A 144,179-nucleotide genomic window follows, 5' to 3' on the forward strand; every position below is an offset into this window, starting at 1 on the left:
CCAGTTAGATATGGAGGCCAGTTATATGGACGCCAATTAAATATGGAGGCCAGTTACATAGAGGCCGGTTACATGGAGGCCAGTTAAATAGAGGCCAGTTACATAGAGGCCAGTTAAATAGAGTCTAGTTAAATAGAGGACAGTTATATAGAGTCCAGTTTTATGGAGGCCAGTTAAATAGAGTCCAGTTAAATAGAGGCCAGTTAAATAGAGGCCAGTTAAATAGATCCCCAGCTATATGGAGGTCAGCTACATAGAGCCCAGTATTAACACTTAAGGCCCAATTCCACGAAAGCAGAGGGTGGTCAATTGTTTGGATAAAGCATAATTATATTGTATGAAATTACCTGACAATCCCAGACTGCCACTTTAAATTCCCTGACAATCCCTAAAGTAAACTTGGTTAAATGAACTGACAATCCCTAAAGTAAACTTGGTTAAATGAACTGACAATCCCTAAAGTAAACTTGGTTAAATTACCTGACAATCCCCAAAGTAAACTTGGTTAAATGAACTGACAATCCCTAAAGTAAACTTGGTTAAATTAACTGACAATCCCCAAAGTAAACTTGGTTAAATTACCTGACAATCCCCAAAGTAAACTTGGTTAAATTCCCTGACAATCCCCAAAGTAAACTTGGTTAAATTAACTGACAATCCCTAAAGTAAACTTGGTTAAATTACCTGACAATCCCCAAAGTAAACTTGGTTAAATTACCTGACAATCCCCAAAGTAAACTTGGTTAAATTAACTGACAATCCCCAAAGTAAACTTGGTTAAATTACCTGACAATCCCCAAAGTAAACTTGGTTAAATTAACTGACAATCCCCAAAGTAAACTTGGTTAAATTACCTGACAATCCCCAAAGTAAACTTGGTTAAATTACCTGACAATCCCCAAAGTAAACTTGGTTAAATTACCTGACAATCCCCAAAGTAAACTTGGTTAAATTACCTGACAATCCCTAAAGTAAACTTGGTTGAATTTACTGACAATCCCTAAAGTAAGCTTGGTTAAATTACCTGACAATCCCTAAAGTAAACTTGGTTAAAAAGGAAAAAAGAAGCCATGCAACGACTATGATGGAACCTCTGAGCCATGCTTCAACTTCTGACCATTTTCAGTCCAATTCCTTGAATCCCATTCCACAGTCATGGTTTTGATTCATCTAAAGCCTCCCGCTCTCTGTTCTTCAAAGCCGGCAATACCCTCCCCAGTGTGTGTGACTGTCCTCAATATGTGTGTGTGTTTGCGCATGCTTGTGTGCATGTGTGTAGGTCCCTGCTCATTGTGATCACTCAGAAAGAGGCTGTTCAGAATTCACCTGTTTAGAATTCACCTGTTTAGAATTCATCTGTTCAGAATTCACCTGTTTAGAATTCACCTGTTCAGAATTCACCTGTTCAGAATTCACCTGTTCAGAATTCACTCAGAATTCACCTGTTCAGAATTCACTCAGAATTCACCTGTTCAGAATTCACTCAGAATTCACCTGTTCAGAATTCACCTGTTCAAGAATTCACTTGTTCAGAAATCGTATGTAATTCTACTTCAAAGCTTCTGATCCAACTGCTTCTCATTGATCTAAGCCCACTCCCTGGTACCTAGATGAGAGATTAACAGGGAGGAATGGAGGGAGAGGAGGAAGAAGGACAGAGAGGGGGAAAGGTAGAGAGATGGGTTGAGAGATGAGAGAGCGAGAGAGGGAGAGGGTAGTTAGAGAGAGAGATGGCTTGAGAGATGATAGAGAGAGGGAGAGGGTTGTTAGCGAGAGAGATGGGTTGAGAGATGAGAGAGAGTGGGAGAGGGTAGTTAGAGAGAGAGATGGCTTGAGAGATGAGAGAGAGAGGGAGAGGGTAGTTAGAGAGAAAGATGGCTTGAGAGATGAGAGAGAGAGAGAGGGTAGTTAGAGAGAGAGAGATGGGCTGAGAGATGAGAGAGAGAGGGAGAGGGTAGTTAGAGAGAGAGATGGTTGAGAGATGAGAGAGAGGGAGTGGGTAGTTCGAGAGAGAGATGGCTTGAGAGATGAGAGAGAGGGAGAGGGTAGTTAGAGAGCGAGATGGCTTGAGAGATGAGAGAGAGATGGCTTGAGAGATGAGAGAGAGAGATGGGTTGAGAGATGAGAGAGAGCGAGAGAGAGATGGGTTGAGAGATGAGAGATGAGAGAGAGCGAGAGCGAGAGAGAGAGAGGGTAGTTAGAGAGAGAAATGGGTAGAGAGTGAGTGATAGAGAAAGAGCGAGAGAGATAGACAGAGAGAGAGAGGAGAGGAAGAATGGTGGGATGAACATGGGAAATCAGAATTTAAGAGCTTTGCTGTTCTTTAATGGGAGCAAATGATTAGAGAAAGAGAGAGAGTTAGCCTGCAAACAATGGAGCAGAGAGAGTTAGCCTGCAAACAATGGATCAGAGAGAGAGTTAGCCTACAAACAATGGAGCAGGAGAGAGAGTTAGCCTACGAACAATGGAGCAGAGAGAGAGTTAGCCTGCAAACATTGGAGCAGAGAGAGAGTTAGCCAGCAAACAATATAGCAGAGAGGGAGTTAGCCTGCAAACAATGGAGCAGAGAGAGAGTTAGCCGACAAACAATGGAGCAGAGAGAGAGTTAGCCTGCAAACAATGGAGCAGAGAGAGAGTTAGACAGAGTTAGCATACGAACAATGGAGCAGAGAGAGAGTTAGCCTGCAAACAATGGAGCAGAGAGAGAGTTAGCCAGCAAACAATGGAGCAGAGAGGGAGTTAGCCTACAATCAATGGATCAGAGAGAGAGTTAGACAGAGTTAGCCTGCAAACAATGTAGCAGAGAGAGAATTAGCCTGCAAACAATGGAGCAGAGAGAGATTTAGCCTGCAAACAATGGAGCAGACAGCAAGAGTAAGAGAGTTAGCGTGCAAACAATGGAGCAGAGAGAGGGTAAGAGAGAGTTAGCCTGCAATCAATGGAGCAGAGAGAGAGTAAGAGAGAGTTAGCCTACAAACAATGGAGCAGAGAGCGAGTAAGAGATAGTTAGCCTGCAAACAATGGAGCAGAGAGAGAGTAAGAGAGAGTTAGCTTGCAAACAATGGAGCAGAGAGCAAGTAAGAGAGAGTTAGCCTGCAAACAATGGAGCAGAGAGAGAGTAAGAGAGAGTTAGCCTGCAATCCATGGAGGCGCAAGAGAGAGAGAGAGAGAGAGAGAGTTAGAGTTAGCCTGCAAACAATGGAGAAGAGAGATCGAGTCAGAGAGAGTTGGGAGTTAGCTGAGATGTTGGAAATATTAATGAAGTTCTCAGACAGACGATAGATACTCCAATAAGGGATTTTACAGTCTAAACTCTACACCAGTGCCTTCCAACCCTGTTCCAGGAGAGCTACCCACCTGTACTGTAGGTCTTAAATCCAACCCTGTTCCTGGAAAGCGACCCACCTGTAGGTTTAAAATCCAACCCTGTTCCTGGAGAGCTACCCACCTGTAGGTTTAAAATCCAACCCTGTTCCAGGAAAGCGACCCACCTGTAGGTTTAAAATCCAACCCTGTTCCAGGAAAGCTTTATTTGTACTACAAAGGGGGATATTGCTCGTCCGCCTGCCACTAACTTCAGCAGGCTTGTAACTGTGTGTACATGTTGCACAAGGTTAGTCGATTCTTCATTGTGAAATTCTTCATTGTGAAAATGCTGAAATTGTCACAGGATACTAGGAGTGGTGGTAGGAGTCAGGCGCAGAGAGCAGAGGTAAGGTATACTGTCCTTTATTCTTACCGGCACAAAAACGGTCAAAACAAACGGGCGCGTAAACAAACGACCAACCCAGAACAACGGGCACACAGTCCGGAGAGAGAATACAAGGCTTAAACCAGCACATCCAAAAAATACAACGACAGCAAAAGTAATCCCGCACAAACCTGGGCGGGCTAAGCAGGCTTAAATAAACACAAATCAAGGGAACAGGTGCAACCAATAAGACTATACAAACAGAAAAGAAAAAAGGGATCAGCGGTGGCTAGTAGGCCGGCGACGACGACCGCCGAGCGCCGCTCAAGCAGGCAGGGGTGCCACCTTCGGTGGAATTCGTGACAGTACCCCCCACCGGCCTCGAGGGCTGCCCGGAGGACGAGGCGCAGGGCAATCCCCATGAAGGCGGTGGAAGTCCATCAGAAGTGAGGGGTCCAAAATGTCCTTCACCGGTACCCAGCACCTCTCTTCCGGGCCGTACCCCTCCCAGTCTACGAGGTACTGTAGGCCCCCCACCCGCCATCTGGAGTCCAGAATGGCACGTATAGTATACGCCGGGGACCCCCCAATGTCCAGGGGGGGTGGAGGGACCTCCGGCATCTCACCTTCCTGCAGGGGACCAGCCACCACCGGCCTGAGGAGAGACACATGAAACGAGGGGTTAATACGGTAGCAAGATGGAAGTTGTAACCGGTAACACACCTCGTTTATCCTCCTCAGGACTTTAAACGGCCCTACACACTGCAGTCCCAGCTTCCGGCAGGGCAGGCGGAGGGGCAGGTTTCGGGCTGAGAGCCAGACTTGATCCCCTGGTGCAAACACAAGGGTTTCACTGCGGTGCTGGTCAGCGCTCTTCTTCTGCCGTCCACTCGCCTTTGTTAATGCGTCCTGGACGGCTCTCCAAGTGTCCTTCGAGCGCTGTACCCACTCCTCCACCGCAGGAGCCGCGGTCTGGCTCTGGTGCCATGGAGCCAGGACCGGCTGGTAGCCCAACACGCACTGGAACGGTGACATGTTAGTCGATGAGTGATGGAGGGAGTTTTGGGCTACCTCTGGCCATGGGACGTACCTCGCCCATTCCCTGGGCCGGTCCCGGCAATACGTCTGTAGAAACCTACCCACCTCTTGGTTCACTCTCTCCACCTGCCCATTACTCTCGGGGTGGAAACCCAAGGTCAGGCTGATCGAGACCCCCAACCGTTCCATGAACACCCTCCAAACTCTGGACGTGAACTGGGGACCCCGATCAGAAACGATGTCCTCGGGCACCCCATAGTGCCGGAAGACATGGGTAAACAGGGCCTCCGCAGTCTGCAGAGCCGTAGGGAGACCGGGCAATGGGATGAGAAGGTAGGACTTCGAGAACCGATCCACAACGACCAGGATTGTGGTGTTCCCCTGAGATGTGGGAAGGTCGGCGAGAAAGTCCACAGACAAGTGCGACCACGGCCGCTGTGGAACGGGGAGGGGCTGTAATTTCCCTCTAGGCAGGTGTCGAGGAGCCTTGCTCTGAGCGCACACCGAGCAGGAGGAGACATAAAACCGCACGGCCTTAGCCAATGCGGGCCACCAGTACTTTCCCCTAGACTCCGCACTGTCCTCTCAATCCCAGGGTGACCCGAAGAGGGGAGATTATGGGCCCATCGAATCAATCGATCACGGACACCAAGCGGCACGTACTGAGCACCTGCTGGACACTGAGATGGTGCAGGTTCCAACCGTAACGCCCGCTTGATCTCCGCATCCACCTCCCATACCACCGGTGCTACCAAGCATGACGCTGGGAGGATGGGAGTTGGATCGATGGCCCTCTCCTCGGTGTCATATAGGCGGGACAGCGCATCGGCCTTCGTGTTTAAGGAGCCTGGCCGATAGGAGATTGTGAAACGAAATCGGGTAAAGAACATGGCCAACCTGGCCTGACGCGGATTCAGTCTCCTAGCTGCCCGGATGTACTCGAGATTACGGGGGCCAGTCCAGATGAGGAAAGGGTGCTAAGCCCCCTCAAGCCAGTGTCTCCACACTTTCAGAGCTTTGACTACAGCTAACAACTCCCGATCCCCCACGTCATAGTTCTGCTCCGCCGGACCGGGCTTCCTTGAAAAGAAAGCGCAAGGGCGGAGTTTTGGTGGCATGCCCGAGCGCTGTGATAGCACGGCCCCCACCCCAGTCTCGGACACGTCCACCTCCACTATGAATGCCAAAGAGGGGTCCGGATGAGCCAGCACGGGAGCGTCGGTAAACAGCTCCTTCAGACGACTGAAAGCTCTGTTCGCCTCTGCTGACCAGCGCAAGTGCGCCGGGCCCACCTTCAGCAGTGAGGTAATGGAAGCAGCCACCTGACCAAAGCCCCGGATAAACCTCCGGTAGTAATTGGCAAACCCTAAGAACCGCTGCACCTCCTTTACCGTGGTTGGAGTCGGCCAATTACGCACGGCCTTAACGCGGTCACACTCCATCACCACCCCCGAGGTGGAAATGCGATACCCCAGGAAGGAAACGGCTCATTTGGAAAACACACATTTCTCAGCCTTAACGTACAGGTCATGCTCCAGCAGTCGCCCAAGCACCTTGCGCACCAGGGATACATGTGCGGCGCGTGTGGCGGAATAGATCAGGATGTCATCAATATACACCACCACACCCTGCCCATGCAAATCCCTGAGAGTCTCGTCGACAAAGGATTGAAAAACGGCTGGAGCATTCTTTAACCCATACGGCATGACGAGGTACTCATAGTGGCCCGATGTGGTACTAAACGCAGTTTTCCACTCGTCTCCTCCTGTATACGCACCAGATTGTACGCGCTCCTGATGTCCAGTTTCGTGAAAAAACGCGCTCCGTGAAATGATTTCACCGCCATAGCGATGAGAGGTAGCGGGTAACTAAACCCCACTGTGATGGAATTTAGACCTCGATAATCAATGCACGGGTGCAGACCTCCCTCCTTTTTCTTCACGAAAAAGAAACTCGAGGAGACGGGTGACATGGAGGGCCGAATGTACCCCTGTCTCAGAGATTCTGTGACATATGTCTCCATAGCCAGCGTTTCCTCTTGTGACAATGGGTACACGTGACTCCTGGGAAGTGTAGCTTTTGGCTGGAGGTTTATCGCGCAATCCCCTCGTCGATGAGGTGGTAATCGGGTCGCCCTCTTCTTACAGAAGGCGATAGCCAAATCGGCATATTCAGAGGGAATGCGCACAGTGGAAACCTGGTCTGGACTCTCCACCATCGTCGCACCGATGGAAACTCCTTTACACCTGCCTGAACACTCCTCTGAGAGCCCCCTGTCTCCACGAAATATCAGGATTGTGATTGGCCAGCCAGGGAATCCCCAGCACCACTGGAAACGCAGGTGAATCAATGAGGAAGAGACTAATCCATTCACCATGATCCCCCTGCGTTACCATGTCTAGTTGAACCGTGGCCTCCCTGACCAGCCCTGACCCTAATGGTCGGCTATCTAAGGAGTGCACGGGGAAAGGTTGGTCCAACAACACCAGGGGAATCCCTAGCCTTAATGCGAGCCCACGATCCATAAAGTTTCCAGCTGCACCTGAATCGACTAGCGCCCTATGCTGAAAAGAGGGAGAAAACTCTTAGGAAAAGTTATAAGCACAAATATATGGCCAACAGGGAGCTCTGGGTGAGGCTGGTGCTTACTCACCTGGGGTGAACGAGGAGTGCTCTGCCTGCCATCCCGATTCCCAGAGGAGCTCCTCCAGCACCGGTTGGCAGTGTATCCTCTCCGACCACACCGGGTACAGGAAGAGCCTCTTCCCCCGGTCCCATAGGGATGGGAGCTGGAGGGCCTGGAGGTGGAACCAACAGGGCCCGTTCTGGGCGCCTGCGGGCAGCCAGCAGGTTGTCGAGATGAATGGACATGTCAATGAGTTAATCTAGGGAGAGGGTAGTGTCCCGACAGGCTAGCTCCCGGCGGACGTCCTCCCGGAGGCTACAATGATAGTGGTCCATCAGGGCCCTGTCGTTCCACCCCGCCCCAGCAGCCAAGGTCCGGAACTCCAGAGCAAAGTCCTGTGCGCTTCTCGTCTCCTGCCGCAGGTGGAACAGCCATTCACCCGCCGCCCGGCCTTCTGGTGGGTGGTCGAACACGGCCTGGAAACGGCGGATGAACTTGGAGTAGTGATCCCTCGCCGAGTCTGGGCCATACCACACTGCGTTGGCCCACTCCAGGGCACGACCCTTTAAGCAGGAGACGAGGACGCTCACGCTCTCCTCTCCCGAGGGAGTCAGACGAACGGTAGCCAGGTACAACTCCAGCTGTAGCAGGAACCCCTGGCACCCAGTCGCCGCTCCATCGTACTCTCTGGGGAGAGCCAGGCGTAGGGCCCCGATCCGGACGCCGGAGGAGGGGTAGTAGGTGGAGGGGGAAGAGGAGCTGGGGATGAGGTAGGGAGGCCACTCCTCTCCCATCGGTCCATCCTCTCCATCATTTGATCCATGGCTGAACCGATCCGGTGGAAAATGCTGGTATGATGGAGGACCCGTTCCTCCATCGATGGGAGAGGGGGCACGGCTGCTCCTGCTGACTCCATAACAGGGTGCGGGATTCTGTCACGGGATACTAGGAGTGGTGGTAGGAGTCAGGTGCAGAGAGCAGAGGTAAGGTCCTTTATTCTTACCGGCACAAAAACGGTCAACGCCAAAACAAACGGGCGCGTAAACAAACGACCAACCCAGAACAACGGGCACACAGTCCGGAGAGAGAATACAAGGCTTAAACCAGCACATCCAAAAAATACAACGACAGCAAAAGTAATCCCGCACAAACCTGGGCGGGCTAAGCAGGCTTAAATAAACACAAATCAAGAAACACAATAGGGAACAGGTGCAACCAATAAGACTATACAAACAGAAAAGAAAAAAGGGATCAGCGGTGGCTAGTAGGCCGGCGATGACGACTGCCGAGCGCCGCTCGAGAATATCAATCCTTGGGTGAGTCAGTACTCAGTACCACATTTTGATGTGTCGAAATCAAAATGAAAGAAAAGTTATCTTGCAAATTCAACAGGCTGTGGTGTGAAATGGGCTTTAGAAGCAGCATCTTTATTTTCTTACTCATCTTTAATGCTGTCTGTGGTATAACTGGTGTTCTTGGTGTAATTGGTGTAATTGGTGTTCTTGGTGTAATTGATGTTCTTGGTATAATTGGTGTTCCTCATGTTCTTGGTGTTCTTGGTGTAATTGGTGTTCTTGTTGTAATTGGTGTTCTTGGTGTAATTGGTGTTCTTGGTGTAATTGGTGTTCTTGGTGTAATTGGTGTTCTTGGTGTAATTGGTGTTCTTGGTGTAATTGGTGTTCTTGGTGTAATTGGTGTTCTTGGTGTTCTTGGTGTAATTGGTGTAATTGGTGTTCTTGGTGAAATTGATGTTGTTGGTGTTCTTGGTGTTCCTGGTGTTCTTGGTGTAATTGGTGTTCTTTGTGTAATTGGTGTTCCTGGTGTTCTTGGTGTAATTGGTGTAATTTGTGTTCTTGGTGTTCTTGGTGTAATTGGTGTTCTTGATGTAACTGGTGTTCGTGATGTTCTTGGTGTTATTGGTGTTCTTGGTGTAATTGGTGTTCCTGGTGTTCTTGGTGTAATTGTTGTAATTGGTGTTCTTGGTGTTCTTGGTGTAATTGGTGTTCGTGGTGTTCTTGGTGTGCTTGGTGTAATTGGTGTAATTGGTGTAATTGGTGTTCTTGGTGTAATTGGTGTAATTGGTGTTCTTGTTATAATTGGTATAATTGGTGTGCTTGGTGTTCTTATCAATGCACAAGTACCACAAGTGTTACATTGTGTGAAGTTGAAAATGCATTGTCATTACTAAATGTGTAATGTGATATATTTCAACATGAAAAAACATTGATTAATAAAATATACTGAATCAGTCGTCTGCCTCAAATGAAGGGGATGATGATGCAATCTTTGCAAGAGGGAGGGAATCTGATTTCAATGGTCCTCAACTCACGGCTCAGTCATTTCATTCAGGGTAAGTGAAGTTAGCTGTGAGTATGCCCCGGAGCAGGTTCGTTCTGAAGGAATTGTTACCATAGAAATGTACCTGGTTAAAAGGTGAGACACTTTTGCATGATCGGTTATCCAGAGTTGAACTCAGAGTTGACGTAAGTTGCCTCAATAACACCTCAAACCTGCTTCGTAGGATAGCCCTCTGCTCGTCAGTCTAAGAGTTGAGCCTGAACCCCACTCCTATAATTGTATTTGGATAATAAGGTCATATTCCATTGCCTCAGTTATATTTTGCTATTATAATGACTGATTAGGAATAATGATTTTCAGTGCTCCGGCTATTTGTCATGCAATTATAACTGTGCAAGATCTGGCCAAATTCTGCTAAAGTCCATAAAAGTTTTAGTTATTTAGATAAATAGTTAATAAGACACCATTTGTATTCATTTGCAATATAGGCAGCTTCACCATCTGGCAGTCCGATGGACGAATCTGGGTCGTCGGGACACCTGCTTGTTGAACATCATATTCCAAAATCATGGGCAGTAATAAGGAATTGGTCCCCCCTTTGCTGCTACAGTATAACAGCTTCCACTCTTCTGGGAAGGCTTTCCACTAGATGTTGGAACATTGCTGTGGAGACTTGCTTCCATTCAGCCACAAGAGCATTAGTGAGGTCAGGCACTGATGTTGGGCGATTAGGCCTGACTCACAGTCAGCGTTCTAATTCATCCCAAAGGTGTTCGATGGCTTTGAGGTCAGGGCTCTGTGCAGGCCATTCAAGTTCTTCCACACCGATCTCGTCAAACCATTTCTGTATGGACCTTGCCTTGTGCACGGGGGAATTTTACACAGTAACATTAAGATTTTCCTTCACTGGAACTAAGGGGCCTAGCCCGAACCATGAAAAACAACCTCAGACCATTATTCCTCCTCCACCAAACTTTACAGTTGGCACTATGCATTCGGGCAGGTAACATTCTCCTGGCATCCGCCAAACCCAAATTTGTCCATAGGACTGCCAGATGGTGAAGTGTGATTAATCACTCCAGAGAATGTGTTTCCACTGATCCAGGCCGCTTTAACACTCTTGGGAAGCGGAATGACTATGGCTTTCCTCCAGGCCTGAGGACAAACACCATTCTCTAGACTTAGATTAAAAATGCATTATGACAGATAGGAGTGGCCATAGAGTCAAATACCATCCTCAGTAACTTTCCATATATGTTGTCAATGCCAGGAGGTTTGTCTTTATTGATCATAGCAATTATTTTTCCACCTCTCCCACACTAACTTTACCAAATTTAAACTTAAAATGCTTTTCTGTCATATTTCTTTTTTTATGCATGAATATGATGGCTCACTGTTCATTGTTGGAATTTCCTGCCTAAGTTGGCCTACTAAGTAATCATTAAAATAATTGGTAACATAACATGGTTTTGGGATAAATAAGCCGTCTGATTCGATAAAAGATGTTCAAATTGTCTTTCTGCCCATACTTTCATTTAAAGTACTCCAAAGTTTTTTTTTTATATCATTGATCTTGGCTTTTTGTTGGTTGAGTTTAGTCACATAGTTTCTCAATTTGCAGTAAGTCAGCCAGTCAGATGTGCAGCCAGACTTATTAGCCACTCCTTTTGCCCCATCTCTTTCAACCATACAGTTTTTCAATTCCTCATCAATCCATGGAGCCTTAACAGTTCTAGCAGCTGAATGTTTATCAATAATTGGAAGAAGCAATTTCATAAATTCATCAAGTGCAGCATCTGGATGCTCCTCACATCAGAACAACAAATATTTTATACATCATCCACATAAGAGTCACAGCAAAATGTTTTGTATGATCTCTTATACACTATTTTAGGCCCAGCTTTTGGAACTTTGGCTTTCCTGGATGTAGCCACTCATTGTGAACACTGCACCCAATGGGTATGGATAAGGGGTGTTAATGATCAACCGTCAGTCAGTTAGCTACTGAAAATAGACATGACCTGTCATGCTTTTCAGTCTTCATAGGTTACTTTGCATAATTTCGTGGAATTACATTAGTGTCAGAATTTAACAAATCTCTTCAATCATAAAACCGGAACGGTGTCTTGGTCGGCCGGAATTATTATTTTGCCGAAAATAAAAACGTACAGCGAGTTTAGAGTTAAAAAGTAGCTTTCTTACCTTAACTAATGGCTGTCTCTAGTCAGAAACCAGAGCAGAGACTTGTTGCTAGGCAACTCACAGACGCATGCTGCAGGAGCAGTCAGAGGGGAGCAGCATGAAGCAGCCAACAAAAACAGCTAAGCTAGCAACCAAAAATGTTTCACAGCATTTCTCTCCAGTTATACTGGTTTGTGTACAGTATCAACTTCATTTTGTTGTCCAGAAGCCAAAGGCACATTCATAACCCATCATAGGTGTTGCATATTTACGTTTTCCCTCTTTCTAAGTTTCTAATGGAGATGTTCATCTCTGTCAGTGTCACATCACACAGTTCGCATCAGGTGTGTCTTTTAGAACAAATTCCAATTTGGCAGATTCTCCGCTTCATTACTGTAGTTTTTCAGTAATATGAGAGAATAGGCTTGCTATTTTTTTAACCTTTATTTAACTAGGCAAGTCAGTTAAATGTTTTTATTTATTTTCAATGACAGCTTAAGAACAGTGGGTTACCTGCCTTGTTCAGGGGCAGAACAACAGATTTCTACCTTGTCAGCTCAGGGATTCGATCTTACAACCTTTCAGTTACAAGTCCAACGCTCTAACCACTAGGCTACCTGCCACCCCAATGTCACATGTTTTTTAAGCTCTTAACTTCTTCGGGCTAGGGGGCAGTGTTCAGAAGTTTGGATGAATGAGGTGCCCAAAGTAAACTGCCTGTTACTCAGGCCCAGAAGCTAGGATATGCATATAATATATGCATATATATAGAAGGAAGACCTCCCAGATTGCAGTTCCTAGGGCTTCCACTAGATGTCAACAGTCTTTAGAAAGAGTTTCAGGCTTGTTTTCTGAAAAATGAGCTAGTTTGTAGTTTTATTAGGGGGCTCCCATTTTTGCTGTAGTGTTTGTTGCGCGTTCTGGGGAGTGCGCGTACTTCGTTATTTATCTCTGGTAATGGTCTCCGGTATTCTCCGGTATTCAAAGCAAGACCAAAGCAATCACTAGCCTGCTATTCAGTGGAGTGGCTGTGCGGTCCCAAGTCTGGGTTTAAAAGGTATCTTTTTCCAAGCTTAAAATTATAAACATTCAACATTGGCCATGCTGTCAATCCAGCATGATTTCTGCCGCGCTCAAAATGACTCAGGACTGTGAAAACTGACTTCAGTAAGTGCAAGACAATTTGCTCCGACTGGGAAAATACATTTTGAACGGTCATCCAACTTGGAATTGTAAGTCGGGAAACTTGGGCATATTTCTAGAGCTCCGACCTGAAGATCACTGACGTCATCATGATTCTAACTTATTATTTTCAAAGTTCCCAGTTGTCTTGAAAGCTCCATAAATCCAGAGAATGCCAGACTTTAATGACAAAGTTTGATGACAAAATTTGCCCACGAAGGACTGCTGCGCCACCTTCCTGTTCAAGTGAGCACAGCACAACAAGGTGAGTCCAAGAATGTCTTGTATGCTGCTGCATAAATGATGTAATATGCCAGGGAGATATGTATACTGTAGCTAAGAAAGTAATATTAAGTGTATGTTGTGTAGTAAGCTGTTGGTAGTCCATGTGCCTCACCCTAAAAATGTTGTCTATTTTCCCCTCTTCATTTTGCCTACTGTTCTGACTTGGTGGTGCACATGTAGCCTATAACCTGTTTAAGAGAAATGTCATCATCGAATATTGTAAGAGCTTTCATTGTCTGCTTACCGTAAATTCCGGACTATAAGCCGCAACTTTTTTCCCAGCTTTGAACCTCGCGGCTTAAACAATATATGGATTTTTCCCGCTTTCAATTTTTTTTTCTCCAAAAAACACATTCTGTGACGTGCTCAGTTTTTTGGCAGCATGAAGCTTTCATTAGACCAAGGTCAAACAACTTTTTTGTTTACTGTTTAGATTAAATCGAGCGCTCTCAAACTTCCCATCATTCTGATTACGGTAGTCATTTTGTCACCCTCATCATGGCAAAGACACGGAGAAATGCATATGATGCAGCTTTCAAGTTGAAGGCGATTGATCTGGCTGTTGGAAAAGGAAATAGAGCTGCTGCACGGGAGCTTGGTCTTAATGAGTCGATGATAAGACGTTGGAAACAGCAGCGTGAGGAATTGACTCAGTGCAAAAAGACAACTAAAGCTTACTGCAAATTTTTTGTTACAAGCCGTGTTTCGTTAAAGCCTATTTATTTTTGTTACAAGCCGTGTTTCGTTAAAGCCTGTGTAAAGTTCATTTGTTTCAATGTACCGGTAGGCACCTGCGGCTTATAGACAAGTGCGGCTTATTTATGTTCAAAATATATATATTTTTTAAATTCAGTGGGTGTGGCTTATATTCAGGTGCGCTTAATAGTCCTGAAATTACGGTATATGCCCCCTTTATTTATCCTACGGTTCTGACTTGGTGTACAGGGAGAACACTGTAAGAACGGCCCATGTTCTGAATTCTGTCACTGTACATTTCGAAAGTGCTGAACAAATAGTTATGTTGACTACGTCCGTCCTAGCTTGCTCATTAATGTCTTAATTGAAATTATGTATTGCCTTATGCCATAGTTTGTACATCTCAATTGTTAGTAGAAACGACATTTGTTTAGTTATCAACTATGTTAAAAGGCAGTAAATTACGCTGAATTAACTGTTTCGCTGCCAGGCCAGGTTCCGCTGATGCCAGGTGTAGCAGTGGTAAGGTGTTGGGACTGCTGTTGGGACTCTGCTGTTGGGACAGCTTTATGTTGGCCCTAAATCTTACCTAACTGCTACCACTTGAGCGGACAGCTTGATGAAAACCAGTCAATATTCAGGTCCCCAAGAAAGTAGACCTCTCTGTTTATATCCCATACACTATCAAGCATTTCACGCACATTATTTGGATACTGACTTTTAACACTTGATGGCTTATAGCAACACCCCAAAATAATAGGCTTTAGATGAGGCAGGTGAACCTGCAACCACACTTCAATAAAACTTGACATGAGATGCTCTCTAAGCATTACAGGGATATGGTTCTGAATATATACAGCAACACCTTCCCCATAAGCATTTCTGTCTCTTCTATAGATGTTATATCCTTGTATTGCTACTTCTGTATCATCAAAGGAATTATCAGAGTGAGTCTCAGAAATGGCTAATATATGAACGTTATCTGATGTTGGCAAGTTATTGAGTTCATGAAACTTATTTCTAAGGCTACATATATTAATATGGGCTATTTTCAGCCCTTTCCTGGGTAGCTTATCAGAGATAGACATAATATGGAAAAAAAAGAAAAAAACATTATTCAGCAGTCCATCAATCGGTTGATGTATGTAAGTGTGTGTGTGCTGAGGGGTTGAAGCTACCAACCCAGGGTGGACAATGAGCTAGTCATAGTGGATGTAAGCAATGTTCCTACGTGTTCTGACAGCTTAGATTACTTGTTAGATTTTACTGCATGGTCGGAACTAGAAGCACAAGCATTTCACTACACTCATATTAACATCTGCTAACCATGCGTATGTGGCCAATAAAATTTGATTTGATTTTATTCATAAGTTATTTTCCCTTCTTGTGCACAGCTTCAGGATAGTCCTCGTTGAGGAAGTTATACGTTCCTCTCAAGTTCTTGACTGTTTCCAGAACAGCTACCTTGTCCTTGAACTTCAGGAACTTGACCACTATCGTCCTGGGCCTGTCACCTGGGCTGGTGGTGGGTTTTCCAGTCCTGTGGGTACGCTCCACCTAAATCTTTCTGTGGTCCATCTTCAGTTTCTACGTGAATCATTTCCCTCAATTTGTCCTCAGACTCCGTCCAGGTCTTGTGAGATTCTGCAATTCCATCCACAACATTGTTGTTCCACCTTGATTGTCCCTCTCCGTCATTGATATCATGGATTCACATACAGAACTGCTGCCCTCTCTCAATGACTTACAGATTGCTGTCATCTTGCTGTTTCCCTGTTTAAACTCATCGAGCTGACCCTGGGAGAACTGCAAACTGTTCTCCAGGTCCTGGATCCTGCACCTCGTCACTCGGTAGCGTCATGCCATTGTTATGAACGTTCTAAGTCGCAATCTATCAGCGGCGCCATAGTGGTGCCCTGAAGGGGTGATAAGCCCAGTCATTCTGGACGGAGGCTAACTACGGTTTTGTCTAAGGGTGTGTTTGTAAATTCACTCTGGCTATCTACTCTGACTTCAGAGCACTCTCTTCTGAGTGTGCCATAGCACAGAATAATTGATGCATTTACGAACACGGAACAGTCAGTAAAAAACAGAATGAAATTGTTGCCAGTAGCACAGTTACCGTCACCAACGCTCTAGATAACATGAAAACAGCCTAACCAGCTCTGCTAGGGCGAGTAAAATGGTCAAAGTAAGGTGTTATCTCAATTGTGTCTGGAAGTAGCTAGCCAACTTTAGCCAGTTAGCTTGGGTGCTTGACTGCCATTGTGGGGTTAGAATTCTCAGATCAACCCTAGTCCTCTTAATTTATGAACGGACAATCTGCTCTGAATTTACTAATGCCCAGAGCGCACTCTGAGATCACTCTGGATCTCCAGAGTGAATTTACAAACACACCCTAAATTACACTATAGTGCCTGGAAATATGATGATGTAACCGATGTGAAATGGCTAGTTAGTTAGCGGTGGTGCGCGCTAATAGCATTTCAATCAGTGACGTCACTCGCTCTGAGACTTGAAGTAGGGTTTCCCCTTGCGTTGCAAGGGCCGTGGCTCTTGTGGCGCAATGGGTAACGATGCTTCGGTGGGTGTCAGTTGTTGATGTGTGCAAGGGTCCCTGGTTTGAGCCCGGGTTGGGGCGAAGAGAGGGACGGAACCTGCACTGTTACATTGATGCTGTTGACCTGGATCATTGGTTGCTGCGGAAAAGGAGGAGGTCAAAGGGGGGGTGAGTGTAACCGATGTGAAATGGCTAGTTAGTTAGCGGTGGTGTGCGCTAATAGCATTTCAATCAGTGACGTCACTCGCTCTGAGACTTGAAGTAGGGTTTCCCCTTGCGTTGCAAGGGCCGCGGCTTTTGTGGCACGATGCTTCGTGGGTGTCAGTTGTCGATGTGTGCAAGGGTCCCTGGTTCGAGCCCGGGTTGGGGCGAAGAGAGGGACGGAACCTACACTGTTACAATGACATTGCTAAAGTAGTCAAATATTTAGTAGGCAACAACTTTGCTAGTATTATCATGTCATCAAATTAACTTTAGACAGATTGCAATGTTGTCATTAGCTAGCAAAATTTGTAAAAAATAGCTAGCAATCCCTAAAGTCAATCTGGCAACATCAAAATGATGACAAAAGGTTGTCCTACAAATTATTTGCCTCATTTTGAATGTCATTGTACTTTCAAGCCACTGTAATGCACTTTTAATCAAATCTTAATCAGTGCTTGTTGACGATGCATTGAGTAGAAATGGAGCATTAGTCCACAATTAACATTCAAAACAATATTGTGAGGAAACATGCAACCATGAATAGAATCCTATAGGACTGGTTCCAAAATCTGATAGGATTTTCTTATTGGATTAGGCAAAGAGATGGAGATTGTGCTCTGGGGAGACACGGCAGAAAGACAGTTCCTCAGTTTACTGGTCTTTAATCTTGATTGCAGTTTAACATAAATGCTCAGGTTTATGTGCCATATTTAGCTGTGAGATTGTGCAATAAAGCTACATATTCGATTATTTGCGTTAATTTCCTGTATGTGGACAGTATGTGTTACTGCATTACACAACCTGATATTTTGACCACATCTACTTGAGTGTAATTACACAGTTTAGTGATATTAGTAAAAACATTTATAGTAATCACAATGACACAAAATCGATTGCTTAAAAACAGATCAATATATTTGGTTTGTCATATGTGCAAGCGGTTTTAGGACATAGAATTCTACTATAATTTTCAAACTCAAATGACAGGAAAAATTTGGGGCGTTCTCTGTATAAAAGTCGCTGGCCTCACACCTATACATGGATTTGAGAGTCAAACTATCACTGAAATAACAGCCAACTCTCGTCACTGTTGATATAGCATGGCAGATTGTGATTCGTTGACGTGAAATAACAAAGCAACTGATTTGTTCCCTTCCGCGTTTCGCCAGCCTCCCAAAACTTTCAGCCGACATTCTAGAATTTCGATGACTGACTTTAGCAAATTCTCTTCTAACCAGTGATTTTAAAATGATTCCCAGATTCAGTGTGGCCTTTGCACAGTGTTAGTTTCAACAGCGCATACACCCCAAACGTTTGTCCATGCTCTATTGATTTCAAATTGAGATTGATATGAGTGATTAATAAAAATGGTGTTGCGTTTACCTTTCTTAGTTGGAGACCCACTTTTAACAAAATGCAACAATCCAAAATGTAGCTGGCTGTCTTCTACAAATTGTCCTCTAACCAGTGATATACATATTATTCTCAGATTCCGTGTGTTTTTCAGTAAGGTTAGTTCTAACAGGACGAGCAACCCGACTCCCCCCTCTCGTTCTATTGATTTCAACATGATATCAATATGAGTGATTAACAAATAAAGTTTTGGGTTTCTCTTTCCGTTTTGGCACCCCCAAATCAAAATGCATCACAAACTGTTGATTGATAATTGATTTGAACACATCACAATAGGGTTTGACATTGGGCTAATTCTTTTTTTTAAAGTAGTTCAATGGAATTCCAATAGAATTCTGATAGAGTTGACACGATATCCTATAAGGTCCAATAGGATTGTTTTTGATTCTCAATAGGAAAAAATGTGTTCAATAGAATTCCAATACAGGTGACACGATATCCTATATGACTGCTAGAATCCAATAGGATCATTTTTTATTTCCAATAAGAGAAAAGTAGTTCAATGGAATTCCAATATGATTCTGATACAGGTGTCACAAAATTCTATAGGATTATGAGAATTCTATAGGATTCTATTGGAAAAATCATTAATCCTGTAGGATATTTTGACTAGGGATATAGCACCAAAAAGGGTTCTGCTATAGCTAGAAGCCAAATGATTCTTATTTGGCTCTATATAGAACCATATGTTTTTTAATGTGGAAGACAAAAAAATACAGCATCGTCTTCAGTTAGTCTTACGTACTGTGTACCGGTAATTCACAAAAGCCAACAGGAACCAAGGACATACAGTTGACACCTGTGTCTCTCTGCTTTACACATATCAATGAACCTCAGGAGTTGTGTCAGAGAGTTGAGAGATGTAAACAAGCAGGACTTTTAAACAACCTCACGTTGAAATATTCTGTCTGGTTCAGTATTCCATGGAGATGTTACCATGAACACAGAACGTAGGCATTGAATAGAATTTGATCTAATAAATACCAGAACATTGGTAGATGATTGTTGTGCTAAGCTAGCATTGTGTTCGTTTTCTGTCCTCTCAAATGTTTGACTGACAGTGACCAATAAACAACAATGTTCTAGTCTGGAGAGATTAACAACACTTGCCTGTCGAATGGAAAGTAATTCAAAGCAATAGAAGTATAAATGGAGGAAAATGTGATTATTTCTGTTGTCAACAGGTCCTGCCGGACAGAGACTGAACAGGACCGATACATTACCCTCTCTCTCTCTCTCTCTCTCTCTCTCTCTCTCTCTCTCTCTCTCTCTCTCTCTCTCTCTCTCTCTCTCTCTCTCTCTCTCCTCTCTCTCTCTCTCTCCTCTCTCTCCTCTCTCTCTCTCTCTCTCTCTCTCTCTCTCTCTCCTCTCTCTCTCTCTCTCTCTCCTCTCTCTCTCCTCTCTCTCTCTCTCTCTCTCTCTCTCTCTCTCTCTCTCTCTCTCTCTCTCTCTCTCTCTCTCTCTCTCCTCTCTCTCCTCTCTCTCTCTCTCTCCTCTCTCCTCTCTCTCTCTCTCCTCCTCTCTCTCGTCTCTCTCTCTCTCTCTCTCTCTCTCTCTCTCTCTCTCTCTCTCTCTCTCTCTCTCTCTCTCTCTCTCTCTCTCTCTCTCTCTCCGTCTGTGATAGAAGGATTACATAAGAGAGGAGTAGAGATAGATTCAGGTGGAGGGGAGTGGAGGGGTGTGATTGATTAGACCAGACACTCAAAATGAAAGGCTCTGGCTACAGGGCAGAGGGAGAAGGGGGAGAAAGAAAGAAAGATAGAAAGATAGAGGCGGGGTGAGATGAAAAGAGAGAGAGAGAGCAATAAAATGTTAATTTATACGCAACATTTGGATATTATCAGTGGCAATTTTAGCATGTAAATCTTGGTGGAGTAAACCCCCCCATTTTTTTTCATGCATGCCAGCAAAGCCACTACACAACACTAAACAAGTGTTAGCTGTTAGGTAACATTCAGGGCCAACATAAAGCTGTCCCAACAGCAGAGTCCCAACACCTTACCACTGCTACACCTGGCTATCAGCGGAGTCTTGTCTGGCAGCGAAACAGTTCATTCAGCCTCATTTACTGCCTTTTAAAAAAACATAGCTGATATGGCAGACAAATGTGGTTTTTACTGACAATTGAGTACAAACTTTGACATAAAGGAACGACGAGGCAATCCGTAATTTTGAATTAAGACATTAATGAACAAGCTAGGACGAACGTAGTCAATTTAACTATTTGTTCAGCACTTTTGAAATGTACAGCAACATAATTCAGAACATGTGCCATTCTTATAGTATTCTCCCTGTACACCAAGCCAGAACTCTAGGATAAATAAAAGTGGCATATAAGCAGACAATGAAAGCTCTTACAATATTCAATGACATTTCTCTAAAACAGGTTATAGGCTACATGTGCACCACCAGGTCAGAACAGTAGGCCAAATTATGAGGGGAAAAGGGACCAAATTATTAGGGTGAGGCACATGGGCTACCAACAGCTTACTACATAACATACACTTAATATTACTTTCTTAACTACAGTATACATATCTCCCTGGCATATTACATCATTTATGCAGCAGCATACAAGACATTTTGGACTCACCTTGTTGTGCTGTGCTCACTTCAACAGGACGTTGGCACGGCAGTCCTTTGTTGGCAAATTCTGTCATCAATCTGGCATTCCCTGGATTTATGTTGCTTTCAAGACAAACTGGGAACTTGGAAAAAAAACAAGGTTGAATCATGATGACGTCAGGCATCTTTAGTTCGTAGCTCTAGAAAGAGGCCCGAGTTCCCGACTTAGAATTCCGAGTTAGATGACCGTTCAAAAAGCTTGTTTTTATCCGAGTTTCCAGTAGTTTTGAGCGCCCCAGTAGTCATGCTGGATTGACAGCATGGCCAATGTTGAATGTTTATCCTTTTAAGCGTGGAAAAGAGACCTTAAACCCAGACTTGGACCACACAGCCACTCCACTGAATAGCAGGCTACTGATTGCCAGTAGATTGTTGACTTGATTCATGATGGTGACTGCTTGTCTAGTTTGTTAGCTAAGATTTTGATAGTATGATGTCCAATCAAAGATACTGTAGATATAATGTGATTTGATATCATTTTATCTGTGGCCAATGAACTCGAGCCTTCTTGGATGGGCACTTCTAATATAACTCTATGGCAGCACCCAAGGTGCTTGAATTTTTTAGCTCTAGCCGTAGATTTTGCAGTGATGTACTGAACTGTACATTCGTGGCCAAAAGTTTTGAGAATGACACAAATATTAATTTTCACAAAGTCTGCTGCCTCAGTTTGTATGATGGCAATTTGCATATACTCCAGAATGTTATGAAGAGTGATCAGATGAATTGCAATTAATTGCAAAGTCCCTCTTTGCCATGCAAATGAACTAGCCTTCCCTGTAGCTCAGTTGGTAGAGCATGGTGTTTACAACACCAGGGTTGTGGGTTTGATTCCCACGGGGGGCCAGCACAGAATTTTTTTTAATGATATGTATGAAATGTATGCATTCACTACTGTAAATCGCTCTGGATAAGAGTGTCTGCTAAATGACTAAAATGTAAATGTAAAATGTGAATCCCCCAAAACATTTCCACTGCATTTCAGCCCTGCCACAAAAGCACCAGCTGACATCATGTCAGTGATTCTCTCATTAACACAGGTGTTAATGAGGACAAGGCTGGATATCACTCTTTCATGCTGATTGAGTTTGAATAACAGACTGGAAGCTTCAAAAGGAGGGTGGTGAATCATTGTTCTTCCTCTGTCATCCATGGTTACCTGCAAGGAAACATGTGCCGTCATCAGTGCTTTGCACAAAAAGGGCTTCACGGGCAAGGATATTGCTGCCAGTAAAATTGCACCTAAATCAACCATTTATCGGATCATCAAGAACTTCAAGGAGAGCGGTTGTTGTGAAGAAGGCTTCAGGGCGCCCAAGAAAGTCCAGCATGCGCCAGGACCATCTCCTAAAGTTGATTCAGCTGCGGGATCTGGGCACCACCAGTACAGAGCTTGCTCAGGAATGGCAGCAGGCAGGTGTGAGTGCATCTGCACGCACAGTGAGGTGAAGACTTTTGGAGGATGGCCTGGTGTCAAGAAGGGCAGCAAAGAAGCCACTTCTCTCCAGGAAAAACATCAGGGACAGACTGATATTCTGCAAAAAGTACAGGGATTGGACTGCTGAGGACTGGGGTAAAGTCATTTTCTCTGATGAATCCCCTTTCCGATTGTTTGGGGCATCCGGAAAAAAGCTTGTCCGGAGAAGACAAGATGGGCGCTACCATCAGTCCTGTGTCATGCCAACAGTAAAGCATCCTGAGACCATTCATGTGTGGGGTTGCTTCTCAGCCAAGGGAGTGGGCTCACTCACAGAGAATGCAGTACCAATTTAATGGGTATGTGGTTATAGTTCCCTAGTCCATTTTAAATGTATAGGGGACAGATTGGAGTGGCAGCTAATCATACTCTTTAACTTCTTTAATGTTTCGCCCTGTCCTTTTGTTCAGTTAGGTAGTGATGGGGAAACGAAGCTTCCGAAAGCATTGAGGTATTGCAGCTAACGTTGTCAAATATGTTCATTATTCGAAGCTTTGATTAACACAGAGTACAGTAGTGACACCTGCAGCCAAATTATTATAGATGACGTCCTACACCTCGTAACGTGTGAGGAGCGTAGCCTTTTTGTCTTCTACTAAACCAATCAGGTGGTTGTTCGACGAAACGAAGCTTCGGACGTCATTGATCACGTGCTGCTGATAAAGTGATACAGGCATCAGCACACTGATTCAAAGTACACTGCTTAGCGATTTCGATGCATGCCTCGGCACGTGACATCACTACTGCTTAGTCGCTGCCAGTTTGGAATCCTTAGTTAAGGCCACTAGAAGTGCAAGTGATATAAAAAAACAAATATTAATTAATATGCTGGAATGTGTAAACACTTTGCCTAGCAGCCAACCTGCTTGCACCAGTCTCTTTTAATTACAGTAAAATACTGTGAAATACAAACCCCTCCCCTCAAAGAAATTCAGTAATTCCAAATCACGGTAGCATTTACTTTTTACAGTCAAATACAGCCAAATGTATGGTATTTTACTGTGTATCATTACACAGTACTTGCATTGATACCGTATTTATATTACAGTAGGTGTACTGTAATATAAAATAAGGAATTCTACTTGCCACTGAGCTGCCTGTAAGTTACTGTCAAATTCACGGCAACCCCAAGAAGTTATGTTACAACTTGTACCAGTATTACATTTTTATTCTCATTGATATTATTTGTTGTTATTGCTGTTAATGCTGTTACTCATATCATTGTTATTGCTTTATTACTAATAGTCTAGTATATTCCTATTGGACTATCGTTGTTATATGTTTACTTTGACAATGGAAGTGTTTACATTCCATGTCAAGATAGTGTATTGAGCTGAATGGAATTGAGAGAGCTAGAGAGAGAGAGAGGCATGGCTGGTTGTACGAGCGGTTCAGTCCATTCCCACTGGACGGTTCTATTCTGAGCCCTGTGTGTTCTGGTAGCTGTTCAGTCCATTCCACTCCACTGGGCTGTTCTATTCCAGATAATGTCAGATTATTCACTAAATATACACAACAAACAATAAGTATTGTATGAGTATTAACGGTGAGTTCTCTACAAACCAATCTCTTTAGAAGTCTCCCTGACGAACACTAGAGGTGTGAAACCAACTCTCTCTATAGTAGGGTTGCAAAGGGAGGCTGTCACAACTTCCGCCGAAGTCGGCTCCTCTCCTTGTTCGGGCGGTGTTCAGCGGTCGACGTCACCGGCTTTCTAGCCATCGCCGCTCCATTTTTCCATTGTTCCATTTGTTTTGTCTTGTTCCCTGCACACCTGGTTTTCATTCTCTAATCACACTGCATGTATTTATTCCTCTGTTCCCCTCCATGTCTTTGTGTGAAATTGTATTTGTTACGTGTTTCGTATGTACGTGCCAGGCTGGGTTCTTTCCCGTTATTTCCGTGGTATTTCACAAAGGTTGTTTATTGTAACATTTGCTCATTTTTCTGTGACTGTTTCGCGCCTTGCACTTTTTCCTTTGGCTGGAGGTTTTGACGCAGTGGCGTCTGTCTGTTTTATTGCCTCTACCCTAATAAAGTGCGCCTGTTCACAACTCTCTGCTCTCCTGCACCTGACTTCTCCACCAGTAGCGCTCACCGTGACAGAGGCTATTTAACTGGAAACTTTTGAAGTTTACCAGTAAACTACCAGAATTTTGGTAACTTTCAAGGGATATATGGAATTTTATCAGATGACATCTAATGGCCTTTTTGGGTACTTCAAATAATCACAGGTGTCTAATTACCTCTGGCCCTCTGTTTGGCCTTATCACATATAAAATACATATATTGGATTTTTATATGATTTTAAAATAAAAAATAGAATGACAAAGCTGAAAAACTTTATCCTAAATACAACTTAGTGAATTCCATTGGTGTTTAATATGAGGGTTTCAGCATTAAAATGTCCTTCATATATTTTTATTTTTACTGTGTCAATATGTCTTTGTTGTTAATGTTTTGGAGCCAAACTGGTGGCAGCTGTGAAAAAAGACAATAGATGGAAGAGTTGCAGATTTAACTGAAAATAATGCCGTTGTTGATTAGTTGCTTTTTTAATGAATTAGGCTATTTTCTCTTGAACCATATGGTCTATCCACAAGAAACTAATGGACAATATGGACACACATATGAAAACATTAATATTATATCTGAATATTTTTTTTTTTTAAGTTATTCAAGTATAAATTACCAAAGTTACCATAGATTGCAATAGATTCCATTAACTGATGTTTCGTAATATGGCCATACCAGATGAGTTAACTACAGGTTATTTTCAACAGAACTTGTCAGTAATATGGCCCTGAACCACCCTACCAGATCTGTTCTGCAGACACGACGAACATCTCCCAGGGGAAAACGCAGAGGGACGCAAATAGAAATATACAGGTCAGTGTGGACATGACTCTCAGTTCTTAATGACAGGCAAACATGTACATTCTGTTTAATTTTTATCTCTGATGTGCCTCTTTAAAATATAATCCAATAAAACTTTAGTCCTCCCTTAAAGGTAGTGTTCTGCTCTTTTATCCTGTTCCTACTGGCCCACACAGAGTATGCAGGCTTTTGTTCCAGCCCAGCAGCAACAAACCTGATACAGCCTCCACGCCTTAGCACTAGGCTGGAACAAAAGCCTACAGTGCACACCCTGTCCCTGTGGGAATACTGTCTTTGTCACGTCCTGACCATAGTAAGTTGTTATTTTCTATGGTAGAGTAGGTCAGGGCGTGACAGGGGGTGTTTGTCCGTTTTTGTATTTCTATGTTTAGTTTCTAGTTTTGTATTTCTAGGTTGTTTTTTGTTTGGCATGACCTCCAATTAGAGGCAGCCGGTTGTCGTTGGCTAAAATTGGAGGTCATATTTAAGTTGATGTTTGTCCCACTTGTGTTTTGTGGGTGATTATATTTTGTGAGTGTTTTTGTTCCTCCTGCGTCACGGTTTGTTGTTTTTGTGTTATTTCTGGTATTTGGTGTTTGCATTACGTTTCACGGATTAATAAAATATGTGGAACTACACAAATGCTGCATCTTGGTCCGCTCCTTCAGACAGCCGTGACAGTCGTAGACAAATTTGTTTCAGGGCAGGACCAGCTGTAACAGCCACATGCAGCGCATTCTGAAAGTATTCAGACCCCTTGACCACATTTTGTTAGGTTACAGCCTTATTCTATAATGGATTAAATAGTTTCCCCCCCTGATCAATCTACACACAATACCCCATAATGACAAAGCAAAAATGTGTTACAGCCTTGAGTCTTCTTGGGTATGATGCTACAAGCTTGGCAGACCTGGATTTGGGGAGTTTCTCCCATTATTTTCTCCAGATCCTCTCAAGCTCTGTCAGGTTGAATGGGAAGCATTGCTGCACAGCTATTTTCAGGTCTATCCAGAAATGTTTGATTGGGTTCAGGTCTGGGCTCTGGCTGGGCCACTCAAGGACATTCAGAGACTTGTCCCGAAGCCAATCCTGCGTTGTCTTGACTGTGTGCTTAGGGTCGTTGTCCTATTGGTAGGTGAACCTTCTCTCCAGTCTGAGGTCCTGAGTGCTCTGGAGCAGGTTTTCATCAAGGATCTCTCTGTACTTCGCTACGTTCATCTTTCCCTCAATCCTGACTAGTCTCCCCGTCCCTGCCACTGAAAAACATCCCTACAGCATGATGTTGCCACCACCATGCTTCACCGTAGGGATTGTGCCAGGTTTCCTCCAGACGTGACGGTTGGCATTCAGGCCAAAGAGTTCAATCTTGGTTTCATCACACCAGAGAATCTTGTTTCTCATGGTCTGAGTCCTTTAGGTGCCTTTTGGCAAACTCCAAACAGGGTGTCATGTGCCTTTTACTGAGGAGTGGCTTCCATCTGGCCACTCTACCGTAAAGGCCCGATTGGTGAAGTGCTGCAGAGATGGTTGTCCTTCTGGTAGGTTCTCCCATCTCCACAAAGGCACTCTGGAGCTCTGTCAGAGTGACCATTGGGTTCTTGGTCACCTCCCTGACCAAGGCCCTTCTCCCCCGATTTCTCAGTTTGGCAAGGCAGTCAGCTCTAGGAAGAGTCTTGGTGGTTCCAAACTTCTTCCATTTAAGAACGATGGAGGCCACTGTGTTCTTGGGGACCTTCAATGCTGCAGACATTTTTTGGTACCCTTCCTCAGATCTGTGCCTCGACACAACCTTGTCTCGGAGCTCTACAGACAATTCCTTCGACCTCATGGCTTGATTTTTGCACTGAAATACACTGTCAACTGTGGGACCTTATATAGACAGGTGTGTGCCTTTCCAAGTCATGTCCAATCAATTGAATTTATCAAAGGTGGACTCCATTGAAGTTGTAGAAACATCTCAAGTTTGATCAATGGAAACAGGATGCACCTGAGCTAAATTTCAAGTCTCATAGCAAAGACTCTGAAAACACATATAAGTAAGGTATTTTTTTATATAAATTAGCAAAAATGTCTAAAAACCTGTTCACGCTTTGTCATTATGGGGTATTGTGTGTAGATTGAGGACTTTTTTTCTATACAATTGTATTTATTTGTATATTTCTTTTACACCCCTTTTTCTCCCCAATTTCGTGATTATGATCTTGTCTCATCGCTGCAACTCCCCAACAGGCTCAGGAGAAGCAAAGGTTGAGTCATGCGTCCTCTGAAACATGACCCTGCAAGCCGCGCTTCTTAGCACCCGCCCTCTTAACCCAGAAGCCATCTGAACCAATGTGTAGGAGGAAACACTGTTCAACTGATAAGCGAGTTCAGCCTGCAGGTGCCCGTCCTGCCACAAGGAGGCGCTAGAGTGTAATGAGCCAAGTAAAGCCCCCCCCCCAGCTAACCCCCCCAACCCTAGTTAAATAAAGGTTAAATATTATTTATTTTTTTTAAACACGGACGACGCTGGGCCAATTGTGTAGTGCCCTATGGGACTACAAGTCATGGCCAGTTGTGACACAGTCTGGGATCGAACCCCAGGCTGTAGTGACGCCGTGACACAGTCTGTGATGTAACGTAACAAAATGTGGAAAAAGGGAAGGGGTCTGAATACTTTCCCGAATGCACTGTAGCTATGCACAGATACTTCCAACATCATTATGTGCCTATGCTTGCTTCGCAGTGGGTTTTTGAACCCAATCGACCCAATAAGAGTTGCTAATGATTATTACAGTGAGAACACGTCCAATGTAGAGTTCCAAAAACATCAAGATACCAATCAGATGTAGGACAGAATACTAAAAACATTATAAAACATGGTTCACACAAGTACTCATGCCGTGGATAAAGTGGAAATAAATAGTAGTTTTGCAGATCCAAACTATGCATAGCTTCTACACCTGCATTGCTTGCTGTTTGGGGTTTTAGGCTGGGTTTCTGTACAGCACTTTGAGATATCAGCTGATGTAAGAAGGGCTATATAAATACATTTGATTTGATTTGTTTTTTGAAAGCGTTGTTTTAACTAACATGATTTGGAAAGAGAGAAGGAAAGCGTGAAGAATAGAGAGAAGGAAAGAGAGAAGGATAAAAACATAATTGATGATGGTTTACAATTGTTCTACCTGGCTCACTGGCTACATTGAACTAATTTACACTTTGATAGGTTGCTGCCTACATGTTAAAATGAAAAAACCTGAAATTCCCATAAATGATATAGATTTCATTAGTTGGAGACATCCAACTAAGTTTGACTTGTTAGGAGATGTGGACAAATGGTTTCTATACACTGGTATGTAACCTTAGAGAGGGTCCATATGATTTACTGAGGTAAAGACGAAGCATATATTTCAAACAGAAGCTGGCAGATCAGTATTATATTATTATATGCAACTTGTACCTTTTATTCCATTGAGGAACATGAAATGACCTGCCAAGACATTCCTCATCCTTTTTGGTTCTGCTGATGGAATTGAGAGATATTTGCCCCAGGGGAGACATCATCAAGCAAGTGGTATTTATATTGCCATCTGTAGTGTTTTCAGGGCTGGGTCGTTCCACTAAAAAATGCCTTTTGTGTCCCGTTGATATTTTAAGTAGAAATTGTGCATCAATATTGCATTTTAAAAGCCTATAATTGAATGAAGTGCCCTTTAATATTAATATAGACTACAAGGATAATTCAATAAATATGATTTTCAATATGAATTAAGACCTGCTAAGGTGCCAAAATTCAACATTTTGACATGTCCCTCTGTGACCTCTAGGAAAAATGTGTGCCAAGTTTTCATCATCATTGTAAAGCAATATTTATTTTGTTGCTTTGACATTTCTGAATGTGACATTCATTTAATGTGACAAGTGATTCATTTACAACTGTCCCTCATTTTAAGATCAAACCTGTTAGGTGAACTGAACTCTAGTTTTAATAGGGTGAAACTATTCCCTTTGAAATATGTTTTCCAACAGAAACACTGAACAGCTAATAAACAAAGTGTAAAAGAGATGGTTCTATGCTGGTGTTTTGTGGTGAAAAGCTGAGTGTGTAAACCATAACATGTCAACCCTGTTTTTTATTTTTTATTTATTTTTTGGAAACTTGCATTCAATTGCCCGTCCCTGTTGCACACGGCAAGCTTCCGTTCCCCCGTCACAATGGGATTCATGACTGATTTAAGATTAAATTGTCAACCCTCCCAGCTAGCCCACAACGTTCTGAGACCACATGTTTTTGAGAGCTTGGTGAAAGCGTGGTTGTCCTATGGTTATTTTTGCATACAACCTTTCCACAACGATCTGGGAATGTTGCAGGATACACAGCTAGCACATAACTTTCTGATAACCATATGTTTCTTAGGTGGAAATTTCAGTACTTCCACATAACGTCTTCTGGAGGTTTCCTCATGGTTCTATTTAAAGTAACGTTCTCAGAACATTAAGAACTTTCCATAAAAACCACAAAGAACGTTCTAAGAATGTTATTTAAAAACATGTACATTCTGTTCTCATCGTCAACAAAACTCTCTCTATCCTCTATCTGGTTAAGTGTGTTCAGGTGTGTTGACCGCGCCCACTAACTGGCTACACCTTATCATAATGAGTGCTTGTTTCCTTAGAAATGGGGTCTGTTTCAATAGACAAAAATGAACAGCTCTGAATGCGTAAAAAATATATATATATGCATGGCATGATTAAGGCCTAAGAAAATTAATTTCTGTGTCTTATCTGTGCTTGGAGTTGAAAACAGTTTACCTAAGCTAGCAGTTTTATTAAAAGTATTATCGAAACATGTTATTGAATTACCTTTAAACAATCTATAATCATGCAAATACAATATCAAAGTAGAGACAGAGTCCAACATTTTATTATGTATGTGCATTACATCTCAGGGATATGGATAGCCCTGCTTGAACTTAAGCAAGACATCCTAAAATATGACACAAAAAACAATGGAACGTATGTTCCAACAAGAACACCACAGAAGAGAAGGTGCTTTGTTAATAAGTCTAAAAGCAAATAATCGACAGCAGAGCAAAAATATTTTATACAATAAATAGCAACATATGAAAACATAACACAGGATTACTAGCTTTATTGTTAATAGATCATTCTGATTCTTGGAAAAGGTAGTGTTGAGATGCAGTAACAGTCAAATCACTGGGGAAACCAAGACCCCCCCCAACCACCCCACGTGTTGCGATAACAGGTTGTTTGCTCTATAACCTGTTAGTTCATATGCCTTGCCACTGTGATATATAGGCCTAAAGGCCGAGACAAGAAGACACAGTGGCAGAATAAATGACACCACACCGTTGTTGTATCACAAAACCCGAGAGCAACCTCTGTCCAGTGAAGCACGCAAAGCATATTGCATGTACGGTAACAGACAATTACACCACCTACAGCATGGTCAAGCAAGTTCATGTTTCTGACGTTTTCAGACTACTAAACAACTATTCATTTTGAACCACAGGAAGTGACTGCAATTCGCAAAGAAAACAGGCGCTGCCTCCACTATTCCAGCACCGTTTCAACTTCAGTATTTCAACATCATCTAATCACCTCTGATTAGTCTAATACAGTGACAACTAAAAGTCTACAATTTAGTCCAATCAACGTGAGCTAAATATGATGTGGCTGTTCATGGTTCTGATTTCTGTGTGCGTGTGTGTTTGTGCTCGTTCATGCAAGTAGAAACGTATTGATTCACTCTACTTATAGAGAAACCCCAATGTCATCCTCCTCTCTTTCATGTTGAGGAGACGGTTTATCACTCTGTCATACAGTACATGCCTTCATTTTTTGTTGCCCTAGGCTACCTGGCTAAAATGCTTGCTCACTAGCCTAATTTCAATTCATGGGCAACATTAGCTAGTTAAAACTTCTTAGGGATAGGGGGCAGTATTTTCACGTCCGGATGAAAAGCATGCCCAAAGTAAACTGCCTGTTACTCAGGCCCAGAAGCTAGGATATGCATATGCATGGTAGTATTGGATAAAAAACACTCTAAAGTTTCTAAAACTGTTAAAATAATGTCTGTGAGTATAACAAAACTGATTTAGCAGGCGAAACCCCGAGCACAATCCATCCAGGGAAGTTTTTGTTGTTGAGGTCATTGTGTTTTCCAATGCTTTTCTATGGGAAACCTGATTTATTAGGGCCCAGATTGCAGTTCCTATTGCTTCCACTAGATGTCAATAGTCTTAAGAAATTGTTTGATGTTTTTCTTTTGAGAAATGAAGAAGTAGTGCTACTCTTTCCTCGTGTCACTCAGAAGGTCTCTAGTATTTTGGTGCACATGAACAAGAGCGTGCTCCTTGTTGTTTTGTTTCGGTATTGGAAACTGTTTATCCCGTCTTAAATTTGATTAATTGTTTACATTTTAGGCTACCTGAGGTTGAATTAAAAACGTTGTTTGAAATGTTGGACCAAGTTTACAGGTAACTTATTAGATACTTTGTAGTCATGTTGGGCGAGTTGGAACCGGTGTATTTCTGAATCAAATGTACCAAATAAATGGACATTTTGGGGATATAAAGAAGGAATATATCGAGCAAACGACCATTCATTGTGTCACTGAGACATTTGGGATTACAAAAAGAAGATCTTCAATGGTAAGGCATTTATTATATCGTTATTTCTGACTTTTGTGTTGCACCTGCCTGGTTGAAAAATGATTTTCATGTGTTTGTATGCGGGGTGCTGTCCTCAGATAATCGCATGGTTTGCTTTTGCCATAAAGCCTTTTTGAAATCTGACACAGCGGCTAGATTAACAAGAAGTATGTATTGATGTATTACACTTATATTTTCGTGAATGTTGAATATTGATATTTCTGTAGTTTGAATTTGGCGCTCTGCAATTTCACCGGATGTTGTCAAATCTATCCCGCTAACGGGATTGGCGCTTTAAGGGATCCCTAAGAGGTTTTAACAATAGCCTTCTACATCTAGCTACAGACTGAACTTCCAGGGGCACAACAATGTATGAATAATGGTTGGATCAGAATCCCCATTATAACCTTTGGCCAGTACGGAGAATTAAGTAAAACCAGAAGTCCAAATCCCTATCTCCATCCATGGCTAATTTAGGAAAGGGACAATTTTAGCTAGCTACAGTAGCCACCAGAGGACAACAACACAACAAGATGCAACAATTCAAGTCGTTTCTGTCAATCAGTATGCTCTCAATTAGATCTGATAGGAGTGACGCCAAAATCCAACACTTTTTTGTAATTTTTTTGGTGCGCCAGGACCATTCACAGTTGAGCTCGCTCAGTTTAGCTCAACGATGATTGGCACATTTTTATATATTTTTTTTTGTCAAGAGGCCAGATGCTCGCTGGCTTCCCTTGTCTTCAATGCTATGGGCGGCAACAATGTCATACTCATTTGGACCAGACAGGGCGGCAGGTAGTCTAGTGGTTAGAGCGTTGGACTAGTAACCGAAAGGTTGCAAGATTGAATCCCCGAGCTGACAAGGTAAAAATCTGTCGTTCTGCCCCTGAACAAGGCAGTTAACCCACTGTTCCTAGGCCGTCATTGAAAATAAGAATTTGTTCTTAACTGACTTGCCTAGTTAAATAAATAAAAATCTGATAAATGGCCTACATGTAGAGAGACAGAGGGGTGCTATTTGGCTTGCTCTGATGCTTTCTCCTGTGAGATACATTCAGCCTCTTGAAAATTGAAGGAAAGACATATTTTTATTGGTAATTTTTTTTGTGGAAGCCTGGCATCATTTGGCATCCATGAATATACACCACTGAAATAAGGGTTCTTTGGCTTGTAACAATAGCGGAACCTTTTTTGGTCCTACATGGAACCTTTTCTGAAGGTTCTAAAGAACCCTGGTCATAAAGTTCTAAATGGAACCATTATGGTGCTTTAAAAAACTTTTTCCTAAGGTTCTATATAGCACCAAAAAAGGGTTCCGCTAAGGTTACAACCGTTTTTGGGCTATATAGAATTTTTGACAAGACAATTGACACAAGGCAATACTACAGGAGTCTTTCACAAGACACCATCACTGACAATAGTCATAAACATTATATATTAGGCACTATTAGTGTAACACAACACATTAGATAAACTGGAATGACACTCTCACTCACGGTAGCACAAAAAGAGCTAATGCACAAACCACTCCCCAAAATATTCTAATGAACTTCCTCCCTTACATTTTAATTATCACTAAAAGAGGAAAGAACCCTTTTTTGAATAACAAAGGACCATTAAAAGGCTAAAAGGACTATTTGCGTCAGTATGGTTCCACATAGAAGAGTCACCCTTTCCAAAGAACCTTTGAAAAAAAAAGAAAAAGGTGTGTGTTGGTCATTTATCTTTTTGAGGAGCCTGAGTGCTTCTACAGTCATGTCTCCAGTCATCATGTCTACAGTCATCTCCATATTCTCCAGTCATCATGTCTCCGGTCATTTCCATTTTCTCCAGTCCTCATGTCTACCGTCATCACAAGGCCTCAGGGCCAGACCGATTACCAGGACATGTACTCAGAGCATGTGTTGACCAACTGGCAAGTGTCTTCACTGACATTTTCAACCTGTCCCTGACCGAGTCTGTAATACCTACATGTTTCAAGCAGACCACCATAGTCCATGTGTCCGTGAACACCAAGGTAACCTGCCTAAATGGTTACCGCCCCGTAGCACTCACGTCAGTAGCTATGAAGTGCTTTGAAAGGCTGGTCATGGAGTGCTTTGAAAGGCTGGTCATGGAGTGCTTTGAAAGGCTGGTCATGGAGTGCTTTGAAAGACTGGTCATGAAGTGCTTTGAAAGGCTGGTCACCCACTCCAATTCTCATACCGCCCCAAAAGATCCACAGATGACGCAACCTCAATCGCACCCCACACCCACACAAAGACCTGGCAGTGTGGTGCCAGGACAACAACCTCTCCCCCAATGTGAGCAAGACAAAGGAGCTGATCATGGACTACAGGAAATGGAGGGCAGAACACGCCCCCATTAACATTGACGGGGCTGAAGTGGAGCGGGTCGAGAGTTTCAAGTTCCTTGGTGACCACATCACCAAACTATCATGGTCCACAATGCTATAGTCACTTTAACCATATCTACATGTACATACTACCTCAATCAGCCTGACTAACCAGTGTCTGTATGTAGCCTCGCTACTTTTATAGCCTCTCTACTGTATATAGCCTGTCTTATTACTGTTGTTTTATTTCTTTACTTACCTGTTGTTCACCTAATACCTTTTTTGCACTATTGGTTAGAGCCTGTAAGTAAGCATTTCACTGTAAGGTCTACACCTGTTGTATTCAGCATTTCACTGTAAGGTCTACACCTGTTGTATTCAACACATATGCCCATCAACAACAATGGTACTGACATAAAATAAATGTTCAACGAATGCACATTCAATTCTCTTAAATGTATCAACTATTCTGTATGAATTCCTGAACAGTAACGCTAGTAAGGATACAGAGGCCACATGAGAGAATGAAAGGCATAGCTGTGTGTTTGTATGAAGAATTACAGTTGGTCTAACCATTGTAATGGTCTCAGGGGGATTGTAGGTTTTACAATGTTTTCAACTAACATACGATTCACAGACATCCCCTGTCACACATCATTCAAGCTTTACACCTGTAACCACCCATCTATTGTTTTTACCACTTCAGCAGCAATCAATTATAATCTATACGTTTTCTGAATCTGGGCTGGTCACATATAACTTCAACAAGTTTGGCCACAGGTACTGTCTAGAGAACCTAACATATAGCACTGCATGTTTCAGTTCAGGACAGAATGGCCTAAAGCAGTGATATCTCTCTCTCTCTCTCTCTCTCTGTCTCTCTCTGTCTCTCTCTGTCTCTCTCTGTGTCTCTCTCTGTGTCTCTCTCTGTGTCTCTGTCTGTGTCTCTCTCTGTGTCTCTGTCTGTGTCTCTGTCTGTGTCTCTGTCTGTGTCTCTGTCTGTGTCTCTGTCTGTGTCTCTGTCTCTCTCTGTCTCTCTCTCTGTCTCTCTCTCTCTCTCTCTCTGTCTCTCTCTCTCTCTGTGTCTGTCTCTCTCTCTCTCTCTCTGTCTCTCTCTCTGTGTCTGTCTCTCTCTCTCTCTCTCTCTCTGTGTCTCTCTCTCTGTGTCTCTCTCTCTCTCTGTCTGTCTCTCTCTCTGTCTGTCTCTCTCTCTGTGTCTCTCTCTCTCTCTGTGTCTGTCTCTCTCGCTGTGTCTCTCTCTCTCTCTCTCTGTGTGTGTCACTCAATTCAATTCAATTCAATTCAATTCGCTTTATTGGCATGACGTAACAATGTACATATTGCCAAAGCTTACTTTGGATATTTACAATATAAAAATAAATAAAAATGAGAATCAAAAATTGTCAACGGGACAACAGTAACAACAATAACCAACGGTCAATATAACCATACATTCAACAATAACAATAATCATACAGTTGAGGACATGTGCAGGTTTATTGGTCTGTCAGACACTGTCCCTCAACTTATGGCAGGCAGCAATGTAGTGCGCTGCCAACCCACAGCTCTCTGCGTCCTCCCCCAACAGGATGGGTAGCCTATCCTCATCAGAGAGGTCTTTAAAACCTTGAATAAGGGTTTCAAATTTGGGGAAATGACACTCTCTAATTGTTTTATATTTTTGACATTTTGTCAGGAAATGCAGCTCCGTCTCAGGTTCTGCTGTTGTGCAGTGGTTGCACAGCCTTTCCTCTACAGGGAGCCAGGTTTTCCTGTGTCTACCCTTCTCAATGGCAAGGCTGTGCTCACTGAGCCTGTACTTTGTCAAGGTTTTTCTAAGGTTTTGATCAGTAACCATGGTCAAATATTTAGCCATAGTGTACTGTCGATTTAGGGCCAGATAGCACTGCATTTTGCTTTGTGTTTGTGCTTGTGTTTCCCAATAAGCAATGTAGTTTTGTTTTGACTGTGTTGTAATTTGGTTTATTCTGATTGATTGGATGTTCTGGTCCTGAGGCTTCAGTGTGTTAGTAGAACAGGTTTGTGAACTCAGCCCCAGGACCAGCTGGATGAGGGGACTCTTTTCTTTGCTCAGCTCTTGGCATTGCAGGGCTTGGTAATGATATGAGAGGGGGTCACTGTATTTTAGATGTTTCCAAAACTTAATTGCTCTTTTTTGAGTTTTTATTATTAGTGGATATTGGCCTAATTCTGCCCTGCATGCATTGTTTGTAGTTTTCCTCTGGACACGTAGGAGAATCTTACAGAACTCTGCATGTAGGGTTTCAATGGGGTGTTTGTCCCATTTGATGAAATCTTGTTTTGCAAGTGGACCCCACACCTCGCTGCCATAAAGTGCAATTGGTTCAATGACATATTCAATTAGTTTTAGCCAAATTTTAATAGGTATTTCAATTTGAATTTGCTTTTTAATGGCGTAGAATGCCCTGCGTGCTTTCTCTCTCAGTTCATTCACTGCCTCATTAAGGTGTCCAGTTGAGCTTATTTTTAAACCTAAGTAATTGTAGTGTGTACAGTACTCTATATATTTTGTACCAATTGAGAACTTTGGTCTAATTCCCTGAGATCTGGATCTTCTCTGGAAAATCATTATTTTAGTATTTTTGGGGTTTACTGTCAGGGCCCAGGTCTGGCAGTACTGCTCTAGAAGGTCCAGGCTCTGCTGTAGGCCAGGTGCTGTGGGTGACAGCAGGCATAGGTCATCTGCGAAGAGTAGGCATTTAACTTCTGAATTGTGGAGACTAACACCAGGGGCTGAGGATTTTTCTAGAATAGTGGCCAATTCGTTAATGTAAATATTGAAGAGTGCAGGGCTCAGATTGCAACCCTGACGAAGGCCCCGTCCCTGGTTAAAGAATTCTGTCCTTTTCTTACCAATTTTAATGCTGCACGTATTGCCAGTATACATTGATTTAATTATGTCATATGTTTTACCCCCTACACCACTTTCAATAACTTTGTAGAACAGTCCTGTATGCCAAATAGAATCTCTCTGTCTCTCTCTCTCTCTGTCTCTCTCTCTCTCTGTCTCTCTGTGTGCAGAAACACACACCTTCACCAGCCAAAGCAACTCAAAGTGTGATTGATGGATAAAGAGGACGCAATAACATAGTTCTGTACATTCTGTCAGGTATCCCACATAGGAGAGATTTCTTACCTTACACGCCCTCCTTTACTCCTTCTGTGATTGATAGAAATGAATACACTCCTGTCATACAGATGAGGAGGGTTGGATCTTCTACCAACACAGGTAGTTAAATAATTCTTTTAAAATCATGAAGTCAACACAGGCAGTTTTAAATGGAATAAAGGTTATTGAAGGTGCTCATTTACTAAAAGAAAATATTACTTAATTTCTTTTTTCAACGAATAAAACAGAATTTTTAAACAGAATTAAATGTAGAAAGTTGCGTGACCAGTAAATTAAAAGCAACGTTTGTATATGTAAACAATTTGTAAAGGGTTTGTTGTCAACCTGGATGCACAACTCTAGTCTACTGTAGACCGCAATCCTGCCAATTTTAGTTTATCCCTGAACTGAATTGATCAATGAACAAGAAACTGTCTAGACTAGAGCGTGCATATACCTGGTTTACCAGGTCTGAATCAGTCTTTCAAAACAAGGGAAAGAACAAAATCCAGACACTGCGTCCCTTGACAGACGGAGTTGTACAATAGCAAACCTGGGTTCTAGTAGAACTTACTGTATTTAAATTACTTTCGAAGACATTTGGAACTAAGTATTTGGATATTCTTTATTTGAAAACACAAGTAGTTGAATATTCAAATCAAATCAAACTTTATTTGCCACATGCGCCGAATGCAGCAAGTGTAGACTTTACCGTGAAATGCTTACTTACAAGCCTTTAACTAACAGTGCAGTTTAAGAAAAAGAAAATATTTACCAAGTTGGCAAAAAAAAAGAATAACAAGTAAAACAATAAGAATAACAATAATGAGGCTATATACAGGGGGCACCGAGTCAGTGGGCGGGGGTATAGGCTAGTTGAGGTAATCTGTACATGTAGGTGGGGGCGAAGTGACTATGCATAGGTAACAAACAAGCAGCGAGTAGCAGCAGTGTACGAAGGAGAGGGGGGGGGGGGGGGGGGGGGGTCAATGTAAATTGTCCGGTGGCAATTTTTATGAATTGTTCAGCAGTCTAATGGCTTGGGGGTAGAAGCTGCTGAGGAGCCTTTTGGTCCTAGACTTGGCGCTCCGGTACCGCTTGCCTTGCAAAAGCAGAGAAAACAGTCTATAACTTGGGTGTCTGGAGTCTGACAATTTTATGGGCCTTCCTCTGACACCGCCTGGTATAGAGGTCCTGGATGGCAGGAAGCTTGGCCCCAGTGGCTGTAGAACCTATTGAAGATCTGAGGACCTATGCCAAATCTTTTCAGTCTCCTGAGGGGGAATAGGTTTTGTCTTGCCCTCTTCACGACTGTCTTGAGGTGCTTGGAGCATGTTAGTTTGTTGGTGATGTGGACGTCAAGGAACTTGAAGCTCTCAACCTGCTCCATTACAGCCCCGTCGATGAGAATGGTGGCGTGCTCGGTCCTCCTTTTCCTGTAGTCCACAATCATCTAGAATTAACTCTGGGGTGTGAAGACATACGCAATTGTCTTCTGGAAGTCGGCCATAAAAACGGCCATCTTTAAATCAGATGTCCCTGCTGACGGGAGTAACTACAGGCCCATTAGTATACTACCTGTGGTGTTGAAGGTTGCTGAAAAGTGTGTAACAGAGCAACTGATTGTCCACCTCAACAACAGCCCCTTCACATTACACTCCGTACAGTTTGGCTTCAGAGCAAAACACTCCACAGAAACGGCCAACTGTTTTCTTCTGGAAAATATGAAGTCCAAGATTGACAAAGGGGGCGTTGTTGTTGGGCTGTATTTGTAGACCTAAGGAAAGCTTTTGATACTGTTAACCATGAGGTTCTTATCACAAAATCAGAGTTCAACTTTTCCCCCGATGCCTTGAGATGGATGAAATCTTACCTTGAAGGCAGAACTCAGTGTGTCAGAGTGAGCAATGAGCTGTCGCCCACTCTCAGCTATGATGTGGCCGTGCCCCAAGGGTCAATACTGGGACCCCTCCTGTTCAGCCTGTACATTAATGATCTGCCTTCTGTCTGTACTGGGTCTGAAGTGTAAATTTATGCAGATGATACAGTGATATATGTGCATGCAAAGAGCAAAAGACAAGCTGCACAAGAATTCACTACTAATGGTCCATGTTATAAAGTGGCTCAGTGACTCATGTTTGCATCTCAATGTGAAAAAAAAATGTCTGCATGTTCTTCACAAAGAGGGCAACTGATGCTACTGAGCCAGATGTCTCTGTGTCAGGGGAGAAGCTCCAGGTGGTATCTGATTTTAAGTACCTTGGCATCATACTTGATTCCAACCTCTCTTTTAAAAAGCAGGTGAAAAAGTTAACTTAAATAACCAAATTCAACCTAGCTAATTTCTGATTTATACTTAATTGTTTGACTACAGAGGTAGCAAAACTGTATTTCAAATCTATGATACTCCGCCCACTTAACATACTGCTTGACTAGTTGGGCCCAAGCTTGCTGTACAACATACAACATTAAAACCCATTCAGTCTGTCTACAAACAGGCTCTCAAAGTGCTTGATAGGAAGCCCAATAGCCATCATCACTGTTACATCCTCAGAAAGCATGAGCTCCTGAGTTGGAAAATCTTGTGCAATACACCGACGCATGTCTTGAATGGCCTGGCTCCCCCTCCACTCAGTACTTTTGTTAAACAGAAAACCCAAACCGATGGCAGCAGATCCACAAGGTCTGCCATGAGAGGTGACTGTATAGTTCCCTTAAGGAAAAGCACCTTTCGTCAATCTGCTTTCTCTGTGAGAGCTTCCAATGTCTGGAATACACTGCCATCAGATGTTTCTCTGTCTGCATGATGTTCTCTGTCTGCATGATAAGTGTTGCGTCTCCTATGTTTCTCTGTCTGCATGCTACGTGTTGCTTGTAAAATGTTTATGTCTGCATGCTACGTGTTGCTTGTCCTATGCGTCTCTGTCTGCATGCTACGTGTTGCCTGTCCTATGAGTCTCTGTCTACATGTTACGTGTTCCTTGTCCTGTTTCTCTGTCTGCATGCTACGTATTGCTTGTTTTGTTTTTCTCTGTCTACATGCTACGTGTTACTTGTAATATGCATCTCTTTCTGCATGCTATGTGTTGCTTGTGATATGTTTCTGTCTGCATGATACGTGCTGCTTGTCCTGTGTCTCTGTCTGCATGCTATGTGTTGCTTGTGATATGTTTCTCTGTCTGCATGTTACGTGTTGCTTGTACTATCCTGATATTATACATCTGGTTAAGGCCGGGTAGGGCCTGTTTTTTCATAACTAGGTTACGGGTAGGGCTCAGGTATCGCTAAATTGATCATAAACATTTTGTAGCTGAGCCATTCGCTCGTGCTCTGTTGCGCAATACAGTCATGTCTGACTAAGATCATAACATGGTGTCAGAAGTCCTTCAACCTCGTCAAATATGAAACAGGAGAGATTATTTCACAGAAAATAACTGTTCCTTGAGTTGGAGTTTACAATGACGAAAAGTAACTGTACAACTAACTGCTCTCTAATGTCTTTTCACTGAGCAGAGCAGCCCAAGCGGAGCCGTTGCTATGGATACTCACGAGCTGCCATGAGCAGAGTGCATGCAGAGCGAGCAGCGTGCAGGAGCTAGTGACAGAGAGAGAGGAGCAGCTAATGGATTTACTAACGGAGGAAGTTATTTCTGATTTCAGGCAGGTCCGGCCTTTAAATTTGTCAGAAGCAATTGGGCCTGAGTAGGGCCTGAAAGTCACAAGCATGGGTAAGGCTCAGGCTTAAAATGTTTGCCAGTGCAGGGCTCTACTCTGAGCTCATCCATCGTCAGCTGAACCAATCACCTGTCAGCGTTTGGTGTTGGGTGACTTGGAGGGAAGGAGGGGGGGTGTTCGGCAGCTTATGGCCTGACGTTAGAACAACACACAGTTAATGCAGGAAAACACTGCTGAGAAAAGTCGACCACAAGTCGTCCCCAGAACACCACAGAGCTCTGTGGTTCTGTTGTGTGGAGCGAGAGGCATCATGCTTTGAGCAATCTGGGGATAAACTCCCCCTCCATTAGAGATCAGGGCTGTTCTGCCCTTAGGCCTAAAATCTAGGATCAGTTTACTCTCCTCAAATCCATTTTTGGGGAAACATAAAACTGACCTTGGATCTGTGAGCAACTTCATCCTGAGAGACCACATCAACCATCCATCACAGCAGTCATGACTAAGCTTCATTATAAGAGGCTAAATATCAGCAGAGCTCTCGATGTTTGTGGGACAGATTCACTATCATTGTGTAATTCGACTTGATGAAATGCTTGACATTTCAAATGAATGTTTAGGTTTATTGGTTTATTGACACTGAAGGAAAGGTCCAATGTTAGTCAGTGTCAGGGTGGCTTTAGTGTGTTTACTGCATTCAGGACAGTACTGCTGCGGAGTCGTTACAAGGTAAGTGTGGTCCTGTGTGGATCAGTTGGTAAGCCCGTGGCACTAGCAACGCCAAGAGGGAACATAGTTAGACAACACCGGCTCCCATCTGTATTGACGCCGGAGCCTATGAGGTACAGTCTATGCTGTGAGGTACGACGGAGTGTGATTAAAGGGCCTCCTCTAGTGCTACACTAAAGTAACTTCAGCATTCATGTATTTACCTCACTGGTGGTTTCGGGAGAGCTTTTAGGTGAGCAAGCTTGACACTTTGAAACTAATCAATTACGACAGTGGTTTTGGCACCAATACCTTAAGTTTGAGTGACAACAGCCTCTTACTTTGCTTGTAAAAAGGACTCCGTTGTCCTAGTCAGTGAGGCATTTCATGTAGAAGGTTTATAGCTCAGTTATTTGGTATTTTATTTGGATCCCCATTAGCTGTTGCTAAAGCAGCAGCTTCTCTTCCTGGGGTCCACACAAAACATGACATAATAACAGCTCAGTTGGTAGAGCATGGTGTTTGCAACGCCAGGGTTGTGGGTTCGATTCCCATGGGGGGGCCAGTGCAAAATAATAATAATAATAAATTCAAAAAAATGCATGGAATGAAAATGAAATGTATGTATTCACTACTGTAAGTTGCTCTGGATAAAAGTGTCTGCTAAATGACTAAAATGTGAAAAATGTAACTACATCAATTTAAAATAGGAATAATATAACCAGAAAGGTTCCTGTACTGTTGTTCAAAGAGAAGTAGCAACTTTGAGTGTCAACAGCCTCTTACTTTGCTTATAACAAGCAGTCCATTGTCCTAGTCAGCAAGGCATTCTATCTGGTCAAACACATTTTTTCCCCAGAAGTTTGCTAAGAGCTGGCAGCAAGCTGATTGGTCGGCTGTTAGAACCAGAAGGGCGCTTTACCATTCTCGGTTAGAGGAATGACTAGCTTCCTTCAGGTCTGAGGATAAATACTTTTCTCCAGGCTCAGATTAAAGATATGACAAATTTGAGTGGAGATATAGTCCACTACCATCCTCACTACCATCGAAGTTGTCAATGCCAGGAGGTTTCTCATTACTTACAGTTTTTCCACCACTCCCACACTGACTTTATAAAATTCTAAATGACAATGCTTTTCTTCCATTATTAGGTATTTTATGCATGAATATGACGGCTCACTATTTGTTGTTGGCGTTTCATGCCTGAGTTTGCCCACTTTGCTAATGAAACAGTAATAATTGGCAACGTCAAAAGGTTTTGTGCTGAATGAGCCATCTGAGTCAATGAAAGATGGAGTTTAATTAGTCTTTATGCATATAATTTCATTTAATACTCCAATGCTTTTTTCCATCCTACTTTATATAATTTATCTTAGTTTCATAATAGTTTCTTATTTTCTCAATTTACAGTAAGTTTGCCAATCAGCTGTGCAGCAAGACTTTCTAGCCACTCCTTTTGCTTCATCCATACAGCTTTTCAATTCCTCATCAATCCACAGAGCCGCAAAAGACAGTTTCTTAATAGGAGACAATTTCATAGGTACCGAGATGAGATCCTCAGACCCCTTGTGAGACCATATGCTGGTGCGGTTGGCCCTGGGTTCCTCCTAATGCAAGACAATGCTAGACCTCATGTGGCTGGAGTGTGTCAGCAGTTCCTGCAAGAGGAAGGCATTGATGCTATGGACTGGCCCGCCCGTTCCCCAGACCTGAATCCAATTGAGCACATCTGGGACATCATGTCTCGCTCCATCCACCAACGCCACGTTGCACCACAGACTGTCCAGGAGTTGGCGGATGCTTTAGTCCAGGTCTGGGAGGAGATCCCTCAGGAGACCATCCACCACCTCATCAGGAGCATGCCCAGGCGTTGTAGGGAGGTCATACAGGCACGTGGAGGCCACACACACTACTGAGCCTCATTTTGACTTGTTTTAAGGACATTACATCAAAGTTGGATCAGCCTGTAGTGTGGTTTTCCACTTTTATTTTGAGTGTGACTCCAAATCCAGACCTCCATGGGTTGATAAATTGGATTTCCATTGATTATTTTTGTGTGATTTTGTTGTCAGCACATTCAACTATGTAAAGAAAAAAGTATTTAATAAGATTATTTCTTTCATTCAGATCTAGGATGTGTTGTTTAAGTGTTCCCTTTATTTTTTTGAGCAGTGTATATAAGTGTGCACAAATATTAGGCAACTAAATTACAAAAATAATTTCTCTCAACTCACTTGTTTATTCTCAATTTTTAGAGTAAGTGTAACATAAGTAACACAAAATGACAATTATATAACATTTTTGGCCTTTCAAAAATATTCAGTGACCAATATAGCCACCCTTATTTTCAATAACTGCCATGAGCCTTCCATCCATGGAGTCTGTCAGTTTCTTGATCTGTTTACGATCAATTTTCACTGAAGCAGCAACCACAGCCTCCCAAATGCTGTTCAAAAAGGTGTATTGTCTTCCATCACTGTAAATCTCACGTTTGAGAAGGGCCCACAAGTTCTCAATTGGAGTTAAGTCAAGTGAGGAAGGGGGCCAGGTCATTATTCAGGCATCTTTGAGGCCCTTGCTGGCTAGCCAAGCAGTGGAGTACTTGGATGCATGTGATGGAGCGTTGTCCTGCATAAAGATCATGGCCTTCTAGAATGCTGAGGACTTTTTCCTGTACCACTGTTTGACGAAAGAATCTTTCAGAAACTGGCAGTAGGTTTGGGAGTTGAGTTTCAGTCCATCTTCAACCCGAAAAGGTCCAACTACCTCATCCTCAATGATCGCAGCCCATACCAGTACCCCTCCTTTACCTTGCTAGCACCTGACTCAAAGTGGTGCCCTGTGTCCATTACTGATCCAGCCACGGGCGCATCCATTTGGTCCATCAAGAGTCACTTTCATTTCATCTGTCCATAAAACCTTTGAAAAATTGGTATTCAGGTATTTCTTTGCCCAATCTTGACGCTTCAACTTGTGAATCTTATTCAGTGGTGGTCTTGTTTCAGTCTTCTTGACCTTGGCCATGTCTCTGAGCACTTGACACCTTGTACTTCTGAACACTCCAGGTAGGTTGCAGTTCTGGAATACGGTGGCACTGGAGGATAATGGGTTCTTGGTAGTTTGACGTTTAATTCTTCTCAAGTCTTTTGCAGTTAATTTGCGCCTTTGCTTCCCCATGCGTTTTTTGCGCCCCAGTTGACTTTTCGCAACAAAACGTTTGAATGTCCGGTGGTCACACCTCAATAGTTTAGCTATTTAAAGAGTGTCGCATCCGTCTGAAAGGCATTTTACATTTTTGGTTTTTCAGTGTCAGTTAAATTAATTTTTTGGCCCATTTTACCTGAGGTAATGAGACTGCCTAATAATTATGCACACCTTGATATAAGGTGTTATTCACTTTCGCCACACCCTCCCTCATTACACAAATACATATCACCTGAAAATGATTAAATCCAATAAGCATTCAAGTTTATATGGTTTGGAGTTTGAAAATGTGAATAGAAACAATGATAAGATCAGAATACTCACTTGCCTAATAATTGTGCATGCAGTGTACATTGGTTTTCTCCTACATTGCTAACCATGTTGCTGTTGTAGCGTAGGTTATACCAGAGTAGTTAACATGTTTTATGATCATATATAAAAATGAAAACTATCACAGAAACATCTACAAGGCAGTCTTAATTTCTTTAATAAAGGCATTATCATATTTCATATTTTGGTGGTACAGAATTCAAGTTTTTACATACATGGTTCACAAAGGAATCACACATTGAACTGAGCCAACTTCCCCATCAGACATCTGTTAATAATAAAATGTCTAGCTTAAATAACAAAAACAATACGGTACAAAAATAGCTGGATTTATCCTGAAACTCACTCGTCATAAAAGTTTACATTAAAAAGTTTACATTAAAAAGTGTTTTATCCTGGTTTCGCAGTAGACTGCAGCGTATAAAAGGATACATTCACTGGCACTCTGTTTTCTGCCAGAAGGCACAATAGGTTTTATAAATGTGTAGAGGAGAGGCTATTGTGCCAGTCCAGCATCTTTAGCCATGCCATAAAAGATTCCTCTCTTGGATAAAAGTTTTGAAGGAGTGTCAAATTCAGCTACTTGTCCCTTGTCCAACACAAGCACTCTGCAAATAAGAGAAGATGTATTAGTAGAATCTTTCAGAACTTTGTTAGGTCATATATTCTCTCCAGAAACCTAACAAGATACAAAAACAGCATCTTTGATCAAAAGATGTATGTATGTACACTGAACAAATATATAAACACATTTTAAAGTGTTGGTCCTATGTTTCATGAGCTGAAATGAAAAAATCCCAGAAATGTTCCATACGCACAAAAAGCTTATTTCTCTGTTAGTGAGCGTTTCTTCTTTGCCAAGAAAATGTATCAACCTGAAAAATGTGGCATATCAAGAAGCTGATTAAACAGCATGATCATTACACAGGTGCACCTTGTGCTGGGGATAACAAAAGACCACTTTAAAATGTGCAGTTTTGTTGCACAACACAATGCCACAGATGTCTCAAGTTCTGAGGGAGTGTGCAATTGTCATGCTGACTGCAGGAATGTCCACCAGAGCTGTTGCCAGATAATTGAATGTTCATTTCTCTACCATAAGCTGCCTCCAATATCGTTTTAGAGAATTTGGCAGTACGTCCAATTGACCTCACAACCGAGAGTATTTCTGTCTGTAATAAAGCCTTTTTGTGGGAAAAAACTCATTCCGATTGGCTGGGCTTGGCTCACAAGTGGGTGGGCCTGGCTGCCAAGTGGGTGGGCCTATGACCTGCCAGGCCCACCCATGGCTGCACCCCTGTACAGTCATATTAAATCCATAGATTAGGGCCTAATTTATTTATTTCAATTGACTGATTTCCTTATATGAACTGTAACACAGTAAAATCTTTGAAATTGTTGCATGTTGCGTTTAGATTTTTTTGTTTAGTATATGTACGTATGTACAGTGCATTCGGAAAATATTCAGACCCCTTTACTTTTTCCACATTTTGTTACGTTACAGCCATATTCTAAAATTGTTCAGACCCTTTAATCAGTACATTGTTGAAGCAACTTTGGCAGAAATTACAGCCTCGAGTCTTCTTAGGCATGATGCTACAAGCTTGGCACACCTGTATTTGGGGAGTTTCTCCCATTCTTCTCCGCAGATTCTGTTAAACTCTGTCAGATTGGATGGGGAGCATCACTGCACAGCTATTTTCAGGTCTCCTACCAGAGATGTTCGATCAGGTTCAAGTCCAGGCTCTGGCTGGGCCAATCAAAAACATTCAGAGACTTGTCCCAAAGCCACTCCTGCATTGTGTTGGCTGTGTACTTAGGGTTGTTGTCCTGTTGGAAGGTGAACCTTCTCCCCAGTCTGAGGTCATCTGGCCTCTGAAGCAGGTTTTCATGAAGGATCTCTGTACTTTGCTCCGTTCATCTTTCCCTCGATCCTGACTAGTCTCCCAGTCCCTGCCACTGAAAAGCATCCCCACAGCATGATGCTGCCACCACCATGCTTCACCGTAGGGATGGTGCCAGGTTTCCTCCAGACGAGACGCTTGGCATTCAGGCCAAAGAGTTCAATCTTGGTTTCATCAGATCAGAGAATCTTGTTTCTCATGGTCAGAGTCTTTAGGTGACATTTGGCAAACTCCAAGCGGACTGTCATGTGCCTTTTACTGAAGAGTGGCTTCTGTCTGGCCACTCTACCAAAAATGCCTGATTGGTGGAGTGCTGAAGATATGGTTGTCCTTCTGGAAGGTTCTTCCATCTCCACAGAGGAACTCTGGAGCTCTGATCGTCAGAATTTTGCTCACCTCCCTGACCAAGGCCCTTCTCCCCCGATTGCTCAGTTTGGCCGGGCGGCCAGCTCTAGGAAGAGTCTAGGTGGTTCCAAACTTCTTCCTTTAAGAATGATGGAGGCCACTGTGTTCTTCGGGACCTTAAATGCTGCAGATATTTTTTGGTACCCTTCCCCAGATCTGTGCCTTGACACAATCCTGTTACGGAGCTCTACAGACAAATCCTTCAACCTCATGTGTGCCTTTTTACAGATCATGTCCAATCAATTGAATTTACCACAGGTGGACACCAATCAAGTTGAGGATGATCAATGGAAACAGGATGCAAACATTTCTAAACCTGTTTGGGGTATTGTGTGTAGATTGATGAGGATTTTTTTAGAATAAGGCTGTAACATAACAAAATGTGGATAAAGTCAAGGGGTCTGAATACTTTCTGAATGCACTGTATATATGTATGTCCGTCTGTTTGTGTATGCATGTGCAATGTACTGTACATTACCTAGTATAGTCCATGATGGTGTTGAGTCTGTGAGCGATGGTGAAGACGGTGCAGTCCTCAAACTGTGTCCTGATGGTTGACTGGATGAGGTCATCTGTCTCTAGGTCGATGGCTGCTGTAGCTTCATCCAGGATCAGGATCCTCGTCTTCCTCAGTAGAGCCCTGGCTAAACACACCAGCTGCCTCTGGCCCACACTGAACACACACACAAATATATTACATTATTTTCCAGACGAGTAAAATGTGAAAGGTGAATGTGAAAATCCTAATAAAGACATGTTTGTATTCCAAAAGTTGTTAGTTTAGTTTTACTTCCCACCTGAATATACAGGTAAAGGCCTTCTACAGGTGTAAATGTGTCTCAAAACATGCAGCTGTTAAGTGGTTGGGGTTATGTTACCTGAGGTTCTCTCCTCCCTCTGAACACTCCAGCTCCAGTTTAGCCGGCTGGTTGCTGACAAACTTGTTGAGGTGGGACAGTTCCAGAGCTTTCCATACCTCCCCGTCATTGTACTTATCAAAGGGGTCCAGGTTCATCCTCAGACTGCCAGAGAACAGCACTGGTTCCTGGGGACGTAGTGAGGGTAGTGGAGGTGGAGGTGAGGAAGGTGTATGGTGTGTGTGTATGTGTGTGTGTGTGTGTGTGTGTGTACCTGTGGTATGATGGTGAGTTTCGACCTCAGGTCATGCAGCCCTATCTCTGATATCTTGACCCCGTCGATGGTGATCTCTCCCCCTGCCGCCTCCAACAGCCGGAACAGGCACAGTGTCATAGAGGACTTACCAGCCCCAGTACGACCCACGATACCTATCTGTAACACACGCAGGCCAACATAATGAAACCCTCCGGAAAACTGCACGCTCAGCGAGCATTGTAGTTTACCAGTCTCAATTCAAACACTTGTTCCAGATATCTGAGTGCTTGATACACACATCAGCACCTGCTCTGATAAACTAAACAGCATTTTATCTGTGTATAAAATGTGATGGCAGGAGTACAGCGTCCTTTCATGGGGGTACATTCTGTAACAGTGTGTTAAACAACCATTTAACATGTCCCGGGTGGCGTATGAAAGCAATGTTTTTCACCCCCAAAATGAACATTTTCCAGGTGTTTTCACGGTGTCAATTTTCTCCAATGATTTGTGACTGCATTTGAGGCCTTGTTGCGGCATCTATATGCATCGTGTTTAAAATGCATGTTCTCCTCACACCATTTAGGCCTGTGGTTCTCACCTTCTCTCCACCAACGACGCTGAGGGTGAGGTTCTTGAGGACCAGGTCTAGTCCCTCTCTGTACCTCACACTGTAGTCAAGGAACTCTACCTTCCCCTGGGATGGCCAATCAGGGGAAGGCTTCTTGTCTTCCACCTCCCATGGGGCCTTGCAACATACACAAACACAATTATGTGCAACAATACACTTTATATACACTTGCAAATTCTGCCCACATTTCGCAGAGGTTGATAAGAGCCATATTTCAGAAAACACAGTATACTAGAAACTCAATCACATGATCAGTAAAGAAGGGGTTATATTTAGGTAATAATCAATGTAGTCTGAAATGTACAGTACGCTATATAGCCCAGCCGCTCACATCAAAGGGAATCGCTGTACGGTACATAATATCCAAGTTATAGATCTAGTTTCACTTGTGTTAGTCTTTTATGGTTGTGAGTCAGCCAAAAATATAAACACACTTATGAAAAAAAAATATATATATAAATACTATTTACAGAACTCAGGTGGTCATAAGAAACAAACAGTGGGCAACAACACAACATTTCCACTGTCACTTTGCCTTGTACTTCTGAGCGATTAGACCTGGTTCATTGGTTGATTTCCATATGTAATGTCCTACCCTAGTAAGCATTGCGTGTGTGCTCTGTACCTCAATTTTGGTCTCAGAGTACTCCTTGACTCTCTCCACGGCGACGATGTTGCTCTCCAGATCTGACGTCATCCTCACCATCCAGTTCAGTGACATGGTCACCTGTTACCAGGACAACACAGTACTATAGCATGAGTGATGCTTATGGGAGAAAACACAAGCAGTGTCATTAAGCTATCCTACATCATCATACCAGATCTCTTTTAAAACACTGGATTCCATCTCCAACATAGTGTAGCAGATGGGGATCTGTGAAACTCCTCAGACTGAAGAGGCCCCACTTGCAATGCCGGATAGCTAGCTTTTCAGGGGCATGACTGGGTAAGACGCTTCAGGAAGACGGTCACGTGTGTTTGCGAGGCAGTGGTCCTTGGTTCGAGCCTCAATATGAGCCAAATCAGGAGGAAGCTAAACTCGCTAAGCAAGCAGTGTGACGTCATTTACACTAGCACAACAGAATCACAGTGGCAGGCAATGGGCACCATTTCATGGAAATGTGTATCAGACAGTTAGACGGGCAGTAGATCTATGAATGTGTTGTACTGTACCAGTAGAGCGTAGGACACAGAGAGTCCCACCAGTCCAGGGTTGAGATTGTCCTTCCCGATCACAGCAAACAGAGCAGCAAACAGCACGATGCAGTTCCCAATGAACTCTATACGCACCCCTAACCACCTACACACACACACGTGAACACGACACACAGTTAGAGCAGCACTGACACACAGTATGTCTATGCACTGTATCTGTTTATGTAACTACCTCACCATGCAAATATAGGCTATATTCAGGATTAGGGCCACTTATTGTGAAGTGGGACACCAATGTCTTACTGTATGTCATTTGTGATGGAACATGTTAGTCTGTTGAGCTTTCAACATTAGCACCAGTCAGTGGCTATGTTACAATTCTCAAAATCCAAATGGACAAATACTGTCCACTAAATTAATCCGTCATTTTGTAAAGAGAATCCTAGGGCCCTTGGATCCTTACAAAGCCACTTCAGATCAGCAGGAGCCAAAAAAGGGAATGAGGAAAGGAAGTACATTAAGACAATTGGAACACAGCCACTGTCCTCCAGAGTCCATAGTGAACGTACAGTAGGAGAGAGATACCACCTACCTGTTGGCCACTATACCAGGGTAGTAACTCTTTTGGTTCTCATCCACCTTCATGTCACTCATTAGTACAAAGGCATCGTGTCTGCCGTAGGCTCTGATAACACTAGAGCCGGTGATGGTCTCAGAGAAATGGGAGTATATGGGAGATCTGGTGACTGACTCCAGACGCTTTAACTGCCGAGACGTGGCCACATAAAATCTCTAAAGCCGTGGGGAAGAGAGACAAACAGCATTATACAGTATCTAAACAGTGGGGTACACGCTATAACACATATCTAAACAGTGGGGTACAAGCTATAACACATATCTAAACCCTGGAGTACACGCTATAACACATATCTAAACCCTGGAGTACACGCTATAACACATATCTAAACCCTGGAGTACACGCTATAACACATATCTAAACACTGGAGTACACGCTATAACACATATCTAAACCCTGGAGTACACGCTATAACACATATCTAAACCCTGGAGTACACGCTATAACACATATCTAAACCCTGGAGTACACGCTATAACACATATCTAAACCCTGGAGTACACGCTATAACACATATCTAAACCCTGGAGTACATGCTATAACACATATCTAAACCCTGGAGTACACGCTATAACACATATCTAAACACTGGAGTACACGCTATAACACATATCTAAACACTGGAGTACACGCTATAACACATATCTAAACCCTGGAGTACAAGCTATAACACATATCTAAACCCTGGAGTACAAGCTATAACACATATCTAAACACTGGAGTACACGCTATAACACATATCTAAACACTGGAGTACACGCTATAACACATATCTAAACCCTGGAGTACACGCTATAACACATATCTAAACCCTGGAGTACACGCTATAACACATATCTAAACCCTGGAGTACACGCTATAACACATATCTAAACCCTGGAGTACACGCTATAACACATATCTAAACACTGGAGTACACGCTATAACACATATCTAAACCCTGGAGTACACGCTATAACACATATCTAAACCCTGGAGTACAAGCTATAACACATATCTAAACCCTGGAGTACAAGCTATAACACATATCTAAACCCTGGAGTACACGCTATAACACATATCTAAACCCTGGAGTACAAGCTATAACACATATCTAAACCCTGGAGTACAAGCTATAACACATATCTAAACCCTGGAGTACACGCTATAACACATATCTAAACCCTGGAGTACACGCTATAACACATATCTAAACCCTGGAGTACACGCTATAACACATATCTAAACCCTGGAGTACAAGCTATAACACATATCTAAACCCTGGAGTACAAGCTATAACACATATCTAAACCCTGGAGTACACGCTATAACACATATCTAAACCCTGGAGTACACGCTATAACACATATCTAAACCCTGGAGTACACGCTATAACACATATCTAAACCCTGGAGTACACGCTATAACACATATCTAAACCCTGGAGTACACGCTATAACACATATCTAAACCCTGGAGTACACGCTATAACACATATCTAAACCCTGGAGTACACGCTATAACACATATCTAAACCCTGGAGTACACGCTATAACACATATCTAAACCCTGGAGTACACGCTATAACACATATCTAAACCCTGGAGTACACGCTATAACACATATCTAAACCCTGGAGTACAAGCTATAACACATATCTAAACACTGCAGATGCTTTTTCCACCAGGCCCCAAAATTATTCTAAGAAATAAGTATTATTTAATTTCATTATCAAATCAAATTCTAAAGCATTCAGGACTAAACACATTTGATTACAAACTAAAAAGCAACACTTCAACTTCCATTAGTGCTTAAACGCCATCATAATGTTGTAGTGTACGGTTTGGTTTTAAAAAAACACTGTAAATGATTAAGATAAAATAATGTTTTAAGATAAAACTCATTCAAGTAGAACAATTAAAGAATGGCCACAAATAAACCACCAATCCCAGTAAGTAAGTTTTAAAAGACAGGGAGAAGGTCAACAAAAGGCCACGCAGATATAAAGTATGCCATGACAAAAGACCACGCAGATATAAAGTATGCCTTGACAAAAGACTACGCAGATATAAAGTATGCCATGACAAAAGACCACGCAGATATAAAGTATGCCTTGACAAAAGACTACGCAGATATAAAGTATGCCATGACAAAAGACCACGCAGATATAAAGTATGCCTTGACAAAAGACTACGCAGATATAAAGTATGCCATGACAAAAGACCACGCAGATATAAAGTATGCCATGACAAAAGACTACGCAGATATAAAGTATGCCTTGACAAAAGACCACGCAGATATAAAGCATGCCTTGACAAAAGACCACGCAAATATAAAGTATGCCATGACAAAAGACCACGCAGATATAAAGTATGCCATGACAAAAGACCACGCAGATAAAGTATGCCTTGACAAAAGACCACGCAGATATAAAGTATGCCATGACAAAAGACCACGCAGATATAAAGTATGCCTTGACAAAAGACCACGCAAATATAAAGTATGCCATGACAAAAGACCACGCAGATATAAAGTATGCCTTGACAAAAGCAAAAAAAAGACAGGAATCATATGCCGTTGTTCCAGTTAGATAGTAAGCATCTCCAGAGGCACGTGAACACACAGAACCCTGGCTTATATTCAACCGTAAGAACTGCAGTTTCAAATGGTTCACCGGCAGAAATATATCCATTTTCCTACTTCAGGAAACTGCTAGCTACTGGACCACTGGTAAAACAAATGATGACCAAGCATAAGACCCAGTAGCCCTCAGCGAAACATCCAAACCCAGACACAAAGTAAACCGTTTTCACGTCAGGATAATGTAAATCTCTTTACATCTTGTCTATGGAACTGATCAAACGGGTTGAAAGGAGGTGGTTTCTTGAAATGAAAGCATCTCTCTCTCAGCATTCATTCATCTTAACTCAAGTTGGGATTCAGCTAATACTAGGTCTTCACAGCCCACTGGTATGTAGTATTTTGGCACAAGAGGACCCTCATATTAATTTCCTGGGTCAAAGGGTAAAGACACTGTATGGAAACCTGAAGCTAATCAATACCCTGTATAGTTAGACAGGAAACAAACCTCTAACTCCCTATTGTAACTCCCTACCGTTGTGGACAGATACCTGTAGTGTCAAACTGACTACAAGTTGTCTTTCCATTCGTTCACCACCAGAGGGCAGCAGCACACTAGATACAGGCCAAATCTTTTATCCACTTGTTGGTCTTTTGACAAATCCTATCAGATCTTTTCACATCAGATCTTTTTCAGAACTGATCTGATTGATCAAAAGACCAGAATTTTACTGCCTCGGGGCTACTTCATCCAACGCCACTCTATAGTATAAATCACCATTCTCCAGCGTGTCCCTGAGAAGGACGTGAGGTTGTAAAGAACACACAGCAGTATTCTCCGGGTCTCAGCTTGACCACCTCAGTCAACAAACACAACTCAGGAGAACAGAAGCCTCCTTCACTATTCATTACTGTACCGGCTGTTGGTGAATCAACATGGCCCGCTCTGTATGTATGTGTGTGTAGGTAAAGAGAGAGAGGAAGTGAATGCATGGTTAGGGAAGAGGAGACAGGGAGGAGGAGAGAAAACTCAACAGATAACAGGAACACAAAAAGTTGAAAAGAAACAAAAAGCCAAAGTTCAAAGGTCACATAAACTGCTCCACCAATCAGGGCGCTGCATGCTGCATTCAGGAACGTAAGCAACACACTTTGGCAAAAATGTAAAGGAAAAGTATTACTTGACACCATAAACTCCTGTCCTAGAGAGTAGAGCAAGCAACTGTTAGCTCCTCAGAACAGAACCAATACCTGGACAAAGACATATATGAAAGTCAGGGGAGCAATGACCACAGCGAAGATGGGGGTGCTGGCCACTATGACTATCATGGTGGAGAGAGAGGAGAAGAAGGTCCCGAGGAACATGAGAACGGTGGAGGGCAGTGCCTCATCGATGACGTAGATGTCCTTAGAGAATCGGTTGATGACCCTGCCTATGGGGGTGGTGTCAAAGAAAGACTGGGGGGTGTGAAACTTGTTGTCCAGGAGGGCGTAGTGGAGCTTCCTGGCTGCTCCGATGTTCCCCATGGCCAGGGTGAAGGACGAGACCATGACCAGGATGCCTGAGAGGGAGGGAGGGAGGTAGATGAGGGTTGAGGACACAGTGGGTTCTGTATGTGTCCTCCATCCTGAATGCTGAGACCCTTTTCAATGAAATTCAAATCAAGCTTCCAGTGTTACTGAGGGGTAGAGGCCAAAGTCCTCACACAAAACCAACCATTCATAGTTAGTGTCATACAGTCAAAAAGTTAAACATACACAATACCTACAATAACAAAACCTCTCTTTGGGACAAACGACCCAAACACCATGAACAAATGTAACCACGTTCTAATCGCTATAAATATTGAATTGTAGAGATACTTTCTTCACCATTGACGTCATCTTAGGGTGGACAGGTATTCTTATCCTAAGGTAATGAACAGCAGGTCTCCTCACCTTGTGTTATGCCCAGAGCAGCATACACCCCCACCCTCATGCTGACATTCTCCTGAGTCATGTTCTGAGCCGCGTCATTGGTCCACTGGCTCAGCCAGATGTTGGCTCCGATGGCAGCAGCGTTCTGACAGCCGTACAGGAAACAGATGCAGAGGGTCAGCAGAGGTCCTACTGCCTTGACGTACTCCCAGAACACCTTGCTCTTCACCTGACGAGAGAGGTTAATAAAAGGTCAGGGTTAAGAGGGTAGAGGTCAGAGGTTGTACTGTCTAGGAATACACCTGGAGGTAGGAGAGGGTAGAAGTCCACACCCTCAACCAGGTTTACTAAACAATGTATCTCCATATCTCTACTCACCCTGCCTGTCTCAGTGGTCTCTGCCTGGATGAGTTTCTCCACCTTGGGTAGTTTCTTCTCTGGGTCAGGCTCAGCGTGCTTCCTCTCGCTGCACAGACGTCTCCGGACAGACTTGCTCCTTGGGTTCTCCAGGTCCCCTGAGATGACGCTGATCTGCCTGCAGGAAGGGAGGAAGTGATTGATTGGTCAATCAATCGTTATGTGTATCGTACTTTTCAAAAGTAAATTTCTCGCAAAATGCTTGACAGCAACTAAAGTCTAAAACCACATAGAATACAGCAGTTGTCTATCACAGAGGGGGTTAAACATACCGAAGCCCCTTCAGGATTTTGAGATTCTGTGGTCTACAATTTTTTGTCAAAATCAACAATTCCCTGCATATTATGCCAGGGTTTGCAAATTTGACAAATCTCTGCACTATTACCAGATAAAAGTAAAATCATTGCAATATTATCGCATATAACCGTCCGATCAACCCCCTACAAAAACATGGCTCGCAATTTTGACCAAAAACAGATTTTTTTGTGCATAAAATTATTCAATCAAGCAACATGTCAACAAACATTTCCCCCCTTCAGTGCATTTATGTGACAAATATGACAAAATCGGAATTGCTGCAGCAAAATCAAGCATTTTGGACTGCAACTATCACACAAAAACATGACGGAATCCCGGAGGGACTGTCTTATGAACTGTTAGAGGCTTATGAGTGCCTTATGAACTGTTACAGAGGCTTATGAGATCCTTATGAACTGTTACAGAGGCTTATGAGTGCCTTATGAACTGTTACAGAGGCTTATGAGTGCCTTATGAACTGTTACAGGGGCTTATGAGTCCCTTATGAACAGTTACAGAGGCTTATGAGTACCTTATGAACAGTTACAGAGGCTTATAGTGCTTTATGAACTGTTACAGAGGCTTATGAGTACCTTATGAACAGTTACAGAAGCTTATAGTCCCTTATGAACTGTTACAGAGACTTATGAGTACCTTATGAAGTGTTATAGAGGCTTATACTGTACCTTATGAACTTCCTCTTTACCTCGACCACTGGTTCACTGTCCACCATGTCTGTATGGTTGCTAAGGACGTCATCAGGGAAGTCCTCTTCTTCATCAATCAAAGCCACTGTGGGGTGTTGAGTCACAGGGTTACCGTGGTAATTATGGAGCAGGTGTACACACCCCTACAGGTGTAGGGCATGGGCGGGCAACTCTCCTCCTAGAGAGCTACTGGGTTTTGTTCCAACCCTACTATAACAAACCTGAATAATCTAATCAGCTCCTGACTAGGACCTTGATTAGCAGAATTAGATGTATTAGAGCAGGGCTGGAGCAAAACCCAGTAGCTTGCACACCCAGTTGCCTTCCAGGACAAATATTGATAGGCACTGGTATAGGGTGAACAGTAGAACCCCAAGGGCAGAAACAGCAATAGTATCTGTTTTTCTGCTTTAGATATCTCTCCAAGGGCAGAAACAGCAATAGTATCTGTTTTAGATATCTCTCCCAGGGCAGAAACAGCAATAGTATCTGATTTTCTGCTTTAGATATCTCTCCAAGGGCAGAAACAGCAATAGTATCTGTTTTAGATATCTCTCCAAGGGCAGAAACAGCAATAGTATCTGTTTTTCTGCTTTAGATATCTCTCCAAGGGCAGAAACAACAATAGTATCTATTTTAGATATCTATCCCAGGGCAGAAACAGCAATAGTATCTGATTTTCTGCTTTTGATATCTCTCCAAGGGCAGAAACAGCAATAGTATCTGTTTTTCTGCTTTAGATATCTCTCCAAGGGCAGAAACAGCAATAGTATGTTTTTCTGCTTTAGTCCTCAAATATAAATCTGGACCTTGAAGACCCCACTGCTTTCCTTAAATTCTTCCCTTATAATCAGGGACTGACTGGAAACCAGGTGGGTGCAAATAATAACCAGGTGGAACAGAAAATCAGCAGTGCTACGGACCTCAGAGAGTAAGTTCTGAATCTCTCTGCTATAGTAACAGGTCGTTGTACCTGTTGCCTCGTCCTCTATGATGTCCTCCAGGGAATAGTTTCTGAGGAACTCAGCGAAAGCTCCATTCTGTTGGAGCAGCTCCTGGTATGAGCCCATCTCCGACACCCTGCCCTCCACCATCACCATTATGTTGTCCACCTGCGGCAGGAAGCTGATGCCGTGTGTCACCAAGATACGCGTCTGGGGTAAATGAAAAGAGGCTCTCATTAAGGCTGGGAATTGCCATGGACCTCACGATACGATATTATCCGTATTCTTAGGTGGCGATACAATATGTATTGCCATTCGATACTGCGATTTTATTGCAAATAGACGTTCCAAACATATTGCTCAAAATGTATCTGCTGCAGAGAGACAAGAGAACATGAGAAAATTTGTTTTGATCAGTCAGGGAAATTAAAGTGCTGAAAACATGTTGGCATGTTTGACTTAGAGACAAATATCAATAACATATTGCAATATGTAATACACATACTGAATTTACACACCCAAGTGTTGCACATTCCAACCAGCTTCTGTGCTGAAGTTTCTTATCAGCACAACAAAGTCATAGATATGCTACTAAACCAACCAGCAGACAGGATGGAACACAACACACCACAAATAAAAGTGACTACTTCCTCTATTGTAGTTGAGGACTCTTCAAATGAGTTTTACTATCTGAACTAGACAGAATATAACTTATGTACTTGTCAGTTGTAGGAGATTGCCACTTTTGTCCATTCTAACATGGCTATGTAGTGACTGACCACCGAAGATTGTTGATAAAGTACAAGACATCTGACTGGTCTCGATCTCATACCACCGAAAATTGTTGATAAAGGACAAAATATTGAACCAGTCCATTTCTCTCTGCTACCCCTCAGAATGTGTCTCTCTTCTTCTGTAGTGTATGGAGAACAGAGCAGATTGACTACTCTCCTCACCTTGCCCTGCAGCGCCCCCTCTGGGCCAATGACGTGGTCGAAGATGTGTTTGGCCACGTGGGAGTCCACGGCAGACAGAGGGTCATCCAGCAGGTAGACATCTGCCTCGTTGTACAGAGCTCTGGCCAGACTCACCCTCTGTCTCTGGCCACCAGACAGGTTGATACCCTGAGGGAAGGAGGGACAGATAGACAGAGAGAAATCACTAGAAAGCTAGCAATAACAAGCAAATCACTGATCTCAAAAGTAATTGCTTTGAGACTCGAAGACCCAAGTTAACTCGCAGAGCTAATGCCTAAGCTTTAGTTCAGTGGGCTAACATGGCCTTTAGCTCCAAAAACAACCCATGTTAGATTCTATCCCATCTCCCTACCTTCTCTCCAATCTCAGTCAGGTCTCCTCCAGGTAGTACTTCCAGGTCAGGGGTCAGGGCGCAAGCCTCCAGACAAGAGCGGTACTTCTGCTCGTTGTAGGCCTTGCCAAATAGAATGTTGTCTCTCAGAGTGGCGTTCTGGATCCAGGCCTGCTGGGGGACGTAGGCCACTGAACCCTGGAGGAGAGGAGTGAAGGAACTCAGTACAGATGAAAACTACAACTAGACCCTAAAAATGTATAGACTCTAACAATCAATTTAAACCCCAACTCCTAACAATCAATCAGTCAATCAATCGTTCAATCATTCAAATAATTGACCCACCAATCTTCAGTTAGTATAACTGAATTGAGTGCAGACGTACCCGTATGGAGATGTGTCCCTCCAGTTTCTCCATCTCTCCCAGTAGCGCTGACACCAGAGAAGACTTCCCACAGCCTACATGTCCTACCACCGCTAGCAGAGAGCGCTGCGGCACCATCAGGTTTATACTGCGGACAAACACACACCAAGGCACATCAGTAAAGTGCATTCGTTCCCTTAAATGGTTATTTGTCCTTTTCATGATACAACTCGCTAACTTACTTGTGCAGAGCAGGAGGATCTTGTTTTGCCCAGGTGAACTTTCCATTGACAACAGTCACTGAGCTATCTGAAGGGGAGAACACAGTGTAAGAATGAAAGGCAGTTAGGAAAACACCAATCATGACACAGCATTACCAAACTGGACACTTAGAAGCATACATTCGAAAGGTCTCAGAGCCAAGAAGGAAAAGCCATGACTATACACTGTGGAATCCCTGTGTGTCCAATTCCCTTAAGTCACCTCAAGGTAGAGTCCAAAATGTTTATATTACAAAAGCCAAGAGTAATGACTACAGTATGCAGAACCAAAATGTATTACAACCCCCCCCCCCATTGTTACTTATTGAAAACTCAATCGTCTACAATAATGGCAGACGGGAACCATGGCAACGGCCAATGTCAGCATGACTTATCAGAAACATAGACCATTAGAATGACTCAACAGACCATTAGAATGACTCAACAGAACATTAGAATGACTCAATAGACCATTAGAATGACTCAACAGACCATTAGAATGACTCAACAGACCATTAGAATGACAACAGAAACAGACCATTAGATTGCCTCAGAGGCCCTGTCCCACTAACTTTCCTCTATCCTATCCCTTCATGTCAGTGAAAAGCCTATGGCCTATCAGAACAGCCTAGGGAGCGAAATGGAACCAGCCCAGCCAAGTTTCATCTGGTTTCTTGGTCAGCTTGGGCTGGTTCCTTGGTCAGCCGCATCCATGTTTACCTGTGGCAGTGTTATTCCTGTCCACAGACTCTGGGTCCAGCTCTTCATGACTCAGGAAGTCCTGGATACGCTTCAGAGACACGCTGGCCTGATGAGAAGCTACAGAGTCAACACAATACACACGCACAGGAGGAGTGACAGAATGGGTAAGAGGAGGAGCAGAGTGAGAGGAGGAGGAGGAGCAGAGTGAGAGGAGGAGGAGGAGCAGAGTGAGAGGAGGAGGAGGAGCAGAGTGAGGAGGAGGAGCAGAGTGAGAGGAGGAGGAGGAGCAGAGTGAGAGGAGGAGGAGGAGCAGAGTGAGAGGAGGAGCAGAGTGAGAGGAGGAGCAGAGTGAGAGGAGGAGGAGGAGCAGAGTGAGAGGAGGAGGAGGAGCAGAGTGAGAGGAGGAGGAGGAGCAGAGTGAGAGGAGGAGGAGGAGCAGAGGAGGAGGAGGAGGAGCAGAGTGAGAGGAGGAGGAGAGTGAGAGGAGGAGGAGGAGAAGAGTGAGAGGAGGAGGAGGAGCAGAGTGAGAGGAGGAGCAGAGTGAGGAGGAGGAGCAGAGTGAGGAGGAGGAGCAGAGTGAGAGGAGGAGGAGGAGCAGAGTGAGAGGAGGAGGAGGAGCAGAGTGAGGAGGAGGAGCAGAGTGAGAGGAGGAGGAGGAGCAGAGTGAGAGGAGGAGGAGGAGCAGAGTGAGAGGAGAAGGAGGAGCAGAGTGAGAGGAGGAGGAGGAGCAGAGTGAGAGGAGGAGGAGGAGCAGAGTGAGAGGAGGAGCGGAGTGAGGAGGAGGAGGAGAAGAGTGAGAGGAGGAGCAGAGTGAGGAGGAGAGTGAGAGGAGGAGCAGAGTGAGGAGGAGGAGAAGAGTGAGAGGAGGAGCAGAGTGAGGAGGAGGAGGAGAAGAGTGAGGAGGAGGAGGAGGAGAGTGATAGGAGGAGGAGGAGCAGAGTGAGGAGGAGGAGGGGAGTGAGAGGAGGAGCAGAGTGAGGAGGAGGAGCAGAGTGAGGAGGAGGAGGAGAGTGATAGGAGGAGGAGAGCCTACCTGTACAACGCTACTGATGACTTGGGGCAGCATATTGAGAGGGAACCGTAAGATATTAAACAGAGACAAAGACACAAAGGCTTTCTCCGCATCTAAAATGTTATTTTTATCCACTGTCACGTACACTGCAAACGTCATCAAGGCAACCTGAGGAGACATTAAGAAAAAAAAGCATGGAAGTAGATCCTCTGGGCAGCTCATGGGTCTACACTACAGCTGTCAGCGTGTACTCACTCCATCTAAAACAGCTATTAGTATATAATATTACGAGGAGTTGACCTTCCTTATACAAAAATGGTATATAGTGTACAACAAGGATAATATAGATGCTGTGTGTACTAGGAATGGTGCGCTGGTCCAGGCCATGGTAGACAGAGCACCAAGGTAGGCCGTCTTGCGGAGAACATTGAGCTCTTTCTGTCTGATCTCCAGAACCTTGTCTTTAAAGGAGTTCTCCCAGGCGTACAGCTTCAACACTTTGATCCCGTTCAGAATCTCGTTCATCAGTTTGATACGAGTGTCCTTGTATTGCATCTGCTCCACCTGAGAGAAAATGAGGGGCATGGAGGGGGGTAGAGGGGGAGAGAGGGGGGGTAGAGGGGGAGAGAGAGAGGGGGAGAGAGAGAGGGTAGAGGGGGAGAGAGAGAGGGTAGAGGGGCAGAGAGAGAGAGAGAGAGAGAGAGAGAGAGAGAGGGGGGGGGGGGGGGGGTAGAGGGGGAGAGAGAGGGGGGGTGGGGGGGAGAGAGATGGGGGAAGAAGGAGAGAGTGTATTTGTATTTATTTTGATCCCCATTAGTTCCTGCCAAGGCAGCAACTACTCTTCCTGGGGTTTATAATGAATCCCCATTAGTTCCTGCCAAGGCAGCAGCTACTCTTCCTGGGGTTTGTTAGGGATCCCCATTAGTTCCTGCCAAGGCAGCAGCTACTCTTCCTGGGGTTTATAATGGATCCCCATTAGTTCCTGCCAAGGCAGCAGCTACTCTTCCTGGGCTACAGCAACATTAATTAAGGTAGTTATATACAATTTAAAATATTACATTTCATAACACTTTTCACAACACATTTAGTGTCCCTCAGGCCACTACTCTACTACCACATATATACAATGCAACATCCATGTGTACGTGTGTAGAGTGCATGTCTTATCATGTGTGTGTGTGTGTCTGTGTCTGTGCCTGTGTCTGTGCCTGTGTCTGTGCCTGTGTCTGTGCCTGTGCGTGTGCGCCTGTGTGTGTGTGTGTGTCTGTGTGTGTGTGTGTCTGTGTGTGTGTGTGTGTGCCTCTTCACAGTCCCAGCTGTTCCATAAGGTGCATTTTGATCTGTTTTTTAGTAAAATCTGATTCGACTGCTTGCATCAGTTACCTGATGTGGAATAGAGTTCCATGTAGTCATGGCTCTATGTAATACTGTGCACCTCCCATAGTCTGTTCTTGACTTGGGGATTGTGAAGTGACCTCTGGTGGCATGTCTTGTGGTGTATGCATGGGTGTCCAAGTAGTTTAAACAGACACCACGGTGCATTCAGCATGACAACACTTCTTACAAAAACAAGTAGTGATGAAGTCGATCTCTCCTCCATTTTGAGTCATGAGAGGTTTACATGCATATTATTAATGTCAGCTCTCCCTGTACATTTCAGGGCCAGTCTTGCTGCCCTGTTCTGTAATATTCCACTTTGTGGCACCTGACCACACAACTGAGCAGTAGTTCAGGTGTGACAAAACTAGGGCCTGTAGAACCTGCCTTGTTGATAGTGTTGTTAAGAAGGCAGAGTAGCGCTTTATTATGAACAGACTTTTCCCCATCCTAGCTACTGTTGTATCAATATGTGTTGACAATGACAGTTTACAATCCAGGATTACTCCAAGCAGTTTAGTCTCCTCAAGTTCCACATTATTAATACAAGATTTAGTTGAGGTTTAGGGTTTAGTGAATGATTTTTCCCAAATACAATGCTTTTAGTTTTTTAAATATTTAGGACTAATGTATTCCTTGCCAACCATTCTGAAACTAACTGGAGCTCTCTGTTAAGGGTGGCAGTGATTTCACTCGCTATAGTAGCTGACATATATAGTGTTGAGTCATCCACATACATAGACACATTGGCTCAAAGCCTGTGGCATATAATTAGTAAAGATTGAAAAGGTAAGGGGCCTAGGCAGCTGCCCTGGGGAATGCCTGATTCTACCTAGATTATGATAGAGAGGCTTCCATTAAAGAACATCCTCTGTGTTGTTAGACAGGTAACTCTTTATCCACAATATAGCAGGGGGTGTAAAGCCATAACACATACGTTTTCCAGCAGCAGTCTACGATTGTATCTGGTCAAACACCATTTTTTCCCCAAAAAAGATTACTTAGCATTGGTAACAGGCTGATTGGTCAGATCTTTGAGCCAGTAAAGTGGGATTTACTATTCTTGGGAAGCGGAATTATTTTTTGCTTCTCTCCAGGCCTTAGGGCACATACTTTCTAGTTTGAAGCACAATAGTACAAACTCCCAGCAGATCTATACAGGGCTTTGTTGTTGGACCCTTAGCATTTCTGTGGTAAAAAGTTGGGCACATGTTTCTACTTTGACCCTTAGATTAAACAACCAACTTATTTTCGATGAGACTTTATCATCTTTAATAACAATCATCATCACCACTACTTCAACTCCTTGTCCCCAACGATAAGCCCTCAGAGCAGCAGAGGGAGCTATGTATACCTGGTAGGCTCGTGTCCTCACAGCGATGGCAGCATTTAAAGGGATCAGGAGGATCATCACAGCAACACCAGCCAGCACTGATGGACCCAGGTTCTACAACACAGAGACAAGGCATGACCAATCAACACAGAGACAAGGCATGACCAATCAACACAGAGATAAGGCATGACCAATCAACACAGAGACAAGGCATGACCAATCAACACAGAAACAAATCATGACCAACCAACACAGAAACAAGGCACGACCAATCAACACAGAGACAAGGCATGATCAATCAACACAACAGAGATGGACCCTGGTTCAACAATACAGACAGACCAGGCATGACTAATCAACACAGATGTCATTAGATCTACTTCCCCTGCAGCGTACTAGTTATTCTATGGCGGACTAATAAACCCACCTCCATGGTAAGAAGCCACCCACCTGCCACAGGAAGTATAGTGCCAGTATGATCTGAAGTGGGGCGGACCACAGCATGTTGAGAAAGGTGGTGAGATCCATGAAGCGCTGAGCGTCCACTGACATCAGGTTGACTATCTCTCCCACTGTAGATGTACGCTTGGCCGCGTTCGTGATGATCAGAGACTAGGGGGAGAGAGCAGAGAGCAGAGAAATAGAGAGATAGAGACAGAAGAGAAAGAGATTCAGTACTCTCGCCACTGTAGTGAATGTGTGTGTGTTTGCGTGAATACATGCATATGGGTATGTGCGTGCATGCTTCTGCGTGTGTGTGTGTGTGTGCATGCCTCTGTGTGTGTGCATGCTTCTGCCTGTGTGTACCTTCCTGTAGATAGCTCCTATGATGGAGGTGCGGAGCCTCATCCCGGTAACAAAGCAGTACTGGAAGTGTTGGTGCAGGATGAGGGTCTGGAGGAAGGCTGTGAAGAACATGAGGAATGCCAGGGCATAACCCCACCAGGTGGGAGCTTCCTTCTGCTTCGTGAACAAGATCAATAAACTAGAGAGAGAGATCAAATGGAAATAAATTGAAATGTATTATTACTGTTAAGAAAATGTCTTGCAGCATAACATACTGAATATATAGAAATAATATGTGATCTGTAAGTACAATGAGCAAAGGGCAAGCCCTAGAATGAAGGACATAAAACTAGCAAAGGGAGGAGAAGTTTTTCCATAACGAGCTAACCACCATGACACCTATGTGGTTTATGGAAAGATATGATCTACCTAACAATCTATCACGGTCTCTTCTCTCCAGGAAATACATCCTTAATAAACCCCCTCTTTACGACAAAGAGGGAGTTTATGATTTCACAGAAAAGCGGCCATCATTCAAATACACACCCAGTCACGATAGCCTACACCGGGAAGACATTTACACGTTGGCTTTGCATCACATACAAATAAGACCATAAGAACGAATACCATGCAAAGCTTACATTTTAGAGAAAATGAGAGACCACGATAGATTGTTAGGTAGATCATTTGCTTCCAAAAACCACATAGGTAAATACTGTCCAGGTACTTGTAAACACTGAGGTCGTGAGAGGAACAATGTTGTCTTTTCACCCTGTAAAGCTACAAGGAAACAAATGCTCCTATGATGGGTCTGATAGAGAAACTACAGCAGTTATATTAAAATATCTCACAGATCTTTATCTTTACTCAGAACTTCAAATTGTATTCAGGCCACGTTCAGTGTGTTCATCTTGACATATAAGCTTCAAACAGCTTCATAAGGGGTTATAATGCTTCGTAGTGCTCTACTTACCTGAGGAGCTGTGGGTTGACGAAGGTGATGAGGTCCTGTAGGAGTTTAAAGGCAGATCCGATGAGGAAGTAGGGTCCAAAAGCCTTGATGAGGGAGCGGAGGAACGAGGGCTTTTTGTGGGTTTTCGTTTTGGACAGCAACACCTCCACCTCCTCAGGACTGTTCTCCCCCCCTACGTGGTTGGACTCTCTCGCTGGCGGAGGCTTGGAGTACAGAGCCTGGGTGGACCGGTCCTCAGCACTGTGGAGAAAATGTGAGGAAATTAGTTTCCAGTAGAAGAAGCATTCATCAAATTCAACTTTTTCCTTGAAGTTAGCAGATATATTGTATATGTTTGTGTGCTTTTCTCCCAGAGATCTGAATGTGGAGGGGTTAGATTTCAACAGGGGATTAATCAATGAAACACAACCCTCGGTCACACCCCCAATTACAGGCTTAGGCCTCTTCTTCATATAACTTTACTGGTCCTTCTGTTTACAGAAGGTAAACCAGACAGAACTTGGCAGGGAAACTGAAAAGAAAAAAGAAAGAAAGGGAAAGAAGGGAAGGGAAAGAAGGGAAGGGAAAGAAGGGAAAGAAGGAAGGAAGGAAGGAAGGGAAAGAAGGAAAGAAGGAAGGAAGGGGGGGAAGGGAAAGAAGGAAGGAAGGAAGGAAGGGAAAGAAGGAAAGAAGGAAGGAAGGGGGGGGAAGGGAAAGAAGGAAGGGGAGGAAGGGAAGGGAAGGGATAGAAGGGAGGAAGGAAGGAAACGAGGAAGGAAAGGAGGGTGGGTGGGAAGGAAGGAAGGAAGGAAAGAAGGAAGGAAGGAAAGAAGGAAGGAAGGGAAAGAAGGAAGGGGAGGAAGGGAAGGGATAGAAGGGAGGAAGGAAAGGTTTACTGCAGCATACTGTAAATTATGATGCATTGTGGTAAAATGTGGGTGGGGAAATAATTGCACTATTTTCAATGGTACTGTAATTTCACCCCTCAATCTTTGGAGCGCTAAAAACCTTTTGAACACAAATGGGGGCATGGTTTGTTGTTTGAGAGAATGTGTGGAACAACAGAGGTTGGAGTTCAGCAGACAAGCTGGTGTTAAGTGATTTTGGACCAGAGATTTACATTTGAGTAATTTAGCAGACACTCTTATCCAGAGCGTCTGCTAAATGCATTCATCTTAAGATAGTTATGTACGACAACCATCTCACAGTCGTCATAACTAAACATTTGTCAATGCAGCCAGCTGCAAAGTCAGTGATATTAAGATACAATGTAAGTACAATGGAACTGTGGGGCCCATGGCTGTGTGGCCTTCACAAGCTGAAGCAATGGAACTGTGGGGCCCATGGCTGTGTGGCCTTCACAAGCTGAAGCAATGGAACTGTGGGGCCCATGGCTGTGGGGCCTTCACAAGCTGAAGCAATGGAACTGTGGGGCCCATGGCTGTGTGGCCTTCACAAGCTGAAGCAATGGAACTGTGGGGCTCATGGCTGTGTGGCCTGCACAAGCTGAAGCAATGGAACTGTGGGGCCCATGGCTGTGTGGCCTTCACAAGCTGAAGCAATGGAACTGTGGGGCCCATGGCTGTGTGGCCTTCACAAGCTGAAGCAATGGAACTGTGGGGCCCATGGCTGTGGGGCCTTCACAAGCTGAAGCAATGGAACTGTGGGGCCCATGGCTGTGTGGCCTTCACAAGCTGAAGCAATGGAACTGTGGGGCCCATGGCTGTGTGGCCTTCACAAGCTGAAGCAATGGAACTGTGGGGCCCATGGCTGTGGGGCCTTCACAAGCTGAAGCAATGGAACTGTGGGGCCCATGGCTGTGTGGCCTTCACAAGCTGAAGCAATGGAACTGTGGGGCCCATGGCTGTGTGGCCTTCACAAGCTGAAGCAATGGAACTGTGGGGCCCATGGCTGTGTGGCCTTCACAAGCTGAAGCAATGGAACTGTGGGGCCTATGGCTGTGGCATTGACAACCTGAAGCAGAAAGTTGTTTTGGGCTAAATGTTTGTGCTCTAGCAAGTTCATTTGACAAGCTTTCTGGATAAAGGTTTATGTGGTAGCCAACTGCTTGCTTTTGATAAGTTAAAAGGGAGACAATTTATATTTTCACTTTGAGAAAAACATAAATCCAATAAATTATTAAGATGGTAGGATTGAAATGTTTTATAAAAAATGGCAGAGAGAAAGCAGGTAGTTTCTGTTTAGAGCAGAAAGACAGTTTAATCTGGCTACCAGCCGGGGTCTGACAGCCAGACTTTCACTCCACTGCTTTCCAGGCAAGTTCCAGTCTTTTTCATTCACTGCAGCAGCCTGTTGGAAAGCAAGATGTGAACACTGCACCAATGTTCTATATTTCTTACTGATCTGTACTGTGAATGAATTCTCAGTCTTTGATACTAGCATGCCCACTAAGCATTTGACGTCCTTCAGGCGTTTTTCTTTGGAGGGGGGATCCTCAGTCTTTGTTTTGGTGAGGTCCGGACCGGAGTAGATTGGAGTGGATTTAACAAGTGACATCAATAAGGGATCATAGCTTTCCCCTGGATTCACCTGGTCAGTCTACGTCATGGAAAGAGCAGGTGTTCCTAATGTTTAGTATACTCAGTGTAAATCAATCACAGGAGGTTGGTGGCACCTTAATTGGGGAGGACGGGCTCGTGGAAATGGCTGGAGTGGAATAGTATCAAATACATCAAACAAATGGGTTGATGCCATTCCATTAGTTCCATTCCAGCCATTATTATGAGCCGTCCTCCCCTCAGCAGCCTCCACTGAAATCAATCCTAGTGTGACTTGGATTTAAAGGATAAGTGACTGGTGCAATAATAAAATGGTGTGAGGAAACTCTCTTGCCCATGTTTACACCAATCCAATGTGTTTTTCACTTCAGTAGAATAATCAAGTATCTTTACCGTTATACGTGACAAAGACAAATTAAGTCATTTGACATGTTTATGTAATATTAGAGACTGACTGTTTTCAAATAGAGTTCAGAAAAACAGCTGCAACAACATAAGCACAACACTTCTTCACAAATCTATAATTCCACAGCCAGAAAGCTTTTTGTGTGTGTGTGTGTGTGTGTGTGTGTGTGTGTGTGTGTGTGTGTGTGTGTATTTTCTGGTTAATCTTCAAGAAGACTCTGCGTTCTAGAGAAGTGTTCATTCGGTTTCTCAAGCCTGATGACAGGCGGAATATTCTCTCCAATAACGCCTGGGATGCAAGGGCAGAAACCAGATCCAGTACCACAGGACACAGCTTTGGATAAACAGCCTGCCAGCACTGGAGAAGGGACTCTCGAAACATGTCTCCCTTTACCTCTTCCAGGTATTTCTGCAGCTCACAGAGGGCACTAAATGCCGTGCCAGGTTGACCCTCTGGCTGGACAATGACCACAGACACAATCTTCGATGTGAGGAAGCTATATTTCTAATGCACTTTGGTCAAGATGCTTGCTGGATTCATCTTCCTGGGGTCCTGCTGCTCCACGTCTATACTCTCTGATTTGCTGAAGTACAAAAGATTCTGCTTCCCTCATCAGTGGCTCCATCTTTGTTGATCAAAGTGTCAGAGACACACTTGGACCCATCAGGCAAGCTGCTGCAGGGGTTGGATCGAAGTTGGCTGCCAGAGGATTCAGTATGCATGCGAAGTGCTCACACAGTGACTTCAGGAGGACATGTGCCAACTGTTTTGCAACAGTAGTTGACTGCAAGTATGCCTCAAGGTTGAGAAAGCACAGCACCGCATCAGACAGTGACTGGCTGTCAGTTTGAAGTTGGTCAGTATGGATTGCGAACTGCTCAAGCAACTTCACAAGTTGTTCTAGCTCGGCCCAGTCATGTGCCGTGCTCGCCCTCGAATTTCTTCCCTGTTAGCTACAGAGCGAATTCTCTAGTGTAAAAAATAAATAAAATGGATGGGTCTGTGGACCCATATAGACACTAAAACAGTGTTAAATTAACACACTGCTTAGTGTAAAGCCTTATTAAAATACACTGCTCGAAAAACACTTAAAATACACTGCTCGAAAAACACTTAAGGGAACACTTAAACAACACATCCTAGATCTGAATGAAAGAAATAATCTTATTAAATACTTTTTTCTTTACATAGTTGAATGTGCTGACAACAAAATCACACAAAAATAATCAATGGAAATCCAATTTATCAACCCATGGAGGTCTGGATTTGGAGTCACAGTCAAAATTAAAGTGGAAAACCACACTACAGGCTGATCCAACGTTGATGTAAAGTCCTCAAAACAAGTAAAAATGAGGCTCAGTAGTGTGTGTGGCCTCCACGTGCCTGTATGACCTTCCTACAACGCCTGGGCATGCTCCTGATGAGGTGGCGGATGGTCTCCTGAGGGATCTCCTCCCAGACCTGGACTAAAGCATCCGCCAACTCCTGGACAGTCTGTGGTGCAACGTGGCATTGGTGGATGGAGCGAGACATGATGTCCCAGATGTGCTCAATTGGATTCAGGTCTGGGGAACGGGCGGGCCAATCCATAGCATCAATGCCTTCCTCTTGCAGGAACTGCTGACACACTCCAGCCACATGAGGTCTAGCATTGTCTTGCATTAGGAGGAACCCAGGGCCAACCGCACCAGCATATGGTCTCACAAGGGGTCTGAGGATCTCATCTCGGTACCTAATGGCAGTCAGGCTACCTCTGGCGAGCACATAGAGGGCTGTGCGGCCCCCCAAAGAAATGCCACCCCACACCATGACTGACCCACCGCCAAACCGGTCATGCTGGAGGATGTTGCAGGCAGCAGAACTTTCTCCACGGCGTCTCCAGACTCTGTCATGTCTGTCACGTGCTCAGTGTGAACCTGCTTTCATCTGTGAAGAGCTCAGGGCGCCAGTGGCGAATTTGCCAATCTTGGTGTTCTCTAGCAAATGCCAAACGTCCTGCACGGTGTTGGGCTGTAAGCACAACCCCCACCTGTGGATGTCGGACCCTCATACCACCCTCATGGAGTCTGTTTCTGACCGTTTGAGCAGACACATGCACATTTGTGGCCTGCTGGAGGTCATTTTGCAGGGCTCTGGCAGTGCTCCTCCTGCTCCTCCTTGCACAAAGGCGGAGGTAGCGGTCCTGCTGCTGGGTTGTTGCCCTCCTCCACGTCTCCTGATGCACTGGCCTGTCTCCTGGTAGCGCCTCCATGCTCTGGACACTACGCTGACAGACACAGCAAACCTTCTTGCCACAGCTCGCATTGATGTGCCATCCTGGATGAGCTGCGCTACCTGAGCCACTTGTGTGGGTTGTAGACTCCATCTCATGCTACCACTAGAGTGAAAGCACCGCCAGCATTTAAAAGTGACCAAAACATCAGCCAGGAAGCATAGGAACTGAGAAGTGGCTTGTGGTCACCCCTTGCAGAACCACTCCTTTATTGGGGGTGTCTTGCTTATTGCCTATAATTTCCACCTGTTGTCTATTCCATTTGCACAACAGCATGTGAAATGTATTGTCAATCAGTGTTGCTTCCTAAGTGGACAGTTTGATTTCACAGAAGTGTGATTGACTTGGAGTTACGTTGTGTTGTTTAAGTGTTCCCTTTATTTTTTTGAGCAGTATATTTCCCGAGTGCCTTGCCTTTCTAGTTAATAGTAAAGTTACCATCCATGACTATACTTGTTAGAGACAGACATATGGTTGTTGAATTCATCCATTTTCGGTCCTATGGACTTCACCAAGTGAAATCCTAAGCAAATATGTTATCATAAAAAAAACATTATTTAACAAAATTAGTTATTTACATAAGGTCTTATTTTAAGGGCCTAGATTTACCCCATTTTGTATTTTTGTTAACTTTTATTTATTCAGGGGACCTCAATGAGCCCAGGGTCTCATTTACAATGGTGTCCTAAGGACAACGATAAAACAAATTCAAAATGAACTACAAATGACAGAATCAACACATGTTCAAACACCACAAATAAAATGATTTCAATACAAACAGTTGCAATTCTCATTAAATTAATTCAACATTGAAAGTCCTAAACTGCCCTAGAGGGGGGGGGGGGGCACTAAACCTGAAGGCGTAGTTACCTAGTAGTGAAGTTAGGTAAGTCGGTCGGTTGTGTAGCAGAGCTTTGGAAATAAAAAGGGAGTAATGAAGTCATTTATGGCTCTTTAATGAGGACCAGCCAACCTTTTGATACAGGATGCATTGATGCATATTAAAACGGCCACTTGCAATAAAGTGAAGGGCGCTATGGTAGACAGCATCCAAAGTTTTAAGAGTGGTGGCTGCTGCATTCCGATAAATGCTGTCACCACAGTAAAGAACTGGCAGGAAAGTTGACTATACAATCTGCTTCCTGCTGTTTAGGGAGAGGAAAGATTTTTCTATAAACGAAGCCTACTTAAATCTCAGCTTCTAAACTAGCTCATCCATATGTTTTAAAAATGTCAAATTATTGTCAATCCAAAAGCCCAGATACAGTATATTTGGAAAGTATTCAGACCCCTTGACTTTTTCTACCTTTTGTTACGTTACAGCCTTATTGTAAAATGTATTAAATTATTTTTCCTCATCAATTTACACACAATATCTCATATCGACAAAGCAAAAACAGGTTAAGACATTTTTGAATATTTATAAAAAATAAAAAACGTATTTAAATAAGTATTCAGACACTTTGCTATGAGTCCCGAGATTTAGCTCAGGTGCATCCTGTTTACATTGATCTTCCTTGAGATGTTTCCTCAACTTGATTGGAGTCCACCTGTGGTAAATTCAATTGATTGGACATGATTTGGAAAGGCACACACCTGTCTATACAAGAACCAACAGTTGACAGTGCATGTCAGAGCAGAAATCAAGCCATGAGGTCGAAGGAATTGTCCGTAGAGGCCCAAGACACGATTGTGTCAAGGCACATGTCTGGGGAAGGTTACCAAAACATTTCTGCAGAATTGAAGGTCCCCAAGAACATAGTGGCCTCCATCATTCTTAAATGGAAGAAGTTTGGAACCACCAAGACTCTTCCTAGAGCTGGCCGCCCGGCCAAACTGAGCAATCAGAGGAGAAGGGCCTTGGTCAGGGAGGTGACCATGAACCCAATGGTCACAATTTTGCTAACTGGGTGATTTCTCTCTCCTATTGTGTTTTCCAACCAAGACCAGAAATGAAAAGACACTGACTCCTCATATTAAATGCTCAAAAGGTGCTGGACACTGCAGTGGTTTCTATCCTAACAAAGGTGCTGGACACTGCAGTGGTTTCTATCCTAACAAAGGTGCTGGACACTGCAGTGGTTTCTATCCTAACAAAGGTGCTGGACACTGCAGCGGTTTCTATCCTAACAAAAGGTACTGCACACTGCAGTGGTTTCTATCACGCTCGCACACTCCAGTACTCAGAGCTCATAAAGACAACTGATCTCTCAACTGTTCTGGGAAAGAGTTGAAAGGGGAAATTACTGTTGACTAAGGCTGTGTAACTTTAAACATGAGCATGAGAAACCATTCTCTACACATTCATACTACTGGGTCAATATTGTTGTAAAAAGGAAAATAAAGAAAGAAGTGATTTTTAAAATCAGTAAAAAATTAATAATTTTAAACATGTTATTGAAATTTGCAGGTTTCTCTTTTCTTTGTACCTAGAAGTAGTGCAATCATTGGAAGCCTTTGAGATAAGAATCACCAAATAGAATGTGTCCATTCCAGGAAAGACTAAGGTAATTGAGCAACGGTACCCAATGTTCATGTGGATGTTAATCTCTCCCTGTGAGCCTTGGCCTGCTCCACATTCCTGTCTCCCTCCCTGTGAGCCTTGGCCTGCTCCACATTCCTGTCTCCCTCCCTCTCTCCCTGTGAGCCCTGGCCTGCTCCACATTCCTGTCTCCCTCCCTCTCTCCCTGTGAGCCCTGGCCTGCTCCACATTCCTGTCTCCCTCCCTCTCTCCCTGTGAGCCTTGGCCTGCTCCACATTCCTGTCTCCCCCCCTCTCTCCCTGTGAGCCTTGGCCTGCTCCACATTCCTGTCTCCCTCCCTCTGTGCCTCCCTACATCCCTTGCCTCACACTCCCCCACTCTCCCTCCTAGCCTTGGCCTGTCCCCCCCATCTAAATGAGGAAAGATGGCGCCGATAGAGATGGCAGCTTCGCTTCTAGTCCTTAAGAAACTGTGCAGTATTTTGTTTATGTATTATTTCTTACATTATTAGCCTAGAAAACCTTAAATGTTATTACATACAGCCAGGAAGAACTATTGAATACAGTGAGCGAGTTGGGGAACGGGCGGGCCAAAAGGAAGTGTATAGGAGATGTTGTACCCACTGTGACTATTAAAACCTTCCCTAACCAGAAACCGTGGATTGATGGCAGCATTCACGCAAAACTGAAAGCACATCCCACCGCATTTAATCATGGCAAGGCGACTGGAAACATGACCGCATACAAACAGTGTAGTTATTCCCTCCGTAAGGCAATCAAACAAGCAAAGCATCAGTATAGAGACAAAGTGGAGTCGCAATTCAATGGCTCAAACAAGAGACGTATGTGGCAGGGTCTACAGACAATCACGGATTACAAAAAGAAAACCAGCCCCGTCTTGCTCCCAGAAAAATTAAAACAACTTCTTTGCGCGCTTTAGGACAATACAGTGCCACCGATACAGCCCACTACCAAAGACTTGGGCTCTCCTTCTCCGTGGCCAACGTGAGTAAAACATTTAAATGTGTTAACTCGCAGGGCTGCCGACCCAGACGGCATCCCTAGCCGCGTCCTCAGAGCATGCGCAGACCAGCTGGCTGGTGTTGCTTACGGACATATTCAATCAATCCCTATCCGAGTCTGCTGTCCCCACATGCTTCAAGATGGCCACCATTGTTCCTGTTCCCAAGAAAGCTAAGGTAACTGAGCTAAATGACTATCACCCCGTAGCACTCACTTCCGTCATCATGAAGTGCTTTGAGAGACTAGTCAAGGATCATATCACCTCCACCCTACCTGACACCCTAGACCAACTCCAATTTGCTTACCGCCCCAATAGGTCCACAGACGATGCAATCACCATCACACTGCCCTATCCCATCTGGACAAGAGGAATACCTATGTTAGAATGCTGTTCATTGACTACAGCTCAGCATTCAGCTTGAGACCCTGGGCCTTGACCCCGTCCTGTCCAACTGGGTCCTGGACTTCCTGACGGTCCGCCCCCAGGTGGTGAAGGTAGGAAACAACACCTCCACGCCGCTGATCCTCAACACTGGGGCCCCACAAGGGTGCGTTCTCAGCCCTCTCCTGTACTCCCTGTTCACCCATGACTGCATGGCCACCACACGCCTCCAACTTAATCAAGTTTGCAGACGACACTACAGTGGTAGGCTTGATTACCAACAACAACGAGACGGCCTACAGGGAGGAGGTGAAGGCCCTCGTAGTGTGGTGTCAGGAAAATAACCTCTCAATGTCAGCAAAACAAAAGAGATGATCGTGGACTTCAGGAAACAGCAGAGGGAGCATCCCCCTATCCATAAACAGGACAGCAGTGGAGAAGGTGGAAAGTTTTAAGTTCCTTGGTGTTCACATCACAGACAAACTGAAATGGTCCACCCACACAGACAGCGTGAAGAAGGAGCAGCAGCGCCTCTTCAACCTCAGGAGGCTAAAAAAATGTGCCTTGTCACCAAAAACCCTCACTAATTTTTCCAGGTACACAATCGAGAGCATCCTGTCGGGCTGTGTCACCGCCTGGTACGGCAACTGCACCACCCACAACCGCAGGGCTCTCCAGGAAGGCCAAAAAGATCATCAAGGACAACAACCACCCGAGCCACTGTCTGTTCACACCACCCAGAAGGCAAGGTCAGTACAGGTGCATCAATGCTGGGACTGAGAGATTGAAAAACAGCTTCTATCTCAAGAACATCAGACTGTTAAACAGCCACCACTAACACAGAGAGGCTGCTGCCTACTGTATCCTGTATCCTTCACTATCTATTTACTATCTTTACTATCTGTTGCATCTTAGCCGCTCTGTCACTGCTCATCCATATATTTTACACTTAAATATTCTCATCCCATTCCTATAGTAGACTGTGTGTATTAGGTTTTGTTGTGGAATGTGTTAGATATTAGGTTTTGTTGTGGAGTTGTTAGATATTAGGTTTTGTTGTGGAGTTGTTAGATATTAGGTTTTGTTGTGGAGTTGTTAGATATTAGGTTTTGTTGTGGAGTTGTTAGATATTAGGTTTTGTTGTGGAATGTGTTAGATATTAGGTTTTGTTGTGGAATGTGTTAGATATTAGGTTTTGTTGTGGAGTTGTTAGATATTAGGTTTTGTTGTGGAGTTGTTAGATATTAGGTTTTGTTGTGGAGTTGTTAGATATTAGGTTTTGTTGTGGAGTTGTTAGATATTAGGTTTTGTTGTGGAGTTGTTAGATATTAGGTTTTGTTGTGGAGTTGTTAGATATTAGGTTTTGTTGTGGAGTTGTTATATATTAGGTTTTGTTGTGGAGTTGTTAGATATTAGGTTTTGTTGTGGAGTTGTTAGATATTAGGTTTTGTTGTGGAATGTGTTAGATATTAGGTTTTGTTGTGGAATGTGTTAGATATTAGGTTTTGTTGTGGAGTTGTTAGATATTAGGTTTTGTTGTGGAATGTGTTAGATATTAGGTTTTGTTGTGGAATGTGTTAGATATTAGGTTTTGTTGTGGAGTTGTTAGATATTAGGTTTTGTTGTGGAGTTGTTAGATATTAGGTTTTGTTGTGGAGTTGTCAGATATCAGGTTTTGTTGTGGAGTTGTTAGATATCAGGTTTTGTTGTGGAGTTGTTAGATATTAGGTTTTGTTGTGGAGTTGTTAGATATTAGGTTTTGTTGTGGAGTTGTTAGATATTAGGTTTTGTTGTGGAGTTGTTAGATATTAGGTTTTGTTGTGGAGTTGTTAGATATTAGGTTTTGTTGTGGAGTTGTCAGATATCAGGTTTTGTTGTGGAGTTGTTAGATATCAGGTTTTGTTGTGGAGTTGTTAGATATCAGGTTTTGTTGTGGAGTTGTTAGATATTAGGTTTTGTTGTGGAATGTGTTAGATATTAGGTTTTGTTGTGGAGTTGTTAGATATTAGGTTTTGTTGTGGAGTTGTTAGATATTAGGTTTTGTTGTGGAGTTGTTAGATATTAGGTTTTGTTGTGGAGTTGTTAGATATTAGGTTTTGTTGTGGAATGTGTTAGATATTAGGTTTTGTTGTGGAATGTGTTAGATATTAGGTTTTGTTGTGGAGTTGTTAGATATTAGGTTTTGTTGTGGAGTTGTTAGATATTAGGTTTTGTTGTGGAGTTGTTAGATATTAGGTTTTGTTGTGGAGTTGTTAGATATTAGGTTTTGTTGTGGAGTTGTTAGATATTAGGTTTTGTTGTGGAGTTGTTAGATATTAGGTTTTGTTGTGGAGTTGTTAGATATTAGGTTTTGTTGTGGAGTTGTTAGATATTAGGTTTTGTTGTGGAATGTGTTAGATATTAGGTTTTGTTGTGGAATGTGTTAGATATTAGGTTTTGTTGTGGAATGTGTTAGATATTAGGTTTTGTTGTGGAATGTGTTAGATATTAGGTTTTGTTGTGGAGTTGTTAGATATTAGGTTTTGTTGTGGAGTTGTTAGATATTAGGTTTTGTTGTGGAGTTGTTAGATATTAGGTTTTGTTGTGGAGTTGTTAGATATTACCTGGTAGATCCTGCTGCACTGTCGGATCTAGAAGCATAAGCATTTCACTACACTCACAATAACATCTGCTTACCATGTGTATGTGACCAGATTTGTCTCTCTCCCTACCTCTCCCTACCTGTAAGCCTTGGCCTGCTCCACCTCCCTCCCTGTCTCCCTCCCTGTCTCCCTCCCTGTCTCCCTCCCTGTCTCCCTCCCGGTTCTAGACCATTTCAACTGGGGGGGCCAAGCTGGGGCCAGTTGTACTGTTAGAGGGGCCAGTTACATTTGACGTTATTGTTGTCATATCGTTTTCTTCACTGCATTGCAGGCATTAGCAGGCAAAAGACCATGTTCATAATTATCATCGTTGGCACTGTCTAATAACGGATGTAAAAAAAAAACGATAGCAAAAAAATTGTTATGTAAAAATGATTTCATACTCCACATTTAGGGGGGCCACAAGGGGGTCCAAAACTGCCCCCCCAGAACCGCTAGTGGTCTCCCTCCCTACCTGTGAGCCTTGATCTGCTCCAGGTCCCACTCTCTCAGCAGCTTGGGGACGACCTCCTCTGAGCTGTCCCTCTTGTTCAGTGACCACAGGTCTTTGGCTTCCAGGGGGTTCTTATAGCCTTTGATGGCCATGCTGGGACAGGGAGGGACACAACGCATTAGTGGAACTTGTAAAGAGAGGGTTCTGGGAAAATACTTGATCAGTATCCAAGAAACCACTGCACAGAGAGAAGACTGCTGTTAGCAGTTCCATTCATTATTGATCAAATGTACCGATTAATTGTTGGAATAACATACGTGAATATGAAGTAGCTACAAGCCATACAAATATATAGGACAGACACTGATGATGAACGGGACATACTTGTTATGCATGTGTGTATGGGGGAAATGGTTTTACCTAGTGAACCACCAGAAGGTCATTGTGGAGAGGAAGCCAGCGGTCGATTGAGGACAAGGATTCTGAGGAGAAAATAACAGAGTAAGAAGATAGTAAAAAAACACACACATTGTGGCCTATCCTTCCGGGGACAAGAAGTCCTCACACATTGTGGCCTATCCTTCCGGGGACAAGAAGTCCTCACAAGAATAGTAAAACAAGAAAATATTCAGACAAGTGAGGACATTTCGCCAGTCCCCACAAAGAAAAAGGCTATTTTAGGCTCAAGGGTTACAATTAGAGTTACGGGTTAGGTTACAGGTTAGGAGTTAAGGTTAGGGATTTGGGGTTAAGGTTAGGAAAAATTGGATTTTGAATGGGAATCAATTGTTTGGTGCCCACAAGGATAGTAAAACAAACGTGTGTGTGTGTGTGCGCGCGTGTGTGTGTGTTGACTCACGGGGTCTGTGTCTACGTTGGAGAAAAGGGGAGGTTTCTCGTTGAAGCAACAGAGGATCAGCTGTGATACGACCAGAGTGAAGTAGAGATAGAAGGTGATGAAACGCAGCTTGTCTGGAATCTCATTCTGAAACACAAGACAGGAGAAATACTTCATTGACCCGTTGGAGGACATTTCGTCATGAAAGCCATTTCTTAAAAGGAGTTTGACAGACACTAAAGCTGGGAGGAACACTACATGATTGTGGCCCCGATTTGTCTGTCCCAGACAAGTTTGAAAGATCTGAGACACAATCCCCCATGTCGTTGCCTACTCGGGGCGGGCGGCCGTCACCGACGCTCGTTTAATGTGAGCGGGTCGGAGATACAATCGGAGGCTACCGATCCAGTCTCTGAGCAGTCCCAGACGTCGCCATATTTTCAAACCTGTTTCATTTTATCGGCACAAAATCTGCAATTCCCTTGTAGTGTGAGATGTGCAACGACAAGTTTTGAGAACGGTGATCAGCAATAGCCAATGAGAGCTCTGAAGTTCACAAGCTATGTTATTCAATTCAGAACATTGGACAACAGACCTACTATTTCTCAACTCTCTCCCTCTCTTTGTCTCTCTCCCTCGCACTTCCTCTCCCCTTGCTCTCCACACAGCCTCATCCCTGCCTAACCCCCAAAACAACGTCCCTGCGTAAACCCCCAAAACAACGTCCTTGCCTAACCCCCAAAACAACGTCCCTGCGTAAACCCCCAAAACAACGTCCTTGCCTAACCCCCAAAACAACGTCCCTGCGTAAACCCCCAAAACAACGTCCCCCCTAAACCCCCAAAACAACGTCCCTGCCTAACCCCCAAAACAACGTCCCTGCCTAACCCCCAAAACAACGTCCCTGCCTAACCCCCAAAACAACGTCCCTGCGTAAACCCCCAAAACAACGTCCTTGCCTAAACCCCCAAAACAACGTCCTTGCCTAACCCCCAAAACAACGTCCCTGCCTAACCCCCAAAACAACGTCCCTGCCTAACCCCCAAAACAACATCCCTGCCTAACCCCCAAAACAACGTCCCTGCGTAAACCCCCAAAACAACGTCCTTGTGTCACGTCCTGGCCAGTATAAGGGTTAATTAGTATTGTAGTTTGGTCAGGACGTGACAGAGGGTATTTGTTTTATGTGGTTCAGGGTGGTGTGTTTGGTTAAAGGGTGTTTGATTTAGTATTTCCGGGGTTTTGGTTTATAGTCTATGTTTATGTATTTCTATGTCTAGTCTGGTGAGTGTGTTTCTATGTTGTGTTGATTGGGGTTGGGACTCTCAGTTGAAGGCAGGTGTTGTCTATCTGCCTTTGATTGAGAGTCCCATATATTAGGGTGTGTTTGTGGTTGTTATTTGTGGGTGATTGTTCTGTGTTGAGCTTAGGCTTTGCCAGACTGTTTGTTGTCGTTCGTTCGTTTGTTTCTCGTGTTTGTTATTTTTGTATTCCTTTTTTGAAGTTAATAAATCATCAAAATGAGCATACACGTACCTGCTGCGTTTTGGTCCTCCTTCACCGACGACAACCGTGACACCTTGCCTAACCCCCAAAACAACGTCCCTGCGTAAACCCCCAAAACAACGTCCCCCCTAAACCCCCAAAACAACGTCCCTGCCTAACCCCCAAAACAACGTCCCCCCTAAACCCCCAAAACAACATCCCTGCCTAACCCCCAAAACAACGTCCCTGCGTAACCCCCAAAACAACGTCCTTGCCTAACCCCCAAAACAACGTCCCTGCCTAACCCCCAAAACAACGTCCCTGCGTAAACCCCCAAAACAACGTCCCTGCGTAAACCCCCAAAACAACGTCCCTGCGTAAACCCCCAAAACAACGTCCCTGCGTAAACCCCCAAAACAACGTCCCTGCGTAAACCCCCAAAACAACGTCCCTGCGTAAACCCCCAAAACAACGTCCTTGCCTAACCCCCAAAACAACGTCCCTGCCTAACCCCCAAAACAACGCCCTTGCCTAAACAACCGTAAGTTCTTTAGCTAGGAAAGGAGGGAGGAGAGGGAGAGAATGATGGAGGAGGGGGGCGGTAAACCCCTTTTGAGAGAGGCAAGGGATGAAGGAGAGAGCTGGAGGCAGATGGAGACATCAGAAAGTACAAGTTAGGGGAAACCTTGATCTCACCTTGGCCTGTAGGATCTTGGAGCGGAAAGGCACGATTGCACACAGCACCGACAGGAACCAGAATATAAAGAGAATCCCTGAAGACTGGACCCCTCTCAACCTCTCAAACTGGATCAGAAACGTAGCTAGCAACTGAGGGAGAGAGGAGAGGGAGGGGTTGAGTTAACACGATTTAGATAAGCACAGAAACACAACGGACATGTAAGGACCATCTCAGCTCACTCTCCTTCACTCACTTATACATAGGGTATGAGAGAGAGAGAGAAACCATTGTGAACCAACACAGCAACTGCTCCACAATGATTCCTGTGAATAACAGCACGCGCAATGGGCTTACTTTCTACAGCGTAGCATACTGTTAAGGCTACTGGTATACAATGACAATCTAATCTTCTACCAACATAACGATACATAGATGATGGATTGACTCTGACAAGTTATGTATACATACACCCCCCTCAAGCACAACCTCCCGCCCTCATAGAATTAACTCCAAATAATGTTTACGGCCACAAATAACAAGAACCGTAGTGAGCCTGTGTTTATAAACATGGATATCAACTCTGCCACTTCAGCATGCTTTTGTGGCAGTCGATACCACGCAGGGCTACTGGCCAGAAGGTTGAGGGTTCGCCGACCACCACAGACGAGCTCCCTCTCTCTGCCTGTTTCATTACACTACGATCAGAGAAGTCTGCAGACAAATCATCAGCTAGGAGGAAGTTAGAATCAAAATGCTGAACATCTATATTTATAATTATATGAAATATACTGTATGCACCGAATGTAACACCAACAGGTTTCTTTGGGGACTACCCTCCCATTGCCACAACACAACCAATAAGCAAAGCATACCGACTTTGGGCACTTCGATATCACGGTTTGAAGCGTTAGGTTTTAGGTGCGCGAGGAATAGCCGCTCGTATTGGAGCTTCTTGAGCTGCGCGTCTCACTGTTCTTTCATCTCAGCTGCCTATCAGCTATTCCTATTTGTGTGGATTCATATTGAAACATTTGTATGCTAGTTAGCCTATAGGAGGTCTGGACAAACTAGCCACCTACCACTATAAATGGTGGATAGAGGGCAGGATAGAACAGACTGGTAGACTATATTGACCTGTGGTATAGTAAACGTTAGTTAGACTGGTAGACTATATTGACCTGTGGTATAGTAAACGTTAGTTAGACTGGTAGACTATATTGACCTGTGGTATAGTAAACGTTAGTTAGACTGGTAGTCTATATTGACCTGTGGTATAGTAAACGTTAGTTAGACTGGTAGTCTATATTGACCTGTGGTATAGTAAACGTTAGTTAGACTGGTAGTCTATATTGACCTGTGGTATAGTAAAAGTTAGACTGGTAGAGGAGTGCATAAGGGAAGTACCAAAACACCTTGATATAGGGGAGGTGCATGCAAGCAGATTATGAAATGTGGCTAGGATGGAATAAATTACATAGTAAAACATGAAAAAGGCGAATGTAAATCAGGAAAAAAAACACACAACCCTCCCCTGTGCCCAACAGAAACACACAACCCTCCCCTGTGCCCAATAGAAACCACACTACCCTCCCCCTGTGCCCAATAGAAACCACACTACCCCTCCCCTGTGCCCAATAGAAACACACTACCCTCCCCTGTGCCCAATAGAAACACACTACCCTCCCCTGTGCCCAATAGAAACACACTACCCTCCCCTGTGCCCAATAGAAACACACTACCCTCCCCTGTGCCCAATAGAAACCACACTACCCTCCCCCTGTGCCCAATAGAAACACACTACCCTCCCCTGTGCACAATAGAAACACACTACCCTCCCCTGTGCCCAATAGAAACCACACTACCCTCCCCCTGTGCCCAATAGAAACACACTACCCTCCTCTGTGACCAATAGAAACACACTACCCTCCCCTGTGCCCAATAGAAACCACACTACCCTCCCCCTGTACCCAATAGAAACACACTACCCTCCCCCTGTGCCCAATAGAAACACACTACCCTCCCCCTGTGCCCAATAGAAACACACTACCCTCCCCTGTGACCAATAGAAACACACTACCCTCCCCCTGTGCCCAATAGAAACACACTACCCTCCCCCTGTGCACAATAGAAACACACTACCCTCCCCCTGTGCCCAATAGAAACCACACTACCCTCCCCCTGTGCCCAATAGAAACCACACTACCCTCCCCTGTGCCCAATAGAAACCAGACTACCCTCCCCTGTGCCCAATAGAAACCAGACTACCCTCCCCTGTGCCCAATAGAAACCAGACTACCCTCCCCTGTGCCCAATAGAAACCAGACTACCCTCCCCCTGTGCCCAATAGAAACCAGACTACCCTCCCCTGTGCCCAATAGAAACACACTACCCTCCCCTGTGACCAATAGAAACACACTACCCTCCCCTGTGCCCAATAGAAACACACTACCCTCCCCTGTGACCAATAGAAACACACTACCCTCCCCTGTGACCAATAGAAACACACAACCCTCCCCCTGTGCCCAATAGAAACCACACTACCCTCCCCCTATGCCCAATAGAAACACACAACCCTCCCCCTGTGCCCAATAGAAACACACTACCCTCCCCTGTGACCAATAGAAACACACTACCCTCCCCTGTGCCCAATAGAAACACACTACCCTCCCCTGTGCCCAATAGAAACACACTACCCTCCCCTGTGCTCAATAGAAACACACTACCCTCCCCTGTGCCCAATAGAAACCACACTACCCTCCCCCTGTGCCCAATAGAAACACACTACCCTCCCCTGTGCCCAATAGAAACACACTACCCTCCCCTGTGCCCAATAGAAACACACTACCCTCCCCTGTGCCCAATAGAAACACACTACCCTCCCCTGTGCCCAATAGAAACACACTACCCTCCCCTGTGACCAATAGAAACACACTACCCTCCCCTGTGCTCAATAGAAACACACTACCCTCCCCTGTGCCCAATAGAAACCACACTACCCTCCCCCTGTGCCCAATAGAAACACACTACCCTCCCCTGTGCCCAATAGAAACACACTACCCTCCCCTGTGCCCAATAGAAACACACTACCCTCCCCTGTGACCAATAGAAGAAACCACACTACCCTCCCCCTGTGCCCAATAGAAACCACACTACCCTCCCCTGTGACCAATAGAAACACACTACCCTCCCCTGTGCCCAATAGAAACACACTACCCTCCCCTGTGCCCAATAGAAACACACTACCCTCCCCTGTGCCCAATAGAAACACACTACCCACCCCTGTGACCAATAGAAACACACGACCCTCCCCTTTGCCCAATAGAAACCAGACTACCCTCCCCCTGTGCCCAATAGAAACACACTACCCTCCCGTGCCCAATAGAAACACACTACCCTCCCCTGTGCCCAATAGAAACACACTACCCTCCCCTGTGCCCAATAGAAACACACTACCCTCCCCTGTGACCAATAGAAACACACTACCCTCCCTTGTGCCCAATAGAAACACACTACCCTCCCCCTGTTCACAATAGAAACCAGACTACCCTCCCCTGTGCCCAATAGAAACCACACTACCCTCCCCTGTGCCCAATAGAAACACACTACCCTCCCCTGTGACCAATAGAAACACACAACCCTCCCCTTTGCCCAATAGAAACCACACTACCCTCCCCCTGTGCCCAATAGACACACACTACCCTGTGACCAATAGAAACACACTACCCTGTGCCCAATAAAAACACACTACCCTCCCCTGTGACCAATAAAAACGCACTACCCTTCCCTGTGACCAATAAAAATGCACTACCCTTCCCTGTGACCAATAAAAACACACTATCCTCCCGTGACCAATAAAATGTAAAAAAAACACTAAAATAAATACACTTGACAACCCTCCCCTATTTTGGACCACCGCAGTAAATGTTGAACTGTCCCTAAGCAACAAGACCCCAAAAAGAAGGTATTTTTTCCAGGAAGTGAGTTGAACGCTGTACTGTATGTTTACAATGCCAGGTCCTGTTGGTCGTGTATGCGTACCATGGTAATGCCAACCACCAGCGGGGTAACGAAGTAGATGGGCGGCTGTGTGTGTCCCTGATGCAACTCATTGAAGGTGCCGAAGAGATCTGTCCAACAAACGATCCACAACACCAACGCAAATACCTAGAGGAGGAGAGGAAGATAGAGAGAAAGACAGAGACCCCAAACTGAGTAGGAGTCATTTGTTCAAAACACATCTAAAGTGTCTGAACAAGCTTGTATGCATGTCTGCTCCGTTTCCTAGTACTGGTCATTAGCCTGTCTGATAAACATTTCCACAATTCCCTTATCGTGGATCAACTAACTAATCTAATATGGGCACGACACAGGAAATTAATCTCAGGCACCAAACAGGATTACATCGAGAAAGACAGAGAGAGATGGAAACAGAGAGAACCAGAGAGACAACCATGTATGTCTGCTCCGTTTCCTAGTACTGGTCATTAGCCTGTCTGATAAACATTTCCACAATTCCCTTATCGTGGATTAACTAAAGCCTCTTAAGGATCTGACCTTTTTTTTATTTTTTCGCCTAAAATGACATACCCAAATCTAACTGCCTGTAGCTCAGGCCCTGAAGCAAGGACATGCATATTCTTGATACTATTTGAAAGGAATTGATTCAATGAACCATTGCATTTCTGTTCAAAATGTTGTATCAAGACTGCCCAAATGTGCCTAATTGGTTTATTAATACATTCTAAGTTCATAACTGTGCACTCACCTCAAACAAAAGCATTGTATTATTTCACTGTAAAGCTACTGTAAATTGGACAGTGCAGTTAGATTAACAAGAATTTAAACTTTCTGCCAATATCAGATATGTCTATGTCCTGGGGGGGAAAAAGAGAGAGAGAGAGAGAGAGAGAGAGAGAGACAGAGGGAGAGAGAGAAAGAGATGGAGAGAGCAGCACAGTGTGTGGTGAGACAGAGACACAGAGAGAGAGAGAGACAGAGGGAGAGCGAGACACAGGGAGAGAGCAACACGGAGAGCGACACGGAGCGAGAGAGAGAGATGGAGACAGCAGCCCAGTGTGTGGTGAGAGAGAGAGACAGCAGCCCAGTGTGTGGTGAGAGAGAGAGAGACAGCAGCCCAGTGTGTGGTGAGAGAGAGAGAGAGAGAGAGAGAGAGAGAGAGAGAGAGAGCGCAGCCCAGTGTGTGGTCCCTCACCGTTTTGACTCTGTTGAGGACAGACATCATGATGTAACCCATGTTGTTCCTCTGGAGGTAGAAGAGGTAGGGGGGGCAAGCCAGCCACAGGTACACACAAGGCAGCCATGACAGCACTGACAGCTGGAAACACTCCGGCAGGTCTGGGCTGTCTGTGTGGAACGTCTGATTGGCTTCCTGGAATCAAATAATATGGCGACCAATGGGATGAGACCAATACCCTGTAAAATGTCAAATCATCAAACAAATATCTAGTGGGGCCTATGTGAATTACCCTATAGTCAGAACCTATGAGGACAATATGGCCGGAAGAAGAGCACTGTACAAGCCAATGGAATAGGGTGTCATGAAGAACTTACCCAGGTCTTGTTTGACCTCCCAGTAGTCAAGCCACTTTTCTCCTCTCTGACCCCTGACCCCAGGTCATGTTTAACCGTGTGGAATGTTGCATGACATCAGCTGGCTCAACAGCCGGGAGGGGGAGACATGCACGCAGACATAATAATCCTCTCTCTTATTACAACTTCTACGGTTGCTACTTTACTTATTACGTAGATAGAGATAGTCCTGGAGACTTCCATGGAGGGGAAAAACACAGCTTTGGGGGTTGGGTTGCATCATGGACACTAAGAACTAAGTAGAGAAACTCAAGGAGACATTGGGAAGCTTCTTGAGATACTTAAACAAAAACAGCATTACTCTCAAACTCAGCATATTTAATCCCATGCTGCTTAAATAATATGCTCAAATCGTTTTGCATGTCTTCTTGAAATGGATCCAAGCTGAAATTAAAATACAGAAAGCTAGGTGTGCTGGGTTTCTCACGCTCAACAGTTTCCTGTGTTTATCAAGAATGGTCAACCATCCAAAGGACATCCAGCCAACTTGACACAACTGTGGGAAGCATTGGAGTCAACATGGGTCAGTATCCCTGTAGAACGCTTTCAACACCTTGTAGAGCCCATGTCCCGACAAATTGAGGCTGTCCCAGAGTCTGTTTGGAATAGGCTATTTCTTTCTCGACAAGCTGACCAATAGAAAAGGTAAACATTTCTTCTATGGGGACAGTAGATTGACAGGCTAGTGATTTTGATGTTGGTTACTTGTCTTGTTGTCTGAGAAAAAGTTAATCTGGACAGTCATTCAAACATCTTCAAAGTGCTCATCAGAATTAGGTAAGAATTATCACATCCTAGATGTGCATGTACTGTAATTATGAATTACCATCATCTAAATGGGATTTCTGTCATTCTGAGCACCGTGGGTGGACGCCCTAATCAGGTTACTCACCCAAAGCATATGCGTACAGTAAATTAAAATGTTGCTGGTAAAACGTCTGGCGCCACAACGGAAAGCATGATCCACCATCACACGTCTACTCATCTTGTGGTTTGTAGTATCAGACAGTGCAAACAAATACTGCTTTAAAATGACATCTAAGCAATTGAGTGAAGCGTATACAAATCACTATTTCACAGGCTACCTCAAAAGACCTCTGTGAAAAGGCAGGATCTTTGCACTTCAGGCTAAATACTATGTAACAACTGTGAATGCGGAACAATATCTTGAATATTTCTGTATTTATTGCCTATGGTCATAATTAGCTATCTTAATATAGAATGGAGTTAAGTGAATTAAAACAGAGTCAGTGAGACTGGACAACAAGGCTGGGACTCATAACGGACACAAATTACGTCTAATTATATTTCTGTCAGGGTTTATGTCCTTTTAATCAAATTTGGGCAAATAAATTAAATATATTACAGGTTGGTGTACTTACAGTATGCAAATAAGGTTACTTGCCAGTCTAAGTCAGTTATAACTCCTAATGACAGTTGCTATGTCAGTCTTATGACAGTGCTATGAAGGCATTTTTATACTTTTTATTTAACTAGGCAAGTCAGTTAAGAACAAATTCTTATTTACAATGACAGCCTAGGAACAGTGGGTTAACTGCCTTGTTCAGGGGCAGAACGACAGATTTTCACCTTGTCAGCTGGGGGGATTTGATCAAGCAACCTTTAGGTTACTAGTCCAATGCTCTAACCACTAGGCTACCTGCTGCATCATAGCATACCTAAACAGAACCAAAGTGCTAGCAGTTTTGTGAGGCCTGAAAAACAATCCCAAAAACCTGTGAGTATAGAAGCTTTTTGTGGCTCAGTTGGTAGAGCATGGTGTTTGCAACGCCAGGGTTGTGGGTGCGATTCCCACGGGGGACCAGTACGGAGAAAAAATAATAATAATACAATTTTAAAAATGTATGAAATGTATGCACTCACTACTGTAAGTCGCTCTGGATAAGAGCATCTGCTAAATGACTAAAATGTAAAATGTTACCGTCAATAGCTAAAAGGAAGCAGCTATATCACAGAGACAGGAGAGTATGGAAGCTTTTTGTTACCATCAATAGCTAAAAGGAAGCAGCTATATCACAGAGACAGGATATTGTATCAAACTCCATATCTGCAGTGTTTCAGGACCAGCCAGTGGTGAATGCATTTCAGGACCAGCCAGTGGTGAATGTGTTTCAGGACCAGCCAGTGGTGAATGTGTTTCAGGACCAGCCAGTGGTGAATGTGTTTCAGGACCAGCCAGTGGTGAATGCGTTTCAGAGTGAACAGAGTAGAAAGAGGCCCACCCCCAGATAAAACACAGCTGCCTATGTTTCTGCCTGTCAACACACCTATGAGGGGTGTGTGTGCCCTAATCATGCCTTTTCTCACCACCATACACATTAACTAGAAGTCTACAGATGGCTTAATTCTACCTTAAATTCTAATGCGCAAATTATAAAATCAACATCATGTTTGCAATTCCTTTTCCTCAATGGGTATGCATTTTTTTGTGACAAAATTCAAAGTTATAAAATGCATTATCATTTTCATGATTGAGTATGGATAATGTCTGCCAATTTGATAAATAAATGTGTGTTTAATATTTCATTTCCATGGTACTATCCAGTACAACACTGTCACATTTAAAAACAAAATGCTTTAAATGACAAATAATTTCTCATGTTTGCCATTTCATTTCCTTGTTGTGATTACCATGAACTGGGACAACAAGAAGAGGATGAGGTGAAGCTGTACTATATACACCCACACACTGAATAACGCAGATAATCTTTGCTATGCTGGAAAATGAGAGGCATGCACAATTATCCATCACCCATGATTTTATTAAGGATATACCTTACTGTACCCTTGGTGACCTGTGATAGAGACATTGTCCTAAAGGTAACAGTCATTCTTGTTCTTAGAAATACTTGTGTTCAACCAAACAAGTTACTATCTACAAAGTGTTCGACTACTGTAGGTTTCCTTGATAACGTTTTCCAACACATAGGATTGCAGAAACTTATTGAATAGCAAGAACATTTCTATATTGTTGTTATGTTAGCAGGACATCTTACACGGAACCCAATCCGGCTGTGCACCGCGCGTCTTCGTGCATAAATATATACTCTGAACCAATGACATTCATTTGGGGACAGGTCGAAAAGCATTAAACATGTATGGCAATTTAGCTAGTTAGCTTGCACTTGCTAGCTAATTTGTCCTATTTAGCTAGCTTGCTGTTGCTATTTAATTTGTCCTGGGATATAAACATTGAGTTGTTATTTTACCTGAAATGCACAAGGTCCTCGACTCCGACAATTACTCCACACATAAAACTGTCAACCGAATCGTTTCTAGTCATCTCTCCTTCCAGGCTTTTTCATCTTTGAACTTACATGGTGATTGGCATCTACACTTTCATCATAGTATTACCACGACAACCGGCAAAACATTTCGTCTTTCAATCACCCACGTGGGTATAACCAATGAGGAGATGTCACGTGGGTACCTGCTTCTATAAACCAATGAGGAGATGGGAGAGGCAGGACTTGCAGCGCAATCTGCGTCAGAAATAGGAATGACTTCTATTTTAGCCCTTGGCAACGCAGACGCTCGTTGGCGCCAGCGCGCGCAAGCAGCGTGGGTGCAATAATTGAATAACATGGATTTCTAAATTTATTTTGCAACACTCGCACACGCGACGTGTCCGGTATGGTCAGCATGTTACTGAACATGTGACTAGTGGGAACAAAGTGGCGCTGTAATTGACTGAACACGTCAAGCAGTTCAGGGACAATGGATAATCCTGCCCTCTTCCTCCTCATCAGTACAGTTACAAATATCAGTACTATCATTGGGGCTGATATTCCTTTTCAGTTTCTATCAGATCCAGAGACAGGTCATAGGTCATCAGCCAGAACCGCCTGTGAAAAAGGAGCACAAATTATGCAACAAAAAAAAGGTTAGCATGGATGGAAACCTAAAAGCACAGATTTTCAACGTCCAATTCAATTCAGATATCCTACTGTTTTGTTATTGTTCACAATAACTGTATGCTCCGGTTTAGTGCATGTTGTCATAACCAATCATTCATTCACTCAATTTACCCAAGTGTGGTCTTATTGAATAGTTTAATGAGGCGTTATAGCACAGGTAGGGATGACAATGTTCACTGTCTCCCATTTGGCAAGAAAGAGGAACACAGAACTAGACTAACCAATTGTACAAATCCATTGCTCTTTAGTCCATGAAGGGAAGTAGCCAAGTGCAGACCATTGGAAGAATGGTCATCTTGTCCCTTACAATCTTTGGTACTGTCCCCTGTGGGATTCAATACTGTAACATTTACAATATTTACTGGCATGCAAACAACAGCTTGACTTGCAATAAACAAAATGGCACATACAAGAGGATCATGGGACTACAATATGAACAGAATTAGATTTCATTTTACTGTGGACACTACCATGCTGTAGAATAGCCCTTATACTGAGGGAGTTTAATTAAGCTGGACCAGGGTGCACCGGGCTGTGGCCCGTCACGTGAACAGGCAAAAGCAGTGAGGTCAAGTCGCCAGGTCGTATTGTCAACAAGACAGCATGGCTCATCGCTCAGAAACACACATGTATTTGACTTGTAATTAAGGCAGCCCCCCGCACCTCTCTGATTCAGAGGGGTTAGGTTAAATGTGGAAGACACATTATAGTTGAATGCATTCAGTTGTACAACTGACTAGGTATCCCCCTTTCCCTAATGACTTTCAAACAGTGTGCACAGTACCTACCTCTATGCTTGCAACCTCTGCCTCCTCTCTATCCAAGTAGTAGTACCTGATATGGTACTACTATATACTCCTGAGGTGATGACCTGTTGCACCCTCGACAATCACTGTGATTATTATTATTTGACCCTGCTGGCCATCTATGAACATTTGAACATCTTGGCCATGTTCTGTTATAATCTCCAGCCAGCACAGCCAGAAGAGGACTGGCCACCCCTCATAGCCTGGTTCCTCTCTAGGTTTCTTCCTAAATTCTGGCATTTCTAGGGAGTTTTTCCTAGTCACCGTGCTTCTACACCTGCATTGCTTGCTGTTTGGGGTTTTAGGCTGGGTTTCTGTACAGCACTTTGAGACATGAGCTGATGTAAGAACGGCTTTATAAATACATTTGATATGGGATACCTACACTACTCTCCTGCGGCCACATCTGGAACTCCTAAACAAACAGACGGACACAGACACACACACATACAGTGTGAGAGCAGGGCCAATTTTTTACAAAATGTTATATTGTACATGTGATGTTACACTATATATTCTGATGACATGCTTTCAGATAATTCCCTTGTTTTTGAATAGCCACATACTCCACAGGGGATCACTAATGGTAACTTCAGTCCATCATAGCTTGCTAGCTATTTGTAGTAGAAAATAAATAACCAATGCTAGTTATCAAGCTAATTATTTCAATGCACCATCCAAATGAGAAATGACTTACCACTTACCGTACCTCAAGGCGTTCCACGATGTCTTGTTGTGAAGGTAGCTGGCTAGCTAGCTAACGTTAGCCAGTAGTGTTAGCCTATAGTGCCTCTTCATAGCCAGCTAGCTATCTAGCCTACTACAGGTAGCTAGCTACATAAACTCAGCAAAAAAGAAACGTCCCTTTTTCAGGACCCTGTCTTTCAAAGATCATTTGTAAAAATCCAAATAACTTCACAGATTTTCATTGTAAAGGGTTTAACACTGTTTCCCATGCTTGTTCAATGAACCATAAATAATTAATGAACATGCACCTGTGGAACGGTTGTTAAGACACTAACAGCTTACAGACGGTAGACAATTAAGGTCACAGTTATGAAAACTTAGGACACTAAAGAAGCCTTTCTACTGACTCTGAAAAACACCAAAAGAGAGATGTCCAGGGTCCCTGCTCATCTGCGTGAACGTACCTTAGGCATGCTGCAAGGAGGCATGAGGACTGCAGATGCGGCCAGGGCAATAAATTGCAATGTCCGTACTGCGAGACGCCTAAGACAGCACTACAGGGAGACAGGACGAATAGCTGATCGTCCTCGCAGTGGCAGACCACATATAACACCGGCACAGGATCGGTACATCCGGACATCACACCTGAGGGACAGGTACAGGATGGCAACAACAACTGCCCGAGTTACACCAGGAACGCACAATCCCTCCATCAGTGCTCAGCCTGTCCGCAAAAGGCTGAGAGAGGCTGGACAGAGCTTGTAGGCCTGTTGTAAGGCAGGTCCTCACCAGACATCACCGGCAACAATGTCGCCTATGGGCACAAACCCACCATCGTTGGACCAGACAGGACTGGCAAAAAGTGCTCTTCACTGACGAGTCGCAGTTTTGTCTCACCAGGGATTCGCGTTTATCGTCGAAGGAATGAGCGTTACACCGAGGCCTGTACTCTGGAGCGGGATCGATTTGGAGATGGAGGGTCCGTCATGGTCTGGGGCGGTGTGTCACAGCATCATCGGACTGAGCTTGTTGTCATTGCAGGCAATCTCAACGCTGTGCATTACAGGGAAGACATCCTCCTCCCTCATGTGGTACCCTTCCTGCAGGCTCATCCTGACATGACCCTCCAGCATGACAATGCCACCAGCCATACTGCTTGTTCTGTGCATGATTTCCTGCAAGACAGGAATGTCAGTGATCTGCCATGGCCAGCGAAAAGCCCGGATCTCAAGCCCATTGAGCTGGGACCTGTTGGATCGGAGGGTGAGGGCTAGGGCCATTTCCCCCAGAAATGTCCGGGAACGTGCAGGTGCCTTGGTGGAAGAGTGGTGTAACATCTCACATCAAGAACTGGCAAATCTGGTGCAGTCCATGAGGAGGAGATGCACTGCAGTACTTAATGCAGCTGGTGGCCACACCAGATACTGACTGTTACTTTTGATTTTGACCCCCCCCTTTGTTCAGGGACACGTTATTCCATTTCTGTTAGTCACATGTTTGTGGAACTTGTTCAGTTTATGTCTCAGTTGTTAAATCTTGTGTTCATACAAATATTTACCCATGTTAAGTTTGCTGAAAATAAATGCAGTGGACAGTGAGAGGGCGTTTTTTTGTTGCTGAGTTTATAATAGTCAATTAGCCATATTAGCTAACTAGTAGTAGTCCCCTCCGCTGAGCTTTATAGTCCTCTCCCGCGAACTCCTCGCACACACTGGCTGTTCTTCATTTTCCTGGTGAGTTTCTTACTGGTTGTTGTTGCCAGTACAGCCCCAAAACACGTCACATCGATACCGTATGCCTCATTGATCGATACAGCTACAACCGAAGATGACTGTTGCCAGCAAGCACAGTCAACCTCTTCCGCCTCACGTTAACAAAACCCCTCCCGCAGCGTTTGATGATCAACACACGTCAAAAACTATATAGCAAATGAGGAAACTAAAGTCTTAAACCACACACAGTATGGAAAGGAATTATCAATTGCCAATTGATAATTAATTTAGTTTTTGTCACAACTCAGGCTAATCATAACAAGGAAATGAAATGGAAAACATGAGAAATGTAATTTAAGTTTAAGTTAAATGTGTCAGTATTGTACTGGATAATATCATGGAAATGAAATATTAAACCCACTTTGCTATTTATTTTTCAAAATGGGCAGACATTATCCATATTCAATCATGAAAATGATAATGCAATATATTGTTTTGCATTTCAATTTTGTCACAAAAACAAATGCATATCCACGTAGAAAAAGGAATTTCAAACATGATATTGATTTGTCATTTGACCATTTGCATTTAGGCAGCTAAATGCTTCCATAATTTACTGCAGCAACTGCAAAACCAAAAGGCAAGGCACACACTATTGCATCTCATAGACTGATCCACCACTTCTTGTCATCGACAGACAGTGGAGTCTATTTGGCCATTTCTGTAATGGTTGAGTATACACATGCCAGGTGTTCTTGTAATGGTCTTCAGTATAGCATGGAAAATATGCAAGACCACAGCTGGACAGAAAAATGTATAAATATTTGGAAATACTCTAAGCAAGTCAACATTTATTTGTAGATATTCAAGGTTATTTTGTTAAGATGCCATTTTAAATCCAAATAAATAAATCACATTGTCATGACGTTGGCCTGTGGGTAAGGTTTATGACCCCCCCATAAATACCTTTCTCCCTTCCCTCTCTGTCTGGGAACATCAAACAAGTGGGGGGAAGGGAACCATATTTCGGCAATAGAACAAGTTGAAAATATGCGTTGGTACTTACTGAATATGATGTCAGTTCGGTTTAGACGTCGACCGATTTCAACGCCGATACCGATTATTGGAGGACCCCAAAAAAAAGCCGATACCGATTAATCGGCTGATTTAAAAATATATATAATTCTTTGTAATAATGACAATTACAACAATACTGAATGAACACTTATTTTAACTTAATATAATACATCAATAAAATCAATTTAGCCTCAAATAAATAATGAAACGTTCAATTTGGTTTAAATAATGTAAAAACAAAGTGTTGGAGAAGAAAGTAAAAGTGCAATATGTGCCATGTAAGAAAGCTAACGTTTAAGTGCCTTGCTCAGAACATGGAAACATATGAAAGCTGGTGGTTCCTTTTAACATGAGTCGTCAATATTCCCAGGTAAGAAGTTTTAGGTTGTAGTTATTATAGGAATTATAGGACTATTTCTCTCTATACGATTTGTATTTCATATACCTTTGACTATTGGATGTTCTTATAGGCACTTTAGTATTGCCAGTGTAACAGTATAGCTTCCGTCCCTCTCCTCGCTCCTACCTGGGCTCGAACCAGGAACACATCGACAACAGCCACCCTCGAAGCAGCGTTACCCATGCAGAGCAAGGGGAACAACTACTCCAAGTCTGAGAGTGAGTGACGTTTGAAACGCTATTAGCGCGCACCCCGCTAATTAGCTAGCCATTTCACATCGGTTACACCAGCCTAATCTTGGGAGTTGATAGGCTTGAAGGGGTGGGTATAATTTGTGGAACGTTCCAACAGGAATCTGTTCCAAAAAACGTAAAGTAAAAGGTTGCCAACCAACAACGCATACAAAGTAGCAACGCATACAAACCTAGCTAACTAGCTGCTGAATAGGCATCAACTCACCACGTAGCTTATTCTTAATGTTTGTCCATAGGCAACCAGAGTGAGGACAGACATTTTTCGGAATAAACGTGATGAGTGAAAAACGCAATGAAATAGACCACTCCCTACCCGGTATCTTATTCTGCCGCTATACAACTTTATATGCATGGCTTTTTGGCAACCTTGTTATTTACGAAGTTTTTGGAATAGATTCTTGTTGGAACGTTCCACAAATTATTCCCACCCGGCTTGAAGTCATAAACAGCTCGAAGCACAGCGAAGAGCTGCTGGGACAATGCACGAAAGTGCTGTTTGAATGAATGCTTACGAGCCTGCTGGTGCCTACCACCGCTCAGTCAGACTGCTCTATCAAATATCAAATCATAGACTTAATTATAACATAATAACACACAGAAATACGAGCCTTAGGTCATTAATATGGTCAAATCCGGAAACTATCATCTCGAAAACAAAAGTTTTTTCTTTCAGTGAAATACGGAACCGTTCCGTATTTTATCTAACGGGTGGCATCCCTAAGTCTAAATATTCCTGTTACATTGCACAACCTTCAATGTTTTGTCATAATTAAGTAAAATTCTGGCAAATTAGTTCGCAATGAGCCAGGCGGCCCAAACTGTTGCATATACCCTGACTGTGTGCAATGAACGCAAGAAAAGTGACACAATTTCATGTTAGCAGGCAATATTAACTAAATATGCAGGTTTAAAAATATACTGCTCAAAAAAATAAAGGGAACACTTAAACAACACATCCTAGATCTGAATGAAAGAAATAATCTTATTAAATACTTTTTTCTTTTCATAGTTGAATGTGCTGACAACAAAATCACACAAAAATAATCAATGGAAATCCAATTTATCAACCCATGGAGGTCTGGATTTGGAGTCACACTCAAAATTAAAGTGGAAAACCACACTACAGGCTGATCCAACTTTGATGTAATGTCCTTAAAACAAGTCAAAATGAGGCTCAGTAGTGTGTGTGGCCTCCACGTGCCTGTATGACCTCCCTACAACGCCTGGGCATGCTCCTGATGAGGTGGCGGATGGTCTCCTGAGGGATCTCCTCCCAGACCTGGACTAAAGCATCCGCCAACTCCTGGACAGTCTGGGGTGCAACATGGCGTTGGTGGATGGAGCGAGACATGATGTCCCAGATGTGCTCAATTGAATTCAGGTCTGGGGAACAGGTGGGCCAGTCCATAGCATCAATGCCTTCCTCTTGCAGGAACTGCTGACACACTCCAGCCACATGAAGGTCTAGCATTGTCTTGCATTAGGAGGAACCCAGGGCCAACCGCACCAGCATATGGTCTCACAATGGGGTCTGAGGATCTCATCTCGGTACCTAATGGCAGTCAGGCTACCTCTGGCGAGCACATGGAGGGCTGTGCGACCCCCCAAAGAAATGCCACCCCACACCATGACTGACCCACTGCCAAACCGGTCATGCTGGAGGATGTTGCAGGCAGCAGAACGTTCTCCACAGCGTCTCCAGACTCTGTCACGTCTGTCACGTGCTCAGTGTGAACCTGCTTTCATCTGTGAAGAGCACAGGGCGCCAGTGGCGAATTTGCCAATCTTGGTGTACTCTGGCAAATGCCAAACGTCCTGCACGGTGTTGGGCTGTAAGCACAACCCCCACCTGTGGACGTCGGGCCCTCATACCACCCTCATGGAGTCTGTTTCTGACCGTTTGAGCAGACACATGAACATTTGTGGCCTGCTGGAGGTCATTTTGCAGGGCTCTGGCAGTGCTTCTCCTACTCCTCTTTGCACAAAGGCGGAGGTAGCAGTCCTGCTGCTGGGTTGTTGCCCTCCTACGGCCTCCTCCACATCTCCTGATGTACTGGCCTGTCTCCTGGTAGCGCCTCCATGCTCTGGACACTACGCTGACAGACACAGCAAACCTTCTTGCCACAGCTCGCATTGATGTGCCATCCTGGATGAACTGCACTACCTGAGCCACTTGTGTGGGTTGTAGACTCCGTCTCATGCTACCACTAGAGTGAAAGCACCGCCAGCATTCAAAAGTGACCAAAACATCAGCCAGGAAGCATAGGAACTGAGAAGTGGTCTGTGGTCCCCACCTGCAGAACCACTCCTTTATTGGGGGTGTCTTGCTAATTGTCTATAATTTCCACCTGTTGTCTATTCCATTTGCACAACAGCATGTGAAATTTATTGTCAATCAGTGTTGCTTCCTAAGTGGACAGTTTGATTTCACAGAAGTGTGATTGACTTGGAGTTACATTGTGTTGTTTAAGTGTTCCCTTTATTTTTTTGAGCAGTGTATATACTTGTGTATTGGTTTTAAAGAAAGGTATTGATGTTTATGGTTAGGTACATTGGTGCAACGACAGTGCTTTTTTCGCAAATGCGCTTGTTAAATCAACACCCGTTTGTTGAAGTAGGCTGTGATTCAATGAGAAATTAACAGGCACCGCATCGATTATATGCAACGCAGGACACGTTAGATAAACTAGTAATATCATCAACCATGTGTAGTTAACTAGTGATTATGTTAAGATTGATAGTTTTTTTATAAGATAAGTTTAATGCTAGCTAGCAACTTACCTTGGTTTCTTGCTGCCCTCGCATAACAGGTAGTCAGCCTGCCATGCAGGCTCCTCGTGGAGTGCAATGTAAGGCAGGTGGTTAGAGCGTTGGACTAGTAACCGGAAGGTTGCAAAAACGAATCCCCGAATCCCCCCTGAACAAGGCAGTTAACCCCCGTTCCTAGGCCGTCATTGAAAATAAGAATGTGTTCTTAATCTGACTTGCCTAGTTAAATAAAGGTGTAAAAAATAATAATAATAATAATTAAAAAAAAAAAATTACATGTAATTTTCTTTTATAAAAAAATAATATATAAAAAAATACAAATAAATCTGTGGCCAAAAATACCGATTGTTATGAAAACTTGAAATCGGCCCTAATTAATCGGCCATTCCGATTAATCGGTCGACCTCTAGTTCGGTTGTCATCTGAGACATTATGACTGATGACAGGACGACATAAACTCTATATGGGAAAGTCTACACATTGTAGTTATCAGATTCACATGGAATTGTTGTGCAATTTAAATGTTTGAATATGAAACTATTTGTGAAAAGATTAAATGTAATTTTAGCTTCCAAATGAGAGAATTGGGTTTTCATAAGGTTTGAGCTCTGCTCAATCAATGGCCCGCCCCTGTGAAGAGACATGGGTTGTAAAGTATGAAACACACCCTTCTCTCCCTCCACTATATAAGCCCTTGACGAAAATGTAACCTTCTGTTCCGAGTACGCGAGGCCTGCAGCTTCTGCGTTAAAAGGGCAAGTAACTTTCTGTTCCGAGTACATTAGGGCGACGGTCCGATGTCAGAAGGATTCAGATAATAACTACAGAACTAAGCCAACCTCAGCGTGAGCTTTGGTTGCGAATGGTATGAACTTTGAACTCTTATTCACTACAAAAGTGATACCTCCTAGCCGTTGAGATTTTATAGAATTTTATAGAATGTCATATCACTTAATCCGGCATAGCCAACGATACGACAACTTGTACAATACCATTCCTTCCTTATTAAACCAGTATAAACCAGTTGACATCAATGGATGCGGCACTATAGCTATCCTCTATAGTTACACAATAGCTATCCTCTATAGTTACACAATAGCTATCCTCTATAGTTACACAATAGCTATCCTCTATAGTTACACAATAGCTATCCTCTATAGTTACACAATAGCTATCCTCTATAGTTACACATAGAATTAATGGCATTTACCTTCGGCCCATCTGCTTAACAGCCAGGGTTTAAGAGCAGGACAGGCCAGGGTTTAAGAGCAGGCCAGGCCAGGGTTTAAGAGCAGGCCAGGCCAGGGTTTAAGAGCAGGCCAGGCCAGGGTTTAAGAGCAGGGCAGGCCAGGGTTTAAGAGCAGGTGCAGGCCAGGGTTTAAGAGCAGGTGCAGGCCAGGGTTTAAGAGCAGGACAGGCCAGGGTTTAAGAGCAGGGCAGGCCAGGGTTTAAGAGCAGGACAGGCCAGGGTTTAAGAGCAGGACAGGCCAGGGTTTAAGAGCAGGACAGGCCAGGGTTTAAGAGCAGGACAGGCCAGGGTTTAAGAGCAGGACAGGACAGGGTTTAAGAGCAGGACAGGACAGGGTTTAAGAGCAGGACAAGACAGGGTTTAAGAGCAGGACAAGACAGGGTTTAAGAGCAGGACAGGACAGAATTTAAGATCAGGCCAGGACTGAATCATATTAGTATGACAGGACAAAAGCAATATACACAGCATGGTTGTGTAAATCGAAGGGACTGAACTGAATGAACTGACTGAATTAGCCCATTTCTGTATAACCAAGTTGCTAGCTTGCCATTGTACCACGTGGTCTGTTGCGCCAGAACAGGCACCTCCCCAGTGTGGTAATTATTTAGTTGTATCAATAGTTCAAATAAAGATCACACTTGTGAACAGCCGCACAGTGAGTGGTAGGTTGGATGGTAGGTTGTGGTGTGTGAGTGGTAGGTTGGATGGTAGGTTATGGTGTGTGAGTGGTAGGTTATGGTGTGTGAGTGGTAGGTTGGATGGTAGGTTATGGTGTGTGAGTGGTAGGTTGCAGTGTGTGAGTGGTAGGTTGCAGTGTGCGAGTGGTAGGTTGGATGGTAGGTTATGGTGTGTGAGTGGTAGGTTGCAGTGTGTGAGTGGTAGGTTGTGGTGTGTGAGTGGTAGGTTATGGTGTGTAGAATGACATCTATGGTTAGCTGAAGTGTTTATCTACTTGTGTTACACCCCAGCCCTCCTTTCTGTAGGGTGTGCCTGCATGGCACATCAAGCCTCAGGCTGGCGGATGCCTTCTTCGCGCTAGCAATTGTCTTATCTTTCCCTTGTCTTTTCTTACCAGCACAGTCCAGAACAGAGCAGCATGTTTTGCACTTAATGTACACGGAGGGTGAACGTCAGTAGCATGCATGTCCATTTCTCCTGGTTCAAAGTTGAGGAGAGATTGACTGCATCACTATTGATCTATTGTGGGCGGCAGGTAGCCTTGGAGGGTAGGAGCGTTGAGCCAGTAACCGAAAGGTTGACAAGGTAAAAATCTGTCATTCTGCCCCTGAGAAAGGCAGTTAACCCACTGTTTTTTTATTTTATTATTTTACACCTTTTTTTCTCCCTAATTTCTCCCTAGTTACAGTCTTGTCTCATCGCTGCAACTCCCGTACGGACTCGGGAGAGACGAAGGTCAAGAGCCGTGCGTTCTTGACACAATGCACATCCAACCTGGAAGCCAGCCGCACCAATGTGTCGGAGGAAACACCGTACACCTGGCGACCTGGTCAGCGTGCACTGCGCCCGGCACCACCACAGGAGTTGCTAGTGCGCGATGAGACAAGGATATCCCTGCCGGCCAAACCCTCCCTAGCCCAGATGACGCTGGGCCAATTGCGCGTCGCCCCATGGACCTCCCGGTCGCGGCCGGCTGCAACAGAGCCTGGGCTCGAACCCAGAATCTCTGCATCGACCACTGCGCCATCCGGGAGGCCTAGTTAACCCACTCTTACCCTGGCGCTGATGACGTGGATGTCGATTAAGGCAGCCCCCCGAACCTCTCTGATTCAGAGGGGTTGGGTTAAATGCGGAAGTCACATTTCAGTTTATTGCATTCAGTTATACAACTGACTTGGTCTCCGACTCCCCCTTTTGTTTCTGCTTGGTATTGATGGGTTAGAAGGTACCGAACACTTAACGGCACCACACAGTCCCCAGGTCCAGAACAGAGGCTGGGAAACGCACATTATTAAATAGAGCCATGAATACATGGAACTCTCTGCCACCCCAGGTAACTCAAACTAGCAACAACAACAAAAAACACCTTACGACGACAACGCGGACTGTGAAGAGACAGGCATGTTTATATATTTGGTATTGTAATTTTGTATTGTACTATTTAGTGTTATGTATATTATTTTATTTGTTGTGTTTTGCCAAGGCAGTGGCTAATTGGGATCCTAATAAAATACTAAATATTTTGCTAATAGCTAAGATGTACTTACTATGGACTGTGATAAAAGAGTCTGCTAAATATCTAAACTGTAAGTGTTAGCACAAGTCAGCATCTACCATATATATCTTAAAATGGGCCTTCTACACAAACAGCACTGAGACTAAGGCCTGTTGTGCTGTGTTAACCAGGTGCTAGCAGCCATCTCTCTGATAATGACTTTAGTCTCCCTGTAATATCCAGAAGAACAAATATCACATCACTAGTGGAGTTAATAGCTCTGTTGGTCCAAAGGGAAAAGGGGATACCTAGTCAGTTGAACAACTGAATGCCTTCAACTGAAATGTGACTTCCGCATTTAACCCCTCTGAATCAGAGAGGTTCGGGGGGCTGCCTTAAAATCGACATCATCGGCGCCCAGGTAACAGTGGGTTAACTGCCTTTCTCAGGGGCAGAACAACAGATTTTTTTACCTTGTCAGCTCTGGGATTCAATCCAGCAACCTTTCGGGTTACTGGCCCAACGCTCTAACCACTAGGCTACCCTTCATTTGATGCCGGTGACAAGGCTGATTAGAGAATGAACGCAAATGTTTAGCCGGTCATTATTGCTCACTTTATCATTGTGACCAATTCTGGAATCAAACTCTGTTGACTTTGTTGTTTAGTAATTAATGTTAATAGTCCTTTTGACATCAACACACCACAATGTCAACAGTCATAGCTTTGCAGCTTCTCCCATCCCCCCTCTAGTGAAAGTATGTTACACGCCCTCTGGTTATGGTGGAAAAAGGAAGTGTGAGCATGATTGATAACTTTGCATTGTAAAGGTACTGTATGCAAATAAATCATTGGCTGACAAGTAAATATACTGCTATTTAGCAAAAAGAACTTGAAACCGACCATGGAGATAATGAATTTAAAGTTCTTTGCAAGACTATTCCAAAGAATGGCAGCTGAGAACAAAAAGGTTTATTTTCCCATAACACTCTTAGTTTTGGGTCTGGGTGCCAAGATTGCTCAATAGCTGCAGTCAGTGTTTACGGTGAGTGTGAAAATTTCCCCATGGCGAATAAAATAATGAGTCATCTACAGTTGAAGTCGGAAGTTTACATACACCTTATCCAAATACATTTAAACTCAGTTTTTCATAATTCCTGACATTTAATCCTAGTAAAAATTCAGTTTCAGGTCAGTTAGGATCACCACTATATTTTAAGAATGTGAAATGTCAGAATAATAGTAGAGAATTATTTATTTCAGCTTTTATTTCTTTCATCACATTCCCAGTGGGTCAGAAGTTTACATACACTCAATTATGATTTGGTAGCATTGCCTTAAAATTATTTAACTTGGGTCAAACATCAAGTAGCCTTCCACAAGCTTCCCACAATAAGTTGGGTGAATTTTGGCCCATTCCTCCTGACAGAGCTGGTGTAACTGAGTCAGGTTTGTAGGCCTTTTTGCACGCAAATGCTTTTTCAGTTCTGCCAACAAATTTTCTATAGGATTGAGGTCAGGGCTTTGTGATACCCACTCCAATACATTGATTTTGTTGTCCTTAACCTCTTAAGCCATTTTGACACAACTTTGGAAGTATGTTTGGGGTCATTGTCCATTTGGAAGACCCATTTGTGACCAAGCTTTTAACTTCCTGGCTGATGTCTTGAGATGTTGCTTCAATATATCCACATAATTTTCCTACCTCATGATGCCATCTATTTTGTAACGTGCACCAGTCCCTCCTGCAGCAAAGCAGCCCCACAACATGATGCGGCCACCCCCGTGCTTCATGGTTTGGATGGTGTTCTTCGGCTTGCAAGCCTCCCCCTTTTTCCTCCAAACATAACGATGGTCATTATGGCCAAACAGTTCTATTTTTGTTTCATCAGACCAGAGGACATTTCTCCAAAAAGTACGATCTTTGTCCCCATGTGCAGTTGCAAACCATAGTCTGGCTTTTTTATGGCGGTTTTGGAGCGGTGGCTTCTTCCTTGCTGAGCGGCCTTTCAGGTTACGTCGATATTGGACTCGTTTTACTGTGGAAATATATACACTTTTGTGCCTGTTTCCTCCTGCATCTTCTCAAGGTCCTTTGCTGTTTTTCTGGGATTGATTTGCACTTTTCGCACCAAAGAATGTTCATCTCTAGGAGACAGAACGCGTCTCCTTCCTGAGCGCTATGACGGCTGCGTGGTCCCATGGTGTTTATACTTGCGTTCTATTGTTTGTACAGATGAACGTGGTACCTTCAAGCGTTTGGAAATTGCTCCCAAGCATGAACCAGACTTGTGGAGGTCTACAATTATTTTTCTGAGGTCTTGGCTGATTTCTTTTGATTTTCCCATGATGTCAAGCAAAGAGGCACTGAGTTTGAAGGTAGGCCTTTAAATACATCCACAGGTACACCTCCAATTGACCCAAATGATGTCAATTAGCCTATCAGAAGCTTCTAAAGCCATGACATCATTTTCTGGAATTTTCCAAGCTTTTTAAAGGCACAGTCAACTTAGTGTATGTAAACTTCTGACCCACTGGAATTGTGATACAGTGAACTATAAGTGAAATAATCTGTCTGTAAACAATTGTTTGAAAAATTACTTGTGTAATGCACAAAGTAGATGTCCTAACCGACTTGCCAAAACTATAGTTTTAACAAGAAATTTGTGGAGTGGTTGAAAAACGAGTTTTAATGACTCCAACCTAAGTGTGTGTAAACTTCTGACTTCAACTGTATATACTATAACTTTCACAGTGATGAAAATGTTATTCATAGTGGCATTAGAAGCAAGCATTCATCAATTATTTGTCTGATGTCATCTGTGTTCTCTAATGATACTTATAAACTGGGTGGTTCGAGCCCTGAACGCTGATTGGCTGAAAGCTGTGGTATATCAGACCACGTTGCATTATGCCTAAGAACAGCCCTTAGCTGTGGTATATTGGCCATATACCACACACCCCCACTCGGGCCTTATTGCTTAAATATTTTGCTTGTTCTGCCCCTCAGCAAGGCAGTTAACCCACTGTTCCCCGGGCACCGAAGATGTGGATGTTGATTAAAGCAGCCCCCCCACCCCACACCTCTCTGATTCAGAGGGGTTGGTTAAATGCGGATGACACATCTCAGTTGAAGGCATTCAGTTGTACAACTGACTAGGTATCCCCCTTTCCCTTTCCCTAATTAGCATTTAACATACGTTATGAACAATATGTTATGAACAATATGCACCTAATTGGTATGATGTTGCTGTTGTATGAACATAGGGGGGTTGGTGCATAAACATAAGGGTTGGTGCATAAGCATAAGGGGTGGTGCATAAGCATAAGGGGTGGTGCATAAGCATAAGGGGTGGTACATAAGCATAAGGGGTGGTGCATAAGCATAAGGGGTGGTGCATAAGCATAAGGGGTGGTGCATAAACATAAGGGGTGGTGCATAAGCATAAGGGGTGGTGCATAAGCATAAGGGGTGGTGCATAAGCATAAGGGGTGGTGCATAAGCATAAGGGGTGGTGCATAAGCATAAGGGGTGGTGCATAAGCATAAGGGGTGGTGCATAAGCATAAGGGTTGGTGCATAAGCATAAGGGTTGGTGCATAAGCATAAGGGGTGGTGCATAAGCATAATAATGGCAAAGAAGATATCTACAGAAGCCAGCCTGTCTGTACTGCCTATAGTCTGTCCCTAAAGTTGCAATTGGACCAGTGCAAAGCAGTATTGCGAAGTAGTGGTCTCCACCCAACTCTGGTCCTGGGAGTTACTGGGTGTGCAGGCTTTTGTCCAACTAAACACTTCTCTAGCAAATGGTAGTGCCTTGGAAATATACAGTACAGGTTACAGCACAGTAGGCCTATCCACTGTAATTCTATGGAATCCCACTGTTGTTGACACCACTCATCCCACACACGTCACACACAGATCCCCTCATGTTTTCACTGTCTGTATGCCCCCTCTTACACAATCTCACTCTCTAACACAAAACACACACCTCTCCATGGGTTCTCCCTCTCCATATACATTAATCGCCAGATAGTGAGTAATCGGAGGTGATTTGTTAATCAGATCAGTGTTGTGTATGGGGGTTCTGTAAGCCCTACCAGTTAGTTAGCAATACACTGTAAAACACTGGTCATGTGGCGTTCACAGATTGTTTTCCAGTGTTTAGAACCAAAGAACATTGAATCATGTCTTTAAAGATAACTTTTCCATTTTAAGTAGAGAACTCCAGTGAATGTTGTACTCTGGTTTCTTACGTGTTTTATTTATCTGAAGTCTTTTATCTGAAAAAGCGGAAGTTTCAACAATACTTATTATAAAATGGATTTGGGAGGGAGTTATTCACGACAATCGTTTGGTAATGCCTGTTAACAGTTACATTTGAATTATCAATACGCATCCGCTGTCCCACAGCACAGCCAGGCAATTCATAACCTTCATCTCCCCTGAAAAAAGAAAAGAGAATAAGAGTCAAGACTTTATTTCCCCATGCTTCTAGCTGGTCATTTGATTTGCAGCAGTGGGGGGGGTTTATCATAACCTTGCTTCCTGTCTCTATGAGCTGTGCAACAATGTTGCAGTTTTTGTGATCTCCACTGTGCCATAGAAAATGAATGTGTCCAGACTGACAACTTCTCTGAGCCAGATTCATACATCAGTCTAATTAGTGTGGATATATCCAAAGAAAAGAAGTGTACACACTAGAGGTCGACCGATTATGATTTTTCAACGCCGATACCGATTATTGGATGGACCCCCCCAAAAAAACGGCACCGATTAATCGGCCAATTTTTCTATTTCTTTGTAATAATGACAATTACAACAATACTGACTGAACACTTATTTTAACTTAATATAATACATCAATAAAATCAATTTAGCCTCAAATAAATAATGAAACGTTCAATTTGGTTTAAATAATGCAAAAACAAAGTGTTGGAGAAGAAAGTAAAAGTGCAATATCTGCCATGTAAGAAAGCTAACGTTTAAGTTCCTTGCTCAGAACATGAGAACATATGAAAGCTGGTGGTTCCCTTTAACATGAGTCTTCAATATTCCCAGGTAAGAAGTTTTAGGTTGTAGTTATTTTAGGAATTATAGGACTATTTCTCTCTATAGGATTTGTATTTCATATACCTTTGACTATTGGATGTTCTTATAGGCACTTTAGTATTGCCAGGGTAACAGTATAGCTTCCGTCCCTCTCCTCGCTCCTACCTGGGCTCGAACCAGGAACACATCGACAACAGCCACCCTCGAAGCAGCATTACCCATGCAGAGCAAGGGGAACAACTACTCCAAGAGTCAGAGCGAGTGACGTTTGAAACGCTATTAGCACGCACCCCGCTAACTAGCTAGCCATTTCACATCAGTTACACCAGCCTGATCTTGGGAGTTGATAGGCTTGAAGTTATAAACAGCGCAATGCTTGAAGCACATTGAAGAGCTGCTGGCAAAACGCACAAAAGTGCTGTTTGAATGAATGCTTATGAGCCTGCTGGTGCCTACCACTGCTCAGTCAGACTGCTCTATCAAATCATAGACTTAATTTTAATAACACACAGAAATACGAGCCTTAGGTCATTAATATGGTCGAATCCGGAAACTATCATCTCGAAAACAAAACGTTTATTCTTTCAGTGAAATACGGAACCGTTGTAACGACCGGAACCCCCCCTCCAACGGTGCGTACTCCCGGCGCACCAACCTAAAGTCTATTAGGGGGGGGACCCGGGTGGGCGCCTCACCCTCGGTGGAGGCTCTGGCCCCGGGCGTGTTTCTCCCCCTGCCTCCACCCTAGCCCTACCCCTCTGGCCCGGACTGGACCACGGTGGAGCAGCATGCTCAGGCTCCGGAGCAGAGCCGCCGACCGGAACAGGACTGGTCACCGGTGGACCGGACACAGGCCGTGCCGGACTGTGGACACGCGCCGTGGGCCTGGTGCGGGGGACAGGGACGGGCCGGACAGGACCGGGGACACGCACCACCAACCTGGTGCGGGGAGCAGGGACGGGCCGGACTGGCCTGGGGACACGCACCACCAACCTGGTGCGGGGAGCAGGGACGGGCCGGACTGGGGACACGCACCACCGGCTTGGTGCGGGGAGCCGGGATGGGCCGGACAGGACTGTGGACACGCACCACTAACCTGGTGCGGGGAGCAGGAATGGGCCGGACAGGACTGGGGACACGCACCACTAACCTGGTGCGGGGAGCAGGGATGGGCCGGACAGGACTGTGGACACGCACCACTAACCTGGTGCGGGGAGCAGGGACGGGCCGGACTGGACTGGGGACACGCACCACTGGCTTGGTGCGGGGAGCAGGGACGGGCCGGACTGGACTGGGGACACGCACCACTAACCTGGTGCGGGGAGCAGGGATGGGCCGGACAGGACTGTGGACACGCACCACTAACCTGGTGCGGGGAGCAGGGACGGGCCGGACTGGACTGGGGACGCCTGGCAGCTCGGGACAGTCTGGGCAGTCTGGCCACTCCGGCAGTTCAGGGCAGTCTGGCCACTCCGGCAGTTCAGCGCAGTCTGGCCACTCCGGCAGTTCAGCGCAGTCTGGCCACTCCGGCAGTTCAGCGCAGTCTGGCCACTCCGGCAGTTCAGCGCAGTCTGGCCACTCCGGCGACTGTTGACTGACGGGCAGCTCCGACGACTGTTGACTGGCGGGCAGCTCCGACGACTGTTGACTGGCGGGCAGCTCCGACGACTGTTGACTGGCGGGCAGCTCCGACGACTGTTGACTGGCGGGCAGCTCCTGCCCCGTCAAACAGCCCTTGTGCCCCCCCCTAAAAAATTATTGGGGATGCCTCTCGGTCTCCCTAAACTCTTCCATCGCCCTGGAAATGCTCCTCCTTAACTCGGCCCATGTCCATCCTTCCTCTTCGTTCCTCTGCTGCTTGGTCCTGGTTTGGTGGGTTGTTCTGTAACGATCGTCGTGCAGGAAGGAAGAAGTGGACCAAGGCGCAGCTGGGAGCGAACACATGTTATTTATTTCAGACTGAAATAACACGGTCAAAACAGAGAATAAACGTATCGTTACTGCTCCAACAAAAAGAGACAACAACCCACAAACATCGTGGGGGGAAAAGGAACTTAAATATGATTCCCCAATCAGAGGCAACTAGCGACAGCTGTCTCTGATTGGGAATCGACATAACCCAACATAGAAATACGCCCCAAAGCAAGGCTATACCAAAACATAGAAAATAAACTATAGAAATGCCACACCCTGACCAAAATAGAAGAGTTCACCTGGTCAGGGCGTGACAACCGTTCCGTATTTCATCTAACAGGTGGTATCCCTAAGTCTAAATATTCCTGTTACATTGCACAACCTTCAATGTTATGTCATAATTACGTAAAATTCTGGCAAATTAGTTCGCAACGAGTCAGGCGGCCCAAACTGTTGCATATACCCTGACTGCGTGCAATGAACGCAAGAGAAGTGACACAATTTCACCTGGTTAATATTGCCTGCTAACCTGGATTTCTTTTAGCTAAATATGCAGGTTTAAAAATATATACTTCTGTGTATTGATTTTAAGAAAGGCATTGATGTTTATGGTTAGGTACAGTCGTGCAACGATTGTGCTTGTTTCGCAAATGCGCTTTTGTTAAATCATCCCCCGTTTGGCAAAGTCGGCTGTCTTTGTTAGGAAGAAATAATCTGCATAGTTCACAACGAGCCAGGTGGCCCAAACTGCTGCATATACCCTGACTCTGTTGCAAGAGAAGTGACACATTTTCCCTAGTTAAAAGAAATTCATGTTAGCAGGCAATATTAACTAAATATGCAGGTTTAAAAATATATACTTGTGTATTGATTTTAAGAAAGGCATTGATGTTTATGGTTAGGTACACGTTGGAGCAACGTGTACCTAAGCGATTATATGCAACGCAGGACAGGCTAGATAAACTAGTAATATCATCAACCATGTGTAGTTAACTAGTGATTATGATTGATTGATTGTTTTTTATAAGATAAGTTTAATGCTAGCTAGCAATTTACCTTGGCTTCTTACTGCATTCGCGTAACAGGCAGGCTCCTCGTGGAGTGCAATGTAAAGCAGGTGGTTAGAGCGTTTGACTAGTTAACCGTAAGGTTGTAAGATTCAATCCCCGAGCTGACAAGGTAAAAATCTGTCATTCTGCCCATGAACAAGGCAGTTTACCCACTGTTCCTAGACCGTCATTGAAAATAAGAATGTGTTCTTAACTGACTTGCCTAGTTAAATAAAGGTGTAAAAAATAATAATAATCGGCGTCCAAAAATACCGATTTCCGATTGTTATGAAAACTTGAAATCGGCCCGAATTAAATCGGCCATTCCGATTAATCGGTCGACCTCTAGCACACACACACACACACACACACACACACACACACACACACACACACACACACACACACACACACACACACACACACACACACACACACACACACACATATATATTTTGAATTCAGGCTGTAACAACTAAATGTGGAATAAGTCAATGGGTTCATGAGGTATTGCTTAATTAAGGAACCAAAGAAACTCTGAAATCTCAAAGTCATCTGAGGTAATGATAAGTCAATACTGTATCAAAGCGAGGGGAGCCAGAGTCATGATGACTGTAATACATTTTGTCAAGTCAGCATTTCAGCAATTCACTACTTAACGTGTTAAAACAACACTCCTAGAGTCTTAAACGGATACGGCGAGATTCTGGCAATTAAGACCTTTTTCTACTTACTCAGAGTCAGATGAACTCCTGGATTAAATGTTTAATGTCTCTGTGTGCAGTTTGAAGGAAGTTGCAGCTATTGCTAAATAGTGGTAGCGCAATGACTGGAAGTCTACCGTAACAGCGAACATAACCGTTCCAATAGACTTCTAGTTTTTGCTTTAACACTAGTTTCCAGAATCTCACACTATCCCTTTAAAGTGACCGTAGGATATCCCCGAGTCAAAACAGCACTGGACCGCTTACAGACACTGAAAACCTCTATATCTATGTTGTCCAACATCTAGTTTTCCCTTAAATACACTACAATTGGAAGTGAATGAAACTGAAACTGGAATTGAATGTCCTTAACACACATGGATGTTTACCATTCAGTCTGGTGTCACCATTTCTCTCTTTCGACTAGAGAACTCAGTCACTTCTCAGTTAAGACGTCCTAAACCCAGTTTCCTAAAGACTAATGAACAGCACGCACAGTTCAGCCCAGGTCAGCTCCATTCAACTGTAGAATACAAAGTAAGTTGAAACATGTCTTTAGCTCACTTTTCTACTTTAAAAACTCACCCCACTGGATGTTGTACAAAATGGTTCACTCGTATCACGAAATAATCAGCTTTACCGCAAATATCAACAGTACACCTGTTGCAGCAGAGGCAATTACTGGTGAAGAACTGAAGGCTAGGTGTTAAGTTATATGCTGTCCATCTGTGTCAAAGACATTACTATAATCCTCCCTAGCCTAGGAGCCTTAAACCACATTGAAAGAGCCACCACTGCACTGCAGTAAAGCCCTTCAGATCTCCTCCTCTCTCACACGTGCACTCTCTTCCTCTCCATCCCATCCCCTCCTCTCCCATCCTCTCGACACTAGAACATTCTACGGCAGCCCTGTTAGCGCCCCATTAACATTACATGGGGAATATTGAAATAATGCTGTGTTACTGAATGTCTAAATACTCAACATTCTCAAAGTTGGCCCAACTCTCTAAATATTTGGCTCTAGGTTAGTTTACTGAATAAAGGAAAAAAAACCTACCCTACATGCCACACACACACACTCACACACAGGAGAGAGAGCGACGGAGAGTGGGGGACAGAAAGCGAGACAGACATGCCGTGTTCAGAGTCAGACAGTAGGTATATTCCTTTACTGAGAACATCATTGGTATGATGAGCACATGCTACACAGGGGGCTGATCCTCGGGGCAGGGGGCTGATCCTCGGGGCAGGGGGCTGATCTGCGCAGTCACCTGTGTGTTTCTGTGTTAATCTAAATCCTCTTCACTCAATCCCCCTCTCCCTGCTCTCCCTCTTCCTCCCTCACTCACTCACTCCCCAGTCACCCCCTCCCTCTTCCTCTCTCACTGTCCATGTCTGTCTCTCTTCTCCTCATCAATCCCTTTTCTCACTCTCTCTTCCCATATTACCATATCTTGTTAACTACGCCCTGTCTCCTTATACCACTCTCTCTCCCCAGCCATCCTCCCTCCTCTTAGAATAGAAATGTTGGTTGTGCATCAGCAGTTTTTCGCTTGTTATGTCAGTCACTGACAGTCACTCAATTAGCCAATGTCAGGTAAAACATTTTTGATGGGTAAGTTGGTCTAGCAGTCAGCTTTCAAAACTTAGTATTCATAGTCGAATTCCCGACTGGGGGGGGGGGGGGGGGGGGGATTTTGTTAGTCACTTGCAGTCAGATATCACATTAAAAACTGCTAACATTTCTCTCCACTCCACGGCAAAAAAGTGTTTAATTGCAGGAAATGAGTTACAAAACGGTTAAATCTTCTCGCTGCCCCATGGCAAAATGTGTAGAATTCCAGGAAATTAACTATAAAACATAAATGTTCTCTCCGCTGTGAAGAGGGGGGAGTGGCCACTAAAATGTTTTGCTCGCAAGGTGAAAGAATGTTGCCTAAGGGCAGTAAAAGGCTAGGGCCCGCTCTGACTGCATGATGGGTATGTATGTGGGTATACTGTGGCCCCTCATGATGAGTTCACATTTTTTGTGGCCCCACCCTCTATCAAAGTTGCCCACCCCTGCTTTAAAGCGACAGAAACCATTTTTCCATCCCCAAAATGACCACTTACTAAACAAAATATTATGTAATAAGATCCAATTACTGTTTTTCCTCCATATTAACGGGATAGTGTGAGTCTCGGCAACGAAGCCATCTACTTCCCTAGAGTCAGATAAACAGAAACAGCTAACACGCTGTAGACCAGGGGTGTAAAATTCTTTCCATGGAGGGCCGAGTGTCTGCTGTTTTTTTGTTCTTTTTTATCCTTTAAATTTAAACCTAGACAACCAGGTGATGGGAATTCCTTACTAATTAGTGACCTTAATCAATCAAGTACAAGGGAGGAGCAAAAACCTGCAGACACTCTGCCCTCCGTGGAATGAGTTTGTTGCGTGCTGAAGACTTCAAGTCATTGTGCTAAAGCTAGTTAGCACTGGGTCGTGAAACTACCTCTAACTTCCCTAATACTGGACACAGAGGCATAAAAATGGTATCCACAAGGGTATTCTGTTGCAGCTAGCACTATTCATAAAAGCTAGCACTATTCATAAAGTAAATATCCCCCCTTCCTAGAGGGCTGCGGATCCCAGTTTGAAAAGCCCTGGCATAGAACAAGCAGCACAAACACTCAAGGTCCTCACCTCTCATAACTAGAGGTCGACCGATTAATTGGAATGGCCGATTAATTAGGGCCGATTTCAAGTTTTCATAACAATCGGTAATCGCCATTTTTGGACACCGATTATGGCCGATTACATTTCACTCCACGAGGAGACTGCGTGGCAGGCTGACTACCTGTTACGCGAGTGCAGCAAGGAGCCATGGTAAGTTGCTAGCTAGCATTAAACTTATCTTATAAAAAACAATCAATCGTAACATAATCACTAGTTAACTACACATGATTGATGATATTACTAGTTTATCTAGCTTGTCCTGTGTTGCATATAATCGATGCAGTGCCTGTTAATTTATTATCGAATCACAGCCTACTTTGTCAAACGGGTGATGATTTAACAAGCGCATTCACGAAAAAAGCACTGTCGGTGCACCAATGTGTACCTAACCATAAACATCAATGCCTTTCTTAAAATCAATACACAAGTATATATTTTTAAACCTGCATATTTAGTTAATATTGCCTGCTAACATGAATTTCTTTTAACTAGGGAAATTGTGTCACTTCTCTTGCGTTCTGTGCAAGCAGAGTCAGGGTATATGCAGCAGCTTGGGCCGCCTGGCTCGTTGCGAACTGTGTGAAGACCATTTCTTCCTAACAAAGACCGTAATTCATTTGCCAGAATTGTACACAATTATGACATAACATTGAAGGTTGTGCAATGTAACAGCAATATTTAGACTTAGGGATGCCACCCGTTAGATAAAATACGGAACGGTTCCGTATTTCACTGAAAGAATTAAACGTTTTGTTTTCGAGATGATAGTTTCCGGATTTGACCATATTAATGACCTAAGGCTCGTATTTCTGTGTGTTATTATATTATACTTAAGTCTATGATTTGATATTTGATAGAGCAGTCTGAGCGGTGGTAGGCAGCAGCAGGCTCGTAAGCATTCATTTAAACAGCACTTTCCTGCGTTTGCCAGCAGCTCTTCGTAATGCTTGAAGCACAGTGTTGTTTATGACTTCAAGCCTATCAACTACCGAGATCAGGCTGGCAATACTATAGTGCCTAAAAGAACATCCAATAGTCAAAGGTATATGAAATACAAATGGTATAGAGAGAAATAGTCCTATAATTCCTATAATAACTACAACCTAAAACTTCTTACCTGGGAATATTGAAGACTCATGTTAAAAGGAACCACCAGCTTTCATAAGTTCTCATGTTCTGTGCAAGGAACTTAAACGTTAGCTTTTTTACATGGCACATATTGCACTTTTACTTTCTTCTCCAACACTTTGTTTTCGCATCATTTTTACCAAATTGAACATGTTTCATTATTTATTTGAGACTAAATTGATTTTATTGAGGTATTATATTAAGTTAAAATAAGTGTTCATTCAGTATTGTTGTAATTGTCATCACACACACACAATAGTACGCAAGTATATATATATATATATATATATATATACACACACACACATATAAATCGGCATCGGCTTTTTTTGGTCCTCCAATAAATCGGTATCGGTGTTGAAAAATCCTAATCGGTCGACCTCTACTCATAACCAAGGCATTTACATTGGTCATTTAGTAGAAGCTTTTATCCATACTGACTTACAGTCAACATTTAACTCAAGTAGATACAGTGCCTTTAGAAAGCACACAGAACTCCTTGATTTATTCCATATTTTGTTGTGGTACAGCCTGAATTCAAAATTCTAACACACAATACGCCATAATGATAAAGTGAAAACATGTTTTTAGAAATCTTTGTTGATTTATTAAAAATGAAATACAGAAATATTTCGTTTACATAACTATTCACACCCCTTTGCTATGGCATGCCAAATTGAGTTCAGGTGCATCCAAATTCCTTTGATTATCCTTGAGGTGTCACTACAACTTGATTGGTCAATTCAATTGTTTTGAAATAAAAACAACACAAAAAGGTCCGCATGTCAGAGCAGAAACTATACCATGAAGTCCAAGGAACTGTCCGTAGAGCTCCGAGATAGAATTGTGATGGGGAAGTGTTTAAAACAATTTCTAGAGTGTTTTACGTTTCTAAGAGCACAGTGGTCTCCATAATTGGGAAATTGAAACAATATGGGAAAAGCCCAGAATATGTCTAGAGCTGGCCGTCTGACCACTGCATCTCAGTGCAAGAGGCATCACTACAGTGGAGCTGTAGACTCTTACCTCCCTCACTAGCTTTAAGCACCAGCTGTCAGAGCAGCTCACAGATCACTACACCTGTACATAGCTCATCTGTAAATAGCCCATCCAATCTACCTCATCCCCATACTGTATTTATTTATTTTGCTCCTTTGCACCCCAGTATCTCTACTTGCACATTCATCTTCTGCACATTCTACCATTCCAGTGTTTAATTGCTATATTGTAATTACTTCGCCACCATGGCCTATTTATTGCCTTACTTCTCTTATCCTACCTCATTTGCACATGCTGTATATAGATTTTTCTACTGTATTATTGATTGTATGTTTGTTTATTCCATGTGTAACTCTGTGTTGTTGTATGTGTCGAACTGCTTTGCTTTATCTTGGCCAGGTCGCAGTTGCAAATGAGAACTTGTTCTCAACTAGCCTACCTGGTTAAATAAAGGTGAAATTAAAAATAAATTAATTAAAAACAGTCCCTGGTTCGAATCCAGGCTGTATCACATCTGGCTGTGATTGGGAGTCCCATAGGGCGGCGGACAATTGACCCAGCGTCGTCCGGGTTTGGCCTGGGTAGGCCGTCAATGTAAATAAGAATTTGCTAGTTAAATTAAGGTTAAATAAAATGTAAAAAAGTGAAATTATGCATGGTTGAAATTTGGCCGTAGACGTATTTTAAACTCATTTTCAACATTTGTTCTGAAATGGGTTGGCTACAGTTTACGCAAGCATCCAGGACCGAATACATTTCCTTGTTGGTTTATTACACTTTAACTTCGCTCGGTGTCTTGTTTAAATCGCCAAAACCAAGCTTTCAAAGATGTAAAACTAAACCAAGATAAACCACACCTTGTCGTTTCCAACGCAAACAAATGAGTCACAGTGGGCAGTACAAGCTAGGAGGTGGGCCGAGCCAAGCACGTCCTAGCGATATCCTATTGGCGCGTTCTAGTATACAGCCGCATGTTTCCGTTACAGAACGCCTACTCTGTGAAGTGCGCCTGTGCAATAACTATTTGCCTTTGCACTCCTAAACAGCGCAATATATATATTTTTTACTTTGGAAGAGAGTAAAGTCTACAAAACTTTGTCCACTCTGTTCATAACGGATTCTAGTTTTTGCAACGGAGTACTGTAGTGAGATCAAATGTTTAATTGAAGAGAAAATGTGCAGAATGTTGGCCAAAATCGCTCTCGTTCCATCTTACCATATTTGGTAGTGAGAGGAAGCGCCAACCGTATGCTTCACATTTATACACCCAGTGATATATCTGTCTCATTGTTATATCTGTGGGGTTATGGTAGTACTGTAACTTCACACCTCCAAAACCACCAAGACCATGAAACATTGCTAAATTAATAAACTATACACAACCGTTTCTGCGGCTTACACATAGAAAACATTGAAGCCAAGACAACGTCCTTGTTTCAGATTATTGTGTTATTTATGCACAAGGTGATCACAACCGTGAACTCAACTGCCTGCCATCCGACAAGCCCTACTTACCCAGAACGGGAGCTTTGGTCCGCATAGGCGCTCCATGTCCAAGGGGCTTCGGCACAGCGAACGAATTACCCTTTCCCGGCTTTAACAGGTCGGCTCCGTCACTTTCAACTTATTTTGCTCTCGCACATACACGTTAGCGGAGCTCGTTGAGTTAATTTATATAGTAGTAGTTTGGCTCTGCTTCTGAACAACCCTCCTTCTCTCTCTCCTCATTTCACTCCAGAGTGCAGTTAGATGAGAACAGTCACACCAAGGTTGTAGCAGCGTGTTGTGAACAACATTCATAGCAGCGATAGTGGAATCGGCGGTTTACCTTCAAAATAAAAGTACTCCATTGAAACTGACGCACACCGATAAAAATTGTGGAATCATGCCACAAATGTTGTAGATAATGCCAAACAAGGTTTGAATGTTGTTATACAAATTCACCAAAAGACAATTATTAGTTAAATTTACCCCAAAACAAATCAGTTGAAATCGCACTGTGGATGTATTTAAATTCAGAATTGCATTTGGGCATTATTTACATGTACAGCCTGACCTATGGATGTTGCACCCATGAAATGGGGTATCAGCCTACTCAGTGACATCCACAGAATACAACGTTGTAGAGTTTACACATCTATTAGCATCTTAGCACTTCTTAAAATGTTCATACTTCAGTAAAAGTAAAGCTATGTTAATAGAAAATGACTCAAGTAAAAGTGAAAGTCACCCAGTAAAATACTACTTGTGTAACAGTCTAAAAGTATTTGGATTTAAAATATACTTAAGTATCAAAAGAAAAAGTAATTAATATTTGTCTTTTGTTGAATTTATATAACAACATTCCAACCTTGTTTGGCATTATATAGTCCAATTGTGGCATGATTCCACTATTTCTATACATTTGCATTAGTTTCAAGGGGGACTTTCATTTTGAATGCGAACTGCCAATTCCACTATTGTTGCTCACGCTAATAGTGTTCACAACGCACTGGTTGACGTTGTCATGATGACATGACTGAGTCCGCCCACACCCTCGCTGTATTAAGGCCCTACCCACCCAACACACACACACACACACACACACACACACACACACAGACACAGGAAACCATATCTGTATGACTCTGCAAGTAAAACTCTGTTGACTCAGTTCATATACAGGTAGGGTCAGTGTCATCATTGAAGGGAGTGTGTCAAAGATCATAGAATAGAAAATATAATAGAGTAGAATATAACAGAGTCAATCAATCTACAGTTGGGAAATCTGATAAGGTGCCATCACTAGAGCCCTGTGGTTCTTTTAGGAGGCCTTGTGTTTGAAATAGCTTTTACGGTTGTTTAGTGTTGTTGGTTTAGCAAGGACACATGTTCTCTCTCTCTCTCTCTCCCTATCTCCCTTTCTCTATCTCTCCCCCTATCTCCCTTTTTCTATCTCTCTCCATTTTGTGGTTTGGCTCGCTGGGTTAGACAAGATCACTCACTGAGCAGTGTTGTTTTCATCTTGAGGCTGTCAATTTATGCTAGACAGACGCACAGAGCCAGGAGGCAGCCGCTGCATTCTTTACCAGTCAATAGTGATGCTAGACAGACTCACAGAGCCAGGAGGCAGCCGCTGCATTCTTTACCAGTCAATAGTGATGCTAGACAGACTCACAGAGCCAGGAGGCAGCCGCTGCATTCTTTACCAGTCAATAGTGATGCTAGACAGACTCACAGAGCCAGGAGGCAGCCGATGCATCTTAAACAGGCTGAAAGGCTTGATGATGAATGACAACTCACATAGTAAATATTTTCCCCGTCGGACTGACACAAGGAATTTACACACTTTGTCTACACAGTCAGAAGGACACACACACACACACCTTTTTTTAATCAGGTTTTTGTTTGGCAGACATTTTTGGAGTGACATTAGTCAATAATAATGTCACTACATTATTGACTAATGAAGAATGGGTAGCTTTTTCTGGAAAACTTAAGAGCGTACATCTTCCTTAACGAGGACTATCCTGAAGCTGTGAATGATGTTAAAAAGTATTTGTTGGTTTGATGTGATTAATAAAGCTCATCCAAATGCTGCACTTGATGCATTTATGAAATTGCTTCCTCCAATTACTGATAAACATGCACCTGTTAAGAGACTGACTGTTATAACTGTTAAGGATCCATGGATTGAGGAGGAATTGAAAAACTGTATGGTTGAAAGAGATGGGGCAAAACGAGTGGCTAATAAGTCTGGCTGCACATCTGACTGGCTTACTTACTGCAAATTGAGAAACTATGTGACTAAACTCAACAAAAAGAACAAGAAACTGTATTATGAAGCCAAGATCAATTATATAAAGAATGATGGAAAAAATAGTCATACTTTAAATTAAATTGAATTATGGTCAGAAAGACAAATCCAACTCCATCTTTCATCGACTCAGATGGCTTATTCATCACAAAACTATTTGATGTTGCCAATTATTTTAATGATCACTTCATTGACAAAGTGGGCAAACTTAGGCAGGAAATGCCAACAACGAACAGTGAGTCATCATATTCATGAATAAAAAACAAATAATGAAAGAAAAGCATTGTAAGTTTGAATTTTGTAAGTTAGTGTCGGAGACGTGGGAAGATGATTGTCATCGATCAGTAGTGACAAACCTCCTGGCATTGACAATTTAGATGGAAAGCTACTGAGGATGGTGGCTGACTCTATAGCCACTCCTATCTGTCATATCTTTAATCTGAGCCTGGAGGAAAGTCTTTGTCCTCAGGCCTGGAGGGAAGCCAAAGTCATTCCGCTACTCAAGAGTGGTAAAGCGGACTTTACTGGTTCTAACAGCAGACATATCAGCTTGCTGCCAGCTCTTAACAAACTGTTGGAAAGAATTGTGTTTGACCAAATACAATGCTATTTCTCTGTAAACAAATTAACAATAGACTTTCAGCATGCTTATAGAGAAGGGCACTCAACATGTACTGGACTGACACAAATGACTGATGATTGGTTGAAATACAATTGATAATAAGAAGATGGTGGGGTATGTTTTGTTAGATTTCAGTGCAGCCTTCGACATTATTGACCATAACATGTTGTTGAAAAAACGTGTGTTTATTGATTTTCGAATCTTTACCATATCGTTGATTCAGAGCTATCTACTGTACGTATCTAATGAAACACAGAGGGTTTTATTTAATGGACGCTTCTTTAATGTTAAACTTGTAGAGTTAAACATGTAAGGCAGGGCAGCTCTCTAGGCCCTCTACTCTTTTCTATTTTTACCAATGACCTGCCACTGGCATTAAACAAAGCCTGTGTGTCCACGTATGCTGATGATTCAACCCAATACCCGTCAGCAACCAAAGCTAGTGAAATCACTGCAATCCTAAACGAAGAGTTGGAGTCAGTTTTCAAATTTGTGGCCAATAATAAACTGGAAATGAACATCTCTACAACTCAAAGCTATGAACAGTATTTGGTACAAATCATTCCTTAAGTTCTAGACCTCAGCTGAATCTCGTAATGAATGGTGTGGCTGTTGAACAAGTTGAGGAGGCTACATTACTTGGTGTTACCTTAGATTGTAAAATGTCATGGTCAAAACATATAGATTCAATGCTTGTTAAGATGGGGAGAAATCGGTCTTTGATAAAGATATGCTTTGCTTTTTTGACACCACACTACACAAAGCAAGTCCTGCAAACTCTAGTTTTATCTTATCTTGATTATTGTCCAGTCATATGGTCAAGTGCAGCAAATAAGGACCTAGCTAAGCTGCAGCTGGCCCAGAACAGAGCAGAACATTTTGCTCTTCACTGTAATCAGAGGGCTGATATTAATACTATTCATGCCAGTCTCTCTTGGTGAAGAGTTGAGGAGAGACTGACTGCATTGCTTGTTTTTATAAGAACATTAATGTGTTGGAAAAGCAAAATTGTTTGCATAGTCAAATTACACACAGCACTGACACACACACTTCCCCCACCAGACATGCCACCAGGGGTCTTTTCACAGTCCCCAGGTCCAGAACAAATTCAAGGAAACATACAGTATTATACAGAGCCATGAGTGAATGGATCTCTCTTTCATCTTATATATTGAAAGTGAACAGCAAACCTGGTTTATAAAAATAAATAAAGCAACCCCTCTCCCCCATGTGACCTACTTGTTGTGTGTATGTACTGACCTGTACAGTGCCTTGCGAAAGTATTCGGCCCCCTTGAACTTTTCGACCTTTTGCCACATTTCAGGCTTCAAACATAAAGATATAAAACTGTAATTTTTTTGTGAAGAATCAACAACAAGTGGGACACAATCATGAAGTGGAACGAAATTTATTGGATATTTCAAACTTTTTTAACAAATAAAAAACTGAAAAATTGGGCGTGCAAAATTATTCAGCCCCCTTATTAAGTTAATACTTTGTAGCGCCACCTTTTGCTGCGATTCCAACCTCACTGAGCTCGAGCTGTTTTGCAAGGAGGAATGGGCAAAAATTTCAGTCTCTTGATGTGCAAAACTGATAGAGACATACCCCAAGCGACTTACAGCTGTAATCGCAGCAAAAGGTGGCGCTACAAAGTATTAACTTAATAAGGGGGCTGAATAATTTTGCACGGCCAATTTTTCAGTTTTTTATTTGTTAAAAAAGTTTGAAATATCCAATAAATTTCGTTCCACTTCATAATTGTGTCCCACTTGTTGTTGATTCTTCACAAAAAAATACAGTTTTATATCTTTATGTTTGAAGCCTGTAACGTGGCAAAAGGTCAAAAAGTTCAAGGGGGCAGAATACTTTCGCAAGGCACTGTATGTGGAACTGATAGATGCACTCTACATGCTAATGTTTCTAAATGTTTGTTGTGAAGTCCTGTCTACTGTATGTATTTGTGGTTATGTGTCGGACCCCAGTAAGACTAGCTGTCACTATTGACGATCCTCATAAAATAAAATAAAACAAATGAGTGTAACTTTTTATGTCAACTTGATTTTCCATTCTACTTGTAGACCTGAATGTCCTGAAAAGAAAACAGTTAAGCACTTTGACATGAGGCTAAATGAGGGCTTGCCAAGCTGATATATGAAATTAGTGACAAAACCAGACTTGGCTTGGGACTGATATCGACACATTAGGACAGGATTCAGGACAGCTTAACCAGCAAGTCTTTCAAGACAACCTCCAGTCTGAAATCATCCCCTGAATCAACAGTTAACACAGTGGACATTCCTGGACACAAACCTGATGTACTTATGTGCTGTGAGGTCAGCTCAACTGAAGTCTAAGCCTACTTACATTTTAAGCAATTTTCCAATTTAGTTCTACTGTTGGATTCACCAGGGGATTGTGACATACTAGTGTATGACACACACAATTTAGACATCTAGTTTAGCACCAATTATGATGGAATATGGAGTCTGAAACATTCTGCAAATGCATTTCTTGTAAGTTGGCATGTTCTGACATGACAACTGCATAGCAAAATTATGATATTTTCCTCTATGCAAAGTTAATAATTCTGCAGCTATGTCTCAACCCAATATAGCTCAGAACAGATCAGGTCCTGAGGTAGCAAAGCATCCCCCAAACCATCACACTACCACCACCATGCTTTACCATTGGTATAATGTTCTTACTGTGGAATGCAGTGTTTGGTGTTCGCCAGGCATAACGGGACCCATGTCATCCAAAAAGTTATTCTTTTGAATCATCTGTCCATAGAACATTCCAAGTGATCATCCAGGTGGTTCTTGGCAAACTTGAGACACATTGTTGGACAAGATGGGTCCCATAATGTCTGGCGAAAACCAAACACTGCATTCCACAGTAAGAACGTACTGTGATGGTTTGGAGATGCTTTGCTGCCTCAGGTCCTGGACAACTTGCCTTAATAGAAGGAACCATGAATTTTGCTCTGTATCAGAGAATTCTACAGGAGAATGTCAGGCCTGCCATCTGTGAGTTGAAGTGCAGCTGGGTCATGCAGCAAGACAATGATGTAAAACACATAATCAAGTCTACATGAAAAAGGTTAAAAAGCAACACATTTGAAGTTTTGGAATGACCTTGTAAAAGTCCATATCTAAAGCCAATTGAAATGTTGTGGCAGGACTTGAAACGAGCAGTTCATGCTTGCAACCCACAAATGTCTGACATGGTAAGGTAGAACCCAGGAGCAGAGAAGAGAACCAGATGAGTAACCAGTGGTTTAGGAAAAAAACTAATACTTTACAGGAAGCCATTCAACAGAAGGTACAAAGTAAAACAACCGATCCTGTAACCGGCTGTCACAAAGGATAGCAGAAAACACACCTCTCAAAGTGAATCATAATTACTAATAGAAAACACCTGAGTGTCATAATAGTCTCTAGGGTGGTCGCTGCCGCCCTCTGGTGACAGGTGGAAGCATGACAATGTTGCTGAGTTAAAGCAGTTCTGCATGCAAGAGTGGGCCAACATTTATCCACAGTGAGGTGAGAAACTGATCAACAACTACAAGAAGCATTTGGTGCCAGTCATTGCAGCTAAAGGTGGCACAACCAGTTATTGAGTGTAAGGGGGAAATTACTTTTTCACACAGGGGAATTGGGTGTTGCATAACTTTGTTAATTAAATTAATTAAATAAGTATCCATTTTTTCTTATTTTATTTGTAAACTCAGGTTCCCTTTATCTTATATTAGGTTTTGGTTGAAGATCTGATAACATTGAGTATAAAACATATGCAAAAATAGAGAAAATCAGAAAGGGAGCAAATATTTGTTCCCGGCACTGTATGTAACAGAAAATATTTGTTTGGGGAATTTTGTAAATACTTTCAATATTATTAATTTCGTTGTTGGCTCTATGCCTGGAAATGCCCTCGTCTGGAGCAAAGGATATTAACAGGAAAAGGATCTTATGTCGTTTCTTGCAATAAAGAATATTTCTCTCAAAACTGTGATTCCTAAAAGATGTGTCAGGAGATTTGGCCAACTCCTTCACATTTGTGTAAAATCCTAAATGAATCAGGAATGAACATGGTCAGCTACACCATAAGGACCTCTTCTTTATGTCGTCATTACATGTAGTCGAAGATTGTCTATTATATTGACAAGATATTCAAGTGACCGCTCTAACAATGGAAATGCATATCCTCAAAGATGGAACGCAGGCGGGTGGAAGCGAGCTCAGATGGAACCATTCTTGCCAATGAGAGGGCAGATATGTATGTGAACAACAGCCCATAGAGATAGATAGAGGACTCATCTTTATATCTGTGCCATTATCGCGTCTGTGACAGCATGGGCAGCGCCATTGAGGCTATCTCAATTTTAAAGTAGTCCCATTACTTCTTCTTCATTGGCTGATTGCTCCTAACTCATAGGAATCCCCACCCAGTTGACTACTTTAAAATGGTGAAATCCCTCAATGGCAATGTCCATACTAAAATGGGTTATGTCCATGATGAGTCTTCTACCTAGCTCCATGACAACAGGTGCAACTCTGATATAACGGTTTTTTTTTCAAAGTTGCTGAAATTCCACGTGCGTCCACTTATAGTCCTTTTGTAACAACTTAGCCCTTACAAAACTTATATTAGATCAAATAAGCCTCACGTAGCAAATTAACAATTCAATGTTTTGTTGACCAAATTTTACACTCTCTCATTGACCTCGTGGACAGATTTTGGGTGGAGTAAAACCTCTCACTTTGCTTGTTCCTCTCTGATGTAGTGCAACAAGACCCCTCTTGGTCTGTAAAGTTCTCTACTTTTGATAGATTTAAACAAACAATATTGGAATCACCATGGTCACAACCATAACCTGTCAACTCCATCTACCTGATAGAATATGAATTTTGGTTCCACTAAGGGAAAACAAAATCGCTGCAGTGTATACAACTTGAATGAAGAAGAAAAATATATTTTTTGTTAACTCTGTAAAACATCAATTACGTCAGATTTTGTTCTAAAGTAAATTCCATCAGAGTGCTTAAAGTTCTAATTAAATGTTGTTTTTTTCATTGTTTGTATTGAACTTGTATTTTTATAGGCAAAATATGTCTGTTTTGAGTGTCTGTTGTCAACTCCGTCACTGATGGCTAACCCACTAAAGATCGATTTTGTTTCATCAATTCTATGAAAACATATTTGAATCACCGTTCTGGAACAGATGTCTAAACGATTGAAGTATTTTCTGTGCTAGACCTAAGGGATAATGTTTACTTTTTACATTTTGTTTTATGTTCTAAGTCTAGAAAAACATGCCAAAATGCTATGGAAATTTGCAACGGTGTCACGGTGCTATAAAAAAAGACCAAAATAAGTTTGGAAATTTGTATTACATTTTGAATAATCTAATGTTACATTTACATTTACATTTAAGTCATTTAGCAGACGCTCTTATCCAGAGCGACTTACAAATTGCTGTTAGATGTTAGAATTAAACAATCAAGGCCAATAAAAACCTGTTGGACAATAATTGTAAAAATGAAATCTCTTATGGTGTCTGACAGAGTTGACATAAATCAAGTTAACAAAATAGGAGGTTGTTCTTTTACATGGTGTGACAGCTGATACTTTGCTCTATCAACAATATATATTTCAAATGTTGTTAATATTAAGAAAAATATTTGTCAAAAGAAGTTGAGATTGTCTCATCTTTCAAGAACTCACTGTTTCCTGTCCCTGCCCAGCAATTAGGTAGCAGTGTTGGCTCAGTGACTAATGGAACTATCACACTGAGTCACTGAGCAGTCTGTAATGGAACTATCACACTGAGCAGTCTGTAATGGAACTATCACACTGAGTCACTGAGCAGTCTGTAATGGAACAATCACACTGAGTCACTGAGCAGTCTGTAATGGAACTATCACACTGAGTCACTGAGCAGTCTGTAATGGAACTATCACACTGAGTAGTCTGTAATGGAACTATAACACTGAGCAGTCTGTAATGGAACTATCACACTGAGTCACTGAGCAGTCTGTTGTGGAACTATCACACTGAGTAGTCTGTAATGGAACTATCACACTGAGCAGTCTGTAATGGAACTATCACACTGAGTCACTGAGCAGTCTGTAATGGAACTATCACAATGAGTCACTGAGCAGTCTGTAATGGAACTATCACACTGAGTCACTGAGCAGTCTGTAATGGAACTGTCACACTGAGTCACTGAGCAGTCTGTAATGGAGCTATCACACTGAGCAGTCTATAATGGAACTATCACACTGAGCAGTCTGCAATGGAACTATCACACTGAGCAGTCTGTAATGGAACTATAACACTGAGCAGTCTGTAATGGAACTATCACACTGAGCAGTCTGTAATGGAACTATCACACTGAGTCACTGAGCAGTCTGTAATGGAACTATCACACTGAGCAGTCTGTAATGGAACTATCACACTGAGTCACTGAGCAGTCTGTAATGGAACTATCACACTGAGCAGTCTGTAATGGAACTATCACACTGAGCAGTCTGTAATGGAACTATCACACTGAGCAGTCTGTAATGGAACTATCACACTGAGCAGTCTGTAATGGAACTATCACACTAAGCAGTCTGTAATGGAACTATCACACTGAGCAGCCTGAAATGGAACTATCACACTGAGCAGTCTGTAATGGAACTATCACACTGAGCAGTCTGTAATGGAACTATCACACTGAGCAGTCTGTAATGGAACTGTCACACTGAGTCACTGAGCAGTCTGTAATGGAACTATCACACTGAGCAGTCTGTAATGGAACTGTCACACTGAGTCACTGAGCAGTCTGTAATGGAACTATCACACTGAGTCACTGAGCAGTCTGTAATGGAGCTATCACACTGAGCAGTCTGTAATGGAACTACCACACTGAGTCACTGAGCAGTCTGTAATGGAACTATCACACTGAGCAGTCTGTAATGGAGCTATCACACTGAACAGTCTGTAATGGAACTATCACACTGAGCAGTCTGCAATGGAACTATCACACTGAGCAGTCTGTAATGGAACTATCACACTGAGCAGTCTGTAATGGAACTATCACACTGAGCAGTCTGTAATGGAACTACCAGATTGAGCAGTCTGTAATGGAACTATCACACTGAGCAGTCTGTAATGGAACAATCACACTGAGTCACTGAGCAGTCTGTAATGGAACTATCACACTGAGTCACTGAGCAGTCTGTAATGGAACTATCACACTGAGCAGTCTGTAATGGAACTATCACACTGAGTCACTGAGCAGTCTGTAATGGAACTATCACACTGAGTCACTGAGCAGTCTGTAATGGAACTATCACACTGAGTCACTGAGCAGTCTGTAATGGAACTATCACACTGAGTCACTGAGCAGTCTGTAATGGAACTATCACACTGAGTCACTGAGCAGTCTGTAATGGAACTATCACACTGAGCAGTCTGTAATGGAACTATCACACTGAGCAGTCTTTAATGGAACTATCACACTGAGTAGTCTGTAATGGAACTATCACACTGAGCAGTCTGTAATGGAACTATCACACTGAGTCACTGAGCAGTCTGTAATGGAACTATCACACTGAGTAGTCTGTAATGGAACTATCACACTGAGCAGTCTGTAATGGAACTATCACACTGAGTCACTGAGCAGTCTGTAATGGAACTATCACAATGAGTCACTGAGCAGTCTGTAATGGAACTATCACACTGAGTCACTGAGCAGTCTGTAATGGAACTATCACACTGAGTCACTGAGCAGTCTGTAATGGAGCTATCACACTGAGCAGTCTATAATGGAACTATCACACTGAGCAGTCTGCAATGGAACTATCACACTGAGCAGTCTGTAATGGAACTATAACACTGAGCAGTCTGTAATGGAACTATCACACTGAGCAGTCTGTAATGGAACTATCACACTGAGTCACTGAGCAGTCTGTAATGGAACTATCACACTGAGCAGTCTGTAATGGAACTATCACACTGAGCAGTCTGTAATGGAACTATCACACTGAGCAGTCTGTAATGGAACTATCACACTGAGCAGTCTGTAATGGAACTATCACACTGAGCAGTCTGTAATGGAACTATCACACTGAGCAGTCTGTAATGGAACTATCACACTGAGCAGTCTGTAATGGAACTGTCACACTGAGTCACTGAGCAGTCTGTAATGGAACTATCACACTGAGCAGTCTGTAATTGAACTGTCACACTGAGTCACTGAGCAGTCTGTAATGGAACTATCACACTGAGTCACTGAGCAGTCTGTAATGGAGCTATCACACTGAGCAGTCTGTAATGGAACTACCACACTGAGTCACTGAGCAGTCTGTAATGGAACTATCACACTGAGCAGTCTGTAATGGAGCTATCACACTGAACAGTCTGTAATGGAACTATCACACTGAGCAGTCTGCAATGGAACTATCACACTGAGCAGTCTGTAATGGAACTATCACACTGAGCAGTCTGTAATGGAACTATCACACTGAGCAGTCTGTAATGGAACTACCAGATTGAGCAGTCTGTAATGGAACTATCACACTGAGCAGTCTGTAATGGAACGATCACACTGAGTCACTGAGCAGTCTGTAATGGAACTATCACACTGAGTCACTGAGCAGTCTGTAATGGAACTATCACACTGAGTCACTGAGCAGTCTGTAATGGAACTACCACACTGAGTCACTGAGCAGTCTGTAATGGAACTATCACACTGAGCAGTCTGTAATGGAACTATCACACTGAGTCACTGAGCAGTCTGTAATGGAACTATCACACTGAGTCACTGAGCAGTCTGTAATGGAACTATCACACTGAGCAGTCTGTAATGGAACTATCACACTGAGCAGTCTGTAATGGAACTGTCACACTGAGTCACTGAGCAGTCTGTAATGGAACTATCACACTGAGCAGTCTGTAATTGAACTGTCACACTGAGTCACTGAGCAGTCTGTAATGGAACTATCACACTGAGTCACTGAGCAGTCTGTAATGGAACTATCACACTGAGTCACTGAGCAGTCTGTAATGGAACTATCACACTGAGCAGTCTGTAATGGAACTATCACACCGAGCAGTCTTTAATGGAACTATCACACTGAGTAGTCTGTAATGGAACTATCACACTGAGCAGTCTGTAATGGAACTATCACACTGAGTCACTGAGCAGTCTGTAATGGAACTATCACAATGAGTCACTGAGCAGTCTGTAATGGAACTGTCACACTGAGTCACTGAGCAGTCTGTAATGGAACTGTCACACTGAGCAGTCTATAATGGAACTATCACACTGAGCAGTCTGCAATGGAACTATCACACTGAGCAGTCTGTAATGGAACTATAACACTGAGCAGTCTGTAATGGAACTATCACACTGAGCAGTCTGTAATGGAACTATCACACTGAGCAGTCTGTAATGGAACTGTCACACTGAGTCACTGAGCAGTCTGTAATGGAACTATCACACTGAGCAGTCTGTAATGGAACTGTCACACTGAGTCACTGAGCAGTCTGTAATGGAACTATCACACTGAGTCACTGAGCAGTCTGTAATGGAGCTATCACACTGAGCAGTCTGTAATGGAGCTATCACACTGAACAGTCTGTAATGGAACTATCACACTGAGCAGTCTGCAATGGAACTATCACACTGAGCAGTCTGTAATGGAACTATCACACTGAGCAGTCTGTAATGGAACTATCACACTGAGCAGTCTGTAATGGAACTATCACACTGAGCAGTCTGTAATGGAACTACCAGATTGAGCAGTCTGTAATGGAACTATCACACTGAGCAGTCTGTAATGGAACGATCACACTGAGTCACTGAGCAGTCTGTAATGGAACTATCACACTGAGTCACTGAGCAGTCTGTAATGGAACTATCACACTGAGTCACTGAGCAGTCTGTAATGGAACTACCACACTGAGTCACTGAGCAGTCTGTAATGGAACTATCACACTGAGCAGTCTGTAATGGAACTATTACACTGAGTCACTGAGCAGTCTGTAATGGAACTATCACACTGAGTCACTGAGCAGTCTGTAATGGAACTATCACACTGAGTAGTCTGTAATGGAACTATCACACTGAGTCACTGAGCAGTCTGTAATGGAACTATCACACTGAGTCACTGAGCAGTCTGTAATGGAACTATCACACTGAGTCACTGAGCAGTCTGTAATGGAACTACCACACTGAATCACTGAGCAGTCTGTAATGGAACTATCACACTGAGCAGTCTGTAATGGAACTATCACACTGAGTCACTGAGCAGTCTGTAATGGAACTATCACACTGAGTCACTGAGCAGTCTGTAATGGAACTATCACACTGAGTCACTGAGCAGTCTGTAATGGAACTATCACACTGAGCAGTCTTTAATGGAACTATCACACTGAGCAGTCTGTAATGGAACTATCACACTGAGCAGTCTGTAATGGAACTATCACATTGAGCAGTCTGTAATGGAACTTTCACACTGAGCAGTCTGTAATGGAACTATCACACTAAGCAGTCTGTAATGGAACTATCACACTGAGCTGTCTGTAATGGAACTATCACACTGAGTCACTGAGCAGTCTGTAATGGAACTACCACACTGAATCACTGAGCAGTCTGTAATGGAACTATCACACTGAGCAGTCTGTAATGGAACTGTCACACTGAGTCACTGAGCAGTCTGTAATGGAACTATCACACTGAGTCACTGAGCAGTCTGTAATGGAGCTATCACACTGAGCAGTCTGTAATGGAACTACCACACTGATTCACTGAGCAGTCTGTAATGGAGCTATCACACTGAGCAGTCTGTAATGGAACTATCACACTGAGCAGTCTGCAATGGAACTATCACACTGAGCAGTCTGTAATGGAACTATCACACTGAGCAGTCTGTAATGGAACTATCACACTGAGCAGTCTGTAATGGAACTATCACACTGAGCAGTCTGTAATGGAACTATCACACTGAGCAGTCTGTAATGGAACTACCAGACTGAGCAGTCTGTAATGGAACTATCCCACTGAGCAGTCTGTAATGGAACTGTCACACTGAGTCACTGAGCAGTCTGTAATGGAACTATCACACTGAGCAGTCTGTAATGGAACTGTCACACTGAGTCACTGAGCAGTCTGTAATGGAACTATCACACTGAGCAGTCTGTAATGGAACTATCACACTGAGCAGTCTGTAATGGAACTATCACACTGAGCAGTCTGTAATGGAACTATCACACTAAGCAGTCTGTAATGGAACTATCACACTGAGCAGCCTGAAATGGAACTATCACACTGAGCAGTCTGTAATGGAACTATCACACTGAGCAGTCTGTAATGGAACTATCACACTGAGCAGTCTGTAATGGAACTGTCACACTGAGTCACTGAGCAGTCTGTAATGGAACTATCACACTGAGCAGTCTGTAATGGAACTGTCACACTGAGTCACTGAGCAGTCTGTAATGGAACTATCACACTGAGCAGTCTGTAATGGAGCTATCACACTGAACAGTCTGTAATGGAACTATCACACTGAGCAGTCTGCAATGGAACTATCACACTGAGCAGTCTGTAATGGAACTATCACACTGAGCAGTCTGTAATGGAACTATCACACTGAGCAGTCTGTAATGGAACTACCAGATTGAGCAGTCTGTAATGGAACTATCACACTGAGCAGTCTGTAATGGAACGATCACACTGAGTCACTGAGCAGTCTGTGATGGAACTACCACACTGAGTCACTGAGCAGTCTGTAATGGAACTATCACACTGAGTCACTGAGCAGTCTGTGATGGAACTACCACACTGAGTCACTGAGCAGTCTGTAATGGAACTATCACACTGAGCAGTCTGTAATGGAACTATCACACTGAGTCACTGAGCAGTCTGTAATGGAACTATCACACTGAGTCACTGAGCAGTCTGTAATGGAACTATCACACTGAGTAGTCTGTAATGGAACTATCACACTGAGTCACTGAGCAGTCTGTAATGGAACTATCACACTGAGTCACTGAGCAGTCTGTAATGGAACTATCACACTGAGTCACTGAGCAGTCTGTAATGGAACTACCACACTGAATCACTGAGCAGTCTGTAATGGAACTATCACACTGAGCAGTCTGTAATGGAACTATCACACTGAGTCACTGAGCAGTCTGTAATGGAACTATCACACTGAGTCACTGAGCAGTCTGTAATGGAACTATCACACTGAGTCACTGAGCAGTCTGTAATGGAACTATCACACTGAGCAGTCTGTAATGGAACTATCACACTGAGCAGTCTTTAATGGAACTATCACACTGAGCAGTCTGTAATGGAACTATCACACTGAGCAGTCTGTAATGGAACTATCACATTGAGCAGTCTGTAATGGAACTTTCACACTGAGCAGTCTGTAATGGAACTATCACACTAAGCAGTCTGTAATGGAACTATCACACTGAGCTGTCTGTAATGGAACTATCACACTGAGTCACTGAGCAGTCTGTAATGGAACTACCACACTGAATCACTGAGCAGTCTGTAATGGAACTATCACACTGAGCAGTCTGTAATGGAACTGTCACACTGAGTCACTGAGCAGTCTGTAATGGAACTATCACACTGAGTCACTGAGCAGTCTGTAATGGAGCTATCACACTGAGCAGTCTGTAATGGAACTACCACACTGAGTCACTGAGCAGTCTGTAATGGAGCTATCACACTGAGCAGTCTGTAATGGAACTATCACACTGAGCAGTCTGCAATGGAACTATCACACTGAGCAGTCTGTAATGGAACTATCACACTGAGCAGTCTGTAATGGAACTACCACACTGAGCAGTCTGTAATGGAACTATCACACTGAGCAGTCTGTAATGGAACTATCACACTGAGCAGTCTGTAATGGAACTATCACACTGAGCAGTCTGTAATGGAACTATCACACTGAGCAGTCTGTAATGGAACTATCACACTGAGCAGTCTGTAATGGAACTATCACACTGAGCAGTCTGTAATGGAACTACCAGACTGAGCAGTCTGTAATGGAACTATCCCACTGAGCAGTCTGTAATGGAACTGTCACACTGAGTCACTGAGCAGTCTGTAATGGAACTATCACACTGAGCAGTCTGTAATGGAACTGTCACACTGAGTCACTGAGCAGTCTGTAATGGAACTATCACACTGAGTCACTGAGCAGTCTGTAATAGAACTACCACACTGAGTCACTGAGCAGTCTGTAATGGAACTATCACACTGAGCAGTCTGTAATGGTACTATCACACTGAGTCACTGAGCAGTCTGTAATGGAACTATCACACTGAGTCACTGAGCAGTCTGTAACGGAACTATCACACTGAGTCACTGAGCAGTCTGTAATGGAACTACCACACTGAATCACTGAGCAGTCTGTAATGGAACTATCACACTGAGTAGTCTGCAATGGAACTGTCACACTGAGTCACTGAGCAGTCTGTAATGGAACTGTCACACTAAGTCACTGAGCAGTCTGTAATGGAACTGTCACACAGCCACTGTGCAGTCTGTAATGGAACTGTCACACTGAGTCACTGAGCAGTCTGTAATTGAACTATCACACTGAGCAGTCTGTAATGGAACTATCACACTGAGTAGTCTGTAATGGAACTATCACACTGAGCAGTCTGTAATGGAACTATCACACTGAGTCACTGAGCAGTCTGTAATGGAACTATCACACTGAGTAGTCTGTAATGGAACTATCACACTGAGCAGTCTGTAATGGAACTATCACACTGAGCAGTCTGTAATGGAACTATCACACTGAGTCACTGAGCAGTCTGTAATGGAACTACCACACTGAGCAGTCTGTAATGGAACTATCACACTGAGCAGTCTGTAATGGAACTATCACACTGAGTCACTGAGCAGTCTGTAATGGAACTATCACACTGAGTAGTCTGTAATGGAACTATCACACTGAGCAGTCTGTAATGGAACTATCACACTGAGTAACTGAGCACTCTGTAATGGAACTATCACACTGAGCAGTCTGTAATGGAACTATCACACTGAGCAGTCTGTAATGGAACTACCACACTGAGCAGTCTGTAATGGAACTATCACACTGAGCAGTCTGTAATGGAACTATCACACTGAGCAGTCTGTAATGGAACTATCACACTGAGTCACTGAGCAGTCTGTAATGGAACTATCACACTGAGTCACTGAGCAGTCTGTAATGGAACTATCACACTGAGTAGTCTGTAATGGAACTATCACACTGAGCAGTCTGTAATGGAACTATCACACTGAGTCACTGAGCAGTCTGTAATGGAACTATCACACTGAGTAGTCTGTAATGGAACTATCACACTGAGCAGTCTGTAATGGAACTATCACACTGAGCAGTCTGTAATGGAACTATCACACTGAGTCACTGAGCAGTCTGTAATGGAACTACCACACTGAGCAGTCTGTAATGGAACTATCACACTGAGCAGTCTGTAATGGAACTATCACACTGAGTCACTGAGCAGTCTGTAATGGAACTATCACACTGAGTAGTCTGTAATGGAACTATCACACTGAGCAGTCTGTAATGGAACTATCACACTGAGTAACTGAGCACTCTGTAATGGAACTATCACACTGAGCAGTCTGTAATGGAACTATCACACTGAGCAGTCTGTAATCACATATTTGAAATGTGACGTCTACTTGTGTCTTTAAAAAGGAATTACACTCTATGAGGCTCTGTATTTTTGCAGCCATTCATGGACACTTGAATAAGTCATACAAATAAGCATTGGATATTAAATGCTCCATGAATGAAATACATTTGGACATTTTAGTATTGGGCACATGCTAGGCAGAGACGGTAGAGGGATTCACAACTCATAAATGCATTATATTTTGTCTATGTAGAGTACGATGATGGCAAGGATCTTTAACTAGGAGGCATAAACCAACTAAATATGTATATGGATTAGATTTATATGGATTAGATTTATATGGATTAGAGAAGTTAGCCCTATTTTAAAACAATAGTTCACCCAAATGACAAAATACTAAATGTTTGTGTTCTTGCCTTGAAAGCAGTCTATGAATAAGGAGACTGAAATGTATGATTTGCTTGCCCACTGCCATCATCCCTTAATATATACATTCATGTGCAGAGCCTTGTTGTGTGGTGGTATCACTCCCTGGCACATGTCACATATAACTTTCTACCTGAGAACAGAGATCAATTCCTGCTTTCTGACCCTTCCCGCTGTTTCTCGCGTTTGCCTGTCTCCCTATCTAATATCATTACTGTCTGAATAAAGTGTCAAACCACTTAAAAAATATGTAAAAAAATATATATATTACCATACTTTACATTTACATCTCAAAGTAACAAAGTCATCGAATTTTGACTGTTAATGTTCAAAGTATCCTTAATACACCTAACCTGTGGTTTTAATTATAATTTTTTCCACCCTGGTCAAAGGCCTAAGCCCTGTCTAGGGGTTGTGCCAGAGGGCAATAAAATTCACATAGCAAATCTCACTCCAAGCTTTCTTCAAAAGTTGCCAGCCCTGCAATATAGATCAACGTTTTTTTTTCTAACGTGCTCGAATCATCAGAACATCAGCCCATTTTCAAAGCAACAAACGAAACCAAATCTAACTTTGCAAGATTGAGTCTGTGATTTTGTAGATAGAGCGAAAGCGCATCAGAGTAGAATTCTATTGACTGGTAGCCCACGAGCAGTCTTTAAATCGCCCGCCAGTGGATGCGCTTTTCAGATCAGAGCGCAGAGGCCCGTGTGCGCACAACAAATACAGGTGCGCCAAGCTTCATACCAAGAAGACTCAAGGCTGTAATGGCTGATCAAAGGTGTTTCAACAAAGTCCTGATTTTTGTTTTCTCATTATGTGGTATTGTGTGTAGATTGATGAGGGGAGAAAACGATTTAATCAATTTTAGAATAAGACTGTAACGTAACAGAATGTGGAAAAAGTCAAGGGGTCTGAATACTTTCTGAATGCACTGTAGGTAAGTATTGGTCAACAATGGGATAATTACGGCTTCCTACAAGAGCACAAAACGAGTACATTTCAAGCTGTCTCTGAAAAGCGAGTGAGCTAAAAAGCGTATTTATGTTCAACGGGCATTGTTGTATTTTGAAAGGCTTGAATATGCAAATAAGCCAATAGGCAGAAGGTAGCCTACATCGTCTAGTTCTCTGCATGAACTAGAAAAAGTATTATTTTTAATTAATTGTATTTTAAGTGGTTTCTTGCATCATACAACACAATACAATTACAGACCAAGTAAAACATTTTTTAAAAAACATGATTTAACGTCAAGGCCTGTATAAACAAAAAACGTGTTGACATTTAGCAGACACTCTTATGGAGAGAGAGCCATTTTGAGCTGAGGTTATCCATGAAGTGAAGCGTGTTGGCCACCAGATAGAGTTCTCAGCGCAAAAATGAAAACAAATGAGATGAGTCGGGTAGCAAAAATCATGAGTGCACAGGTCTGTATGTACAAGTAGGCTAAAGCCTTGATACTGTAGCAATCCTGCCTTTAGTATACACAATCATTTCCAAGGCTTCTTGTCATGTTGGGACTGCAGTTAGCATGCCTGCTTTTTGAAGTACAGGGTTGCTGGTTCAGGTATTTTATCCTCTGCCAGAGTGATCAATACTTTGGGAATGTTAATGAAGCTCACAAACATCTGCTTTCCTACTCCACCTGTCACTGCCTTTGTCTTATATGCCTCTCTCTATCTTCCTCCCTCTCTCCCCTCCCTGTCTCTCTCTGTACCCCTCCCTGCCTCTCTCTCCCGCCCTGTCTCTCTCTGTCCCACTCTGTCTCTCTCTGTCTCCCGCCCTGTCTCTCTATCTCCCTCCCTCTCTCCCCCTCCCTGTCTCCCTCTGTCCCCCTGTCTGTCTCTCTGTCCCACTCCCTCCCTCTCTCTGTCCCCCTTCCTGTCTCTCTCTTCCCTCCCAGGTACAACAAGGATGCAGGAGATATTTATCCTGTTACAGAGTGGCGCGACCTGACCCTGGTGCTGACGGTCCCTAACTGGCACTGGGTTCCCTGGCTAGAGGAGCACAGAGCCCATGTCCTTAACCTGGAACAGAGGAGAGCTTCAAGTTCCTTGTTGTCCACCAACACACTATCAAACACACCAAGACAGTCGTGAAGAGAGCACGACAACGCCTATTCCCCCTCAGGAGACTGAAAAGACTTGGCATGGGTCCCCAGATCCTCAAAAAGTTCAACAGCTGCACCATCGAGAGCATCCTGACCGGTTGCATCATTGCCTGGTATGGCAACTGTTCGGTATCTGACCGTAAGGCGCTACACAGGGTAGTGCGTACGGCCAAGTACATCACTGGGGCCAAGCTTCCTGCCATTCAGGACCTCTATACTAGGCGGTGTCACAGAGGAAGGCCCCAAAACATGTCAAAGACACCAGACACCCAAGTCATAGACTGTTCTCTCTGCTATCACATGGCAAGCTGGACCCGGACGATTTACATTGACGCTGCTGCTACTAGCTATTTATTATCTACACATAGTCACTTTACCCCTACATTACATGTAAAAATGACCTCGACTAACCATTACCCCAGCACATTGGCTCGATAACGGTATACATCCTGTATACATAGCCTTGTTATTGTTATTTTATTGTGTAACTTTTTAAAGTTTATTTAGTCAATATTTTCTAAAAACTGCATTGTTATATAAACATTTCAGGGTGTGGTCTTCTTACACCTGTTGTATTTGGCGCATAATAACATATAACAAATAACATTTGATTTGATCACCACGCCAGTCAGCCACCCACGACCACATGATGCCCACTACAACATGATACCCACTACAACATGATACCCACTACAACATGAAACCCACTACAACATGATACCCACTACAACATGATACCAACTACCACATGATAACCACTACCACTACAACATGATGTCCACTACAACATGATGCCCACTACAACATGATGCCCACTACCACATGATGCCCACTACAACATGATGCCCACTACAACATGATACCCACTACAACATGATAACCACTACAACATGAAACCCACTACAACATGATACCCACTACAACATGATACCCACTACAACATGATGCCCACTACAACATGATACCCACTACAACATGATACCCACTACAACATGAAACCCACTACAACATGATACCCACTACAACATGATGCCCACTACAACATGATACCCAATACAACATGATAACCACTACACCATGATCCCCACTACCACATGATACCCACTACCACTACAACATGATGCACACTACAACATGATGCCCACTACAACATGATGCCCACTACAACATGATGCACACTACAACATGATACCCACTACAACATGATGCCCACTACAACATGATGCCCACTACAACATGATGCCCACTACCACATGATACCCACTACCACTACAACATGATGCCCACTACAACATGATGCCCACTACCACATGATACCCACTACAACATGATACCCACTACAACATGATACCCACTACAACATGATGCCCACGACCACATGATACCCACTACCACTACAACATGATGCACACTACAACATGATGCCCACTACAACATGATGCCCACTACAACATGATGCACACTACAACATGATGCCCACTACAACATGATACCCACTACAACATGATGCCCACTACAACATGATGCCCACTACCACATGATACCCACTACCACTACAACATGATGCCCACTACCACATGATACCCACTACAACATGATACCCACTACAACATGATACCCACTACAACATGATGCCCACTACCACATGATGCCCACTACAACATGATGCCCACTACAACATGATACCCACTACAACATGATGCCCACTACAACATGATGCCCACTACAACATCATAACCACTACACCATGATGCCCACTACCACATGATACCCACTACCACTACAACATGATGTCCACGACCACATGATGCCCACTACCACATGATACCCACTACCACTACAACATGATGCACACTACAACATGATTCCCACTACAACATGATGCCCACTACAACATGATGCCCACTACAACATGATGCCCACTACAACATGATACCCACTACAACATGATGCCCACTACAACATGATGCCCACTACAACATGATGCCCACTACCACATGATACCCACTACCACTACAACATGATGCCCACTACAACATGATGCCCACTACCACATGATACCCACTACAAAAAGATGTCCACTACCACATGATACCCACTACAACATGATGTCCACTACAACATGATACCCACGACCACATGATACCCACTACCACATGATACCCACTACCACTACAACATGATACCCACTACATCATGATACCCACTACAACATGATACCCACTACCACATGATATCCACTACCACTACAACATGATGCCCACAACCACTACAACATGACACCCACTACCACTACAACATGAAGCCCACTACAACATGATACCCACTACCACATGATGCCCACTACAACATGATACCCACTACAACATGATACCCACTACCACTACAACATGATGCCCACTACCACTACAACATGATGCCCACTACCACTACCAATACAACATGATACCCACTACAACATGATATCTACTACCACTACAACATGATACCCACTACAACATGATATCTACTACCACTACAACATGATGCCCACTACAACATGATACCCACTACCACTACAACATGATGCCCACTACAACATGATACCCACTATAGCATTATGCCCACTACCACTACAACATGATACCCACTACAACATGATACCCACTACAACATGATACCCACTACCACTTCAACATGATACCCACTACAACATGATACCCACTACAACATGATACCCACTACCACATGATACCCACTACCACATGATACCCACTACAACATGATACCCAATACAACATGATACCCACTACCACATGATACCCACTACCACATGATACCCACTACAACATGATACCCACTACAACATTATACCCACTACAACATTATGCCCACTACAACATGATGCCCACTACAACATGATGCCCACTACCACATGAAACCCATTACAACATGATGCCCACTACCACATGATACCCACTACAACATGATACCCACTAACACATGATACCCACTACCACTACAACATGATACCCACTACAACATGATGCCCACTACCACATGATACCCACTACAACATGACACCCACTACAACATGATGCCCATTACCACGTGATACCCACTACCACATGATACCCACTACAACATGATACCCACTACCACATGATACCCACTACAACATGATGCCCACTACAACATGATACCCACTACCACTACAGCATGATGCCCACTACCACATGATACCCACTACAACATTATACCCACTACAACATGATGCCCACTACAACATGATGCCCACTACAACATGATGCCCACTACCACATGAAACCCACTACAACATGATGCCCACTACCACATGATACCCATTACCACTACAACATGATACCCACTACAACATGATGCCCACTACCACATGATACCCACTACCACATGATACCCACTACAACATGATGCCCACTACAACATGATGCCCACTACCACATGATGCCCACTACAACATGATACCCACTACAACATGATACCAACTACCACATGATAACCACTACCACTACAACATGATGTCCACTACAACATGATGCCCACTACAACATGATGCCCACTACAACATGATGCCCACTACCACATGATGCCCACTACAACATGATGCCCACTACAACATGATACCCACTACAACATGATACCCACTACAACATGATACCCACTACAACATGATACCCACTACAACATGAAACCCACTACAACATGATGCCCACTACAACATGATACCCACTACAACATGATACCCACTACAACATGAAACCCAATTCAACATGATACCCACTACAACATGATACCCACTACAACATGATGCCCACTACAACATGATGCCCACTACAACATGATAACCACTACACCATGATGCCCACTACCACATGATACCCACTACCACTGCAACATGATGCCCACGACCACATGCCCACTACCACATGATACCCACTACCACTACAACATGATGCACACTACAACATGATGCCCACTACAACATGATGCCCACTACAACATGATGCCCACTACAACATGATACCCACTACAACATGATGCCCACTACAACATGATGCCCACTACAACATGATGCCCACTACCACATGATACCCACTACCACTACAACATGATGCCCACTACAACATGATGCCCACTACCACATGATACCCACTACAACATGATACCCACTACAACATGATACCAACTACCACATGATAACCATTACCACTACAACATGATGTCCACTACCACTACAACATGATGCCCACTACCACTACAACATGACACCCACTACCACTACAACATGAAGCCCACTACAACATGATACCCACTACCACTACCACATGATGCCCACTACAACATGATACCCACTACCACTACAACATGATACCCACTACCACTACAACATGATTCCCACTACCACTACAACATGATGCCCACTACCACTACCAATACAACATGATACCCACTACAACATGATATCTACTACCACTACAACATGATACCCACTACAACATGATATCTACTACCACTACAAAATGATGCCCACTACAACATGATACCCACTACCACTACAACATGATGCCCACTACAACATGATACCCACTATAGCATTATGCCCACTACCACTACAACATGATACCCACTACAACATGATACCCACTACAACTACAACATGATGCCCACTACCACATTATACCCACTACCACATGATACCCACTACCACATGATGCCCACTACCACATGATACCCAATACAACATGATGCCAACTAATACATGATACCCACTACAACATGATGCCCACTACCACTACATCATGATACCCAATACCACTACAACATGATACCCACTACCACTACAACATGATATCCACTACCACTTCAACATGATACCCACTACAACATGATACCCACTACAACATGATACCCACTACCACATGATACCCACTACCACATGATACCCACTACCACATGATACCCACTACCACATGATACCCACTACCACATGATACTTCTACAACATGATACCCACTACAACATGATGCCCACTACAACATGATGCCCACTACCACATGAAACCCACTACAACATGATGCCCACTACCACATGATACCCACTACAACATGATACCCACTACCACATGATACCCACTACCACTACAACATGATACCCACTACAACATGATACCCATTACCACATGATACCCACTACAACATTATACCCACTACAACATTATGCCCACTACAACATGATGCCCACTACAACATGATGCCCACTACGACATGAAACCCACTACAACATGATGCCCACTACCACATGATAACCACTACAACATGATACCCACTACCACATGATACCCACTACCACTACAACATGATACCCACTACAACATGATGCCCACTACCACATGATACCCACTACCACATGATGCCCACTACCACATGATGCCCACTACCACATGATGCCCACTACAACATGATACCCACTACAACATGATACCAACTACAACATGAAACCCACTACAACATGATGCCCACTACAACATGATGCCCACTATAACATGATACCCACTACAACATGATACCCACTACAACATGATACCCACTACAACATGAAACCCACTACAACATGATACCCACTACAACATGATGCCCACTACAACATGATGCCCACTACAACATGATGCCCCCTACAACATGATGCCCACTACAACATGATAACCACTACACCATGATGCCCACTACCACATGATGCCCACTACCACATGATACCCAGTACAACATGTTACCCACTACCACATGATACCCACTACAACATGATGCCCACTACAACATGATACCCACTACAACATGATACCCACTACCACTACAGCATGATGCCCACTACCACATGATGCCCACTACCACATGATACCCACTACAACATGATGCCCACTACCACATGATACCCACTACCACATGATACCCACTACCACATTATGCCCACTACAACATGATGCCCACTACAACATGATGCCCACTACAACATGATGCCCACTACCACATGATACCCACTACAACATGATGCCCACTACCACATGATACCCACTACCACATGATGCCCACTACCACATGATGCCCACTACCACATGATACCCACTACAACATGATACCCACTACCACTACAACATGATACCCACTACAACATGATGCCCACTACCACATGATGCCCACTACAACATGATGCCCACTACCACATGATACCCACTACAACATGATACCCACTACCACATGATGCCCACTACCACATGATGCCCACTACCACATGATACCCACTACAACATGATACCCACTACAACTACAACATGATGCCCACTACCACATTATACCCACTACCACATGATACCCACTACCACATGATGCCCACTACCACATGATACCCAATACAACATGATGCCAACTAATACATGATACCCACTACAACATGATGCCCACTACCACTACATCATGATACCCAATACCACTACAACATGATACCCACTACCACTACAACATGATATCCACTACCACTTCAACATGATACCCACTACAACATGATACCCACTACAACATGATACCCACTACCACATGATACCCACTACCACATGATACCCACTACCACATGATACCCACTACCACATGATACCCACTACCACATGATACTTCTACAACATGATACCCACTACAACATGATGCCCACTACAACATGATGCCCACTACCACATGAAACCCACTACAACATGATGCCCACTACCACATGATACCCACTACAACATGATACCCACTACCACATGATACCCACTACCACTACAACATGATACCCACTACAACATGATGCCCATTACCACATGATACCCACTACAACATTATACCCCACTACAACATTATGCCCACTACAACATGATGCCCACTACAACATGATGCCCACTACGACATGAAACCCACTACAACATGATGCCCACTACCACATGATAACCACTACAACATGATACCCACTACCACATGATACCCACTACCACTACAACATGATACCCACTACAACATGATGCCCACTACCACTACCACATGATACCCACTACCACATGATGCCCACTACCACATGATGCCCACTACCACATGATGCCCACTACAACATGATACCCACTAC

The 144,179-nt window shown here is 43.4% G+C and overlaps 1 protein-coding gene across 2 annotated transcripts; it reads right to left on the reverse strand.

Annotated features, from left to right (window-relative positions):
- Positions 1–45,346: 45,346 nt before the first annotated feature.
- On the reverse strand, positions 45,347–117,168 carry LOC115156053 (canalicular multispecific organic anion transporter 2). Of its 2 annotated transcripts, XM_029703272.1 has the most exons (31): positions 116,904–117,168; positions 86,365–86,541; positions 85,191–85,316; positions 81,170–81,301; positions 79,010–79,135; positions 78,571–78,632; positions 78,172–78,303; positions 66,014–66,253; positions 65,062–65,239; positions 64,705–64,866; positions 64,276–64,368; positions 61,905–62,108; positions 61,566–61,712; positions 60,551–60,638; positions 59,813–59,879; positions 59,592–59,718; positions 59,228–59,404; positions 58,855–59,022; positions 57,928–58,108; positions 56,934–57,039; positions 55,912–56,068; positions 55,555–55,762; positions 54,868–55,178; positions 51,013–51,212; positions 50,439–50,565; positions 49,891–49,992; positions 49,236–49,382; positions 48,653–48,811; positions 48,400–48,566; positions 48,000–48,194; positions 45,347–45,820 (listed from the first exon to the last, which is right to left on the reverse strand). In XM_029703272.1, exons 1-31 carry the CDS (start codon positions 116,937–116,939, stop codon positions 45,709–45,711), a joined length of 4,614 nt encoding a protein of 1,537 aa, XP_029559132.1. In that variant the 5' UTR covers positions 116,940–117,168; the 3' UTR covers positions 45,347–45,708. The 2 variants fall into 2 exon arrangements, with proteins under 2 accessions (XP_029559132.1, XP_029559141.1); XM_029703281.1 differs by lacking the exons at positions 45,347–45,820; positions 48,000–48,194; positions 48,400–48,566; ... (3 more) ...; positions 50,439–50,565; positions 54,868–55,178 and having other exon boundaries at positions 51,043–51,212.
- Between the last annotated feature and the right edge of the window lie 27,011 nt (positions 117,169–144,179).

This window comes from Salmo trutta, chromosome 2 (assembly GCF_901001165.1).
Source record: "Salmo trutta chromosome 2, fSalTru1.1, whole genome shotgun sequence".
Taxonomy (NCBI): domain Eukaryota; kingdom Metazoa; phylum Chordata; class Actinopteri; order Salmoniformes; family Salmonidae; genus Salmo; species Salmo trutta.

Excerpts from the sequence above, each read along its gene's own strand:
- LOC115156053 (XM_029703272.1), bottom strand. The coding sequence starts at position 116,939 with ATGGAGCGCCTATGCGGACCAAAGCTCCCGTTCTGG. Across the intron at positions 59,023-59,227 it reads TGACTGAGATTGGAGAGAAG|GGTATCAACCTGTCTGGTGG; the intron begins GTAGGGAGATGG and ends TCCTTCCCTCAG. Across the intron at positions 48,567-48,652 it reads AACTCACCATCATACCACAG|GAACCAGTGCTGTTCTCTGG; the intron begins GTACACACACAC and ends CTACGTCCCCAG.